This window comes from Bombina bombina, chromosome 2 (genome assembly GCF_027579735.1).
Source record: "Bombina bombina isolate aBomBom1 chromosome 2, aBomBom1.pri, whole genome shotgun sequence".
Taxonomy (NCBI): Eukaryota; Metazoa; Chordata; class Amphibia; order Anura; family Bombinatoridae; genus Bombina; species Bombina bombina.
Window position 1 is genome coordinate 1187023019 of NC_069500.1, and position 144179 is coordinate 1187167197.

The 144179-nt window shown below is 37.8% G+C and overlaps 1 protein-coding gene and 1 long non-coding RNA gene across 2 annotated transcripts; both read right to left on the reverse strand.

Annotated features, from left to right (window-relative positions):
• Window positions 1-856: 856 nt before the first annotated feature.
• On the reverse strand, window positions 857-3507 carry LOC128648205 (uncharacterized). Its single transcript, XR_008400536.1, has 2 exons — window positions 2841-3507; window positions 857-2673 (listed from the first exon to the last, which is right to left on the reverse strand). It is a non-coding gene; the product is annotated as an uncharacterized LOC128648205 (long non-coding RNA).
• A 4802-nt stretch (window positions 3508-8309) lies between these two features.
• Window positions 8310-115976, reverse strand: PDLIM3 (PDZ and LIM domain 3). Its single transcript, XM_053703890.1, has 8 exons — window positions 115786-115976; window positions 64026-64177; window positions 41062-41146; window positions 32606-32673; window positions 30987-31250; window positions 18089-18225; window positions 9856-9964; window positions 8310-9571 (listed from the first exon to the last, which is right to left on the reverse strand). The coding sequence occupies exons 1-8, from the start codon at window positions 115876-115878 to the stop codon at window positions 9382-9384; spliced, it is 1098 nt and encodes a 365-aa protein (XP_053559865.1). The 5' UTR covers window positions 115879-115976; the 3' UTR covers window positions 8310-9381.
• Window positions 115977-144179: the final 28203 nt, after the last annotated feature.

Sequence of the window (144179 nt, forward strand, 5' to 3'; positions counted from 1 at the left end):
TTGACTTGTCTATCTGGAACTTAATTGAGGAAGTTCCTTTGTATCTGGCTAGAGGGGAGTCATAGCCCCAGCACTCCCTATCTCCATTACTGCTCCTGAGCCTACCTAGGTATGCTTTTAAACAAATGATACCAAGAGTACAAAGCAAATGTGATAATAGAAGTAAATTGGAAAGTTGTTTAAAATAACATTCTATCTGAATCACAAAAGAATGCTGATCTCTGGGGCCAGTACTAATGTACTTATCTGTATATATATGTCCCATATTGTCCTCAGTGTTCCTGTACTGCTTACACTATGTCCCTTTATACCCCCTGTACACACATGTGCTAGTTTAGAATATGGCAATAAAAGCTGCAGGTGTTGGGGGGTACAGTGGTAGCTAGCAGTGGAGCTGTATGTAGCAGCCAATAAAAGCCTTTGTGTGTCACCTTACTTATGCATGACATATGTTTGCCAACTCTGCCCTAAAGCAACGAGCATACAGGAGCACATGACCCCTGTATAGATTCTGCCTTTTAATGGTATTTATGTTAAATAACAGTTGCAGAGATTGGCCTCATGAACATTATCTCAAGGGATGAAGCTAAAGCATGAAAGTCCATGCTTTACATTAACATACTTTTTATGTCACCCTATCTAGGTTTTTATTGTTGCCTTAAGCATTTTAGAGCATCTAAATTATATTTATCCACAAACTAACAACTGTCCAAATAACTCTGACTTGGTAGATACTGCAAGTGTCTTCCTCTGGAAAACGTCTCATATATCCCTTTGCCATATGTTCCTTTTAATTACCACTAGAGGGCAATATTGCATGTGACGTCCCACAACTCCCATTTATTACAGACTTAAATTATTTTATTATTATTATACTTTATTTATAAAGCGCTTACAAATTCTGCAGAGCAGTCTATGGGTACAATTGGTACAAGACAAGACTAAATGTGTCACATACAGGAGTACTTCTAGTCTCACATAATAACAAACACTATTTGAGAAGAGATCATTTCCAACTATTGACATCTACCTTATAGCTTAGATCCACTCAATTTGTCCAATATAAGACTCAGCAATAAGGCCCTCATGCTTTTAACATTGCTCTACATCAGTGATTTTCAACATTTTTTTTGCCGTGGCACACTTTTTTACATTACAAAATCCTGCGGCACACCACCATACCAAAATTTTACAAAATTACACATTGTAGCCTAATACAGCATATATTATACATCATAATGATTGTCTGTGAATGAATGTCAATATGTCATGGTTGTAAATGATGCCTGCCTGTCTGCCTGATGAGCCTGTCACATCAAAACAAGCAAAATTTAAAAAATATGTCACACTGTTCTCAGTCTGCCGCGGCACACCTGAGGATCTCTCACCGCACACTAGTGTGCCGTGGCACACTGGTTGAAAAACACTGCTCTACATATCCCCTTCCTGTACTGTTCTTCCACAGAGTGCCCCCTCTATGTGTCATTCTATTCCTCTCTCTATGTGTCAGTTTTATAGGATTCTTTGTTTATATGTAGTTTGTGGTATTTAACTTGCTTAATAGTTACCTATAATTTGAGGGGAGGGGGGGGGGGGGTTGTGCTTTTTTTTTTAATAAAAGAACATACTTTTGTACCTTATAATAAAATTTGTAAAGTTGTTTTTAGCTGAGCGCGCTGTTTAAATTATGAAAATTATGATAATTTACTTCCGTTATCAAATTTCCTTTATTCTCTTGGTATCCTTTGTTGAAAAGCTAGGTAGGCTTAGGAGCAGAAATGTACTACTGGGAGCTAGCTGCTGTTCAGTGGCTGGCTCACCCAGTGTGTTCAGCTAGTAGTACATTGCTGCTCCTTCAACAAAAGATACCAAAAGAATGAAGTACATTTGATAATAGAAGTACATTTTGAAAGTTGTTTAAAATAACAGCTCTATCTGAATCATGAAAGAATAAATTAAAGGTTTTATGTCCATTTAAGTCCCAGTTACAAGGAAAATAAATCTAAGACTGATCGGCCCGCACAGGAAAAACTCCACATACATAGGGGCCTATTTATCAATCTGTCAACTTACTTGCATTCGACTGCACCAATACGCTCGCCTAAGATCGTCTAACATCGCTGCCGCAGACCTGAATACGCTCTCCAAAGTTACCAAAAAAAGCTGTCAAAAAGCCGCGCACCAAGTACGTGGCGATGAGCAGCGGACTGTTGTTAACTAATAGTCATCGATCTCGCTGCTCTTCAGCTTTTTCACAGCTTTATTGGTATACTGTCACTAAACACCGCCACTATACTACACTGTTTTAACCCTATACCGCTGCTCACGGACCCCACCGCAACTAAATAAAGTTATTAAACCCTAAACTGCCGCTCCCGGAGCCCACCGCCACTCTAATAAACTAATTAACCCCTATCCTGCCACTCCCGGAGCCCACCGCCACCTACATTATGTTATTAACCCCTAATCTGCCCCCCCTACACCGCCACCACCTACATTATACGTATTAACCCTAATCTGCCGTCCCCAACGTCGCTGCCACTATATTAAATTTATTAACCCCTAAACCTAACACCCCTAATTTAAATCTAATTTAAATAAATCTAAATAAAATTCCTATCATTAATTAAATTATTCCTATTTAAAACTAAATACTTACCTATAAAATAAACCCTAAGCTAGCTACAATATAACTAATAGTTACATTGTAGCTAGCTTAGGGTTTATTTTTATTTTACAGGCAAGTTTGTATTTATTTAAACTAGGTAGAATAGTTATTAACTATTTAATAACTACCTAGCTAAAATAAATACAAAAGTACCTGTAAAATAAAACCTAACCTAAGTTACACTAACACCTAACACTACACTATAATTAAATAAAATAACTAAATTAAATACAATTAACTAAATTATATACAATTATCTAAAGTACAAAAGAAACAAAACACTAAATTACAGAAAATAAAAAACAAATTATCAGATATTTAAACTAATTACACCTAATCTAATAGCCCTATCAAAATAAAAAAAGCCCCCCCAAAATAAAAAAACCCTAGCCTAAACTAAATTACCAATAGCCCTTAAAAAGGGCCTTTTGCGGGGCATTGCCCCAAAGTAATCAGCAGTTAGCTCTTTTGCGGCCCAAAGCCCTAACCTAAAAATAAAACCCACCCAATACACCTTTAAAAAATTTTTTTAACACTAACCCCCTGAAGATCGACTTACCGGGAGACGTCTTCATCCAAGCCGGACGAAGTGGTCCTCCAGACGGTAGAAGTCTTCATCCAAATAGCATCTTCATCCATCCGGCGCGGAACGGGTCCATCTTCAAGACATCCGACGCGGAGCATCCTCTTCTGCCGACGACTACCCGACGAATGAAGGTTCCTTAGTTTAAGTGACGTCATCCAAGATGGCATCCCTTAGATTGCGATTGGCTGATAGAATTATATCAGCCAATCGGAATTAAGGTAGAAAAAATCCTATTGGCTGATCCAATCAGCCAATAGGATTGAGCTTGCCAATAGGATTTTTTCTACCTTAATTCTGATTGGCTGATAGAATTCTATCAGCCAATCGGAATCTAAGGGACGCCATCTTGGATGATGTCACTTAAAGGAACCTTCATTCGTCGGCAGAAGAGGATGCTCTGCGTCGGATGTCTTGAAGATGGACCCGCTCCGCGCCGGAAGGAAAAAGATAGAAGATGTCGTCTGGATGAAGACTTCTGCCGTCTGGAGGACCACTTCTGCCCGGCTTGGATAAAGACTTCTGCCCGTCTGGAGGACCACTTCGCCCGGCATGGATGAAGATGTCTCCCGGTAAGTCGATCTTCAGGGGGTTAGTGTTAGGTTTTTTTAAGGGTGTATTGGGTGGGTTTTATTTTTAGGTTAGGGCTTTGGGCCTGCAAAAGAGCTAACTGCCCTTTTAAGGGCAATGCCCATCTAAATGCCCTTTTCAGGGCAATGGGGAGTTTAGGTCTTTTTAGATAGTATTTTATTTGGGGGGGGGGTTGTGTGGGTGGTGGGTTTTACTGTTGGGGGGTTGTTTGTATGTTTTTTTACAGGTAAAAGAGCTGATTACTTTGGGGCAATGCCCCACAAAAGGCCCTTTTAAGGGCTATTGGTAGTTTAGTTTAGGCTAGGGTTTTTTTTATTTTGGGGGGCTTTTTTTTTATTTTGATAGGGCTATTAGATTAGGTGTAATTAGTTTAAATATCTGATATTTTTTTTTATTTTCTGTAATTTAGTGTTTGTTTTTGTACTTTAGATAATTGTATATAATTTAGTTAATTGTTTATTTAATTATTGTGTAGTGTTAGGTGTTAGTGTAACTTAGGCTAGGTTTTATTTTACAGGTCAATTTGTATTTATTTTAGTTAGGTAGTTATTAAATAGTTAATAACTATTTAGTAACTATTCTACCTAGTTAAAATACATACAAACTTGCCTGTAAAATAAAAATAAACCCTAAGCTAGCTACAATGTAACTATTAGTTATATTGTAGCTAGCTTAGAGTTTATTTTACAGGTAAGTATTTAGTTTTAAATAGGAATAATGTAGTTAATGATAGTAATTTTATTTAGATTTATTTAAATTAGATTTAAGTTAGGGGTGATAGGGTTAGACTTAGGTTTAGGGGTTAATAAATTTAATATAGTGGCGGCGACGTTGGGGACGGCAGATTAGGGGTTAATAAGTATAATGTAGGTGGCGGCGGTGTAGGGGGCGGCCTATTAGGGGTGTTTAGACTTGGGGTACATGTTAGGGTGTTAGGCGTAAACATAACTTTACACACCCATTGATTTCTATGGCATCCCCTGCTTCCAGGTACGCTGGGCCGAAATAGTGGCGAGCGTACGTGGTAGTTATTTGATAAGTAGCAAAAGTAGTCAGATGGTGCCGAATTTGCATTCGGAACATCTGTAGTGACGAAAGCATCAATCTGTGTCAGACTGAGACCGGCGGATTGTATGTTACGTCACAAAATTCTACCTTTGCCGGTCTGTAGCCTTTGATAAATAAGGCGAATCAGGCTCGCCACAATTACACTGCGGAATTCCAGCGTATTTGCAGTTGACGGCTTGATAAATAGGCCCCATTGGCTTTCCTCTATACTGGTTCCACCCCATGACCTCTCAACTTTGCCCCAGTCTCTTCCAGATTTAGACTATTATTGCCAAGTCTCATTTCCACACATCACCCTGAGACTTCCAATGCTAAAATTTGAGGGACTCTATTTTGGGAAGTATAATAATGATAATAAAAAAATGCTTTACACTCCTGTGCTGCTCAGATATTGTTCCAATGTTGTTAAAGTTAGCACACTTCTTCAAATCTGCACCTGACTCAATAAAATATGCTTTATATTCTTTGCAAATCTTTTATACATTTTAGACTGATGTTTCTCTTTATACAGTTGCAGCTAATGATTCAGATACTATAACTTCTGACCTGATATCACATTTTTAATTCCTACATAACTACACATTTCATGGTTACATGTGGGGTTAAATTATAAAATAACATTTTGTTGAAGTTTGCTACATATTTGCCTAATGAGTCAATCTTTTCCACAGTCCAAAAATAGCTTATATTTCTCATATAATTGCTGAGAGCATGTGGAGAAAATTAACTTTTCATGGGTCTATTAAGCTTCAGTATGGGGGATTTTGTAACTGCAGCATGGTATTATTAAGTTAATAGTAAAATAACATGGAGAAGAATATGAAGATTGTTTAAGCATGGAGAAAGCATCCTCTGTCTAGATAATGTAAGCTTTGCAATGTCATATGCTTAAAGGGACAGTAAACTTAAAAAATAATGTTATATAATTCCACACAGTGCAGAATTATATAACATTATCTTAGCAGCAGCTTCCAAAATCAAAAGCTATCCGAGATTTTTGCTATCAAAGTTGTACTTACCTGGTCTCCTCTCCAGGCTCTTCTGATCGGGTCTTTTAAAGCGCTGTTTAATTACAGCTTGACCGATCACGCCATTGAATTGAATGTAGCTTGATTCTGCTACCAGATGTCATTACAAATTATAGTAAAAAAATATTAAAGTGATGGTAAACTCTCCCCTTTTTAAAATCAGATCCGGAATGTTAGTGATATTTTAGATGGATAATTCATCAGTTGTAATGAAGATGTGCTATAACTTGCTATTTAATATAGATATAAAATTCAAATACACAGTGCTCAGCTGCCAACTTCAAAAGTAAATTTTTCTGTGAGCTAAAGGTTTGAATTGTTCTCCAATCAGCGCTCTAGCTACAACAAAAGTGGGGAGACAGCTGATTGGACAACAATTCAAACCTTAAGCTCACAGAAAAATTTACTTTTGAAGTGGGTGGTGGAGCACTGTGTATTTTAATTTTATATCTATATTAAAAAGTAAGTTACACAGCATCTTCATTACAACTGATTAATTTCATATAAAATATCACTAACATTCCAGATCTGATTTTAAAAAGGGAGAGTTTAGCAATAGATTTTAAACTGTAAATTTAGTAGTTAGATGCTTGGGACCGGAAACGTTTTGGATTAAGTAATAGTCTGAATCTAGGAATATTTCTATATTTGCATCTGTAATATGGGACAGCTTGGAGAAGGGATAGGACCAAGTAAAGAACAATATCTTATGTAATTTAGGCAATATTTACATGTTATAATACAACTTCTTCGTGCAATATAAAGGTAGCCTTATGGCACTTTTCATACTTTTGCATTCATAGTACCATCAGAAAGATAGTTTGTAAATCAGAGAGGTAATATAAATTGTTTTAAATAATTATAGACTATAATTTGCATTTTAGAACAGAAAAAAAAGAATGACAAATGCTAATATATATGTATACATGAAATATAAACATTTCCCAAAGATTCCACTAAATATGCACATTATATATCGACAATTAAACACTGAAGATCATACTTCTAAAACACTACACCTCCATTTTATTGAAATCGTGTACTTGGTAACCCTAATGGTATAACAGATTAAACCACACATTTTCAATAGTCCAAAAGAAAGACGGTGGGGGCAAAGAGTTTCTGGAAGAAGCAGAATAGATATGTTCCAATTTTGTAGTTAGTTTGTCACTTCTATTATGTTACCTTATATTACAACATTTATTTATATTTTAAAGGAAAGTAGATTTCTTTACTCACAGCTATTTTGTCACATGGAAAGCGCTTTATAAATCAATTAATTATTGGCTTCAACAAAAATAATGTTTTTTTAGTATTCTTTGGATTCTCCCTTTAATTACGTTGATCAGTACAGTACAGGTCGATCTATGTCATGCAATTTTACATTTTTAGATATCTCTGTAGTAGCAATGGATCAGTCTGTACCTTTAAGCTTGTCAGAGGTGGGAGAGAGATTGGAATGAAAAAAAGGTACAGTGAGGTTGGAATGAAAAAAAGGTACAGTGAGTAGAATAAGTAAAATACAAATAGTAAGAAATGTCCTGTTCTGGGAGGATGTAAACCTACACTTCACTTACAGTCTTTAAAGGGACATGAAACCAAGTTTTTTTTCTTTCTTGATTTAGATAGAGCAGTTGATTTTAAACAACTTTCCGATTTAAATCTATGATCTAATTTGTTTTGTTCTCTTGGTATACATTATTGAAAAGGATACGTAGGAAGGCTCAGGAGCTGATGTACATATATGCCTCATCTTATTGGCTCACCAATGCATTCAGCTAGCTACTAGTAGTGCATTGCTACTTCTTAAACAAATGATACCAAGAGAATGAAGCAAATTAGATAACAGAAGTAAATTGGAAAGTCGTTTAAAATTGTATGCTCTGTTTGAATCATGGGTTTCATGTCCCTTTAATAACCAGTCTCTAGTAACTCATAGACAAGTAGATGTAGGCACAAAGAATGGGACCAGTATTTTTTATATATATATGTTTATTTTTAGTTATAAAACAAAATAACATATATTCATTCCATATGGTTAATTGTCTATAAAAGACTATTACAATATAGTTATTTGTCTATATCTAAAACCCAACAGTCCCCCATAGCAATGAATACTGGAGTTGCAAAAAAGTGAACACTCAAAGATGCCCCCTAGCACCCATTCTAGCATTTTTTTTGCAAAGCAAATTGAAGCCTTAAAACTCAGAATGGTCAGTCACAGACCCTAAGGAAAGTGCAGTGAATGTTTGTTTTATTAAAAATATAAAGGAAAATACAATAATTATTTTTACTGCTGGAGGCCTGATACTAATGTTTTTTGTTTGTTATTTTGTTATTAATTTTATTTAAAAGAAGGACAACTGATAAATTATCTCTGACATACTTTCTTGATATGCCATGATTTTAATATTTTGACCATACATTTTACAGCTTAGTATTGCTTGCTAGAGCACGCTTCAAATTAATTGCAAATGTGCAAAAAAGCAAATAACTTACTACAGCTACTAAATATTTGGCAATTTATACCAATTTACAACTAAAGCCTTCAATTACAATTTGCATTGAGCCATGTAAACAAATATTTGACTTCATTAGACTATAACATACATTCCCCAAGACCATAAATACATCATCCTTTTAATGTGTCAGTAGATAATAAAATAATATCTCCCCAAGTAATTTACTTGATGCGTCTTGAATGTTATATATCCCAACATTATATGTATAAAGCAAATTAATTTGTAAATATTATACATATTAATCATTACATTTGAAACTTGTTTACACTTAGTTAAAGGAACATTAAATATAGTAAAATGGTATAATCATAAATGCAATAATACTTAGGGCCCTGTGTTAAAAAACTCTAAAATTCTTTGAGGGACCTCACTGTACTGACGAGACTTCTTATATCAACTCACCTGAGATGATATAAGAAGATTATCAAGATTTTAGTCTTAATTTCATATGATTAGTAGTTTTTTATTTTATTATTTATCCAGCTATTGTATCATGTGACAGCCATCAGTTAACCAGACTCATTTGTATACAGTATGGCCTATTGCACATGCTCAGTGTTTGTACACATTTGTTAATAGTAAATGTAATTTTTAAAAATTTCTTTATTGCTCTATCTGAATCATAAAAGTTTAATTTTGACTTTAGTGCCCCTTTAGACAAATGCATGAGGAATCCATCAGCAGTGTTATTTGCTCCACAAGACATTGCTCTATTGACCTACAGTATAGGTTTGGATATAACAGTTAATTATGTTTGTTAGTATATGAATGAGGCATTTCCTAATAACTAAATGCAGTTACAAACATTTGTGATTCTGTTTTTCATTTCATTAATCTTCATGAAGTTTGGTGTGAAAGCCTTTTATGTTATGCTAGCAGATGGGTGTATAAACCCATTCTAAACAAGGGGATTATAAAGGTTTAGGCCTTTTGATAAACAGTGACAGCATCATATCCCTCTGGCGGTCTCGTACGAGCTCTTGCATGTGCTTCACAGTACAGCTGGCCTTCCACAAAAAAGTATCCTTTCTGTTTCAGGTTCACATTGCAGTCTGAGCACACAAAGCATTCTGGGTGGCGGAACTTGTCCCGAGCTTTCACGACTGTACCCCTGTTGTAATAAAAAAACTTCAGTGAGTGAGACAATTTCCTGAAATAACGAAATAGTTAACAACAGCGGCATATTTGTGTCAAAGTCCGCTATGTAGCAGAACATTGTGAAAAGTAACTATGTGGCTTCCTGCCGTGCTACTGTTACGTGGGATGTTTCTTTTCTTCATTTAGTAAATACCAAAGTGGACCAGTGGCATGTCACTGAGCCTCACCTACTCACAATTAGTAATTGCTATGTATGTGACAGGAAAGGGCTAATCAATGTATCACGTCTGCACTTACACAATGCCATTTCCACATTTGTCACAGATTGGCAATTTCTGAACAGCTGCAGCTCCAGCCCCTGGTTTATTCGCAGGCGCTCTTACACTTCTTGTGCCTGTAGGTCGATCTATAAAGTGAAGACAAAGTAGAGAACACACAATTAAGGAACACAGTAAATTCTCATATCAAACACATTTTACTGTTTACCATTGAAAAAAAATATCTTGATTGTATAATACACAAATACATAATAAAACGACAGGGTGATATTTTTATGAAAGAGTTGAAAAAAGTATAAATTTCCCTGCCTACTGTATCATCTGACAACCATCAGCCAATTTCAGATTCACAAACGTATACACAGCGAACTCTTGCTCAGCAGGAGAGTGCATATCAAGACAGAACAAACTAATAAAGGAAGTAAACTATTAAGTTGTTTACAATTGCATGTTCGGTTTCATTTTGATTGTATCATTGAAAAGGTACTTGGATCATTTGAAAAGGTACAAGAAAGGCTTATTTTACAGCATTTAACATTTTTAAATGTGTCTTGTTTTATCATTTATGCTCTAGTGCTGAATTGGACTTGTGGATTAATGAACACTAGTGAAGCAAAGGGGGTTGTGCCTATGAACCAATGAGAACTAAGGAAACAGTGGAATTTGTGCTTATGAAGCAAGGTGCAGCAATGAAGCTTGTAAACTATCTATCTATATATCTAAAATGTTATTAAAGGGACATTAAAGGGACACTAAACCCCAAAAAATTATTTCATGATTCAGATAGAGAATACAAATTTAAACATCATTCCAATTTACTTCTATTTATTTTGCTTCATTCTTTAGATATCCTTTGTTGAAGAAATAGCAATGCACATGGGTAAGCCAACCACACAAGGCTTATATGTGCAGCAACCAATCAGCAGCTACTGGGCCTATCTAGATATGCTTTTCAGCAAAGAATATCAAGAGAATAAAACAAATTAAATAGAAGCAAATTGGAAAGTTGTTTAAAAACGCATGCTCTGTCTAAATCATGAAAGAAAAAAATTGGATGTCATGCCCCTTTAAACACTAAATAAATGCTAGATAGAATGATGCATTCAATGAAAAAAGATTAGTCTGAGAATAACATGTAGATGTATTTTTTAAAGTTTCATTGGTTGTTAAAATATTGACAAAATAAGTGTAAAGTTTTAGTGTCTATAACATAATGGGAGCTTCCATGTTGTAACTTAGGTTACCTTCTCTGCTGTGGCCAATTAGGGACAGTTATAAATAGGTCACTATATTGTGCAGCCAATGGCTGTGTGGAATATAACAGTGTTCTTAACTTCTATGTCTAACAGGAACTGAAAAGCTCACAATTTCAGCATGGAAATACAGGAAAGGAGACAAAATAAATCATGAAAATATATTGTATTGTTTTTTATATATACAATTTATCATTTTATATTACCATCTCAAAGTGTTCAATGTCCCTTAAAAGCCAGTCCTCACTCAAAGTAAATTTAAAAAAGAAAAGAACTTCCTTGGTTGATACTATTCTGTAATGGCATTTTAAAATGAATCCCTGCATGCAAAAGCAACTAGAAAAGTGATTATGCAGGTACATATCCCCAAATCCGGGAATTCCAAAATCCAATCTTATTCTGAAATCCAAACTTTTTAATTAATATTTAAAAAAGAATTATACAAAAAATTATTTTTCCCAATCACAATCTTCTCTGCCTGTGTATTTGTTTTTTTTTGGTTGTGTTCTAAAATGCAAATAATCGTGTATATTTATTAAAACAACAAACGTTACCTTACTGATTGCACTGTACTATCTTTCTGCGGGTACTATGTAGACAAAAGTACTAAAATTATCTAAAACTATCTTTATCTTATGCGTATAAGCTGTATAATGTAAATATTGCATGAATGACATAAGATATTATTGTTTACACTTTGTTATATCCCTTCTCCAAGCTGTCCCATTTTACAGATGCAAATATTCAAAAGGCCAAACTATTCTGAAATCCAAACCTTTTCCGGTCCCAGGCAGTTTGAATAAAGGTTTTTCTACCTGTACTTCATAAGGCGAAGCTGAATGGAGTTCTGTTCGGTGCATGCTTTGTATGGTACAGGAGAGTTTACTGTCAGCTATGGTAGAACATTACTTTTATAAATGATAGATTGGATTTTGACCTTGCACTTTAGCGAGCAGATTCAATCAATTTACCACTAAATTACACAATCTGCCAGAACTTCATGCAAGTTTTATTATACATAATATATATATATATATATCTGTCACAGAGTGCAAAAATACTCAAGTTCAAGATGGCTGCGCCCAGTGAGAAGATGCAGAGATCAACTAAGAGGCACTCGTAAAGTGTTAGAAAAAGAAAATGGCTTTGAAAAGCGCTGCAGGCACAAGAGAAAAGAAAACAGCATAGTGAGAAGTAACAATGTAACAGCAGTTTAAAGGGATATGAAACCCAAACATTTTCTTTTGTGATTCAGACTGATCACATGATTTTAAAACAATATCCAATTTACTTCTATTATCAAATTTGCTTCATTCCCATGATATTCTGTGTTGAAGAGATACCTAGGTATCTGGAGCACTACATGACAGGAAATGGTGCTGCCATCTAGTGCTCTTGCAAATGGATAACATTCTTGCAAAACTGCTGCCATATAGTGCTCCAGAAATGGGCCGGCTCCTAAGCATACGTTGCTGCTTTTCAACAAAAGACACAAAAAGAACAATGGAAATTTGATAATAGAAGTAAATTAGAAAGTTTTTTCTATCTGAATCATGAAAGAAAAAGACAAGAAGAGACAGAAGCGCCACATGGCCCAATATTGTCTGGTCCAGAAGATAGATATGTGTGAATATTCAATATAAACTCACATTTAGAAAAGCACCTCAAATAGTGCTATTGCAGCAGTCTGGGATTTCTATTAGTCACCAAGGAGACCAAATTCCGTTGTAGATGTGATGTCTAGATGAACAACACAAAGGGACAAAGGTGCCTATATGGCCTAGTATTGTCTTGACAAATATGAGTCAATAGGTTATTTAGAAGGGTACTCACATTTGTTGTAGCATCTCCTTTGATGCTATAGAGGCAGGATGGGATCAATATGGTCACCCACCAGACTTAATCAAGTGCTTGCAGGATACCAGGAAATCCAGGAGCCTCCAGTAATTCAGGGAGAGGCCCAGTACAATAGGCTCCTCTCAGCAAAAAGTAATGTGGTAACAAAGAAAAATAGCAAGTGTCCCAATATAAAAAAGAGTTTTATTTAAAAATATAAAAACAAAGCTACGCGTTTCTCAGCTCAAGGCTGTTTCATCAGGCTCCTGCTTCCCTAACATAGCCCGACACGTCTAACCCTCTATCCGCTATCCCCCCTCACTATCCTAACAATAACAATGTATTAACCCCTAAACCGCCGCTACCTAATAAAGTTATTAACCCCTAAACCGCCGCCAGCTATATTAAATCTATAACCCCCTAAAGTGAGCCCCTAACACCGCCGCCATCTACCTTACCTACCCCCTAAAGTGAGCCCCTACCCCGCCGCTATCTATTTTAAAATTATTAACCCCCAATCTAATCCCCCTACCCCGCCGCCATCTATATTAAATTATTTAACCCCTAAAATACTAAACTATCCCTACCACTAAACCTAAGTCTAACCCTACAAATAGCCCTGAAAAGGGCTTTTTGCGTGGCATTGCCCCAAAGTAACAGCTCTTTTGCCAGCCCTTAAAAGGGCTTTTTGCGGGGCATGCCCCAAAGAATTCAGCTCTTTTGCCAGCCCTTAAAAGGGCTTTTGGCGGGGCTTTGTCACAAAGTAAACTGCTCTTTTGCCTACAATCTACATCCCCCTACACCGCGGCCACCTATAATAAATGTATTAACCCCTAATCTAATCCCCCTACACCGCCGCCAGCTATAATAAATGTATTAACCCCTCATCTAATCCCCCTACACCGCCGCCAGCTATATTAACTATATTATATATATTAACTATATTAACCCTAATTATATTAGGGTTAATATAGTTAATATCGTTATTATATTATATATATATAAAGTATAATAACCCTATCTAACTCTAACATCCCTAACTAAACTCTTATTAAAATAAATCTAATATTAATATTATTAATTAAAATATTCCTATTTAAATCTAAATACTTACCTATAAAATAAACCCTAAGATAGCTACAATATAATTAATAATTACATTGTAGCTATGTTAGGGTTTATATTTATTTTACAGGTAAATTGTTAATTATTTTAACTAGGTATAATAGCTATTAAATAGTTATTACCTATTTAATAGCTACCTAGTTAAAATAATTACCCAATTACCTGTAAAATAAATCCTAACCTAAGTTACAAATACACCTACACTATCAATAAATTAAATAAACTACAAATATCTATATAAAAATACAATTAAATAAACTAAACTAAATTACAAAAAAAACAAACACTAAATTACAAAAAATAAAAAAAAGATTACAAGATTTTTAAGCTAATTACACCTATTCTAAGCCCCCTAATAAAATAATAAACCCCCAAAATAAAAAAAATTCCCTACCCTATTCTAAATTAAAAAAAGTTCAAAGCTCTTTTACCTCACCAGCCCTTAAAAGGGCCTTTTGTGGGGGCATGCCCCAAAGAAAACTGCTCTTTTGCCTGAAAAAAAAACACAATACCACCCCCCAACATTACAACCCACCACCCACATACCCCTAATCTAACCCAAACCCCCCTTAAATAAACCTAACACTACCCCCCCTGAAGATCTCCCTACCTTGTATTCACCCCGCCGGGCAGAACTCCTCATCCGATCCGGGCGATGTCTTCCAGCAAGCGGCAGTGAAGTCTTCTTCCATCCGGGCGATGTCTTGAAGCAAGCGGCAGAGAGTCTTCTTCCATCGGCGATGTCTTCAAGCAAATCGGCATCTTCAATCTTCTTTCTTCGCTCCTTCGCCGCGGAGCATCCATCCGGCACGACGACTTCCCGACGAATGAGGTTCCTTTAAATGACGTCATCCAAGATGGCGTCCGTCGAATTCCGATTGGCTGATAGGATTCTATCAGCCAATCGGAATTAAGGTAGAAAAATCTGATTGGCTGATTGAATCAGCCAATCAGATTCAAGTTCAATCTGATTGGCTGATTGGAATTCGATGGACGCCATCTTGGATGACGTCATTTAAAGGAACCTCATTCGTCGGGAAGTCGTCGTGCCGGATGGATGCTCCGCGGCAGAGGAGCGAAGAAAGAAGATTGAAGATGCCGATTTGCTTGAAGACATCGCCGATGGAAGAAGACTCTCTGCCGCTTGCTTCAAGACATCGCCCGGATGGAAGAAGACTTCACTGCCGCTTGCTGGAAGACATCGCCCGGATCGGATGAGGAGTTCTGCCCGGCGGGGTGAATACAAGGTAGGGAGATCTTCAGGGGGGGGTAGTGTTAGGTTTATTTAAGGGGGGTTTGGGTTAGATTAGGGGTATGTGGGTGGTGGGTTGTAATGTTGGGGGGTGGTATTGTGGGTTTTTTTTCAGGCAAAAGAGCAGTTTTCTTTGGGGCATGCCCCCACAAAAGGCCCTTTTAAGGGCTAGTAAGGTAAAAGAGCTTTGAACTTTTTTTAATTTAGAATAGGGTAGGGAATTTTTTTATTTTGGGGGGCTTTATTATTTTATTAGGGGGCTTAGAATAGGTGTAATTAGCTTAAAAATCTTGTAATCTTTTTTTAATTTTTTGTAATTTACTGGTTTTTTTTTTTTTGTAATTTAGTTTAGTTTATTTAATTGTATTTTTAGATAGATATTTGTAGTTTATTTAATTTATTGATAGTGTAGGTGTATTTGTAACTTAGGTTAGGATTTATTTTACAGGTAATTGGGTAATTATTTAACTAGGTAGCTATTAAATAGTTAATAACTATTTAATAGCTATTATACCTAGTTAAAATAATTAACAATTTACCTGTAAAATAAATATAAACCCTAACATAGCTATAATGTAATTATTAATTACATTGTAGCTATCTTAGGGTTTATTTTATAGGTAAGTATTTAGATTTAAATAGGAATATTTTAGTTTATAATATGAATTAGATTTATTTAATAAGAATTTAGTTAGGGGTGCTAGGGTTAGATAGAGTTAATATAGTGTATATAAATACTATAGTAACTATATTAACCCTAATATAATTAGGGTTAATATAGTTAATATATATAATGTAATAACTATATTAACTATAATATACTTAGGGTTAATATAGATAATATAGCTTGCGGCGGAGTAGGTAGATTAAATTAGGGGTTAATAATTTTAATATAGATGGCGGCGGTGTAAGGGGTTCACATTAGGGGATAGATCAGTTAGATGGTGGCGGTTTTAGGGGCTCACAGTAGGGGGTTAGTTTATGTAGATGGCGACGGTTTAGGGGTTAAATACTTTATTAGGGATTGCGGCGGGGGATCGCGGTTGACAGGGAGATAGACATTGCGCATGCGTTAGGTGTTAGGTTTATTTTAGCAGATCGCGGTTGACAGGGAGATAGACATTGCGCATGCGTTAGGTGTTAGGTTTATTTTAGCAGCCAGTTTAGGGAGTTACGGGGCTTCAATAGTCAGCGTAAGGCTTCTTACGGCTGCTTTTTGTGGCGAGGTGAAAATGGAGTAAGATTTCTCCATTTTCGCCACGTAAGTCCTTACGCTGTATATTGGATACCAAACTGCGCGGGTTTGGTATACCTGCCTATGGCCCAAAAAACTACGGGCGACGGCAGAAATATACGCGCGTAACTTCTAGGTTACGCCGTATATAGGATACCAAACCCGCGCAAATATTGGTGTCGCCAGCTTTTGCGGGCGACGATTTTTATCGGATCGACCCCTTGGTCTCCTGGGTGACTAATAGAAATCCCAGACTGCTGCAATAGCACTATTTGAGGTGCTTTTCTAAATGTGAGTTTATATTGAATATTCACACATATCTATCTTCTGGACCAGACAATATTGGGCCATGTGGCGCTTCTGTCTCTTCTTGTCTTCTTAGGCAGCTATCTGTGAAGATCCAGGCCGAGATCCAAAACAGCAATCTGTGCCCATCCCAGTGATTATCCATCACCACTACCACCATCATCATTATAGGACCCACTGTCTTCTACAAATTGGACTTATCTATTTACACAGTGGTAACTCCACATTAGTGTTGATTATTTGTATACTCCTGTATTCTGGCTGGTTATATATCTATCTTAATTCTTTCTCTTAGGAGGTATATGAGAGTTTTTAACACTACCATTAATATTGTTGTTATATATTTTATACATATTACCATATCTTGTCTTTCTCCTAGGAGGTACATATATATTTTCTATTATATTTTAGTCTTAGACCAGTATAGACACATTATTATCCTCACTGAGGTTAGTACACTAATTGGTTAATTACTACCAGCTGTTAAGTTCTCTGTTATATTCCTTGATAGGGCGCCCCCTACGTTTTTTTGCATGAAAGAAAAAGGTTGGGTTTCATATATCTTTATTTATTTTGCAGTGGTTACCAATTACTGCTGAAATGCCAAATTTCATGCAATCAAGAGTTATAATCGGCCTTATGGTTGTAACTCAGTATGGAATTATTTCTTCTTAAGAGTATCCATTATAGATTCAACAAAGTTCCAGTGGGTTCCAGTCTCTTTTAAAATTGTGATTAGGGGTTTTAAAATGTAAACCTTAGGAAAACAGTGGCATTTAGATGTTCTGTAGGATGCGCTCCTTAAAGGTGCACAGCTAGGACTTATTATAAAGCAGCTGCATTTAGCTTATTGTCTGCTAATCTGTGAGTGGATAAGACCCTTGTCCTTACTGTTATAACCTTGGAGTAGAAAGAAAAACAATGCTACACATTTCCCTTGGTGCCTGTATCTCTATACTTGACGCTGTTGCACTTGCAGGCATTCCTACACCACCAAGTAATAGTATATATTACTGGTAGTTTAAGGAGAACCAGCTACTTCCTCCACGTTAGAGCTGTGGTTAAATGTTTTGAAAGGACAAGAGTAAAATAAGTGAACCATGTGATTCAAACAACGAGGAATTGTAGTTTTGAAAACATAAATATTATTTTGAATGTCAGGGATGTTTTGGAACAGAGATATTACATGTATTTAATAACATGCAATTAAATGTAATGCATAGCTACAGTTTGCAGAAAAACTTACTGGGATCATCATCATCTACCATGTCTTGCAGTACTCTGAACGAGCCAGATTGTCGGGGTCTGCTGGACTGTTCTTCATCATCATGAAGAAATTTGTATACATCAGATTGAGGCACAGAGTTAGCAGGGACTGGATCGCTGGATAACAAGATACAGGAACTCATTAAATATTCTCAAATAGGAACTTGTTCAGACTTTTTGCTGAGTGTTGCAAATTTTAACTTTACTGTATAGTGAATATAAAGCACAAAGAAGTTTGGAAATCAACTCAACAGTGTTTTAAAGAATATGAACTTACCCATATGTTTAAGAACATAATTTCCTATTAAGGGCCAGATTCAAAGTGGAGCGCTAATTAATGCTCCCGCTTGAGCGTTAATTGCGCTGGAAGAAAGCTTTTTGCACTCGTCGGGTTGTGCTCATATCATGAGTTGAAACATACTGTTTTTGCTCTTGTGCTAACCTGCCGAGCGCAAAAAGCCGAAGTTAGAATATCGCATGCACGTTCACGTATTCCCCCATAGAAGTCAATGGAGCAAAAATAGTGGAAAAATATCCTAACACCCTACTCGCGCACAAACCCGATTCTCATTCTATCCCGACATGAAAATATGAATATTTCACATTCCAATGTTCTTCACATGCAGGAATATGTTCTATTTCTTCATAAATACATATTTCTACATATATCTGATGGTATTTTGGTACAATCTATATATATATAATATTATATATACTGTATATATATATATATATATATATATATATATATATATAATTATATATAGGTATAGCTATATACATATTTATATAGCAATATCTATTTATAAATACATAGAACATATTCCCTCATGTGCAGAATATTGAAATGTGAAATGTTTACAGTAAATACACAGTATAACAGTTATTATATATGAATATTGCATAAATATGCTTTACATGTTTTCATCTACTTAACTGCAAAGGGCTCCAATGCACACACACACACACACACATATATATATATGTCTATATATGTGTACATATGTATTTATGTGTTTATATCTCTGTAAATACAGATATACACATACAAATACATAAACACATACTGTATGTACACATTTTATATATATATATATATATATATATATACATATAGATCTTTAGGCATGTATATGTATGAATCTTTATGTTCAAGTCCTTTGCCTGACCTTTTTTTCTAACACCTGAGATCTCATAGCTTTGAGCCCTTAGAACTTTTTTGTGCAGTATTTTTTTAGTTAAATTCTTTTTATTGAATCTGCATGTTAAATACATCAACAAAGAAACAAATAATAAATTTAAATATATCATACGAAATAACACTTTCCTTAGCTTGTGTTACAGACTCATATTTTTCAGTAATAAAACAATTTAATGGGGAAGGGGGTGGAAGAAGGAAGGGGAAGTTCATCTCTTCAGTACAGTCTCAAAGCAAAAGTTACCTTGGTAAATAGCCTTTCCCAGTAAAATTGTTATAACTACTCACATTACTCTTTACAACAATTCACAAAACCCTCCCATAACATTGGGGAATTACGTGTTATTTTTAAGATAATTATCCCAGATTGCTTGTAACATTGAGAAACTTTCAGTGTTACCCTTCTTATACATAGAATATTCCTCAAGTTCTAAAAGTTCTGTGACCTTGTCCTTCCACATTGCCAAAGAGGGAACCTCTTTTGATTTCCATACTTTGGCTATTAGTACTTTAACACTATTTGTGAATATCCTAAATAGTGCAATAAGTTGCTTGGAGGGCAATTGGGTAGATTTATTTAATAACCATATCTGAGGGTCGGGTGGTATAATAATTTGAAAGATGTGTTCTACTTCGTGCATTACCTCATACCAATAATGGTTTATCTGGGAGCACCACCACCACATATGCCCCATTCCACTCCCGACATGCCCACATCTCCAGCATTTGTTACTGACTTTGGGGTACAAACGATGTAACTTACGGGGAGTTAGGTACCAACAGTGTAGAATTTTGAAATGTGTTTCCAAGATGGTGGCTAAGGAAGAGGATCTTTTTGTATTCATAAATATATTGGACGCTGTTTGTGGTAGAATGATAATACCCAGCTCCCTCTCTCACATCTCAACTGAATATGGTAGATTACCTGGTGGGGATTGAGTTATGGTTTTATATATGATAGAGAGTGAGTGACGCACTGGGGACTTAGACATGTATAGTTTCTCCAAGTTAGTAGGCGAACGGACCATATTATTCTCATGTTTATGTGTATTGATATAATGGTGTAATCTCCTGTATAAAAACCAATTTCTCGCCCATTCGTATCCCCTCTCAACAAGTTGGTCTTGAGTGCATAGAGTTTTGTTTATTGTTACATGATGTATAGAAATGTCTTCAAGCTCCGGGTCCGTTAAGGTGGCTTGAATACGGGAAGATAGGGAGAAGTCAGTATTATATTGTATTGAAGTCAATGGGCCTGGATTAGATGAAAGGCATGGGAAGTGTTTAGTGGCTAAGTCCCATTGGGAGATAGTTTCTCTAGTGATTGGATTGTTAATCCCTTTAGAGTTCTCGTGGAAATCAGATCTCCAGCATATACTAGCTAATGGGCATATTGGGGACAAGTAATCCTCCAGACAAATTTGTGCAGTATTTTTTTAATAATTTTTATTAGATGGAGTTATTATAACTGTACTTTGTAATGTATTTTTCATGTGTTTTGCGCAAGTTTTTTGTTTTGCGAAACAGTTAACCAGAGCTCTGAGGTTGCAGTAATCATTCTAGCTTAAGTCTTGAATGCGCTCTAGAGATCGCGTTTACTTCCAACTTGTAATAGCAGCGGTAAGCCCGACGAGCACAAACACCCCTGATAAACCCATTATCGCTCAAGCCCAAACGTCTGCGCTCCACTTGTAATCTGGCCCTAAATGTTTAAAGGAAAATTAAGCTAAAATGATCACCGGCAATTAGAACATTAAATGGATTTGAAACCCAAGACAGTACATACATTTATTAAAACGTTTCTCATTTATGGACTTCTTTTACATTCATAAGCATAATGTAAAGCAGCAGACGGGACTTCTCCTTTTACATTCATAAGCATAATGTAAAGCAGCAGGAGGGACTTCTCCTTTTACATTCATAAACCTAATGTAAAGCAGCAGGAGGGACTTCTCCTTTTACATTCATAAACCTAATGTAAAGCAGCAGGAGGGACTTCTCCTTTTACATTTATAAACATAATGTAAAGCAGCAGGAGGGACTTCTCCTTTTACATTCATAAGCATAATGTAAATCAGCAGTATGGACTTCTCCTTTTTACATTCATAAGCATAATGTAAAGCAGCAATATGGACTTCTTTTACATTCATAAGCATAATGTAAAGTAGCAGGAGGGACTTCTCCGTTTACATTCATAAGCATAATGTAAAGCAGCAGTATAAAGTTCTTCTCTTACAATCATAAGCATAATAAATAAATAAATATAGATTAAATAGTAACATTTTTAACATGATTTAACAAAGTTGTCACTAATACGTTTTTTCACATATTCAAAATGATTATCCCTTTAGTGATTACGCTAATGCTAAGTTAAAGGGACAGTCTAGTATAAATTAAACTTCCACTTACTTTTATAATCAAATTTGCTTTTCTTTCATGTAATTAACAAGAGTCCATGAGCTAGTGACGTATGGGATATACATTCCTACCAGGAGGGGCAAAGTTTCCCAAACCTTAAAATGCCTATAAATACACCCCTCACCACACCCACAAATCAGTTTTACAAACTTTGCCTCCAAGGGAGGTGGTGAAGTAAGTTTGTGCTAGATTCTACGTTGATATGCGCTCCGCAGCAAGTTGGAGCCCGGTTTTCCTCTCAGCGTGCAGTGAATGTCAGAGGGATGTGAGGAGAGTATTGCCTATTGAATGCAGTGATCTCCTTCTACGGGGTCTATTTCATAAGGTTCTCTGTTATCGGTCGTAGAGATTCATCTCTTACCTCCCTTTTCAGATCGACGATATACTCTTATATTTACCATTTCCTCTACTGATTCTCGTTTCAGTACTGGTTTGGCTTTCTACAAACATGTAGATGAGTGTCCTGGGGTAAGTAAGTCTTATTTTCTGTGACACTCTAAGCTATGGTTGGGCACTTTATTTATAAAGTTCTAAATATATGTATTCAAACATTTATTTGCCTTGACTCAGAATGTTCAACTTTCCTTATTTCCAGACAGTCAGTTTCATATTTGGGATTATGCTTTAAATTATCATATTTTTTCTTACCTCAAAAATTTGACTTTTTTTCCCTGTGGGCTGTTAGGCTCGCGGGGGCTGAAAATGCTTCATTTTATTGCGTCATTCTTGGCGCTGACTTTTTTGGCGCAAAAATTCTTTTTCCGTTTCCGGCGTCATACGTGTCGCCGGAAGTTGCGTCATTTTTGACGTTATTTTGCGCCAAAAATGTCGGCGTTCCGGATGTGGCGTCATTTTTGGCGCCAAAAGCATTTAGGCGCCAAATAATGTGGGCGTCTTATTTGGCGCCAAAAAATATGGGCGTCGCTTTTGTCTCCACATTATTTCAGTCTCATTTTTCATTTACTTCTGGTTGCTAGAAGCTTGATGTTTGGCATTTTTTTCCCATTCCTGAAACTGTCTTATAAGGAATTTGATCTATTTTGCTTTATATGTTGTTTTTTCTCTTACATATTGCAAGATGTCTCACGTTGCATCTGAGCCAGAAGATACTACAGGAAAACCACTGCCTGCTGGATCTACCAAAGCTAAGTGTATCTGCTGTAAACTTTTGGTAGCTATTCCTCCAGCTGTTGTTTGTAATAATTGTCATGACAAACTTGTTAAAGCAGATAATATTTCCTTTAGTGATGTACCATTGCCTGTTGCAGTTCCCTCAACATCTAAGGTGCAGAATGTTCCTGATAACATAAGAGATTTTGTTTCTGAATCCATAAAGAAGGCTTTGTCTGTTATTTCTCCTTCTAGTAAACGTAAAAAGTCTTTTAAATCTTCTCTCTCTACAGATGAATTTTTAAATGAACACCATCATTCTGATTCTTTGGACTCTTCTGGTTCAGAGGATTCTATCTCAGAGATTGATGCTGATAAATCTTCATATTTATTTAAGATGGAATTTATTCGCTCTTTACTTAAAGAAGTACTAATTGCTTTAGAAATAGAGGATTCTAGTCCTCTTGATACTAATTCTATACGTTTGGATAAGGTTTTTAAAGCTCCTGCGGTTATTCCAGAAGTCTTTCCTGTTCCTAATGCTATTTCTGCAGTAATTGCTAAGGAATGGGATAAATTGGGTAATTCATTTACTCCTTCTAAACGTTTTAAGCAATTATATCCTGTTCCGCCTGACAGGTTAGAATTTTGGGACAAAATCCCTAAAGTTGATGGGGCTATTTCTACCCTTGCTAAACGTACTACCATTCCTACGTCAGATGGTACCTCGTTTAAGGATCCTTTAGATAGAAAAATTGAATCTTTTCTAAGAAAAGCTTATCTATGTTCAGGTAATCTTCTTAGACCTGCTATATCATTGGCTGATGTTGCTGCAGCTTCAACTTTTTGGTTGGAAACTCTAGCGCAACAAGTAACAAATCGTGATTCTCATGATATTATTATTCTTCTCCAGCATGCTAATAATTTCATCTGTGATGCCATTTTTGATATTATTAGAGTTGATGTTAGATTTATGTCTCTGGCTATCTTAGCCAGAAGAGCTTTATGGCTTAAGACCTGGAATGCTGATATGGCTTCTAAATCAACTCTACTTTCCATTTCTTTCCAGGGAAACAAATTATTTGGTTCTCAGTTGGATTCTATTATTTCAACTGTTACTGGTGGGAAAGGAACTTTTTTACCACAGGATAAAAAGTCTAAAGGTAAAAACAGGGCTAACAATCGTTTTCGTTCCTTTCGTTTCAACAAAGAACAAAAGCCTGATCCTTCGTCCTCAGGAGCAGTTTCAGTTTGGAAACCATCTCCAGTCTGGAATAAATCCAAGCCTGCTAGAAAGGCAAAGCCTGCTTCTAAGTTCACATGAAGGTACGGCCCTCATTCCAGTTCAGCTGGTAGGGGGCAGGTTACGTTTTTTCAAAGAAATTTGGATCAATTCTGTTCACAATCTTTGGATTCAGAACATTGTTTCAGAAGGGTACAGAATTGGTTTCAAGATGAGACCTCCTGCAAAGAGATTTTTTCTTTCCCATGTCCCAGTAAATCCAGTGAAAGCTCAAGCATTTCTGAATTGTGTTTCAGATCTAGAGTTGGCTGGAGTAATTATGCCAGTTCCAGTTCCGGAACAGGGGATGGGGTTTTATTCAAATCTCTTCATTGTACCAAAGAAGGAGAATTCCTTCAGACCAGTTCTGGATCTAAAATTATTGAATCGTTATGTAAGGATACCAACGTTCAAGATGGTAACTGTAAGGACTATATTGCCTTTTGTTCAGCAAGGGAATTATATGTCCACAATAGATTTACAGGATGCATATCTGCATATTCCGATTCATCCAGATCATTATCAGTTCCTGAGATTCTCTTTTCTAGACAAGCATTACCAATTTGTGGCTCTACCGTTTGGCCTTGCTACAGCTCCAAGAATTTTCACAAAGATTCTCGGTGCCCTTCTGTCTGTAATCAGAGAACAGGGTATTGTGGTATTTCCTTATTTGGACGATATCTTGGTACTTGCTCCGTCTTTACATTTAGCAGAGTCTCATACGAATCGACTTGTGTTGTTTCTTCAAGATCATGGTTGGAGGATCAATTTACCAAAAAGTTCTTTGATTCCTCAAACAAGGGTAACCTTTCTGGGTTTCCAGATAGATTCAGTGTCCATGACTTTGTCTTTAACAGACAAGAGACGTCTAAAATTGATTACAGCCTGTCGAAACCTTCAGTCTCAATCATTCCCTTCGGTAGCCTTATGCATGGAAATTCTAGGTCTTATGACTGCTGCATCGGACGCGATCCCCTTTGCTCGTTTTCACATGCGACCTCTTCAGCTCTGTATGCTGAACCAATGGTGCAGGGATTACACGAAGATATATCAATTAATATCTTTAAAACCGATTGTTCGGCACTCTCTAACGTGGTGGACAGTTCACCATCGTTTAATTCAGGGGGCTTCTTTTGTTCTTCCGACCTGGACTGTAATTTCAACAGATGCAAGTCTCACAGGTTGGGGAGCTGTGTGGGGATCTCTGACGGCACAAGGAGTTTGGGAATCTCAGGAGGTGAGATTACCGATCAATATCTTGGAACTCCGTGCAGTTTTCAGAGCTCTTCAGTTTTGGCCTCTTCTGAAGAGAGAATCGTTCATTTGTTTTCAGACAGACAATGTCACAACTGTGGCATACATCAATCATCAAGGAGGGACTCACAGTCCTCTGGCTATGAAAGAAGTATCTCGAATTTTGGTTTGGGCGGAATCCAGCTCCTGTCTAATCTCTGCGGTTCATATCCCAGGTGTAGACAATTGGGAAGCGGATTATCTCAGTCGCCAAACGTTGCATCCGGGCGAATGGTCTCTTCACCCAGAGGTATTTCTTCAGATTGTTCAATTGTGGGGGCTCCCAGAGATAGATCTGATGGCCTCTCATCTAAACAAGAAACTTCCCAGGTATCTGTCCAGATCCCGGGATCCTCAGGCGGAGGCAGTGGATGCATTATCACTTCCTTGGAAGTATCATCCTGCCTATATCTTTCCGCCTCTAGTTCTTCTTCCAAGAGTAATCTCCAAGATTCTGAGGGAATGCTCGTTTGTTCTGCTAATAGCTCCGGCATGGCCTCACAGGTTTTGGTATGCGGATCTTGTCCGGATGGCATCTTGCCAGCCATGGACTCTTCCGTTAAGACCAGACCTTCTGTCACAAGGTCCTTTTTTCCATCCGGATCTGAAATCCTTAAATTTAAAGGTATGGAGATTGAACGCTTGATTCTTGGTCATAGAGGTTTCTCTGACTCCGTGATTAATACTATGTTACAGGCTCGTAAATCTGTATCTCAAGAGATATATTATAGAGTCTGGAAGACTTATATTTCTTGGTGTCTTTCTCATCATTTTTCTTGGCATTCTTTTAGAATACCGAGAATTTTACAGTTTCTTCAGGATGGTTTAGATAAGGGTTTGTCCGCAAGTTCTTTGAAAGGACAAATCTCCGCTCTTTCTGTTCTTTTTCACAGAAAGATTGCTATTCTTCCTGATATTCATTGTTTTGTACAAGCTTTGGTTCGTATAAAACCTGTCATTAAGTCAATTTCTCCTCCTTGGAGTTTGAATTTGGTTCTGGGAGCTCTTCAAGCTCCTCCGTTTGAACCTATGCATTCATTGGACATTAAATTACTTTCTTGGAAAGTTTTGTTCCTTTTGGCCATCTCTTCTGCTAGAAGAGTTTCTGAATTATCTGCTCTTTCGTGTGAGTCTCCTTTTCTGATTTTTCATCAGGATAAGGCGGTGTTGCGAACTTCTTTTGAATTTTTACCTAAAGTTGTGAATTCCAACAACATTAGTAGAGAAATTGTGGTTCCTTCATTATGTCCTAATCCTAAGAATTCTAAGGAGAAATCATTGCATTCTTTGGATGTTGTTAGAGCTTTGAAATATTATGTTGAAGCTACGAAATCTTTCCGTAAGACTTCTAGTCTATTTGTTATCTTTTCCGGTTCTAGGAAAGGCCAGAAAGCTTCTGCCATTTCTTTGGCATCTTGGTTGAAATCTTTAATTCATCTTGCCTATGTTGAGTCGGGTAAAATTCCGCCTCAAAGAATTACAGCTCATTCTACTAGGTCAGTATCTACTTCCTGGGCGTTTAGGAATGAAGCTTCGGTTGACCAGATCTGCAAAGCAGCAACTTGGTCCTCTTTGCATACTTTTACTAAATTCTACCATTTTGATGTATTTTCTTCTTCTGAAGCAGTTTTTGGTAGAAAAGTTCTTCAGGCAGCGGTTTCAGTTTGAATCTTCTGCTTATGTTTTTCATTAAACTTTATTTTGGGTGTGGATTATTTTCAGCAGGAATTGGCTGTCTTTATTTTATCCCTCCCTCTCTAGTGACTCTTGTGTGGAAAGATCCACATCTTGGGTAGTCATTATCCCATACGTCACTAGCTCATGGACTCTTGTTAATTACATGAAAGAAAACATAATTTATGTAAGAACTTACCTGATAAATTCATTTCTTTCATATTAACAAGAGTCCATGAGGCCCACCCTTTTTTGTGGTGGTTATGATTTTTTTGTATAAAGCACAATTATTCCAATTCCTTATTTTATATGCTTCGCACTTTTTTTCTTATCACCCCACTTCTTGGCTATTCGTTAAAACTAATTTGTGGGTGTGGTGAGGGGTGTATTTATAGGCATTTTAAGGTTTGGGAAACTTTGCCCCTCCTGGTAGGAATGTATATCCCATACGTCACTAGCTCATGGACTCTTGTTAATATGAAAGAAATGAATTTATCAGGTAAGTTCTTACATAAATTATGTTTTTTCTCTTGGTATTCTTAGTTTAAACTAAACATAGGTAGGCTCATATGCTGATTTCTAAGCCCTTGAGGGCTGCCTCTTATCACATGCTTTTTTAAATCTCTTTTCAACACAAAAAAACAGAAAGTACACGTGGGCCATATAGATAACACTGTGTTCAGGCACAGAGGGTTATTTAAGATTTAGCACAAAACAATGCTAAATTTAAGACAATAGATAACAAACAGTCACAGTCATGTGATCAGGGGGCTGGAAGAAGGTTCCTAGATACAAGGTAATCACAGAGGTAAAAATATATAATACACAATAGGGAGTTAATCTTGTTATATGACTGATAAAAAAGGGTTAAAATTAGTAAAGAATTAATTGATGTTTGATTATGTATTATGATATATATACAATTGTTTTATTAAAATAAATTAATAAAAAAGCTAAAACTTCTGATATAGTGAAAATATCAGCCATTTCATAGATACTTACATATATAAAATGTGTAAAAATGTAGTAATTTAGGTAAAACCAAAATGACTTATCCATGCTAGTGAATTAAAATATAATTTATCAATGGGTAAACTGTACTAGAGTTCTTATAATAAAACATTGGAAATGTAAAGAGGCTCCTACGATGCCAAAATAAGGTTCCAGATGTTATGGAATTGGAGGAATATAATTTTCGCCAACATCAAACTATAGGAACATGTTGTATTACGCAGATCCATTGGGAAGTATACCAAATAATTGTAAAATAGTGCTTAGACACCCCATCGTTAATTGGAGTATGTATAATACCCATGGATCAGTAAAAGACTACTTCCGAATAGCCTCTTAGGGAATTCTAATGTTATTGAAAGTGTATATCTTATTTTGTTAACCGTGTGCTTACAGCGCATTTGTCTATAAGCAATGTTTGTTTGTTTGTTTGTTTGTTTTAATTTATTAAAATAATTAAGCGTTCTGTACTTCATTGTTTGTATTGGGTATAATACAATGTAACTTTTTCTTTAATTTACGATTTCTCAAGACAATTGTTTAGTTTATATTAACATTTAATGATAGTAAAACACTATTTCTCCTTATAGTTTATACCAGACACCAGGGAACATCAGATCCCATATATTATAACACTTTTACCTATATAACAACAGTCACAATCAGATTAACCATTAAGGATAGGGGTGTGCAGACTTCCTGACAAAACTGAGCTCTTCAATGCAAGACCATAGCTACCATGAATAATAGCAGCCATTCATACTGTAAGGTAAGTGGGCAGGGTGTTTATTTTTTTTATTTTTTGGGGGGGGAGAAATGTAATGGGGGAGGGGATCCCATAGAAGTTTAATTAGATAATCAACAAATGCATAATACAAAGAGAATCCAAATGTTGATTTTTTATTCTGACAAATTTTAAAATTCAACAAGATGATTTTGAACAATCAAACAATAAAAAAATATAATATCCTCTTTTGGTGATACAGAATGTCTACAATTTAATGAATGATAACATCCCATGTACAATCTTATATAATATAAGCAATTACATTACAGCATTCGCAAGAAGTCAAGTAACGATGTATTCAAATATATGCCCTAAGGAAGCTGGATTAGTTACACCTTTACCTTTCTCTTAAAACAGTATGCAATAATAAGCTTCTAATTGTTAATCGTTATTGAATAATGATCAAGGTAAATGTCACTAGATTTCTTCATTTAGAGAAGGATTGTACTTCAATGCGCTTCCAGTTCTTTAGCACAATTAATCAGAATGCGAGTTTGGATCTATAGATGAATTTCAAAGTTGGTGTCTTATTTAATAAGAGTATTAAGGAGTCTAGTTTAATTATTATATGCCAATATGAGATGATCAATGATCATTGCCACAAGATATGTAAATAGGTACATTCCCAACCATTTTATGGCCTATTGGACAAAACATCATTTATGCTGTTACATAAGTTTGATCATACAGTCAAAACATCATTTATGCTGTTACATAAGTTAAAGGGACAGTCTACTCTAAAATTTGTATTATTTAAAAAAATATAGATAATCCCTGTATTACCCATACCCCAGTTTTGCACAGTCAACATGGTTATAGTAATATACTTTTTACCTCTGTGATTACCTTGTATCTAAGCCTCTTCTGACAGCCCCCTTATCACATGGCTATTTATTTATTATCTACTGACTTGCATTTAGCCAGTTAGTGTTGTGTCCTGCACAACTCTACAGGTGTGAGCACAATGTTATTTATAAGGCCCACATAAACTAGCAGTCTCCTGTTGTGAAAAGCTAATAAAAAAGCATGAAAAAAGCTGTCTATAGCGGCTTAGAAATAGGCAGAAATTTAGAGGTTTAAATTTTATAAAGTGTATTAATGTAACAATGTTAGTTGTGAAAAGCTGGGGAATTGGTAGTAAAGGTGTTATCTATTGTTTTAAACAATAACAATTCTAGTGCAGACTGTCCCTTAAATAGCTTATGTTTGCTGAATATCTGACGTTCATTTCTTGCATGTACTTGCCTCAAATCAAAATTTCAAATTTAAATATTGAATATATAATTCTAATAGACAATGTAATTTTATGGGGAATCAAGTTCAATAGTCAAATGTAATCTTCAAATGTTACATTTAACAGCAGAATACACCATTCCATATTTGAATGTTAACATTCAATATTTTAGTATTAACGGGACATTAAACTCAAAATTAAATTCCTCTTTAAGTTACAAACAATTCTACAATATTGCAATATGGATTATTTATTTTGCTTCTTTTTGTTGCAACATACAATGCCTATCTTTTGTGTAAAATATTTTACAATGCTGCTAAAATCCTGAACCAGCTACATATTACACAGTGATTGCTTAAAGCACCAACTCATGTCCAATTAGCCCCAATTGTGTCGCCAGTTACGTAGTTTGTTATCACAATGTGCAGTGCGTGACTTTTAAATCTTATTTTCTAGGTAGTTATTTTTCACTTCAGTAGTCAGTTGCCATAACTACTGATATGTCCTATGGATATATGTAAAGAGATACTTTAATAACCCTCTCCTATTCATTCTCTTGGTAGAAAGATTTATAAGGTAGAACAAATGTAACAGTGCTGAATATCAGATTCTAATTTGATGTTGGTTGTGGCACCAGTCTTGGAAAGTAACTCTCCTTTATAATGACCATCACCAACCAAGTTGAGTAGTATCAATAGCTCTACTTTTTGCAACTTGCTGGATGAAAGGCTATGGATGACTCAAGTCAAACTTGGTTTATGTTTTAAGTTTCTCTCCTCTATACATATCTAAATGAATCTCACATAATTACATACATTACAAGGATAATCAGTTGTGCACGCACTAAGTAGCACAGCTGAACATAATGTACCTCATTTGTGGTGCATCCCCTAGGATGGTAGAAACCTGCCCTTGGAGACTTTCCATAATATTGTCATCAGAATACAGCTGCATGGGTGTATTGAACTGAGCGTGGACAATCTTCACACCAGGGAGTTCCATTTCCAAGGGAATGTTAGGTGCAATTCTAGAAGCCGCTTTCAGCTCCCCGGGATCAATAGTGCTGACAGTGCTGGCAGTGGAAGGGGTGCTACGCCCACTACCAGGGTCATAACCTGAAGGGGTGCTGCATCCGCTGTGTTTTAGCCATGTGAGAGAGTGCAGGAGACAGTGAGGAAGTGTGAGACAAGTTCAAAGGTGTTAGGCATAGAAAAGAGAGAAACTTTACTAAGAATATACAGAACATGCATTTAGATCATGCGCGGTCACAAAGCAATCATGCACAACGGCACTGGTCTAGGGGCAACTAGTGTAAAAGCAGCAGAACCAAATAGCAAGGCAAACGTTAAAAGGGAGTGGTTGAACTGATTATGTTTCTGCATAATGCTTAAAATATATTAGACTTGAATAATAACCCTACAGACTTAGCGCAAATATTTACAGCATTTCAATTCTAATTGAGCCTTTTATTGTGCATACAAGTAAGCTTTCCCTGCTCATAATTCATAGGAAAATTCTTAATAATTACATTTTCTGTATTGTTCAGTTTCTAAGGGAACGGAATATTACTTCTTGTGAAAGATAACTATGGGAACACAACCCCACACCTTCTAGTTTATATCTATATAACATATGTTAATGCCAGGGTTAATGCTTTCACTTAAAGATACAAAAACAAGGAAATGCACATTATTATTGTTTATTTCAGAATGCCAATTGGATTTCTTTATAGAACAATCCGATAAACATTGCAGCACCATGCAGGGCTATTACAAGACCACATTGTCTATAACTTTTGCTTTTGTTATCAGCATCAGAGACATTTTCCTAATTTCCCCTAGTAAAACTATACATCAGTGTGCATTGCTGAAACCTTATTTTGAACAGTCTTAAAGGGATATGAAATCAAAAAAGTTCCACTGTGATTCAGACAGAGCATACACTTTTTAAAAAGTTTCCAATTTATTTTTATTATCAAATTTTGCTTTGTTCATGGTACATTATGTTAAAGAGATACCCATGTAGGTGTCTGGAGCACTGAATGGCAAGACAAAGTGCTGCCATCTAGTGCTCTTGCAAATGCATAAAATTCCTGCAAAACTGTTGCACGTTCCAGATTTTACACCCCTGCTTTTCAACAAAAGGTATCAAGAGAACAAAGACAATGTCATAATAGAAAGAGTCTAAAGTTGTTAAAAAATGTATGCTCTGTCTGAATCACGAAAGAAAAAGTTTGGGGTTTCCCTTTAACAAAAAAACGGTTTATGAAATTTGTGTCTATAATCTGGTTCCATTCCAAGTTCATTTTATTCTGGTCTGGAATCTATGCTGATAAACGTTTCAAGTTGAAAATCTTCCCGCAGAAAGTCCAAATACCACTGTATAATCTGCAGAAGGTTAATTTTCTTTGGCATTGGTAAGTAACAACATATTCTCATTATCTAATAGTAAAACACTGCACAAAACAAACACAATGGAAACGTTTATAACCTGCTTCTGCCAGGGAGTATGAAAGGCTTTGGCCGGACATTATGCTTGTGCTCAAAATAGCTCAAATCCTGTAGAACACAAAAAAAAACTTATTGAATATCTTTGTTTCCAATAATGATTTTCTTTCAAGAATAAAAAATACAAATTCTCATTTTAATGACAAACTAAATTACAAAGGGTTACAGTATTTTCCATTTAAACTCTTTATATATTATTTATTTATATTTATTGTATATCAATGTAAATATTTGCATAGGAAATTAGCACATCTAGGCAAGAATCCCCGCTTGCTTTTCCCCAGAAATAACTCATATACAATGTTACCAATGCACAAGAGAATTCTGGGTAAGCTATGCAAATTAGATATGCAAATTCTCAGTTTTTTTGCATATCTAATTTGCATAGCTTACCCAGAATTCTCTTGTGCATTGGTAACATTGTATATCAGTTATTTCTGGGGGAAAAGCAAGCAGGAATTCTTGCCTAGATGTGCTAATTTCCTATGCAAATATTTACATGATTTAATTTTGAGACATGGAGGATTTTAATTTCAGTTTCTTATCTCCCCCCACAATTTTAATGAATTGTGTGTGTATATATATATATATATATATATATATATATATATATATATATATATATATATATATATATATAGTATTTTCAAAGTAGGACTGCACTCGCTGGATTTAAGCATAAAACTTATTTTATTGTGGTAACGTTTCGGAGTCCACAGACTCCTTCCTCAGACCACTGGTCTGAGGAAGGAGTCTGTGGACTCCGAAACGTTACCACAATAAAATAAGTTTTATGCTTAAATCCAGCGAGTGCAGTCCTACTTTGAAAATACTGTGAATATTACTGACCTGGCACCCTGGTTGATGACTGGAGGAGATTGAGAGTGCAGATACACATGGAGGATATATATATATATATATATACATACATATATACATATACACCTCCAAAACAATGCAGACAACACTTGGCTTTTATTTTTATGTGGGGCCCGATAATCTAAAGCTCTCCACTTTTATGAGATACACAGAAACATAAATGCTGATGGCAGATAGGAACTTTAGGCCCAACAAGTTTGTCCAAAATGTCCCATAAGTGTAAAATTATTTTAGTTCATAGTATATCCCTTTTTTTTTTATCCCAGACGTTATTAAAGGAACAGTCAAGTCCAAAATAAACTGACAACTGTTACTTACACTCTTCACCACCTCACTCGCTCTCAGTGATTGACAGTCACTTCTCTTGTGTGATTTGTCACACAAGTGAAGGGGAGTGTGTAATGATGCATACGGAGCAGCAGGCGAATAGATCCGCTGCCCGTATGCAGCGAACGTGAGATGAGAAGCTGTTCGCATGCCTTTTAGTATATGGGGCCCTATGTCTTTTTGTACATTTTCATTATCAATAATGATAATATATAGTAATTGTAACCTTTCAGATTTTTTTAAATGCCTAGTATTTTCCCTCAGTTGAAGTAATATAACTCTGAGCCAAAACTGGAGAGAAATTCTTAAAATTTAAGATGGGAAATGTAAAGATTTATAAAGAACATCCTATCTAGCTTTTTTTTTTTTTAATTAATTTATGTTTCATTCAATTGTTGTGCGTCTATACAGTAAGTATTTACATAAGTGTGCAAAGTGTTGAAAAAAGCAAAACATTTTTTTTCATCTTTGGTCTTTGAGGAGCTGAAGCAGGGGGATACTTGAGTTTAGGTGGCTAATTCAGAATAACTGACCATGGATCTCCATTTTCCACCAATGCACTCGTAATTGCCGATAATGGATGCTGATCAATGAAATTCCAAGATTGTTGAGTCAGTGTGTGTTTTCCAATTGGATAGTGCAGTGTTTCTGATAAGTGTTAAACAATATGAATGTCATTTGTATACAGGTATGATGGGTATACTGGACATGTAATATGTTAAAAAAAAAAATTTTAAATGAATTGTTCATTGATTAAGAAAACAATGTGGAAAATTTATTTTCATAAGAAAAATGTGACTTCAACAGAATGAGGTCCCCAGATAAATCCAGGGAGGGTGGGGTTCAGCAGTCACATTCAAAAGAGATCCCCCTTAGCTAAGCCTATGTATCCTAAGTAGGGCAGTGACTAATGCTGGGTATATTAAATATAATAGTGTAGAGAGAAAAGAAGCATTATATGGCACACTTTATAGAAAGTGATTGCAAACAATTACACGATTGGATAAGGGGTGCACATCATAAAACTTAACATTTAATTTGGTATATTAAAATATATGGACATTGTCATGACTCGCGTTTCGCCACTGCTTTATTAAATAATATCTATTACTGTAATATGATGGAGATGCAAAGTTCTAGATACTGTAAAATCATAAAATCACACATTTTTCAGAACACAATTTTTGAGTCTTCTGTTTATTGATAAACAAGATCTTTTGCACATTTTTTACAATAAACAGGATGAAAAGGCAAATGGTTAATTCAAGATCACAATAGAAATCCTGTTTATGAAGATGACATTACTGTAATTTAGAAACACGAAAATTAAAAAAAAAAAAATTTTAACAGCACATTTGCTACCTTCCATTTCTAGATGTTGTGGTGGTGAGTTTTGTTTTCTCACGTCATGTATTTGTTTATTTAAATACATATACATATGTTAAATGACCAGTCAACACAGTAGATTTGCATAATCAACAAATGCAAGATAACAAGACAATGCAATAGCACTTAGTCTGAACTTCAAATAAATAGATTTTTTTTCTGACAATTTTAAAAGTTATGTCTATTTCCACTCCCCCTGTACCATGTGACAGCCATCAGCCAATCACAAATGCATACACGTACCATGTGACAGCCATCAGCCAATCACAAATGCATATATGCTTATTCTGTGAATTCTTACACATGCTCAGTAGGAGCTGGTGACTCAAAACGTTTAAATATAAAAAGACTGAGCACTTTTTTTAATGGAAGTAAATTGGAAAGTTGTTTACATTTTCACGCTATATCTGAATAATGAAAGTTTCATTTTGACTTAAGTGTCCCTTTAATGTCTCTCCTGTCCACTACCAAGGGACTATACAATAGTGCTATATATAGGTTTAATGAATCTAAAACATGTATTGATAGGGGATATATGCATATAAAATTAAGTGTATTTCTCATGCACAACATATAGTAATATACATTACAAATGGTCTTAGAATACTGTCAAAAATGTTGAAAAAGCCCATTTTGTACTTTTTAAATGCCCTTGAATTCGATGCGTCCATTTTGTTGCCGAGATCGAGTGCAAAATAAGTGAAGAGAAGATTCGGATTGCAAGAGTCATTGCTGTTCATGTATCATATGGGGGGTTTTCTTGCTATCTGCTCATATCTGAACTTCTCCCAATACAGAAATGGTTTTATCACTTGAAGTTTGATATCTCAGAAATCATTAATCAGGAGCCAAAAAAACGCCAATAAAAGGTATTGGAAAGATGGCAATTGGACCCTATAGATCTGTTAACTGCAGATGACCAAAAAGCAGACACTCCCTATTCATGAGGAAATGTACATTTTAAGTCCCTTTTCTCAAAACCTTGTTGTTAAATTTGTTGCAAATATTATATTTAACTGTAAGGGCAAATTTACAAGGGATACGAAACCCCCAATTTTTATTTTGTGATTCAGACAGAGCATACTATTTAAAAAAAGTTTCCAATTTACTTCTATGATCAAATGTGCTTTGTTTCTCAATATGTTGTGTGTTAAATAGATACCTAGGTAGGCAAATAGAGCACTACATGGCAGAAACTAGTGCTGCCATCTAGGGCTCTTGCAAATGGAGAACATTTTTGCAAAACCGCTGCCTTATAGTGCTCCAGAAATGGGCCGACTCCTAAGCATACGTCCCTGCTTTTCAATAAAAGATACAAAGAAAAACAAAGAAAAATTTACAAGTGAATTAGAAAGTTGTTTGAAATCACATGCTCTATCTGAATCACAAAAGAAACGTTTTGGGTTTCATATCCCGTTAATTTATTTATTTTTTACTTGAAATTAAATGTAAGAACAGAAAAAGTATTAAAAAATGATTAAATCCCAAAAGATGCCCATTATATAAACTGTTCCTCATGTTATATCCCTCTGACATGAAACACATATTCATTATAATGTAACATTTGTGTAGGCTCTTTGTGAAGCAGAAAATAGTTATCTATATATAACAGTAACAATATATGATACATCGCCGAACCCTGATGGGCTTTCCGAAGAGCTGGACTATTATTAAAACACCAAACAAACCGTTACAGTTTCAGCGCACTAGCAGGCGTGCATGCAAATACTTACATCTGCTCTGCATTGGGGATAAGGCCTCGCATCTGTCCATGGAAGGCGTCCTTAATGTTGCTAGATGAATACAGCCCAATTGGCGTATTATAGGCAGAGCTCACTACCTGCTTTTTGTCTCCAATGCTGGCTCCTGCTACAAAAGGCTGCGCCCGTCTGTTATGAGCTGTGCCAATGGGCTTGAATTCCTGTATACGTTTAGATAAAACACACCAAACCATGCAGATTAAACACACGAGCAGCCCACACTATATGTAACATGCACAATACTTTGTTGTCTATTAAAACCTCTTGCTGCGTTTGTTTCTCCTGCTTTTGAAGGTCACTACTAGTAAAGAACTAAAAGCTCAGTTTTCTTAGAAACTGTCATTTGTTGCTATGTGCCATGCCCCTATAATAATTTTCCCTGGACTATTCGGAAGCTACTTAGCTCTGGAAACCTTGGTACACTTGGAACCCATTTGTGCTGCTTTTCAGAAGTTTATTAATAAAAAGGAAAAACCAGAAGGTATAGGATTACTTGATATATAGAAACTTCTACCATTTTACTAAAATGTTAAAGGGATAGTCTAGTTAAAAATAAAATTTTATGATTTAGATAGGTAACGTAATTTTAAACAACTTTTCAATTTACTTTTATCATCAATTTTGCTTTTTTCTCTTGGTATTCTTAGTTGAAAGCTAAACCTAGGAGGTTCATATGCTAATTTCTTAGCCCTTGAAGGCCGCCTCTTATTTGAATGCATTTTGACATTTTTTCACAACTAGAGGGCATTAGTTCATGTGTGACATATAGATAACAATGTGCTCACGCGGTGAAGTTACCTAGGAGTCAGCACTGATTGGCTAAAATGCAAGTCTGTCAAAAGGACTGAAATAAGGGGCAGTCTGCAGAAGCTTAGATACAAGATAATCATAGAGGTAAACAATATATTAATATAACCTTGTTGGTTGTGCAAAACTGGGGAATGGGTAATAAAGGAATTATCTATCTTTTTTTAACAATACAAATTCTGGTGTAGACTGTCTCTTTAAGAACTTAAAATTATATTGTCCTATTAGTATCACATGTTTATAAATGTGACCCTAGTCAGTTCATCTGCCTCTGGATACCTTGCTGTGTAAGTTCTGTTCATGCTATCTACTTTTTAGAAAGTTATCATTTTAGATTGCCCTGTATTTGAATGTACAGTTAAATAACAAGTATACGACAGATAGAACATACACAGTATCATGCACGTATACACTCTCTGTACAAAGAGGTGTGAATGGGATGGTTAATGCCAACAGGGTCAGGTATAACAGACATGATCAAATATTGTTGACTGTCAAAGGGACATGAAACTAAAAATTAAACTGATTCAGCTAAAGCAAGGTATTTGGGGAAAAAGTTGTTTACTTCTATTATCAAATTTACATTGTTCTCATGGTATTCTTTGCTGACAAGCATACTTAGGCTGGCTCCGTATCTGGAGCACTATACCGCAGCAGTGTTGCATTTGTGTTTTACACTTTGGAGAGTTGGATGGAAGCAGTTTTTGCAACAATGTATAACACTGTTGTAAAAGTGTTGCCATACAGTGATCTAAACATATACACGTTCTACTGAGCCAACCTAGGCACGTTCTTCAACAAAGAATACCAAAAGAACAAAGTAAATTTGATAATGAAAATATTTCCCCCCCCCCCAAACTGTTTGCTCTATCTGCATCATTAAACATGATAGTGAAATATTTTATTCTATTATATTTATGCTTTATGCTTCATGCTTTCAGCAATGTAAGAAGAGGCGGTCATCTGAACACGTCAGGATGATTGACAGGCCCTGCTCTCAGAGGAATTTCTTGTGCAATAGTACGTCCACTGCCGTTCGCTGGGAAGGTGTGCGAACATGTTCCCAAGTTGGGAACTGTGTCTGCCTGTCCTTTAGTACATGGGGCCCTAAATAAAATCTTCTTAATTAACCAGTTCTTATCAAATTTAGTTCTGCAAATCTGACCTGTAAGAAGAGGACTGGAATTTAACAACCTTAAACTAATCAACAGTATAACGTGTATTTGGGAAGCAATGGAAAATAAACCTGCCTTATCTATGTCTCTTGGCTCAGCAGTACCAGAGAACTGGAGATCTGATCATAATTTAACTGAGCATGATTTCCTGAGCTGATGTAATAAATAATAATAATCATATAGTAACAAATATTAGTAGCTAGAGCCGTCTTTAATACTGACATTTTCTTGGGCCCCCCATGCAATTTCGCTCTCCACCTCAACATCCCAAAAAACAACTAAATCAATATATTTTATAATTCTTTTAAAATGATTAGCCCAGCAGTGAATCATCCACTGCTGAGCTAATCATTTTAAAAAAATGAAATAAATTGCAATATGTGAAACTGGACCTAAGCAGTACTTATAAGTAAATAAATATATACATTCCTCAACTGTGGATTAATTTAATATGCTTTTGAATGTGATTCTGGTGTGAGGTTAGCTGGTTAAAGAGATTTAGGGCAGCCAACAGGAGAAAATCAAGGTAAAGACAGAGGAGGAAGCATGGAGGTGCAGACAACATATAAGTTAACTGACTGGAATAGCAGAACTACTATGAGAAGCTGTAAAATCTGAGACATGCACTTCTTTGCTAGGAACAAGTTCCCTCTCCCCCTGCACTAGACGATGCTGAATGGGGGAAAGGTGTGTGTCCATTCACTTATTCTTCCCACTGACACCTTTCTACAAAGCACTGTTCCCCTAACAAACTTTAGCTAGTTGATCTTAGGGACACAGCAGAAAGAGCAGGGCTAAGGGGACCAGCAGACTGGATGCTATCTGTCCAAGGCTGCATAGATACAGTGTGAGACGAGTCACACAGCCTCAAGCCTGAAGAGAGCAGTGTGTCCAGCTGCACAGATGCTCAAATCCTCACGTGCCTGCTGCTCCAGCTTTCTGCTGCATGCGCCTACAGTCAGCCCTACCCAGAAACAATCACCACCACCAGAGCAGTTACCTGGTAACAGTGGTAACCCCAGCAGGACCTTTTCTGATTCAGTGGGATTCGCTGGATGTCGAGTTAGGGCTTAGCATTCAGTGCTGCACAATGCACATCTAAAACAGCACATGGCACTAGCTTGGCAAGTCACATGACACTGGCACAGTCTGGCACAGTTTCTCACAAATAAATATAAGCAGATAACTTTTGATTGTGACAGTATTAGGACTGACTGTGTGTGTCCCCCATGTCACATGACATCAGCAGTCTAGCATGGACTTTTGGGCCCCTCAACAAAGACTGGACCCTGGGCAGCTGCCCCTTTTGCTCTGTCTTAAAGACGGCCCTGTTAGTAGCAATTTGTTGATGAAACATTTTAAAAATAATAGTCTTTTTAGTAACTACAGCTGTGCGGCAGTAAATGTAATGTTATTATGGCAAGATAATCATCTCATTCACAGTACATAGATTAAACAGAATACACTTGGTTAATAATAAATTATCAAATCAAACAGTCCAGCTCTTGTGCAGAATTTTTCTGTAAAAATGTGTATGTATGTATGTGTGTATATATATATATATATATATATATATATATATATATATATATATATATATATAAACAGCCAAAGCTATCAATACTTATTCCAATATGACAAAGATTTGCACAACCGTGAGCCTATGTAGGTATGCTCTTCAACAGAAGTAAATTTGAAATCAGAATATTAGAATGTTGTTTAAATTAAATTCTCTATCTGAATGATGAAAGTGTAATTCTAACATTCATGTTCTTTTAAATTTACACTGGATTCTAACTACACAGATAGTAGAGCCCATCCATAGCTTCTGAGTATTACCTGTGGATGAGTCATATTGTGTAATCAAAGGAGTGAATGAAATCAGTGGGATATACTAAATTAAGGAAGGCAAGTCTAGAACTATGGTTCCTAGAAATTAAATATAATTTACATAGGAGCAAACATGTCAGAAGCCTCTTCACAGCATGTTTTATTAACCAAATTAATTCAATCTAACAAAAAAAGTGCATTGTACAATGTTACACTCTAGTACTCAGGAATACACAAAGAATAACTGTGCAAAATGAATATAGATAAATCTTTACCTGTGGTTCAGCCTCTAGGTTTATTTTAAAAGGATGTGCTTTCCCATCTTCACAGACTTGAGGTGACCAGACCCTTGTTTCTAATCTAAAAAGTGAACAGAGAGCTAGTGTAAATATTTTAGTAAGATATAAAAGTGTGACTAAGTATATCCTAATTTAAAGTAAAAAATATTTTTGAAAGCTGTTCCCCTTATGCATTAAAGCAACATGAAAGCTGCCTTACATTAAGGTAAGGCACTGACAGGGACTGAGATCTGATGTGCGTATGTGGCTGACAGAGGGGCTTCAGGGCCAGGAATCTGAGATCTCATATGGGTATGTGGCTGACAGAGGGGCTTCAGGGCCATAAATCTGAGATCTCATGTGCATATGTAGCTGACAGAGGGGCCTCAGGTTATGGGGTCTAAGATCTGATGAAAGTATGCGACTGATAGAGGAGCTTTAGGGGCTTCAGGGCCAGTGTTCTGAGATCTGATGTGGGTCTGTGGCCGATAGAGGGGCTTCAAGGTCAGGGGTCTAAGATCTGATGTGGGCATGTGGCTGACAGAGGGGCTTCAGGGCCATAAATCTGAGATCTCATGTGGGTATGTGGCTGACAGAGGGGCTTCAGAGCCAAAGGTCTCAGATCTTATGTGGATATGTGTGGATATGACAGAGGGGCTTCAGGGTCTGGGGTCTAAGATCTGATGAGATTATGACTGACAGAGGAGCTTTATGGACAACGATCTGAGATCTAATGTGGATATGACTGAGGTTTGTTGTGTGTATGAGGCTGATAAGAGGCCTCAGGGGTCTAATATCTGATGTGGTTATGTGGCTGACAGAGGGATGTCAGAGCAAGGAAGTTGAGGTCTGATGTGGGTATGTGGCTGATAGAGGGGCTTCAGGGCCTGTAGCCTGAGGTCTTATGTGGGTATGTAGCTGATAGAGGGGCTTCAGGGTCAGGGGTCTAAGATCTGATGAGGGTATATGACTGACAAAGGGCTTCAGGGTGACGTGCGGTGAGGTCAGAGGCTGGTGAGGCTACTTAAAGGTGAAAAAATCCTATTGGCTGATTGGATCAGCCAATATGATTGAAGCTCAAAACTACTGGCTGATTGCATCAGCCAATAGGATTTTTTCAACTTTAATTCCGATTGGCTGATAGAATTCTATCAGCCAATCGGAATTCAAGGGACGCCATCTTGGATGACATCATTTAAAGGAACCTTCAGTGTACGGCTGGGACTGTATGGAGAGGATGCTCCACGCTGGATGTCTTGAAGATGGAGCCGCTCCGCGTCGGAAGGATGAAGATAGAAGATGCCATCTGGATGAAGACTTCTGCCCGCCTGGAGGACGACTTCTTGCCGCTTGGATGAAGACTTCACCCGGGTTCGTTGAGGACTTCTGCCCGCTTGGATGAAGACTTCTGGCTTGATGAGGATGGATGTCTGGTCTTCAAAAACTGTAAGTGGATCTTCGGGGGTTAGTGTTATGTTTTTTTAAGGGTTTATTGGGTGGGTTTTATTTTTATATTAGGGGTTAGGGCAAAGAAAAATAGCTAAATGCCCTTTTAAGGGCAATGCCCATCCAAATGCCCTTTTCAGGGCAATGGGGAGCTTAGGTTTTTTTAGATAGGATTTTAGTTTTATTTGGGGGGTTTGGTTGTGTGGGTGGTGGGTTTTAATTTTGGGGGGGTTGTTTGTATTTTTTGTAACAGGTAAAAGAGCTGATTTCTTTGGGGCAATGCCCCGCAAAAGGCCCTTTTAAGGGCTATTGGCAGTTTAGTTTAGGCTAGGGTTTTTTTTATTTCGGGGGGGCTTTTTTATTTTGATAGGGCTATTAGATTAGGTGTAATTAGTTTAAATATTTGATAATTTCTTTTTTTTGTGTGTGTAATTTACTGTTTATTTTTTTTTTGTAATTTATGTAATTGTAGTGTAATGTTAGGTGTTAGTCTAACTCAGGTTAGGTTTTATTTTACAGCTAAGTTTGTATTTATTTTAACTAGGTAGTTCATAAATAGTTAATAAATTTAGATTTATTTTAATTGTATTAAAGTTAGGGGTGTTAGGGTTAGACTTAGGGTTAGGTTTAGGGGTTAATATATTTATTTAGTGTTAGTGATGTTGGAGGCCAGAGGTTTAGGGGTTAATAACTTTAGTATAGTTGCGGTGGCAGATTAGGGTTTAATAAATTTATGTAGGTTGTGGCGACATTCGGGGTGGCAGATTAGGTTAATAAGTGTAATGTAGGTAGCAACGACATTGGGGGCAGCAGATTAGGGGTTAATACATTTATGTAGGTGGTGGCGACATTGGGGGTGGCAGATTAGGGGTTAATAAGTGTAGGTAGGTGGCGGCGACATTGGGGGCGGCAGATTAGGGGTTGCTAAGTGTAATGTAGGTGGTGGCAATGTTGAGGGCAGCAGATTAGGGGTTAATAAGTGTAATGTAGGTGTCGGCGATGTCAGGGTCAGCAAATAAGGGGTGTTTAGACTCTGGGTTTATGTTAAGGTGTTAGGTTTAAACATAAATTTTCTTTCCCCCTAGGAATCAATGGGGCTGCGTTACGGAGCTTTATGCTCCGTCATTGAAGGTGTTAGGCTTTATTTTAGCCGGCTCTCCCCATTGATGTCTATGGGGAAATCGTGCACGAGCACGTAAAACCAGCTCAAAGCAGCACTGGTATTTGTGTGCAGTATGGAGCTTAATGTTGCCATATTGCCCACTAACGCCGGGTTTTTGCAAACCTGTAATAGCAGCGCTGTTAAATGTGAGCGGTGGAAATAACTTGCAAGTTATTACCGAGCCGCTCATAACCCAAAACTCGTAATCTGGCCGATAGTTAGCCAATCACAAGAGACAAATGTGTGCAGGCACCAATCAGCAGCTATCTCCCACTAGTGTATGATATGTGTGTATTCTTTTTCCACAAGGGATACCAAGAGAACAAGTACATTTAAAAATAGAATTTAATTTAAAAGTGTCTTAAAATTACTTGCTCTATCTGAATCCTGAAAGTTTAATTTTGACTTTCCTATCCCTTTAACTAGCTATACTGTACATACAAAGTAAAGGATCATTAGATTGCACTACCTATGAATGAAACTCTCTGCGGATTAATACTCAGTAGGTCTGTGTAGCAGTTTGTGGGGAACCATTCTGTCAATATTCTGTCTCTTTTTATTAATGAATGTATGTGTGGCGTATTCTTTTTTTCTTGCATATCTTCAGTATTTTATGTATGTCTTTATTTCTTGCAGAGCAGTTCTTTCCCTGCTTTTGCTGCACTGCAGATATCTGCAGAAGTGTCTGCCTCTTTCTGCAGTGCATTATGTGCATCAGAAGTGTAATTGCACTGCATGTTGTGTTAGCACTTCATTCAGTGTTTGCTGATATTAAACACCTTTCTATACTGGGGCTGCACACCTTCAAAATCAATACACTATTTCTTTCAGTAATGTTGTCTACCTAGTGTGGACTGACTGTGGGGTCTGTCTTTGACTAACTGGACCTGAATTAGATTGACCATTGGCATTCTGTGCGTTTCTATCTCTGGCTGGTCAGTACAGAGCAGACAGTGATTACCGCTACTGTGCTCACTGCAGTGTCAACTCCACAAAGCAGAAATCTACCAGTCTGTCACTGACTGTACTGCACTACTAGTAGCTACTGTGCTCAATGCAGTGTTAACTCCACAAAGCAGAAATCAGCAAACACTGAATGATGTGCTAACACAACAACATGCAGCGCAATGACACTTCTGATGCACATAATGCACTGCAGAAAGAGGCAGACACTTCTGCAGATATCTGCAATGCAGCAAAAACAGGGAAAGAACTGCTCTGCAAGAAATAAAGACATACATAAAATACTGAAGATATGCAAGAAAAAAAGAATACGCCACACATACATTCATTAATACAAAGAGACAGAATATTGACAGAATGGTTCCCCACAAACTGCTACACAGACCAACTGAGTATTAATCTGCAGAGAGTTTCATTCATAGGTAGTGCAATCTGATTGGTGCCTGCACACATTTGTCTCTTGTGATTGGCTATCGGCCAGATTACGAGTTTTGGGTTATGAGCGGCTCGGTAATAACTTGCAAGTTATTTCCACCGCTCACGTTTAATATTCACATAAAATACTGAAGATATGCAAGAAAAAAGAATATGCCACCTATACATTCACTAATACAAAGAGACAGAATATTGGTAGAATGGTTCCCCACAAACTGCTACACAGACCTACTGAGTTAGTATTAACCCACAGAGAGTTTCATGGGTAGTGCACTCCCCAATGCTGAAGGAGATAATCACTGAGACTGGTGAGTAGGGGCCTAAACAGGTACGACAGGAGCTTAGAGTATAGTACAAAATTAGCTGTATTCAAGGCAGGGCCCTACCAAAGTGAGGAAACGTAAGAATTAGAAAAGAGGTTAAAAAGTTCATATGATACACCGTCAGGGTGATATAAGGGGCAAAACCATTATGGGCCATGGGTGGGCGGCATACCTTAATAGCTGTCTCAGCCTGCCCTCAGGACGTCCGACGACGACAACACAGTCACTGACTCACTGCTGTCACACGTGTCCCGGACTCCCGGCCTGGGCACTCTTTACTACTAATAATATCCTCCTACCTCCTCGACCTCCAGTCTGACTCATCAGTGAAGTCCTCCTCACTCAGTCACTCTACTTGTACTCTGTAGGTGTATTAGAGTAGATGAGCGCACAGTCGCACACTGACTGGTGATGACACCACTCCTGCATGGCAGTTGACTAGTTTAGAGAGCACACGGGACTCAGAGTGGACGGCAACCGCAGCTCTCACATTTGACCTGAGCCAGCCTTCTTCTCTCACACCTCACGGTCACCGTCACGATGAATCTGAGATGAGTGCGTGGCTGGCTGCAGTCGACCTCTTCACTCCGGCACGTGACAGCCTGGGTCTTCTCCCGCCTGCCACACCAGTCTCACCCACTGGAGTCACTCTGTCAGAGACCGGGACCGCTGATTGGCTGAGGGTAGGCAGGGCTCCCGAGAATGCTATAGACCAGCCTATATTGGGAGCGGTATGGGTCGCGAAGAGAAGAGCATCAAGCTTATTTGCCACTGGGTGGCAGTCTCTAGTGGCCCATAATAAATACATCATATTGCGCAACGGAAGGGCTCACAGCCTCTACTGGCTTACGCAATATGTGTATGTATTTGAGAAATAATTTTGGCCATGAATAATTATTCTAATGGATAGCTGAGTTAGCGGCGGGTGGCGGGTAGGGTGGGGGGTCACCAATGGCTACAAATTTTTTTTTAATTTTTTTTTATAAAAATAAAATGACAGCACGTCACTGCAATGATCTGATGTGAATAATTAACCGAGGTTTGATATGGGCATATGGCCGACAGTGAGGATTAATTACTAAAAAGAAATATCTATATTTTCTAATTATCAAATATGATTCAAAATATGAGGCAGGTGGGCCTTGTCACTTTATAGGATTACAACAGCATAGCACTGGGCTAAAGGGCTGTTTTAATTATTTAATATTTGTTGACTTAAATTCAAAATGTTTCTTTCATGATTCAGATAGTAGAGAATGCAGTTTCAAACAACTTTCTAATTTACTTCTATTATCAGATTTTCTTCATTCTCTCTGTATCTTGTTGAAAAAAACCTGTGTGCATGTGACTGCTATTTGGCAGCAGTTTTGCAAGAATGTTATCTATTTGCTAGAGCACTAGATCGCAGCACTATTTCCTGCCATGCAGTGTTCTACCAAGGTATTTGAAAGAATACCGTGGAAGCAAAGTAAATTGGAAACTTTTTACAAAGTCTGTCTGAAACACAAAAGAAAATTGTGGGGTTTCATATTCCTTTGCATAGAGATTGTTTAGAACTTATTGTAGATAGTAATCTAACTCTACCTGAATACACTGTTTCTTTATAAGCTAAGTAATGAAATATTAAATCTAAACATTAATTGTAATACATTTTGGTTTTTTTAGGGATCCAGCAGTTTAAACTGAGCTAAACACATTACAAGCTTCTAAGTGTTGTTGAAACACTGGACATTATAAACAGATGTGAGGGCTCTGTTAAAAATAAACTTACAAACAAGGGACCAATGCGGAGAATGTTCCAGGAGACTTAGTGTAACATATAGTACTGTTGATTGTCAGGTATAGTTCTAATTGGGGTTTCTGGAAATTGCCAAAACAATATTAGGTGCAGAAGCCATACGAAGAATATGATTATCTGACAAGGATTTAAGATGCAGCAAGTTATGTACTGATGAGAGTAGTTTATGAGAATGGAGAGTAGTAAGCTTATTTGGGGAATATTTCAATATGAAAACAGAAAATCTAGACGTGCATTCCTTTTCAGCCAAATGTAAAAAAACAACAATCTTTTCCATATGATCTATCTATCTATCTATCTACTTTTTTTTCTGCATTTAAATCATTCAGTTATTTTAGTATTAGATAAGAATACATGATATTCTTCAGGGCTTCAATAATATTTTTGTGTAATATTCCTTATATTACAGAAAACAACTTTAAAGAGCATTTCATTTTTTTTAGAAATTCTTAAGACCTTGTTTCCTCAGCCAGTATTTATAAACTAGGACGTGGAAAGAACTCACATAATAGACTGTGTGAACAGCCAACTAGGGGGTTAAATACATTAACCTTTTGATACGTAAAGTGAATGTAATTTTTCATGAATTAGTGCCTGTTTTTTAAAAATACTATTAAAAAAAGGGGCACTTTCATACATTGCATCGTATTTTTACCAATACTTACCTTTTTCTTGTGCAAAGCCGGATCGCTGATCCCCCGCCTGCTTCTCCTGCTGTACTTACACAGCAATAACGAAACCGCCTTCCTCCAATCACGGCATGGCCTTGAGAGATGGACGCTCTGGGGGGGGAAGCCATGATTGGAGGAAGCCGGTTTTGTCATTGGTGATGTATGTACTGCGGGCGGGGGATCGACGATCCAGCTTTGCACAAGAGAAAGGTAAGTATTGGTAAAAAATGATAGTGCCCCTGTTTTTAATAGTATTTTTAAAAACCGGGCACTAATTCAAGAAAGTTTACATTCACTTTAAAAAAACAAAACAACTTTAATGGCAGTCCTGAAGCAGAAAGCACTAATATAAAACTGCTAAATGAAAAAAAAAAAAGAAATTAATTACATCCTTTGGTCAAAACATGATAAGCCCATACTTCTCCTTTTTATAGATTCCAAAGTAACTGGGTCCTTCCTTTCACACTGCATTGTCTTATAGATATAACTAGAAATTGACCACAATAAAATATACCAGTGAGAACCCCTCCCCTTAGGGGCATGGACAACACTGACCACTCTCCTGGTTACCTGTAAATAGTTACCCCTCAGGTACAGCCCCTTCCTCCTCCTAGTGCTGTCCAGCAAAATAGGTGAGCCAGGCAGAAGGGAGGGAGCTTGTTAACCATTAGACAGGTATATGGGCCAAGATATGGAAAACAGAATTTATGCTTACCTGATAAATTACTTTCTCCAACGGTGTGTCCGGTCCACGGTGTCATCCTTACTTGTGGGATATTCTCCTCCCCAACAGGAAATGGCAAAGAGCCCAGCAAAGCTGGTCACATGATCCCTCCTAGGCTCCACCTACCCCAGTCATTCGACCGACGTACAGGAGGAAATATGCATAGGAGAAACCATATGATACCGTGGTGACTGTAGTTAGAGAAAATAATTAATCAGACCTGATTAAAAAAACCAGGGCGGGCCGTGGACCGGACACACCGTTGGAGAAAGTAATTTATCAGGTAAGCATAAATTCTGTTTTCTCCAACATAGGTGTGTCCGGTCCACGGCGTCATCCTTACTTGTGGGAACCAATACCAAAGCTTTAGGACACGGATGAAGGGAGGGAGCAAATCAGGTCACCTAAATGGAAGGCACCACGGCTTGCAAAACCTTTCTCCCAAAAATAGCCTCCGAAGAAGCAAAAGTATCAAATTTGTAAAATTTGGCAAAAGTGTGCAGTGAAGACCAAGTCGCTGCCTTACATATCTGGTCAACAGAAGCCTCGTTCTTGAAGGCCCATGTGGAAGCCACAGCCCTAGTGGAGTGAGCTGTGATTCTTTCAGGAGGCTGCCGTCCGGCAGTCTCATAAGCCAATCGGATAATGCTTTTAAGCCAAAAAGAAAGAGAGGTAGAAGTTGCTTTTTGACCTCTCCTTTTACCAGAATAAACAACAAACAAAGAAGATGTTTGTCTGAAATCTTTAGTAGCCTCTAAATAGAATTTTAGAGCACGGACTACGTCCAGATTGTGTAACAAACGTTCCTTCTTTGAAACTGGATTCGGACACAAAGAAGGTACAACTATCTCCTGGTTAATATTTTTGTTGGAAACAACTTTCGGAAGAAAACCAGGCTTAGTACGCAAAACCACCTTATCTGCATGGAACACCAGATAGGGCGGAGAACACTGCAGAGCAGATAACTCTGAAACTCTTCTAGCAGAAGAAATTGCAACCAAAAACAAAACTTTCCAAGATAATAACTTAATATCTACGGAATGTAAGGGTTCAAACGGAACCCCTTGAAGAACTGAAAGAACTAGATTTAGACTCCAGGGAGGAGTCAAAGGTCTGTAAACAGGCTTGATTCTAACCAGAGCCTGAACAAACGCTTGAACGTCTGGCACAGCTGCCAGCCTTTTGTGAAGTAGAACAGATAAAGCAGAGATCTGTCCCTTCAGAGAACTTGCAGATAATCCTTTCTCCAAACCTTCTTGTAGAAAGGATAGAATCTTAGGAATTTTTATCTTGTTCCATGGGAATCCTTTAGATTCACACCAACAGATATATTTTTTCCATATTTTATGGTAAATTTTTCTAGTTACAGGCTTTCTAGCCTGAATCAGAGTATCTATTACAGAATCTGAAAACCCACGCTTTGATAAAATCAAGCGTTCAATCTCCAAGCCGTCAGTTGGAGGGAAACCAGATTCGGATGTTCGAATGGACCTTGAACAAGAAGGTCCTGTCTCAAAGGTAGCTTCCATGGTGGAGCCGATGACATATTCACCAGGTCTGCATACCAAGTCCTGCGTGGCCACGCAGGAGCTATCAAGATCACCGAAGCCCTCTCCTGATTGATCCTGGCTACCAGCCTGGGAATGAGAGGAAACGGTGGGAATACATAAGCTAGGTTGAAGGTCCAAGGTGCTACTAGTGCATCTACTAGAGTCGCCTTGGGATCCCTGGATCTGGACCCGTAACAAGGAACCTTGAAGTTCTGACGAGAGGCCATCAGATCCATGTCTGGAATGCCCCATAATTGAGTTATTTGGGCAAAGATTTCCAGATGGAGTTCCCACTCCCCCGGATGGAATGTCTGACGACTCAGAAAATCCGCTTCCCAATTTTCCACTCCTGGGATGTGGATTGCAGACAAGTGGCAGGAGTGATCCTCCGCCCATTGAATTATCTTGGTCACTTCCTCCATCGCCAGGGAACTCCTTGTTCCCCCCTGATGGTTGATATATGCAACAGTCGTCATGTTGTCTGATTGAAACCTTATGAATTTGGCCCTTGCTAGATGAGGCCAAGCTTTGAGAGCATTGAATATCGCTCTCAGTTCCAGAATGTTTATCGGGAGAAGAGATTCTTCCCGAGACCATAGACCCTGAGCTTTCAGGGGTTCCCAGACCGCGCCCCAGCCCACCAGACTGGCGTCGGTCGTGACAATGACCCACTCTGGTCTGCGGAAGCTCATTCCCTGTGACAGGTTGTCCAGGATCAGCCACCAACGGAGTGAATCTCTGGTCTTTTGATCTACTTGAATCGTCGGAGACAAGTCTGTATAATGGTCTTAGATGAATTCGTGCAAAAGGAACTATGTCCATTGCTGCAACCATCAATCCTATTACTTCCATGCACTGCGCTATGGAAGGACGAAGAACAGAATGAAGTACTTGACAAGAGCTTAGAAGTTTTGATTTTCTGACCTCTGTCAGAAAAATCCTCATTTCTAAGGAATCTATTATTGTTCCCAAGAAGGGAACTCTTGTTGACGGGGACAGAGAACTTTTTTCTTTGTTCACTTTCCATCCGTGAGATCTGAGAAAGGCTAGGACGATGTCCGTATGAGCCTTTGCTTTTGACAGAGACGACGCTTGAATCAGGATGTCGTCCAAGTAAGGTACTACTGCAATGCCCCTTGGTCTTAGAACCGCTAGAAGGGACCCTAGTACCTTTGTGAAAATTCTCGGAGCAGTGGCTAATCCGAATGGAAGTGCCACAAACTGGTAATGCTTGTCCAGAAAAGCGAACCTTAGGAACTGATGATGTTCCTTGTGGATAGGAATATGTAGGTACGCATCCTTTAAATCCACCGTGGTCATAAATTGACCTTCCTGGATGGTAGGAAGGATCGTTCGAATGGTTTCCATTTTGAACGATGGAACCCTTAGAAATTTGTTTAGGATCTTGAGATCTAAAATTGGTCTGAATGTTCCCTCTTTTTTGGGAACTATGAACAGGTTGGAGTAAAACCCCATCCCTTGTTCTCCTATTGGAACTGGATGAATTACTCCCATCTTTAACAGGTCTTCTACACAATGTAAGAATGCCTGTCTTTTTATTTGGTTTGAAGATAATTGAGACCTGTGGAATCTTCCCCTTGGGGGTAGTTCCTTGAATTCCAGGAGATAACCCTGAGAAACTATTTCTAGTGCCCAAGGATCCTGAACATCTCTTGCCCAAGCCTGAGCAAAGAGAGAAAGTCTGCCCCCCACCAGATCCGGTCCTGGATCGGGGGCCATCCCTTCATGCTGTTTTGGTAGCAGTGGCAGGCTTCTTGGCCTGCTTACCCTTGTTCCAGCCTTGCATCGGTCTCCAGGCTGGTTTGGGTTGAGAAGTATTACCCTCTTGCTTAGAGGATGTAGAATTAGAGGCTGGTCCGTTTCTGCGAAAGGGACGAAAATTAGGCTTATTTTTAGCCTTAAAAGACCTATCCTGAGGAAGGGCGTGGCCCTTTCCCCCGGTGATGTCTGAAATAATCTCTTTCAAATCAGGACCAAACAGTGTTTTACCCTTGAAAGGGATGTTAAGCAATTTTGTCTTGGAAGACACATCCGCTGACCAAGACTTTAGCCAAAGCGCTCTGCGCGCCACGATAGCAAACCCTGAATTTTTCGCCGCTAATCTAGCTAATTGCAAAGCGGCATCTAAAATAAAAGAGTTAGCCAATTTAAGTGGCTGAACTCTGTCCATAACCTCCTCATACGAAGATTCTTTATTGAGCGACTTTTCTAGTTCTTCGAAACAGAAACACTCTGCCGTAGTGACAGGAACAATGCATGAAATTGGTTGTAGAAGGTAACCTTGCTGAACAAACATCTTTTTAAGCAAACCCTCTAATTTTTGCTCTCCAAAAACAACTGCGCATTAGTGGCGCGAAAATGAGGCTCTGCCTATGACTAGAAAAGGCCCCCATCTGAAAAAGGTGTCCAATACAGTGCCTGCCGTTTTTTTACAACAATCCCCAAGATTATAATAACTATTAAGAGTTATAATCTGCCAAATATGCTTAGCAAAGTAATCGTTTTAGCCCAGAAAAATGTCTACCAGTTTTTTAAGCCCTTATAAAGCCCTTTATTCTTTTACTTAATCTAAGAAAATGGCTTACCGGTCCCCATAGGGGAAATGACAGCCTTCCAGCATTACATAGTCTTGTTAGAAATGTGGCCAGTCATACCTCAAGCAGAAAAGTCTGCCAACTGTTTCCCCCAACTGAAGTTACTTCATCTCAACAGTCCTGTGTGGAAACAGCAATCGATTTTAGTAACGTTTGCTAAAATCATCTTCCTCTTACAAACAGAAATCTTCATCTCTTTTCTGTTTCAGAGTAAATAGTACATACCAGCACTATTTTAAAATAACAAACACTTGATTGAAGGATAAAAACTACATTTAAACACCAAAAAACTCTTAACCATCTCCGTGGAGATGTTGCCGGTGCAACGGCAAAGAGAATGACTGGGGTAGGCGGAGCCTAGGAGGGATCATGTGACCAGCTTTGCTGGGCTCTTTGCCATTTCCTGTTGGGGAGGAGAATATCCCACAAGTAAGGATGACGCGGTGGACCGGACACACCTATGTTGGAGAAATTGCTTATATTTTTGGTGTCAATTGTTAGTTATCTTGGCACTACCTGGTAGGCAGTGAGACGATTACCAAAGCAGAATTTAAGAAATCAGGGTGGGAAAAAGAGACTGGACCAAAATATATAATGCACAGGAGATACAAATTTTTTCAAGTTGGAACATAGGATAACACTTTATGGACAAACCCAGCAGAAGTTGATTGGCGTAACCAAGCTTTTAATGTAAAATGAAGGTATGATGCAATCTCCAAACAGTGGCCTGACAAAGTTCCTTTGGCGTGGCATCTGCTTTTAAAACCCATGATGCTGCAACTACTCTTGTTGTGTGTGCCATGAGCTTCTCTGGAACCTGCTCATTCTATTACTTGTAAGATCTGAAAATGACTTGAACAATCCAACTAGAGATGGTAGACTTTGCGGGAACCTGCCCTAAACTAGTACCTTCTAGTAGAAAAAAGAGACAATTCAACTATGAATTAATTGGGCCCTCTTAGCAGAAATGTGAAGGCAAGGGACCACGATACAACAATATAATGGTTTCCCTTGGCGCTCTTGCCTATCAGGAAAGAAGGAAGGCAAAACAATATCTTAACTCCTATAAAAGTAAGACAACTTTTCTCAAGATTATTTCATTCTGATGAAAAATGCTGTATGGCTTCTTCACAGAAAGTTTAATTAGCAGATAAGAGCTAACCAGCCATACACAGCTTTTTTTTCAATGCTAAAAGGCTGTGTATGGCCGAAACTTGTTTGCTGCTCTATCTTTTCTAACTTGCCTCTCCACTATCCTACCTGATGCAGAGGTTCCGGTATATTGGCCAGGACTCTGGGATTAGTGTGATGCTTTCTATTTTAACTTTTTCTGTTTATTTTATCATTCACTCTGCTTTTTTCTGTACTATATAACCTTACCCAGTTGGAGGGTGGTATGTGAGCAGGGTTATTAGATGTGATATTACCTTCTGTTAATGATTTTAATTTATAAATAAAGTCTTTGTAAGCCCCCATACTTTCTCTCTTTTGTGTAATTTAATTGCTTCACAGAAAGTCCCTGTAATTCTGTAGCAAGTCCTACTGATATAATAGCCACTAGAAAAATAGTAAATAGTTAATGTAAGAAACCAGGTACAAACTTCACATAGAGGGCTCGAAAGGAATATCTTTTAATGCTTCAAAGACCAAAAGGAAGATCCTAATATGAAATTGTAGATCTCTTACTTTGTGTTGGAGCACAAAGACTTTAAAAAAAAAAAAAAAAAAAACAGCTAAAAATGTAATCAATTGAGATAGCTTAATATTTGTTGTGAAAGCATAATGTTGGATCATCCAAGAGGAAAAACAGACCCAGTATCCGTAAAAAATAAAAAAATAAATAGTTGGGGGGCGGAGCCAGACAGCTACAAGAGCAGACGTGTTTTTGCTTTGCTCTAATACTTCATAGACAAATATGAACAAAAAAAGTACTAATTTTGGTGACCACGTATATCTTTCTGCTGGTTAAACTTTTGTTCTTTAGCTAGAGGTTAGTTTGATAACTCTGATTAGGTTTGGGGCTCGCTGAATCTATCAGACAGAACCAGGACCTGAGCCTTGGGGGCCTCGAGGCGCAACTGATCACTATCGCAATAGCAGGCCTTTCAAATAAGATCTCTAAATAACAGTGGCAGTTCATCCATCACTGAGTCGATCTACACCTTTAAACATGGAGAACGCAAATACTACAATTTATAACCTGATACTAGAGCTGGATCTGCAGATGTCCAGGGGTTTTGAAGAACTCCGGAGTGTGGTGAGGGATATACGGGCGGAGGAGGTATTTTATACCAAGGCTTCTACCACGGCTGAGGAGCAGTGCAAGTACACGCACTCGAGGCTGGATGAGCTTGCCCATACCGGGAGGAGCGCGTTGGCAGACTTCATGCCTTTTGTTCCCGCTTCTGTAGCGGGGATCGTAGCTGACTGCAGTGTGAAAGAAGATGATTTCAATTGTCACGCAACTAGAGCAGCCGTGAGTGTTGCACCGCGTGGCCAAGCTGCGGCTGACTCCTTGGTGGGGAAAAGGTTTGAGCGACAGACGAGTGTTTTTTCAGACCTATGTGATCGAGACTATGATATCTATCACATAACCGTTAAACCCACCACCATGAGTACAAGTGTGGATTGGCGCTGGGAGAGAGTGGAAGACTTCATCAAGTATTGTGACAGTCCACAACTAATAAAATCCCACACCAGAGCTGATGGCTTCCCTTACCCTGCAGACCATACAATATATGTCTTTAGCAGGGGATTCATACCCGCATATCGGAGCAAGCCTGTCAAATGTGGCATGGGTTAGTTTGAATTTCCCTTGCTACACTATTGAGGACAGCTCAATTCCTCTCAGATCTGATGTATTTGGACATACGAAATTTCAAATGACACAATATTTTGTTGAAAAGTTACATATCTGCTGTACTATATAACATGCATGACAGGACGCCGGAAGGGCTTCCTATGGGGTTGGTTATGAGTTATTTCTGTGTGTTCTGTTTATGCATCCTAACTCCTGTCTGGGTAATTCCCAATTCCTAGTTTATCTAATGTGTGATACTGGTGTTAACTCTTACGGGGCAGCCCTCCATGATGTAGATTGCTCTCTGTTTATATGTGTGTGACCCCAGTTCATCACATTTTGTTCGATGTTGACATTGATGCTCCTTTACACTTACATATACATTATGTATTTAATTTGCCTTCATAACAGCAAGGTTTTTCTTAATGGCACCTTTCTAGCTTAAAAGTTCGCAAACGTTTTAATTCCCTACCAGTAAGCTACCTTGTTCAATTGTCCTATGCTATAGTCTAATTCTACTGCACTAGCTGAAACTATTTATGTGGTAATTTTAAACATATGTTTTCATAGTGGAACTTTACATCGCACTGCAATCATATACATTATCTACGTGTGTGTCTTTGTTCAGGGCGGTAGCCTTTATTGATATGTTAAGATACACCCACTCATTTTTAAACTTGCCTAGCAGTGTGCACATAACAACCACATTACATAGAGAACAAGGACTTTGATATGCATGTTATATTTGTACCAGTCACTAATGTCATCACGGCCTTAATCTCCTCAAAGGTACATGGGTTAATTCGTTCATCATAGTTTGCATCCTGAAATAACACATTAACGTATTATTGAGCTATTCACATTTTAATCCCATATGGTTATCTCTGGAGTCCTATGCAATCACTGTGAACCTTATTCTCCATAGAGGGCTATCCTCCAAATATAACTCCATTAAAAGATATATTGACCTCATCACAACAACATTCCCTAGCTTGAGTAATATAATTAATAGTCTATTTACCCTAAGTGTAAAGGGGAAAATTATTCGTATTTGTAGGTTGATGGCCTAGCATCTCTATGAAGGAGTTTGTTATATTTCACTAACAATATGAAGTCCTATTGTCTGTACCCCCATATTATATAAACAGTTTACGGATTAGAGGTGAATATTAAGAATGTTAAGATATGTTATGTAGGTGTATACTATTATAGCTCTGGCGGCTCCGTGAGAGCTCTCACTTCCCTATACTCTGAGAAGCATATTGATTTGTTTTAACTTAGGCACTAGCTCGTCATTATGCTCTTATACCTATATGTGAATAAGCGCTGTAGTACAGTTAACAATTATATCTACTATATACTACATTCCCTCTGCAGTATAGCCTTCATAGTTAGGCTTTCCTAGATATTAGTAAAATTTCTCCCACTCAAGGTCTCATCACTAATGCTGATATCCGAGACAGAAAGTTTAATTCCCATATACTCCCCTTGACCTGTGTTATATAAGTTGTTACAAAGAGATGTCTCTTGTACTTTTCTCTTCGTGCCCTAACATGTATACCATTTCCTAATAGTCTCATAGTTTTATTTATTTTATTTTCGGGCAAAATATACTATATATTTTATGTTAATCAGCAGAGTAGCCTTTAGCCACTATTTAGCTACTTCACCTAGCGTTAAGATGTCACTTTGCCCCACTACATACTTTTAAGTAGACTAATTCCCTAAGGCATATCTGATTTATCTTTTTAGTAATCCAGCTGCCAGGCCTATGGTCTCTACATTTGGGTACTCCTAAGTTCACTCCAGATGCCCTATGCTACTTACATTTATAGTTGGCTCCGCCCTCCCACCCACCCCCTTCTCCTATACATATAGCGGTGCTTACCCGCTGAATATCCCCTTCCCCCTATATATCTCAGCCCAAGAGTGGCTGATACTTTTTTGAACCCTCCACAGGCTGATATTTTGGTAATAGGTAGTATTTTATTAGAATGTGGAGTTCATACGCTGATAATATAAAAAGAAGTTATGTTTCATCTCGCCAAAGATATTGTCTATCTTCATAACCAGACTTGAAATGTATTTTTTTCTTGCTGTATGTGCATATTGCTTTCCTTAATAATGCCTTTGTATAGACATTGTATTATTCTTTTTGTTGTAACTTTTGCCTTAGGGCGAGTCCTTGTTTAGATGATATATGCTTTAACTTCAATAAAAAAATTATTTAAAAAAAAAATAAAATAAATAGTTGTTGGTTTCTAACAGATTTACAAGAGTTTTTGAAACCCTAAAGCTGAAAATGAAAGTGCTGCATGATGATTTCAGCAACCATGCCTTCAACCTAAAACTCTATGGGTCTGGATGCAACAGGGGATCCTGAAGCAGCATGTCCCGTGATATTGAAAGTATTTATAGAGGTTGAATTGTCAGCATTTGCACTAGAGGGAACCAAGGAAAAAACATTTTGCCTTTTCTTTTAGGATTCTGTTCAGTAGATAAGGAATGAAAGGGATTAGTAAAACACATAAACTAGACTGAACTCCCAAGACAGAGAATCCACCCATAGAGCTTGAACATCTGGGTAATACTGAAATATTGTGGAACATGTTGATTTAGACTGGATGCCATAGACCCACTTGTAAATAATCTTCAGGAAAAGCTGATTGTGGAGCTGCCATTCTGTTAGTAAGACCTGCTTCATGCTGAGTAAGTCTGCCCTGATATTCATAGCACATAAAATGTGAATGTCTATCAAAAGCTGAAAATTGCTTTGAGGACCCCACGCAAAAATTGGAGAGATCTGACTGACTTCTTGTTTGTCCATTGCAGTAGGATCCAATCTGGCTCTAGCAGGAGTAGTCTTCTGGACAGATTCAAATTCTGAATCCACTAAAAAAGACCCTCTTCAGTTCAGCCCGAAAAGGGGGTATGCAACGGGAAAAGAGCCAGATGTCTCTAGAAATGACAGAGAATAATACTGGAAACACATATCCTCCTGCTTGCTCAAAAGCTTCTTATGAACTGAAATATGACCACCAATTTCAAAGATTCACTAGCGAGTGGTGATATACCAAACCAATAAGAAAATATTGTCCAAATGTCTACATTTGAAAAAGCTGCCTCTAAGCAGAGGCACCTGAACAAGTAAATAGAACTGTTTATTAAACATTTAGAACCAAAATGGAAAACCATTTCTCTTGGCCCTAGTCAAGAACTGAGAATCTCAATCTTGAAAGTGAAGAGGAACCTTACCTAGAGGAAAAAATCTTGCAATGCTGCATCATCATATGGGGCATGAATACCAGAAAAGAGCCCACCCACATCCAATATAATACATTATCATACCCATAACACATATACCGCTAATCTTCAAAACGAATACAATTACAAGTTATTAGTCTCAGTCTAATACAATAACTTAAATACGTAAGTACTAGACTTACCTAAGAATCACAGCTATCTAAGCCCTCATTGGAGGCAAATCAGGTTTTCCCTCACACCTCCTAGCATATTACACTGCCGGAGAACGTCCCTCAAATGTGCGTACACACAAGCATCACTGAAAGGGAGGGGAGGAGTGTCTTATCACAAATGCTCAAAAACACCATATAAATAAACAATATAGATAAATTAATAAATAAAAGTAAATAAACTAGGACAAAGGTTAGTAAAATGTAGTAACAAAAAGATACACATAAAGTAAGGTAATCATCTCTACTATCCCCAGCACCAATGTAAATAACACATAAATCCACAGATTATCACTTACAACTCACTAGCAATTGTCTGGTATACATAATATTGTAGTCTAACTGAAAAGGGCTGGTACGCCTAAACGTATGTAAACCACATATCGACCCTCAAACGTGCCTTTATATATCATACACCTAATAACATCACATTTGTAATAATTGTAATATAACCTACTCAATATAGCATCAACCCTAATCTCACTGCAAGACTATCAGGGGTATATCATTCTTAACATCTTAGGATAACCAGGGAAAAACTATCACACAATAGTAACTAAATAAACTAAATAGACTAAATAAACAGTAAAAGAAATAGAACTAAAGAAAAATAGAAAATTTAAAAAGAAATTAAAATTAAAATAAATTGAAAACAAATTAAAAATAGATTAAAAATAAAATAAAAACTTGAAACTTGAAAAATAAAAGTAAAATTAAAAACAATAAAAATAAATTAAAATATATAAAAAATTTTAGAAAAAAATGTAATATAGAAAAATAAAATCAACCAATAGTACTATAGTGATCGTAAAGCTTCAGTGTAATAAAAAAAAACTGTGTCAGTCTATGCTTGCATTCAAACCATTAGGCTGTAGAGTTTCCAAAAGATGTATCCAACCTGCTGCGACTTGCAGTAGTTTACGGTTCCTATTACCAGCTTGCCTAAAGGGGGAGACGATCTATAGGTAAGAATCTCAAGTCTGTTGTTTATCCAGAAAGTGTCGAGCAAATGGTTGGTCAGTTTGATTAGTGTGTTCAGCTGTTCTTATGGCATACCTATGATTCACCAATTGGATTTTTGATATCATCAGAAGTCTTTCAAATGCAGAAGCATACACAAATGCAGCTTAATAAATAAACTATTAATTTAGTGGAGCAAGTGAGATGGTATTTAATCATAAACTTTTCATTAGTGTGTGGATGTCTGAAACACATAGCTTGCATCATAGAGCTGCAAGTGGTGCAGCTAGGACATCTATAACAGCCTAATTTCTTAGTCCATAATAAGAAGGTTTTTTTTTATGATAGCAGTGAATTGGGTCAGTAATCATAAGCACATCTATGAGGATGCAGCCCAGTCTGTAACCAACCAATGGGGTTTCCCAAACATTGAAGGGTAAGGACCTGTCAGGATTCAAAATATTCCAATGTTTCTTAATTATGTCTCCTATAGGGGCAATTGTCGGATGGTAGGTAGTAACCATTGTTGCTTGTTTGGTTGATCTCTAGAATTATCAGAATCTAACAGTCCTTGTTGGGTCACATTAGCCAGTTTTTTCTTGGCTGTATCCACTGCCACATATGCATATCCACACCTCCTAAACTTCTCCGCCATTGAATCCAATTGTAACAAGGCCTTTTGGGAATTGCTGTTACTGCAAATCACTTGATTAATTTGTGCAGCAGGAATATCATCTATGTATCGCTTAAAATAAATGACTCATGAATGATCAAAAAACCTGCATCACTTAAGTTTCATAGTATTCCATGAATAGATTTGCATACAATGGGGCCATATTGGATCCTATCGCATTGACAAATATTTGTTGAAAGCATATGGATTTAAACTTGAAGTAGTTGAATGTTAAACAAATCTCCGTTATTGAGATCAGATAATCCACATCTGGACCAACATAACGGTAGTGTGAAAAAATCCTTTTTAGTATAATTCAAACCATCTTGGTGAGGTGTGATAGTATATAGGCTGGTGCCCCCAATGAAGATAACACCTTAATCATATCAGTAGAATCCCTTACATATGATCCCATGTTCGTCACCAGGGGTTGTAAAAATTTATCCAACCATATAGCTAGAGGTTGTAGGATAAAACCCTTTGCAGAAAAAATAGGTCATCCAGATGGTTTATGTAAATGTTTATGTATCTTAAGAATTGTATACAATATGGGGCATACTGGAAATTTCACCTGTAGCCATTCACGTCTCCTTATCAAACCATCCTGCATGAAAGCCCTGTAAAATGATAGTCAATGTCACATTGAAACCTTAGGCCATGATCACATGTAAGTTGCTTATATACCACTTGATCTCCTAACTGTATTAAAATCTTCTCTGTAATCAGGATAGTTCATTACAACAATGGCACCATCTTTTTCCACTGTGCGTATTACTATATTAGGGTGTTTTGATAATGACCTAATGGCAATCCACTCTTCCTTCATGAGATTTTGTCTGAACTTAGTTATTAAGTTGGGTTGGATCTCCTGCGATACCATACGTATATAAGTCTTAATACTAGCACTGGTTTGACTAGGTTCAAATTTGCTCTTGACCTTAAACTTACTGTCAGGATTCTTGCCAGGTTCTCCCTTCTATTCATCTTGGTACATTCCACTTCCCCTTTAAATTCTAAGCACACCCTCTCTTGGGTGCTTTGAATTTTGTTTAGTTGTTTCAGCAAGCAAGCATCATCTAAGCTATCAAGCTTTCCTTATTACCAAATACCTGGAAGGAAGTTTCATGCTCAAATTACTACTTCATTTTTTACAAGCCTGCAGATCCTATCCTGTGGATTTACCTATATTAATGATTTAAGTTTGGTTTGCAGTTTAACATTTGTTAGACTTTTCAGCTGTTTAATTGCAGTGCTGCAGCGTCTATATTTCAGCGTCTCCATGTCAGCCTCACAGAGTTGAGTGCTACTAATTTCCTGTGTCAGATTTCAGCCTTACTTACCTTAGAACTCTCTCCGGATTATTCTAAAGAGGAGGTACAGTAATTACAAGCATTTCTTTTTCATCTTCGGAATTACCGGACATTGTAAAACTTCACTTATCAAACTAGACTGCTTAGTAATATTAGGGAATTTGGCTCCACCCCTTTTTACCGCTTCATTGTCAAATATCTGAAACATTTTGTCTGTTTCAAACCTGATCAGATAGTCTGTTGCAATATCATAATTCTTAACTTTGTATCTGAATTGCTTATTAAGCGGATCAGCATTTCCACTCCTATATATTTGGATTAAAGACACCATTGACACATTTATTCTGTTTCCTCCATAGTAGTCTATTGTCGTCATAGGTACAACTAACAAACTAAGGGATAATTTTTAACTAACTGTACTGCAGTTGTGATCCTAATTGTTCCTGTGATCAGATCCTTACACTTACGTAGGTCTTTTTCACCTATACTTAATTAAAAATGTTCCTTTAGTTTCAAATTCCGCTGAAACTTTTGAATGTCAAACCATTAGTTGAAATCATTCAGTTTAGAGAGTCTTGCAGTGAGATTAGGGTTGATGCTATATTGAATAGGTTATATTACAATTATTACAATTGCAATGTTAGTAGGTGTATGATATATAAAGGCAGGTTCAAGGGTCGATATGTGGCTTACATATGTTTAGCATACCAAATCCTTTTCAGTTACACTACAATATTGTGTATAGCAGACAATTGCTTGTGAGTTGTAAGTGATTTGTGGATTTATGTGTTATTTATATTTGTGCTGGGGTTAGTAGAGATGATTACCTTACTTTATGTGTATCTTTTTCGTTACTTCATATTACTAACCTTTGTCCCAGTTTGTTTACTAATTTATTTATTAATTTATCTATATAATTTATTTATATGATGTTTTTGGGCATTTGAGAGGCAGTCTCTGGCAGTGCAATATGCTTGCCGGTGGGAGTGACAACCTGATTTGCCTCTGATGATGGTTTAGAAAGCTGTGACTCTTTGTTAAGTCTAGTACTATGGTATTTAAGTTCTTGCGTTAGACTGAGACTCTGGTCTGTGATTGTGTTAGTTTTGAAGATTAGTGGTATACGTATTATGGGTATGATACTGTATTATGTTGGATGTGGGCAGACTCTTTCCTGGTATTCATGCCCCATATGATGCAGCTTTGCTTTTGGAGTTGAGATTGGTGTTTCAGAATGATGCTGCATATGTTTGGGAATGTGTAATATTCTATGAGCCCTTTTCCCCGTGAGTGGTGTGCAGCAAGTGTAGCGTGTGTTGACTGATTTGCTTATTTATATGTAAGGTAGGTGTTTATACCGAATACGAGTTTATATGAATTACAAGACATCTAAGTATCCCTGAACTGTAGACACTTTATATATTGACTTTTAGATAAGTATTACGAGATGGATTACAGTTAAAGTTGATATACTGTGTAAACACTGTGTTTTGACACTGATGTGATAATCATGCACACACTTTGCACTGTGATATCTTAATGCATAATTCAAATTGGTTGGTTGTTGTTGTGGGGGTGGGGTTTGTATTTATATTTCAATTTGTTCACTATATTTTTGTCTGAGGAAGGGGTGCACTACACATTAAACGTCACAATAAACCACCATATGTGTTAAATCCATAGAGTGCTGTTTTCTACTGTGAATATATATATATATCTTTAGATGGGAGTAGGTTAAATCACTTCTGGGTGAATTTGATTTCCTAGCGACAAAAAGCATAGTGGAGGATTTTAATCTCACTTTTCACCTCCCAATAATTGTAAAACGTGTTATATATATTACTGTGCTGTCACTCAAGCAGACATATTCATTGATAACCAGCCTTGCCTACTTGGATAAAGTTAACTATGTTAATTATGGGATTTGGAAGTCTGGTTAACAGTTAAATGATGCTGCAGATTTGTTTTTGTTTTGGCATCTGTTTCTAAATTTGATTTTCCCTCAGATTAGCCTCATGAACTGCAGTTATTCCTAATGAAGTATTTATAGGCATATACCTGTCAATCTGCAGACAGAGTTGATCTGTTGCTGCTTTGATTCTGTCCTGCGCCTCAGCATGTGTCAAATTGTCTGTGCTGTAACCATCAATTCCAAGAATCACATCACCAGGACACAAGTTTGCCAAAGAAGATTTACTTCCAGGAGTTATCTGAAAAAATACAAGACAAACATGACAAATCATCCTTTAACTAAATGTCTACCTCTTCACATGATTATGATGCTGCTGATTAATATTATTAATAAAAAATACATAAAATAATGCATAATATATTGTATATTATTATATATAAGTTATTTATCATTATATAGGATCATAAACATAATATTACTTCTAAAATATTATTTAAAAATATTTAACAAAGTAGTATATGGAGTTATTGAACAATATAATGGTATTCTTTTATAGGTAATAATAGGTAATAATACCCCATACCCCAACACTCCAATATTCTCCTATCTTGTTTAAAAAATAAAAATAAATACAGTGTGGGACTTGCACAGAGCAACCATTCACATAGTTAAGCCCTCCTCATCAACTTTAAGATGGAAAATGCTCAAGAAAGTATTCCTTCATTTCTGTGAGTGACAAAATGCGGGACTGTCCCACCAAAACTGGTTCGGTTGAGATCTACTTTACACTGTTAATCAAAATATATATAACTCACAAACATTTTAGAAGACGACCATATACTGTGCAAAAGTTTCAGGGAGGTGTGATAAAAGGCTGTAAAAGTAAGAGAATGCTTTCAAAAACAGAATTGTTAATAGTTTATTTTTATCAATGCAAAGAAAATGCAAAGTGAGTGAACAGAAGAAAAATCTAAAAGAAATTAATATTTGCTGTGACCTCCCTTTGCCTTCAAAACATAAATTTTTCTAGGTACAGTTGCACAGAATTTAAGGAACTCGGCAGGTAGATTGTTCCAAACATCTTGGAGAACTAACCACATTTCTTCTGAGGATTTAGGCAGCCTCAGTTGTTTCTGTCTCTTCATGTAATCCCAGACAAACAAATGATGTTGAGATCAGGGCTCTGTGGGGGCCATAGCATCATTTCCAGGATTCCTTGTTCTACTTTAGACTGAAGACAGGTGTTAATGACTTTGGCTGTATGTTTGGGGCCATTGTAATGCTGCAGAATAAATTTAGGGACAATTAGATGCCTTCTTGATGGTATTGCATGATAGAAAAATATTTGCCTGTACTTCTCAGCATTCTGACCAAATACCCAACTCTGTTTGCAGAAATGCAGCCCCAAACCTGCAAGGATCATCCACCATGCTTCACTATTACCTGCAGAAGCTCATTCTTATATAGGCATAGATATACTGTATATTTTATAATAAATAATACTTTATACATAGAATACATATATATATATATATATATATATATATATATATATATATGTAAAAATAAAAAGAACATATTCTTCTATGTGAAGAACATTGGAATGTGAAATATTAATAACTCACTTTGGGTTTAGTACAGTTGGTCTAACGCGGTGTCTGGTTAGCCCGCAAGTGAAAAGTGTTTTAAAAGCATGCTGCATTGTAGTCTAAGGGGTCGATTTGTTAAGCAGTGGATGTTGCATCAATGTCTCATCGTTTCTAGTCCACCAGAAACGGAAGTTAAGAAGCAGCGGTTGAAAGCCTGCTGCTCCTTAACTTCTCTGCCACATTTTAGGTGGCAGACTGAAATCATCCAGATATGATTGGGATGATTGACGTCCCCTGTGCAGGTTTACCTAGAAGAATTGATGTTGTTTTTATGGCAATGGGTGGTTACACTAAATATTGATTTGATTTTTTCTTTAGTTAACTCACAATAAAATCACCTAGATTACGAGTTTTGCGCTAAACAAGGTGCGAAACTAACGCCAAAAAGTTGCGTTATTTCACTCTCCATATTGCTGCCATTATGAGTTACTGAAAAGTCTCCTTGTGTGTGCGATATGGTGGCGTTAAGTTCCATACCGCCCAAAATCCAAGGGCTGCTTTGATGTGCTCATGCACGCTTTTTCCTATAGACATCAATGGGGAGAGAGTGCTAGAAAAAACACTAACACCTGAAGTGTGGAATGAAAAATCTCTGTAACGCAGCTCCATTGATTATGTTTAAGGGGAAAAAAAAGTTATGTTTAAACCTAACACCCAACCCCAAGTCCAAACACCCGTAATCTGCTGCCCCCGACATTGCCGACACCTAAATAAAGTCATCAACCCCTATTCCGCTGCTCCCCGACATCGTCGACACTATAATAAAGTTATTAACCCCTATTCGGCCGTTCCCGACACCTAAATAAAGTTATTAACCCCTATTCCGCTGCTCCCTGACATCGTTGACACTATAATAAAGTTATTAACCCCTATTTGGCCGTTCCCGACATCGCCGACACCTAAATAAAGTTATTAACCCCTATTCCGCCGCTCCCGACATCGCCTACACTATAATAAAGCTATTAACTCCTAATTCGCCATTCCCTGACATCACCGACACTATAATAGTTATTAACCCCTAAACCTCCACATCGCCGCCATAAAATAAACTCATTAATCCCTAAACCGCCAGCCTCCCCACATTGCAAAACACTAAATTAAACTATTAACCCCTAAACCTAACACCCCCCTAACTTTAAATTAAAATTACAATATAACTACTGTATCTTTAAATAAATAAAAACTTACCTGTAAAATAAAAATAAACCTAACATTCAGCTCTTTTACAAAAGCCCAAAGCCCTAATTTAAAAAAAAAAAAAAAACACCCCAAAAAAAAAAAAAAAAATAAAATAAAAACTAACACTAACGTCTTCTATCTTCATCCCGGCGGAGCGGAGCTATCATGGAGGCTGATCCCATCCTGCGCAAGGTAGCCGTTTCACAATGGCGTACCTTGCATTCCTGTTTGCTGATTTGATTCTTCAAATTCAAATCAGCCAATAGGATGAGAGCTTCTGAAATCCTAATGGTGGTTCAAAACAGCCAATAGGATGAGAGCTACTAAAATCCTACTGGCTGATTTGAACAGCCAATAGGATTTCAGAAGCTCTCATCCTATTGGCTGATTTGAATTTAAAGAATCAAATCAGCCAATAGGAATGCAAGGAACGCCATTTTGAAACAACTACCTTGCATTCAATTTCAGTGTATGGCGGTGACCATATGAAGAGGACGCTCTACGCAGGATGGGATCAGCTTCCAGGATAGCTCCGCGCCCCTGGGATGAAGATAGAAGACGTCCCCTGGATAGATGAAGGTGTCGCCACCTGGATGAAGACTTCTCACCGCCTGGATGGAGATGGATGTCCGGACTGAATGCCCTTTTAAGGGCAGTGAAAAAGAGCTGAATGCCGTTTTAAGGGCAATGCCCATACAGATGCCCCTTTAGGGGCAATGGGTAGCTTAGGTTTTTTTTAGAGTTAGATTTTTTATTTTGGGGGTTGGTTGGGAGGTGGTTTTACTGTTGGAGGGACTTTGTATTTTTTTTACAGGTAAAAGAGTAAATGCCCTTTTAAGGGCAGTGAAAAAGAGCTGAATGCCCTTTTAAGGGCAATGCCCATACAAATGCCCCTTTAGGGGCAATGGGTAGCTTAGGTTTTTTTTAGAGTTAGGTTTTTTATTTTGGGGGGTTGGTTGGGAGTTGGGTTTTACTGTTGGGGGGACTTTGTATTTTTTTTACAGGTAAAAGAGCTGTTAAACCTTTAAGGACTATTTGTAGTTTATTGTAGGCTAGGGGCTGATTTTATTTTGGGGGGCTTTTATATTTTTAAAGGACTATTAGATTAGGTGTAATTGTTTTTATTTTTGATAATTTTGTTTATTGTTTTTTGTAATTTAGTGTTTATTATTTTTTCTAATTTAAGATTTAATTTTTTTCGTAGTGTTAGGTTTTTTAAATTTGTAATTTAGATTTTTAATTGGTAGTATTTTTTTCATTTTATTAGAATAGTAATGTTAGGTTAGTTTATAGTTTAATGTTAGGTTTATTTTTATTTCACAGGTAAGTTTTTATTTATTAGATAGTTATATTGTAATTTTAATTTTAAGTTAGGGGGGTGTTAGGTTTAGCGGTTATTAGTTTAATTTAGTGTTTTGCGATGTGGGGGGCTGGAGGTTTAGGGGTTAATAAGTTTATTTAGTGGCGGCGATGTGGGAGGTCGGAGGTTTAGGGATTAATAACTTTATTATAGTGTTGGCGATGTCGGGGAGCGGTGGATTAGGGGTTAATAGCTTTATTATAGTGAAGGCGATGTCGGGGAGCGGCAGATTAGGAGTTAATAACTTTATTATAGTGTTGGCGATGTGGGTGGGCGGCAGATTATGGGTTAATAGGTTTATTTATTAGTCGCGATGTGGGTGGGTGACGGATTAGGGGTTAATAAGTTTAATATAGTGTTTGCAATGCAGGGGCAGCGGTTTAGGGGTTAATAGGTAGTTTATGGGTGTTAGCGTACTTTGTAACAGTTTAGTTATGAGTTTTGTGAAACATTTTTGTTTTTCGCAAAATCCATAACTAATGCTCTCAGATGGCTGGTGTCGGCATAGGCTGTAACGCAAGCATTTTAGCCAGACCGCACAACCTGTAATACCGGCGCTATGAAAATCCCACACAAAAACGCTGGGGGGCTGTTTTTATTTTTTTTGGTGGGGGGGGCTTTTTTATTTTTATAGGGCTATTAGATTAGCTGTAATTGTTTTTATTTTTGATAATTTTGTTTATTGTTTTTCGTAATTTAGTGTTTATTATTTTTTCTAATTTAAGATTTTTAATTTTATTTTGTAGTGCTAGGTTTTATTAAATTTGTAATTTAGATTTTTAATTGGTAGTATTTTTTTTATTTTATTAGAATAGTAATGTTAGGTTAATTTATAGTTTAATGTTAGGTTTATTTTTATTTCACAGGTAAGTTTTTATTTATTAGATAGTTATATTGTAATTTTAATTTTAAGTTAGGGGGTCTTAGGTTTAGGGGTTAATAGTTTAATTTAGTGTTTCTTTCATGTAATTGGCAAGAGTCCATGAGCTAATCCTACCAGGAGGGGCAAAGTTTCCCAAACCTCAAAATGCCTATAAAGACACCCCTCCACACACCCACAATTCAGTTTTACAAACTTTGCCTCCTATGGAGGTGGTGAAATAAGTTTGTGCTTGATTTTCTTCTGTGATATGTGCTTCTCAGCATTTTTAAGCCCGATTCCTCTCAGAGTACAGTGTTTGTCAGAGGGATGTGAAGAGAGTATCACCTATTGATTCTATGGTTTTCCTCACGGGAAATCTTTTCAAAGGTTGTCTGTTATCGGTCGTAGAGATTCATCTCCTACCTCCTTTTTCAGATCGACGATAAACTCTCATATTCCATTACCTCTACTGATACTTTTTCAGTACTGGTTTGGCTATCTGCTATATGCGGATGGGTTTCTTTCGGTAATTATGTTTTCCTTACTTAAGACACTCAACTATGGTTTGGCACTTTATGTATTAATATAAAGTTTTAAATATATGTATTGTACTTATATTTGCCATGAGTCAGGTTTATGTATATTTCCTTTTGCAGACTATCAATTTCAAAATTGGGAAACATATTTAGGAAGCTATTTTTTCTTACCTGGGGTATATAGTCTTTTCTTCAAATTTGACTGCTTTTTCATTAATTTTCGCTGACAAAATTAGGTTTGCAAGGTCGCAAAGTTATGAGTTTTATGTAACAGTTGTCATGATAAGCTTTTACATGCAGAGAATGTATCCATCAGTACTAGTACAATGCCTGTTGTTCCTTCAACATCTAATGTACATGATATCCCTGTGAATATAAAAGATTTTATTGCTGATGCGATTCAGAAGGCTTTGTCTGCTATCCCACCTTCTAATAAACGTAAAAGGTCTTTTAAAATTTCTCATAAAGTTGATGAAATTTCAAATGACCGACAACATACTGAATTATCGTCCTCTGATGAGGATCTATCTGGTACAGAAGATCCTACCTCAGATATTGACACTGACAAATCTACTTATCTCTTTAAGATGGAGTATATTCGTTCCTTGTTAAAAGAGGTGTTGATTACTTTGGATATTGAGGAAACTAGTCCTCTTGATACTAAAACTAGTAAACGTTTAAATTCTGTTTATAAACCTCCTGTGGTTACTCCAGAGGTTTTTCCAGTTCCTGATGCTATTTCTGATATGATTTCAAAGGAATGTAATAGGCCTGGTACTTCTTTTATTCCTTCTTCTAGGTTTAAAAAGTTGTATCCTTTGCCAGCAGTTAGGTTGGAGTTTTGGGAAAAAATCCCCAAAGTTGATGGGGCTATTTCTACTCTTGCCAAACGTACTACTATTCCTATGGAAGATAGTACTTCTTTTAAAGGACCCTAGATAGGAAACTTGAATCTTATCTAAGGAAAGCTTATTTATTTTCTGGCTACATTCTTAGGCCTGCTATATCCATGGCTGATGTTGCAGCTGCATCAACTTTTTGGTTGGAAAGCTTAGCACAACAGGAAACAGGTCCTGATTTGTCTAGCATTGTTCGCTTGCTTCAACATGCTAATCATTTTATCTGTGATGCTATTTTTGATATCATCAATAATGATGTTAAATCTATGTCTTTAGCTATTTTAGCTAGAAGAGCTTTGTGGCTCAAATATTGGAATGCTGACATGGTATCTAAGTCTAGATTACTATCTCTTTCTTTCCAAGTTAACAAATTATTTGGTTCTCAGTTGGACTCAATTATTTCAACTGTCACTGGGGGGGGGGGAGGGAGTTTTTTAGCTCAGGATAAAAGATCTAAGGGTTTTCGTTCTTTTCGATAGAATAAGGAACAGAAAGCCAATCCTTCCCCCAAAGAAATCTGGTTCCAATTGGAAACCTTCTTCAACCAGCCCCCAAGTCTGCATGAAGGTGCGGCCCTCATTCCAGCTCAGCTGGTGAAGGGCAGATTAAAAAATGTTCAAGACATTTGGGCAGATTCTGTCCAAAATCAATGGATTCAGAGTATTGTCTCTCAAGGTTATCGAACAGGTTTCAGAGTAAGACCTTCTGTGAGAAGATTTTTTCTCTCACATGTTCCAACAAATCCAGTGAAGGCTCAGGCTTTTCTGAAGTGTGTTTCAGATCTAGAGCTTTCAGGGGTTATCATACCAGTTCCATTTCAGGAACAGGGTTTGGGGTTTTATTCAAATCTATTCATTGTCCCTAAAAAAGAAAATTAATTCAGGCCAGTTCTGGATCTGAAAATTTTGAATCATTTTGTAAGAGTGCCAACTTTCAAAATGGTGACTATAAGGACTATTCTGCCTTTTGCTCAGCAAGGTCATTATACGTCCACGATAGACTTGCAGGATGCATATCTTCATATTCCGATTCACCCAGACCACTATCGGTTTATGAGATTCTCTTTTCTAGACAAGCATTACCAATTTGTCGCTCTTCCATTTGGCCTATCGACAGCTCCAAGAATTTTTTCAAAGGTTATCGGTGCCCTACTCTCTGTAATCAGAGAACAGGGTATTGCGGGGTTTCCTTATTTGGACGATATCTTGCTACTAGCTCAGTGTTTACATTATGCCGAATCTCACATGAATCAACTAGTGTTGTTTCTTCAAAGACATGGTTGGATGTTCAATTTACCAAAAAGTTCCTTGATTCCTCAGATAATGTTCACCTTTTTAGGTTTCCAGATATATTCAGTGTCCATAACTCTGTCTCTAACAGACAAGAGACAAAAAAAAATTGGTTTCAGCTTGTCGAAACCTTTAGTCTCAATCATTCCCTTCAGTGGCTATGTGCATAGACGTTTTAGGTCTCATGACTGCAGCATCGGACGCGATCCCCTTTGCTCGTTTTCATTTGAGACCTCTTCAGCTTTGTTTGCTGAATCAATGGTGCAGGTATTATACAAAGATATCACAATTAATCTCTTTAAATCCCAATGTTCGACTCTCTCTGACTTGGTGGTCAGATCACCATCGTATAGTTCAAGAGGCTTCTTTTGTTCGTCCAAACTGGACTGTAATCACAACAGATGCAAGTCTTTCAGGTTGGGGAGCTGTCTGGGGATCTCTGACGGCACAAGGGGTTTGGAAATCTCAAGAGGCGAGGTTACCAATCAATATTTTAGAACTCCTTGCTATTTTTAGGGCTCTTCAGGTTTGGCCTCTGTTGAAGAGAGAACCATTTATTTGTTTTCAGACAGACAGTATCACAACTGTGGCATATGTCAATCATCAGGGTGGGACTCACAGTCACCTAGCTATGAAAGAAGTATCTTGGATACTTTCTAGGGTGGAATCTAGCTCTTGTCTAATTTCGGCGGTACATATCCCAGGTGTTGACAATTGGGAAGCAGATTATCTCAGCCGTCAGACTTTACATCCGGGGGAGTGGTATCTCCATCCAGATGTGTTTTTTTAGATTGTTCAGATGTGGGGTCTTCCAGAAATAGATCTGATGGCTTCCCATCTAAACAAGAAACTTCCCAGGTACTTGTCCAGGTCTAGGGATCCTCAGGCGGAGTTGGTGGATGTGTTAGCAGTTCCTTGGTTTTACCAACCTGCTTATATCTTCCCGCCTCTAGTTCTTCTTCCAAGAGTGATCTCCAAGATCATCATGGAACAACTGTTTGTGTTTCTGGTAGCACCAGCATGGCCTCACAGGTTCTGGTATGCAGATCTTGTCCGGATGTCCAGTTGCCAACCTTGGTCACTTCCTTTACGACCAGACCTTCTGTCTCAAGGACAGTTTTTCCATCAGGATCTCAAATCGTTAAATTTGAAGGTATGGAAATTGAACGCTTAATGCTTAGTCATAGAGGTTTCTCTGACTCAGTAATTGATACTATGTTACAGGCTCGTAAATCTGTTTCTAGGAAGATTTATTATCGAGTTTGGAAGACTTATATTTCATGGTGTTCTTCTCATAAATTCTCCTGGCATTCTTTTAGAATTCCTAGAATTTTACAGTTTCTTCAGGATGGTTTGGATAAAGGTTTGTCTGCAAGTTCCTTGAAGGGACAAATCTCTGGTCTTTCTGTTTTATTTCACAGAAAGATTGCTAAGCTTCCTGATATTCACTGTTTTGTGCAGGCTTTGGTCCGTATCAAACCTGTCATTAAATCAATCTCTCCTCCTTGGAGTCTTAATTTGGTTTTAAAGGCTTTACAGGCTCCTCCTTTTGAGCCTATGCATTCTTTGGATATTAAATTACTTTCTTGGAAAGTGTTGTTCCTTTTGGCCATCTTTCTGCCAGAAGAGTTTCCGAATTATCTGCTCTTTCATGTGAGTCTCCTTTTCTGATTTTCCATCAGGATAAGGCAGTTTTGCGGACTTCATTAAAAATTTTACCTAAAGTTGTGAATTCTAACAACATTACTAGGGAAATTGGTGTTCCCTCTTTATGTCCTAATCCTAAGAATTCTTTGGAGAGATCCTTACATTCTGTGGATGCTGTAAGAGCTATGAAATATTTTGTTGAAGCTACTAAAGATTTCAGGAAGACTTCTTGTCTATTTGTTGTCTTTTCTGGTCCAAGGAAAGGAAAGAAAGCTTCTGCCATTTCCTTGGCATCCTGGTTAAAGCTTTTGATTCATCAGGCTTATTTGGAGTTGGATCAGGCCCCGACTCAGAGAATCAAAGCTCATTCTACTAGGTCAGTTTCCACTTCGTGGGCATTTAAGAATGAAGCTTCAGTTCATCAGATTTGCAAAGCAGCAACTTGGTCTTCTTTGCATACATTTACTAAATTCTACCGTTTTGATGTATTTGCCTCTTCGGAAGCAGTTTTTGGTAGAAAAGTTCTTCAGGCAGCGGTTTCTGTTTGATTCCTCTGCTTATGTTTTAAGTTTTTTTTCTTTTCAATTATGAGAAAAACTTATTTTTTGGATGTGGATTTAATTTTTTCAGCGGAAAATGGCTTTTTTTTATTTTTATACCTCCCTCTCTAGTGACTTTTCTGTGGAGTACCACATCTTGGGTATTACTATCCCATACGTCCCTAGCTCATGGACTCTTTCCAATTACATGAAAGAAAACATCATTTATGTAAGAACTTACCTGATAAATTCATTTCTTTAATATTGGCAAGAGTCCATGAGACCCACCCTTTTTATGGTGGTTATGTTTTTTGTATAAAGCACAATTATATTTCCAGTTCCTTTTTTTGATGCTTTATACTCCTTTTTTCTATCACCCCACTATTTGGCTATTCGTTAAACTGAATTGTGAGTGTGGTGAGGGGTGTATTTATAGGCCTTTTGAGGTTTGGGAAACTTTGCCCCTCCTGGTAGGATTGTATATCTCATACGTCACTATCTCATGGACTCTTGCCAATATGAAAGAAATAAAATTTATCAGGTAAGTTCTTACATAAATTATGTTTTTGCGATGTGGGGTGGCTGGCGATTTAGGGGTTAATAGGTTTATTTAGTGGCGGCGATGTGGGAGGCCGGAGGTATAGGGGTTAATAACGTTATAGTGTCAGCGATGTTGGGGAGCGGTAGATTAGGGGTTAATAGCTTTATTATAGTGTCGGCGATGTCGGGAGCAGCAGATTAGGAGTTAATAACTTTATTATAGTGTTGGCGATGTGGGTGGGCGGCAGATTAGGGGGTTAATAGGTTTATTTATTAGTCGCGATGTGGGTGGGCGACAGATTATGGGTTAATAAGTTTAATATAGTGTTTGCAATGCAGGGGGCAGCGGTTTAGTGGTTAACAGGTAGTTTATGGGTGTTAGTGTACTTTGTAACAGTTTAGTTATGAGTTTTGTGAAACATTTTTGTTTTTCGCAAAATTCATAACTAATGCTCTCAGATGGCTCGTGCCAGTATAGGCTGTAACGCAAGCATTTTAGCCAGACCGCACAACCTGTAATACAGGCGCTATGAAAATCCCACACAAAAACGTATTTTTTTTAGTGCGGAATGGACGTTGCTTTACAGCCTAAAATGCTCCCTGCCCTGCTGTATTGTTCTGACTTCCTGCTCCAACCCTTCCACCCTCCCACCTCTATATACTTGCATTCTCTGCTCTTCTGCTCAGTCCCATCTGGGACTCCCTGCCCTGCTGTATTGTTCTGACTTCCTGCTCCAACCCTTCCCCCCTCCCACTTCTATATACTTGCATTCTCTGCTCTGCTCAACTGCTCTTTCACCACCCTCCCAACCACAAACCTACTAAACATCCCTCACTCAAACAGCCGTGAGAACCTCAACTGCATACTCAACACCCGCTCCATCCACAAGCACACCATCGAAATCTGGAACCTGCTCGACTCCACCTCCCCAGACGTCTTCTTCCTCACCAAAACCGGGCTCAACCCCACATCAGCGCCGGACATCGCCATCGCCATCCCCGATGGCTATAAAATCTCCCACAAAGACCGCAGCAACCGACCTGGAGGAGGCATCGCCATCATCCACAAACACTCCATCCAAGTCAAAACCACCTCCGATGATTACTCACCAGACTATGAACATCTACACTTCAAAATCAAGGTTAACCACAACACCACCCTCCATGGCACCCTCATCTACAGACCTCCAGGACCACGTCCCGCCTTCTGTGACTCCATCACCGACCACCTTGCACCCCACTCCCTCGCCTCAAAGGACTACATCCTACTCGGCGACCTCAACTTCCATCTAGACAACCCCAATGACCACAACACCACCAACCTCCTGGAAAACCTTGGAACCATTGGACTGAAGCAACTTGTAAACGCCCCAACCCACATAGCTGGACACACCCTCGACCCGATCTTCTCCGCAGGCAACCACATCTCAGTCAACCACATAAACGAACTCCACTGGACTGACCATCACTGTATACACTTCTCCTTCAACAAACCCACCACACACCTCCAGCATCACCACCCGCCCCGCAGAAACTGGAACATCACCCAAGAACACCTGCTCTCCACCCTGATCAAGTCCCCCCCAGTGACCTCCACCGATGCCAACTCCTCCAACCGCCACCTACATCACTGGATCACAGACTGCGCAAATACCCTCGCCCCCCTCAAGAAACTGTCCAGCCGCCAGCCCACCAACAAGGCCAGCTGGTTCACCCCCACCCTCCAGGACTCCAAACGCCACTGCAGACGATTAGAGAGAACATGGAGATCCAGCAAGTCCCCCTTTGACAAATCCGCCTACAAAGAAGCCGTCACCACCCACCACCACCTCATAAAAACCACAAACCGCTATCCTAGACAGAATCCACACCAAAACACACAACAGCAAGGAGCTGTTCACAGTCATCAAGGAATTCTCCAAACCCAACAGTGACACTAACGACATATAACCCTCCCAGGACCTCTGCGACAACATTGCTACTTACTTCCACCGCAAGATCATCAACATCTACGACAGCCTCGAGCTCCAGAACTAACCACTCACCGCCGACCCACCCACCCCCACCTCACCCAAACCCACCACCGTCTACGGACTACCGGGATCCCACTCACCACGGAGGACACACTCAGAATCATGAAATCTATCCACTCCGGAGCACCCTCCGACCCATGCCCGCACCACATATTCAACAAAGTGGGTTTTACCCTCGCCCACAAACTCTGCCTCACCATAAACTGCTCAATCAAAACTGGTACCTTCCTAGATGACTGGAAGCATGCAGAGCTGAAACCCCTGCTGAAGAATCCCACAGCTGACCCCATAGATCCTAAAAACTACCGTCCCATTTCTCTACTCCCCTTTCCAGCCAAAGTAATCGAGAAGGCCATCAACGCACAACTTGTTGACCACATCGAGACCAACCACATCTTGGACTCCTCCCAATCCGGTTTCAGGAGCAATCACAGCACCGAGACCGCCCTCCTCACCGCCACAGACTACATCTGTGCCCTGCTCGACCAAGGAGAGATTCCCGCCCTCATCCTTCTAGACCTCTCAGCCGCATTCGACACTGTAGACCACAGCACCCTCCTCACGCGCCTACACGATGCCGGCATCCGCAATAAGGCCCTGGAATGGATCACCTCCTTCCTCAGCAGCAGAACCCAGAAAGTCAGACTCCCACCCTTCTCCACCAATCCCACAGCAATCAGCTGAGGCGTACCCCAAGGCTCTTCTCTTAGCCCCACCCTCTTCAACATCTATATGGCCCCCCTCGCCGCCATCATCCGACAACACAACCTCATCTCCTATGCTGACGACACCCAGTTAATCATCTCACTCACCCAAGACCCCGCCACAGTCAAGAAAAACGTCCACGAAGGACTAACAGCAATCGCCACCTGGATGAACAACAACCGTCTCAAACTCAACACTGACAAGACCGAAATCCTCCTCCTCGGACCCACCAAATCTGCATGGGATGACTCCTGGTGGCCCACAGCCCCTCGGACACCCTCCAACTCCAACACACCATGCACGAAATCTAGGAGTCATCCTCGACTCATCACTTTCCATGGACCGCCAAGTCAACGCTGTCTCTTTGACTTGTTTTCACATACTCCACCTACTGCGAAAAATCTTCAAGTGGCTCCCCACCGAAACTAGAAAATCTGTCACCCACGCCCTCGTCAGTAGTCGACTGGACTACGGCAATGCACTCTACACCAGGTCCACCATCAAACTCTAGAAACAACTCCAACGCATCCAGAACACCTCGGCCAGACTCATCCTCGACATCCCTCGCCAAAACCACATCACCGAACACCTAAGGAACCTACACTGGCTCCCCGTCAACAAGAGAATCACCTTCAAGCTCCTAACCCATGCATTCAAGGCCCTCCACAATATCGGTCCTGAATACATCAACCACTGTGTCAATTTCTATAACCCCTCCAGACAACTCCGCTCTGCCGACCAAGCACTCGCAGTAATCCCCCGCATCAAGAAAAAAACAGCTGGAGGAAAATCCTTCTCCTATATGGCAGCAAGGTCATGGAACTCCCTCCCATTGCACCTCAGACAATCCACCTCCCTTACAAACTTCAGGAAGGACCTCAAGACCTGGCTCTTCGACTCAATCGTCTTCCCTTAGCCCCCCTCTCCCCCCCTCCCACAGCACCTTGAGACCCTCACGGGTGATTAGTTTGCGCTTTACAAGTACCCAATAGATAGATAGATAGCTGTACCCCTGTGACTTGTAATATGCGTTCCTGGTGATTTTCCTTTTGTTAATTTTATAGCGCATTTAGTAATAGATCACTCTTATTATATTCAGCAGAATCACCTCTCTTTTTTGATTGAATAACATAACTAGGAATTTGATAAATTTAACACTGCTATGGGGAAAGCAATGCAGGGGCTAGCAATGTAGGTTAGATAGCAATATTGTAAGATCATCTGTTCACATCTCTTAACTGAACATTTATAAGTGAGGCACATCGAATTATACAAGAATTGAAAAAGGATTGGACAAGGGATAAGGCAAGTTCTGTTTTTATACTGAGTTTTATACACTGTCTATTTTGTAAAAAATGCACAATATCTTAATATCCCTTTTGACACCTTTTGTCTGTTCAACAAACTACTTTACTCAATTACTCCCTACCCCTCACCACCTGCATTGCTCATTAGCCCATCTCTGTTAACCTCACCTTACTTTTGTATTCATGAACTTCACACATTCCTAAAGACTCTCTCTCTCCCTTGCAACTCATCACCAAAACAGTCTCACTACTGCAAATCCGTATCTCACCTCATGTCACTCTCCCTCTTGCTCGTACTAGCTGTTGGCGATATCTCCCCTAATCCTGGTCCCCCACAACTTCCCTGCCCTGCACACCCATGTGTACCCTTCAATAGACTTCAAAAACAAAACTCTGGTAACCTTAAACTTATTCCTCTTGCATCCAAAGCCACCACCCCCTTCACTTGTGCACTATGGAACTCTCGCTCTGTTTGCAACAAACTCACTTCTATCCATGACCTCTCTCTCAATCTTCTGGCTCTCACAGAAACCTGTCTCTCTCCTTCAGACACTGCTTCCTCTGCTGCACTGTCACACGGGGGTCTCCACTTCAGCCACCCTCAAGGTCTGACAATAGACAAGGAGGTGATGTTGGTGTTTTACTTTCCTCTCGTTGCACCTTTCAACAAATACAGCCCTTCTCTTCATTCGAAACACACATGATTCGCTTATTCTCTCCCCTCTCTATACACGTTGCAGTCATATACCGCCCCCTGGCTACGCAACTCTATTTCTAGATCACTTTGCCACCTGGCTACCTTACTTCCTTTCCTCGGATACCCCTGCCCTCATTTTCGGTGACTTCAACCTTCCTGTTGATAATCCCACTGCCTCCTCTGCAAAACAACTTCTGCAACTCACTTCCTCTCTCGGCCTGTCACAATGGACGGACTCTCCCACTCACAAAGATGGTCACTCCCTTGATCTGATTTTCAGTTATCGATGCACTATCTCAACCTTTTCCTCTTTCTGACCATCACCTCCCTCCTTCTACCCCTCACACTAAACTTCACAGAAGAATCAAGTCATTAGATCAACAACAGCTCACTAGCTCTCTCGAACCTCTTCTCTCTTCCATCCCCTCCTTTTCCTGTCCTGATGAATCCATCTGCCACTATAACTCCACCCTTACATTGGTCCTTGATAACCTGGCCTCACCTACCATAGCTCGGAAATCATACACTCATCCTCAGCATACTCCTCTGACATGGTACCTATGCAGATGTTCCCGTACTGCTGACGAACACTGGAGGAAATCTCGGAGTTCTGCTGACTTTCTTCACTATAAGTTCATCTTGAACTCCTACTATTCTGCCCTTAATCTATATAAGCAACATTACTTCTCTACTCTTATCTATACTGTTTCTTCAAACCAAAAACGTCTGTTCTCTACATTCAATACTCTTCTCCGCCCACCCCCACCTCCCACCACAACTTTTCTCTCAGCCTAAGATTTTGCCAGCTACTTCAACAACAAAATCGACTCCATCAGAAATGAAATCAGCTCAACATACTACCAGTCTCCCACCCCCTCAAAAGCTCACAATCATCCAAAACCCACATAGCCATAAATTTAGCTCTTTTGCCCCTGTTACAGAGGATGAAGTTTCTGCCCTTATACTATACTCTCACCTTACTACCTGTCCCCTCGACCTCATCCCTCACAACTACTCCCTTCCCTCTCTTCTACCCTTACCCCTAATACTTAGACACATCTTCAACCTCTCCCTCAGCACTGGTATAGTTCCCACATCTCTTAAATATGCATTAGTCACACCTATCCTCAAAAAACCTCTCGATCCAACCTCCCCATCCAACTACCGCCCTATTTCCCTACTACCTCTTGCCTCAAAACTTCTTGAAAAGCTAGTATATGCTCGTCTATCCCATTTCCTTACATTAAACTCCCTCCTTGACCCATTGCAATCTGGATGTCGCCCCCTTCACTCAACAGAGACAGCAATTGTTAAGGTTACCAACGACCTACTTACAGCAAAATCAAAAGGCCACTTCTCTCTACTTATCCTCCTTGATCTGTCTGCAGCCTTTGATACTGTCGACTACCCTTTTTTGCTCCATACCCTACAATCCTTCGGCATCTGTGACACAGCTCTCTCTTGGTTTTCTTCCTATCTGTCTAACCGTACCTTTAGTGTAGCCTTCTCTGGGGTATCATCTGCCCGTTACCTCTTTCTGTTGGGGTACCACAAGGTTCTGTCCTTGGTCCCCTTCTCTTCTCAATCTACACGTCCTCACTAGGTTCCTACACTGCTATCCCCTAAAACCCCATAGCATGTAAGCCTATGAGCCCAGATGTTTGTAGTTCACCTTCTTAAGAGTCGACTACAACAGTGCAACTCTCGGCAGCACCCTCTCTCCCTATTTGATCCCTGTAATAGTTTTTTATATACCACCCATGTTCATAGCGCTGCGGAACCTGTTGGCGCTCTACAAATACCTGATGATAATAAAAATTATTATTTACTGGCGCTCTACAAATAAATTCTAATAATAATAATAATAATAATAATAATTTTCTGGAGACCCTGGTGAGGCCAATTAATTTCAAATCAGCATCTGGATCTAACATTTTATGTTTTGTTATTACTGTGAGTGCGCTTCTCTCTGTGTGTGTTTTGTTAATACTGTGAGTGCGCTTCTTTCTGTGTGTATTTTGTTAATACTGTGAGTGCGCTACTCTGTGTATTTTGTTAATACTGTGAGTGCGCTACTCTGTGTATTTTGTTAATACTGTGAGTGTGCTTCTCTGTGTGTGATTTGTTAATACTGTGAGTGCGCTTCTCTCTGTGTGTGTTTTGTTAATAATGTGAGTGCGCTACTCTGTGTGTGTTTTGTTAATACTGTGAGTGTGCTACTCTGTGTGTGTTTTGTTAATACTGTGAGTGCGCTTCTCTCTGTGTGTGTTTTGTTAATACTGTGTGTGTGCTTCTCTCTGTGTGTGTTTTGTTAATACTGTGTGTGCTTCTCTCTGTGTGTGTTTTGTTAATACTGTGAGTGCGCTTCTCTCTGTGTGTATTTTGTTAATACTGTGAGTGTGCTTCTCTCTGTGTGTGTTTTGTTAATACTGTAAGTGCGCTTCTCTCTGTGTGTGTTTTGTTAATACTGTGAGTGTGCTTCTCTCTGTGTGTATTTTGCTAATACTGTGAGTGCACTTCTCTCTGTGTGTTTTGTTTATACCGTGAGTGCGCTTCTCTGTATTTTGTTAATACTGTGAGTGCGCTTCTCTGTGTGTATTTTGTTAATACTGTGAGTGCGCTTCTCTCTGTGTGTTTTGTTAATACTGTGAGTGCGCTTCTCTCTGTGTGTTTTGCTAATACTGTGAGTGCGCTTCTCTTTGTGTGTATTTTGTTAATACTGTGAGTGCACTTCTCTCTGTGTGTTTTCTTAATCCTGTGAGTGTTCTACTCTTTGTGTGTATTTTATTAATACTGTGAGTGTGCTTCTTTCTGTGTGTATTTTGTTAATACTGTGAGTGCACTTATCTCTGTGTGTTTTCTTAATCCTGTGAGTGTTCTACTCTTTGTGTGTATTTTATTAATACTGTGAGTGCACTTCTCTCTGTGTGTTTTGCTAATACTGTGAGTGCGCTTCTCTGTGTGTATTTTGTTAATACGGTGAGTGAGCTTCTCTGTGTGTATTTTGTTAATACTGTGAGTGCGCTTCTCCGTGTGTATTTTGCTAATACTGTGAGTGCGCTTCTGTGTGTGTATTTTGTTAATACTGTGAGTGCGCTTCTCTCTGTGTGTTTTGTTAATACTGTGAGTGCGCTTCTCTGTGTGTATTTTGTTAATACTGTGAGTGCGCTTCTCTCTGTGTGTTTTGTTAATACTGTGAGTGCGCTTCTCTCTGTGTGTTTTGTTAATACTGTGAGTGCGCTTCTCTCTGTGTGTTTTGCTAATACTGTGAGTGCATTTTGTTAATACTGTGAGTGCGCTTCTCTCTGTGTGTTTTCTTAATCCTGTGAGTGTTCTACTCTTTGTGTGTATTTTATTAATACTGTGAGTGTGCTTCTTTCAGTGTGTATTTTGTTAATACTGTGAGTGCGCTTCTCTCTGTGTGTATTTTGTTAATACTGTGAGTGCGCTTCTCTCTGTGTGTATTTTGTTAATACTGTGAGTGCGCTTCTCTCTGTGTGTATTTTGTTAATACTGTGAGTGCGCTTCTTTCTGTGTGTATTTTGTTAATACTGTGAGTGCGCTTCTCTCTGTGTGTATTTTGTTAATACTGTGAGTGCGCTTCTCTCTGTGTGTATTTTGTTAATACTGTGAGTGCGCTTCTTTCTGTGTGTGTTTTGTTAATACGGCTACTATTTGGCAATATTCACTACATCACCAATGGCACAGAACCCTTTTACCCTAAGCAATGTCTGGTTGGAGAAGGGGTGGCCCAGGATTTGGCAGCCCTGTACAAGCACAGATTTGCTGGCTGTGTCCGTGTAAGACATATTTGTCCAGCCTGAGCTCTAGTTCTTCTCTGCAATGAATGTACTGTGGTATCTAAAATATGTTCTTGTGGTTAGATTTTAATTCTAAAAATAGAAAATATGGTCTGGGATCAAAACACAGACATCCAGATGACAAGATGTACAGCGTTTCCCAAGGGGCTGCAGATGCTGCCCTGCTGTTACTTTTCAATGTAGTGTTAAAGGGACAGTGTACTGTAAAAGTGGTTTCCATTTAATGTGTTTCCAATTACTTGTTATACCAGCAATATAGTATAAAATATATGAAACACTGTCCATTTATATTTATTTTTATATATAAAAATAGCTAGTTTTGTTCTTTGAACCCAAGACCCATTAAAATGGGCTGAGATTTCAGGGAAATCAAATCTCCTTATTTTATCACTTTCTGTACACTCAAATGCTTCCATATCTTATCTCTGCCTATATACCAATGACCAATACTTAGGCCCGGATATTCAAAGGTTCTCCAGCATGGATCATATTTTTCACAAATTACATTGCACATTACATTTTCTGCATTCAAAACTAAAACGGTCACCTTCAGAAAGTGGGGGGGACAGGGCAGTTCCCTGGGCTGAATAGTGGAGTTCCCAGGGTATGTCTGAAGCTATCTCACAAGTCGTGTGAAATTTTCTAAGTTTTTTTAAACAAGCTGGTCTCACTAATTTGTCTCGCTAGCTGTATGCAAGTGAAGTTTGCTCAAAATTCACAATACACTTATTTTAACTAACAGAAAAGTAATATAAACTAAAATATAGACAAAATCAAGTTAAACTGTAGTAAAACCATTTGAGTTTAATTTGGAGTTGATGCAAACTATGAGGCCGATTTACCAAATGTCTGTCGGACCTGATCCGACAGTGCGGATTAGGTCCAACAGACATTGCTGAATGCGGAGAGCAATACACTCTCCGTATTTAGCATTGCACCAGCAGTTCACAAGAGCTGCTGGTGCAACGCCGCCCCATGCAGTAGACATGTGCATGGCGAAAAAATTAGGTTCGGATCGATTCGGATTTTTTCAAATTTCGGGTTCGGAGCGATTCGAATTCGGAAAAATTTGAATCAATTCGGTTCTGATTTGTTTCGGATTCATTCGGATTCGAATATATTCGGTTCGGATTTGTTTCGGATTCGAATAAATTCGGCTGGATTCGGTTCGATTCGGAAATTCGGAATTTCGGTAAGTGTTAGGTGGGATTAGACTAGTATTATGTACTGTACATTAGGTGTAACCCATAGCAGAGTGATATAACCTAATATACTGTACAATACTAGTGTAATCCATGGCCATCCGAATCTACCGAATAAATCCGAAGTAATTCGGATTTATTCGGTAGATTCGGCACTATTTTAATTCGGAGATTCGGTTCGATCCGAATCTCCGAATTTGCCGAATTGCACATGTCTACCATGCAGACTCGCGGCCAATCGGCCGCCAGCAGGGGCTGTGAATCAACCCGATCGTACTCGATCGGGTTGAATTGTGGTGATTCCTGTCCGCCTCATCAGAGCAGGCAGACAGGGTTATGAAGCAGCGGTCTGAGGCCCCTTGTTTCTGGCGAGCCTGAAGGCCGCTGCTCCATAACTTGTCCACCTGCTCTGAGGCAGCGGACAGAAATCAACTCGATCGGGTTGATTGACACCCCCTGCTAGCAGCCGATTGGCCACAAATCTGCAGGGGGCGGCATTGCACCAGCAGTTCACCAGAACTGCTGGTGCAATGATAAATGCCGACAGCGTATGTTGTCGGCATTTATCGATGTGCGGCAGACATGATGTGCTACTTCGTATCATGTCCGCTCATACATTGATAAATACGCCCCTTTATATCAACCCCGGGAGTTCCCTTCTCTCTCCTATGTGAAATTTTGTATCCCAGAGAGCACCTCACCTGAGCAGAGAGGTTTTGAATATCAGGGCTTTAGAGAGAACAAATAAAAATTAAAATGTTATTATTTATATATCTCACTTGGAGTGTTATACCTTCTGCTGGCTATGTTTACACAATTTTTCTACAATCGGTACTTAAAACATTTTCAGCATAGTTGAGACACAAAAGACAAAATGAGGTATTTGAAAAGGTATTTGTATACAACTTAAAGGGACAGAAAACCCCAGCAGTTTCTTTCAGGATTTAGATAGAACATACTATTTTAAACAACTTTCAAATTTACTTATATTATCAATTTTGCTTCATTCCTTTGTTATCCTTTGCTGAAGGAACCATATTGCACTACAGCTGAACACATCTAGTTAGCCAATCACAAGAGACAAATGTGTGCAGGCACCAATCAGCAACTAACTCCCACTAGTGTAGGATATGTGTGTATTCTTTTTCAACAATAGAAGTGAATTTAAAAGTGTCTTAAATTGAGATGATGTATCTGAATCGTGCAAGTTTAATTTTCACTTTCCTATCCCTTTATTGCACTCCAGCAGGTAAAATTGATAACTGGAAACAACATAAAGAAAATGTTACAGTATTTAACACAATCTGGTTCAGTTATTTTTGACAGCCGTACAACAGGTCCCTCTAAACATTATTATCAGCTCAATATATATATAGAGCTGTTTAATCTTAGGGTACCAAATGGGATTGCCAGTTCATTACGGTTGTAAAGTAGTACCTAATACTGGAAAGTTTGCATTCATAGCAGCAACATTTTGTGCACACATATTTCTCAAATTTGGAATCAGTTATAAACTTTCCTCACCATTAGTATATATATATATACACACACACACATATATACACATATATACACATATATACACATATATACACATATATACACATATATACACATATATACACATATATACACATATATACACATATATACACATATACACATATATACATATATACACATATACACATATATACATATATACACATATATACACATATACACATATATACACATATATACACATATACACATATATACACATATACACATATATACATATATACACATATATACACATATACACATATATACACATATACACATATATACACATATACACATATATACACATATATACACATATATACACATATATACACATATACACATATATACATATATACACATATATACACATATATACACATATATACACATATACACATATATACATATATACACATACACATATATACACATATACACATATATACACATATACACATATATACACATATATACACATATATACACATATATACACATATATACACATATATACATATATACACATATATACACACATATACACATATATACACATATATACACATATACACATATATACACATATATACACATATACACATATATACACATATATACACATATATACACATATATACACATATATACACATATATACACATATACACATATATACACATACACATATACACTGTATATGTGTATGTTTATAACTATAGAAGCATATACATTAAAGAATGCAGGTTATGTTTGGATTATCAGATTCATCTCTTTGTTGAAGTTTGCTACCACATTACTGTGCATGCGCTCGTGTACTATGTCACCCCATTCATGAGGAATGCGGTACAAAATGTGTTTAACTGTTGAAATTTGCTACCTACGTGCGCATGTTTGTAATTACGTAATCGCATTCCACACATTCTTTTGAAAAATATGTGGAGTGTGATTAGGTAATTGTGCGCATGCGCACATCGAGGTAACAAATTTTGACAGAACACTTAGGCAGGTAGGTATCCACGACACACTTCTCGATGTACCTCAGAAAAAAAGCACAAATGATGGTTCAATACATTTCACAAAAGAAATGTACTCACTGGAAAACTATACGTTCATAAATGTTTATTGAAGACTCTTCACATATAAAGGAGTGTGTTTGCGCCCAAAAGGAAGTTTATTTGTTATTTTAATACCTATTTGCTGTATCTGTATATGGTCTTACTAGTTTTACCTGTATGATATCACCTTCAAACGAATTTTAACTATTTGCTACAGGTGTATAAAAATCTATTGCTAAAGCATTATATAAACTAGGTAATGTGTCAAACTCAGAAGTTAAAAGAAAAAAGGGGCACCACATAGTGCGATACTGCTTGTATATATGTTCATGCATTTGTTTAGTGATAAAAGAGCGGACTCTCACAGTGTTTAGCTCACTGCACCCTCTGGCTGTAGAGTTAGGAGTTGTTCCCAGTTTGTTTTAGAGAACGGTAAAGAACTTTATTTGTGGTTCAAGCTGTTTGTCATACAAAAGCCGTAACCAGAAAATAAAATCAGCTTGCCAAAGGCCTATACTTGTCGTCTATTTACCAGCAGGTTTTGCAGTAGATATAGAGCTCAGAGCAGGCGGACAGGGTTATAAGCAGCGGTCTTTGTTACTAGGCCCCCTAGTCTTAATAGTCCGCCGCCCCCAACATCGCCGACACAAAATAAAGTTATTAACCCCTAAAAGGGCATTCAGCTCTTTTACAAGTGTCCATCCCTAATCTAAAAAAAAAAAAAAAAAAAACACCCACATTTTTTTTAAAGAAAACCTAACACTAACCCCATAAAATCTACTCATGGTTCCTAAAGTCCGGACATCCATCTTCATCCAGGCGGCGAGAAGTTTAATTCCGGCGATTCCTGTCTGCCTGCTCAGAGCAGGCGGACAGGGTTATGGAGCAGCGGTCTTTGTGACCGCTGCTCCATAACTTTTGTTTCTGGCGAGTCTTCAGACTCGCTAGAAACACGGGCCATCAAGCTCCGTTTGGAGCTTGATAAATAGGCCCCCTAGTCTTAACAGTCCTAATCCGCCGCCCCCAACATCGCCGATATGAAATAAAGTTATTAACCCCTAATCCGCTGCCCCCAACATCACCAACACTAAATAAATTTATTAACCCCTAATCCGCCGCTCACTGACACCGCCGCCAGTAAATAAAATGATAAAGCCCTAAACCGCCGCCACGTAAAATGATTAACCCCCTAAACCTTCAGCCTACCATATCGCTGCTACTAAATAAACCTATTAACCCCTAAACCTCCGGCCACCCACATCACCGCCACTAAATAAACCTATTAACCCCTAAACCGCCAGCCCTCCACATCGCAAAACACTAAATTAAACTATTAACCCCTAAACCTAACACCCCTAACTTTAAATTAAAATTACAATATAACTATATTTAAATAAATAAAAAACTTACCTGTGAAATAAAAATAAACCTAAACATTACTATTCTAATAAAATAAAAAATACTACCAATTAAAAACCTAAATTGCAAATTTTAAAAAAACCTAACCACGAAAAAAATAAAAAAATCTAAAACTACAAAAAATAATAAACACTAAATTATTAAAAATAAAAAACATTAAGCTTACAAAAAATAATAAACAAAATTATCAAAAATAAAAACAATTACACCAAATCTAATAGCCCTATAAAAATAAAAAGCACCCCCAAAATAAAAACACCCCCTAACCTACAATAAACTACCAATAGCCCTTGAAAGGGCCTTTTGTAGGGCATTGCCCTAAGTTAAACAGCTCTTTTACCTGTCAAAAAATACAAAGTCCCCCAATAGTAAAACCCACCAGCCAATCAACCCCTCAAAATAAAAAAACCTAACTCTAAAAAATCCTAAGCTACCCATTGCCCCTAAAGGGGCATTTGTATGGGCATTGCCCCTAAAAGGGCATTCAGCTCTTTTACATTGCCCTTATAAGGGCATTCAGCTCTTTTACAAGTGCCCATCCCTAATCTAAAAAAAAGGAGAAGTCTTCATCCAGGCGGCGACACCTTCATCCATCTCGGGGATGTCTTCTATCTTCATCCCGTCAGCACGGAGCAGAGCTATCCTGGAAGCCATCTTGCGCGGAGCGTCCTCTTCATACGGTCACCGCCGTACACTGAGGTTGAATGCAAGGTAGCCATTTCAAAATAGTGTACCTTGCATTCCTATTGGCCGATTTGATTCTTCCAATTCAAATCAGCCAATAGGATGAGAGCTTCTGAAATCCTATTGGCTGATTTAAATTAGAAGAATCAAGTCAGCCAATAGGAATGGAAGGTACGCCATTATGAAACGGCAACCTTGCATTCAACTTCAGTGTACGGCGGTGACCGTATGAAGAGGACGCTCCGCGCAGAATGGGATCCACTTCCAGGATAGCTCCGCAACGCCGGGATAAAGATAGAAGACGTCCCCAAGATGGATGAAGGTGTGGCCGCCTGGATGAAGACTTCTCTCCACCTGGATGAAGATGGATGTCCGGACTTCAGGAACCGCGAGTAGATTTTATGGGGTTAGTGTTAGGTTTTCTTTAAATAAAACAAATGTCCCTTTAGGAGCAATAGGTAGTTTAGGATTTTTTAGAGCTTTTTTTTTGGGGGGGGGGGGTTGGTTGGGTGGTAGCTTAGTGTTTTTTCTTTTTCGTAATTTAGTGTTTATTATTTTTTGTAATTTTACATTTTTTATTTTTTTTAGTAGTGTTAGGTTTTTTTTAAATTTTGTAATTTTTGTAATTTAGGTTTTTAATTGGTAGTATTTTTTTATTTTATTAGAATAGTTTTGTTAGGTTCATTTATAGTTTAATGTTAATTTTAACTTTATTTCACAGGTAAGTTTTTATTTATTTATTTATTTAAATATAGTTATATTGTAATTTTAATTTAAAGTTGGGGGGGGTTAGGTTTAGGGGTTAATAGTTTAATTTAGTGTTTTGTGATGTGGGGGTGTGGCGGTCTAGGGGTTAATAGGTTTAGTTTAGTAGTTACGATGTGGGGGGCTGGAGGTTTAGGGGTTAATACTTTATTATAGTGTTGGCAATGTGGGGGGCCAGCGGTTTAGGGGTTAATAGGTTTATTTCGGTGTCGGCGATGTCGGGGAGCAGCGGATTAGAGGTTAATAACTTTAGTTAGTGTCAGCGATGTCGGGGAGCGGCGGTTTAAGGATTAATATATTTAAATAGTGTTGGCGATGTGGGTGGGCGGCAGATTAGGGGTTAATAACTTTGCTTAATAGTCGCGATGTGGGTGGGCAGCAGATTAGGGGTTAATAGGTTTAATATAGTGTTTGCAATGCGGGAGGGTGACGGTTTAGGGGTTAATAGGTAGTTTATGGCTGTTAGTATACTTTGTGACAGTTTAGTTATGAGTTTTGTGAAACATTTTTGTTTCGCAAAATCCATAACTACTGCTCTCAGATGGCGGTATGGATCGTGTCGGTATAGGCTGTAACGCAAGCTTTCTAGCCTGAACGCACAACCTGTAATACCGGCGCTATGAAAATCCCACACAAAAACTTAATTTTTTGAGTGCGGAATGGACATGGCGTTACAGGCTAAAATGCTTGCATTTACAGCTATACCGACACGACTTGTAATATGCGTTCCTGGCCATTCCAGCGTAATGCCGTATCGCACCGTAACGCAAAACTCGTAATCTAGGTGTAAGCATTGTATTGAAAAATCGCCAGGTGCTTACCATCCCTTTAAATATGAGGTTCTGTAAGACTATTATGGAGTGCGGTTTTTTAAAAACAATCTATCCCATCAGTTAACGTATTATTAAAGTATATATATATATATATATATATATATATATATATATATAAATAAAAATCACATTTCATCTATTATAATTTCAACAACCAATAATTCATTAGTCATTGAATTGATTTTTAAGGCAAACACAAATCCCTCTATACTGTTGAGCTAGGATAATTCCTTATATTCCCACTTCTACCTGGAAATAACATTTAAATCTTTGATTGCTTGATGTAGAATTGTTGAACTTTACTTGTTGAATATAAAATACTCTACATAATGCATTCAGAATCTCTGGAGAGCAATTTCTCAGTAAGCTAAAATGAAATACTCCCTGTAAACCTATCTCACATTAAGTGAAAGGATTAAGCCTAATGGATTTCACATCAAGACCTAGAATGATAGGCTCTCTTGCTTTCTGTAAAGATTATTGGCTTGTTAAAGGGACAGCAATGCTTTAGCTGCTTACTAAGTTAAAGGGCCATTATAAAGATCAAAATGACATGCTCTGATTTATTCAAGCATGTAATTTTATCACTATTGTCATCAATGACAGCACACAAAGATCATAGTAAATTTTAGGAGATTGTTAAAGAGCCATTATAGTGAAAAAAATGACATGCTCCCCTTAGTTCGTGCATGTCATTTTATGACTATCAACCTTGCAATGCTATGTGTTTAACCCCTGCAAAGGGATTACACACATAGTTAAAATACTACTAGTCCAGAGCAGAGACTGCTGCCAAGCCAATCAGCAGTACTACTTGCACCACCACACTGCTGATTGGGTAAGTGTCAGCTTTTTCTCCAGCAGCTCTCTGTGGTTACTGAGTGGTACTTTAACTATGTGTTTAATCCCTTTGCAGGGGTTAAATACATGGCATTGCAAGGTCTATAGTCATAAAACAAACTGCACTAACTAATGACAGCATGCATTTTTTTCACTATAAAGGCCTTTTAACAATCTCCTAAAATTTACTATGATCTTTGTGTGCTGTCTTGGACGACACGATCAGTGCTAACAAATCCATAACCCCACAAAATATGCCACCTCTTTTTTCAGGGTTCTGTATAATTTATCAGAATCTCCAGACATTGCTTCACAATAACTTAAAGGGATAGAAAGGTCAAAATTGAAGTGTGCATGGGCGCATTTTAATTTAAAATAAAAGCATTTTTGCAATATACTTTCATTAGCAAAAATGCTTGTAGTAAAAACAATTATTACCGTTTTTCTGCAGCATACGCACATATCCTGTAAGGGCCCGTTCACTAGCTTTCAAACACCACACCTTCTCAGAGAGCTGGTGGTGTGTATTGCTTATAAAGACATAACCTGTGTCATACAAGTCATTGCTGACTCTCTGATAAGGTGTTTGCTAATGAAAGTATATTGCAAAAATGCTTCTAGTTCAAATTGAAATGCACCTATGCACATTTCATTTTTTGAACTTTCTATCCCTTTAAGATTACAAGTGATGGTATCTTTAAAATGGCTGAATTAATAAAAAACAACAACAACAAAATACCACCCATAATTAAAATGTTCTTCACTGAAATAGATACACAGTAAACAGAAATACAGGGAGTGCCGAATTATTAGGCAAATGAGTATTTTGACCACATCATCCTCTTTATGCATGTTGTCTTACTCCAAGCTGTATAGGCTCGAAAGCCTACTACCAATTAAGCATATTAGGTGATGTGCATCTCTGTAATGAGAAGGGGCGTGGTCTAATAACATCAACACCCTATATCAGGTGTGCATAATTATTAGGCAACTTCCTTTCCTTTGGCAAAATGGGTCAAAAGAAGGACTTGACAGGCTCAGAAAAGTCAAAAATAGTGAGATATCTTGCAGAGGGATGCAGCACTCTTAAAATTGCAAAGCTTCTGAAGCGTGATCATCGAACAATCAAGCGTTTCATTCAAAATAGTCAACAGGGTCGCAAGAAGCGTGTGGAAAAACCAAGGCGCAAAATAACTGCCCATGAACTGAGAAAAGTCAAGCGTGCAGCTGCCAAGATGCCACCAGTTTGGTCATATTTCAAAGCTGCAACATCACTGGAGTGCCCAAAAGCACAAGGTGTGCAATACTCAGAGACATGGCCAAGGTAAGAAAGGCTGAAAGACGACCACCACTGAACAAGACACACAAGCTGAAACGTCAAGACTGGGCCAAGAAATATCTCAAGACTGATTTTTCTAAGGTCTTATGGACTGATGAAATGAGAGTGAGTCTTGATGGGCCAGATGGATGGGCCCGTGGCTGGATTGGTAAAGGGCAGAGAGCTCCAGTCCGACTCAGACGCCAGCAAGGTGGAGGTGGAGTACTTGTTTGGGCTGGTATCATCAGAGATGAGCTTGTGGGGCCTTTTCGGGTTGAGGATGGAGTCAAGCTCAACTCCCAGTCCTACTGCCAGTTTCTGGAAGACACCTTCTTCAAGCAGTTGTACAGGAAGAAGTCTGCATCCTTCAAGAAAAACATGATTTTCATGCAGGACAATGCTCCATCACACGCGTCCAAGTACTCCACAGCGTGGCTGGCAAGAAAGGGTATAAAAGAAGAAAATCTAATGACATGGCCTCCTTGTTCACCTGATCTGAACCCCATTGAGAACCTGTGGTCCATCATCAAATGTGAGATTTACAAGAAGGGAAAACAGTACACCTCTCTGAACAGTGTCTGGGAGGCTGTGGTTGCTGCTGCACGCAATGTTGATGGTGAACAGATCAAAACACTGACAGAATCCATGGATGGCAGGCTTTTGAGTGTCCTTGCAAAGAAAGGTGGCTATATTGGTCACTGATTTGTTTTTGTTTTGTTTTTGAATGTCAGAAATGTATATTTGTGAATGTTGAGATGTTATATTGGTTTCACTGGTAAAAATAAATAATTGAAATGGGTGTATATTTGTTTTTTGTTAAGTTGCCTAATAATTATGCACAGTAATAGTCACCTGCACACACAGATATCCCCCTAAAATAGCTATAACTAAAAACAAACTAAAAACTACTTCCAAAACTATTCAGCTTTGATATTAATGAGTTTTTTGGTTTCATTGAGAACATGGTTGTTGTTCAATAATAAAATTAATCCTCAAAAATACAACTTGCCTAATAATTCTGCACTCCCTGTATAGTAGCGTACATATTCAGTACAATGTGCTCCAAAGACAATTCTGCCAGTCGGTGTATTATAAAGAAGCCGGGTTCGGGGTATGATACTTTCTAATATTATAACATTTTCTACTATCCAAAGCACAAACTAATTGCATAATTTAACAAACTTGCAATATACATTAAAAATTGCAACAAATTTCTAATTTTAGCTTTATATTGGAATTTTTCTTAGCAAGGTGCTCATTAAAATCAGCCGGGTAGTGCACCCATTTAGAAAGTCCTGGGGTGAACACATCAGTAGAATTAAAGAATCTTCTACCCAAAGGATTACCTGGATCCCTTAAACATCTTGTAATCTTTTGTTATCCCAATAGCAGTCCCAGAATTAAGTGGCAAATCACCCATGCCAAAGTGCCCTGCTTCATATTCCCTGTGCCTTTTAGGTTACAATCTGATATTCATCATTTACTCCACTCATTCGAATGCAACATTTTGATGTGACCTGCAGCATTCATTTTCCTGGTATTTTACATATATTGTGAGTGGCTAACTATTGTGACTAAATAGAACTGTATCCCATTGATAGTTAGAAAAAAACATGGCTCCCCCAAACACCCCCTTATACAGGTATAAAATGTAAGCGTTAAGCGTATGAATCTTTAGCAATACAGTTTAACCTTATCAAATAATAAAGATGGTCTATTTTATAGTTTGGTATATTGAAAAGAATAAGGAACTGCAGACAACCTTATAATTGCTATTAGATATAGTACTGTAGATTTGTAGCATGTAAAAACAACTGCTTATTTTATGTTAAGATTTTTCTCTGGCTACTACACAGAACTAGAAGATATCTTAGTTCTTTAGCATAGACTGTTTAAGACCCGTAACCTGGCCAGCTAAAGCTGAAATGTTAATACAGAGCGGTCTGGTGTAAAAGGTCTAGTCTCACCAGTCGGATAAGAGTTGTAGGGATCGGTATGTTGTGTTGACAGCCATATGAAACAGGTGCATGTGAGAAATACATCTTACTGACTGCAGGGGTCATAGTGGCTTAGGAGTACTTGGAATCGGCTGCGTTCTGCTGCTGAATTAATAAACTTTAACAGTTTTAGATTTGTGGCTAATTTCTAAAAACCAGAAAAGTATAGAAGGGGGTAACTAAACCGTTCTGGGCCCCAAGGCAAAGTCTGTGGTTGGTCCCCTCCTCATTTCAACATCACCTCTTCCAAAGCACAGTGAGACCGAGGTACTGTAGGGCTGAATGGGGAGACACCTAATATGGGCACCAAAGTCTTCAATGAGGTGGGTACAGGGAACGGATTTCAGTAAGAGTTAGTACATGATGATATAGAAAACAAAATGGTAGGGATTCAAATTAGTGTGTGATGAAGATAATGCAACTAAATGAACAAATATCAGTCCCACATTTTTTAGTTTTGGTAATATAGAGTTTTGTGTATAAAATGTTCTTGTAAGTAGCTTAACAACATGTTAATACATTAATAAACAAAACACTATTTAAAAAAGGGACATCCAGTATGAGTACTATTTCTTTATGTGTAAATTGTGTAAAAATCTGTTTACCAGCACATATGCGTGCCTAAATACCAGAACATAAGTGTCTAAATACCAGCGCATTTGCGTGTCTAAATACCAGCCCATATGCGTGCCTAAATACCAGAATATATGTGTGCCTAAATTCCAGCACATATGCGTACCTTAATACCAGCACATATGCGTGCCTAAATACCAGCACATATGCGTGCCTAAATACCAGCACATATGCGTGCCTAAATACCAGCACATATGCGTGCCTAAATACCAGCACATATGTGTGCCTAAATACCAGCTCATATGCGTGCCTAAATACCAGCACATACATGTGTGCCTAAATACCAGCACATATGCGTGCCTAAATACCAGCTCATATGCACGTGTAAATACCAGAACATATGCATGCCTAAATACCAGCACATATATGTGTGCCTAAATATCAGCAAATATGCATGCCTAAATACCAGCACATATGCGTGCCTAAATGCCAGCACATATGCGTGCTCACAGAAAAAAAACATACATGCAAATATTTTTACCTGAAGGGATCCAGTTACCATCAAAAAGCTTATAATAATGGGGAATTTTGCTACTATTTTATGTGATAAGAAGGGATGTACTACTAAATATCGATTTAGTAACAATAATAATTCCTATTAAACACAGATCCACTAAAGTGTCACACTAAACATCTGTTAGTCAGCCTCTTTATAGTAAAAATATTTTTTTTAAACACAAGGTCCCTTCCACTACGACTGTAGTTCTGTGCCATGTTTTCCCACGACTAATCCTTGTTCTGCCCTTCCTGAAAGCAAATTGGATAACTTTACTTCCAGTGTTATTGTGCCATATAGCTGGGAATATCGTGACAGCTTTAGAGGACTTAACCATAAGGGGCAGTGAGTCATAGATCACAGCTTGGGTGTGAGTGTGTGTGTGGGGGATGTCCATAAAATAAATGGATGAAGATATAATGGAAGCAGGTCCTGGCATGCAGATGGTTACACACTGCGTAAATAGTCAATGGGGTTGATGGAAGAGTGATGGCGAGCCAGAAAAGTCAACTTGGTGACATTTAAAAAAAGTTTTTTTATATATACAGTACTTACCCTGCCTTTAAAAAGACATTAAAAAGATGGTAGTTACTTGTGGCAAACTCCCAGGCCTTCAGCAATACATGTTATGGGTATGTTTACTGCTTTAACCCATATACTAAGTGCTGAAAATGCATTTTTGCAGCCTCTAGGTGAACTTTAGCCAGACAATCCTGCACTAGTCAAGCCATTGCCCTTACTAATGTCAGCACAACATACACAGGGCCAGCCCTAGGGTTTCATGCACCCAAGGCAAAGCTTAAATGTGTGCTATAGTTGTATTCTGTACCATCAATCAGCCTATCTACCCAGCACCCTGTTTACCAAAAAGCACACCTATTCTCACCCATTCGACTAACCATTAATCTATGATAAGGGTGAAAGGTTTGCCTTGCATTGGTGCACGGGTATTGTGGTATTGCCCTGCATTGGCCTGACTGCAGCACACACACAGGGCTCCCAGCTCTATTTCAGGATAGACATGACCCTGTACAACCCACACTCACCTCCCCAAACATGCCCTTGTCCGGCCCTGCATTTGGTGCCCACGCATCAGTTGGCACTCACATCTACAAACCAGTGTCTTCTTGCTGCAACTGCCTGTGTCTGGGGAGTGCTGACATTTTTATTTACATTTAATGCATTTCAGTTATATTAAATAGTTGGGTGCAATAACCCTTTAAACCCATACTTAATAATATCAATGTTATAAAAAGGGCATTTTTTGGAATGATGCTGCTGAAATTTTACTACAAAATTCTTAGTACGAAATAGTTTTTACTTGCAGATGCCATTTTAATCTAAACACTTTAAGAAATTTCCAGTCTCTGGAAAATTTGTTTACAAGGACAATGGAAACTATTCCCATCCACAATAAAATACCATAAAAGGCAATACATGCCATTCAGATTTAAGATCTATTAAAATAAATGTCAAACAATAAGTTTATAAATGTGTCCATAACACTTAAGTTAACTCTTCTGTCAGAAAGTCAGAAAGATACTGATCATTGTAATATACTTTAAAACACACATTTTACTTTTTTGACCTTCTGGGTATAATTAATTTTTCAATACAATTATCCCAGCCCATAAATGCAAGCTTAAAAATATGTATAAACTAAGCTTATCTTAATGACACTAGCGTTTTGGCTGACAGCTGCATAAAGTCACTAAAGAAAACCAACATAACCAACATTCCGCACTATTCTCCTCATTAAATACAATGCTACAACCTTTACCCAATTTTCTGCATCAATGTACAGTACCATTTTATTACTATGAGGAACTAATATATTTGTGAAATATTGTGCATTTTGTTAAGAGGGAAATAATAACATTGTTGGTATATTTTATTTAAATGATACATTCTAAGACAGCGGTGGACAATTGATTGAGAGCATATTGCTCACTGAGGTTTACCACATAGCCTACTCTCTCTCATAGGTCACTACAACTAAACTCTTTCACTTCCATTCTTTTTTCCTAAATTACATTTATTTTACAAAATCACATTGAAATGACATATTTCTGCTGTTGCATAAAACAAGGGTAAACATGACAGTGCAGCAACCACATCTCCGGACTATTGTGGCCCCTATGTAGCGTGTATCACTGTTTTAACTACTAATTACATATTATTTGTGCAATTAATAAGACCACAAACCAGATCAGTGGTATCTATTAGTTTTTATGCTGTCCTAGGTGCTGGGAAATTTGTTCCCCCACAACAATTTTTAGCTCATATTTTTCTCCTTATCACAGGCCATTGAATTACTGGGGGCAGACACATAGGGATCATTGATTTGTAATAATTTAATAAGTGTGGGGAGGCATCATGCCATTGAGCTACTCCCAACTATTGCTGCCATAGGCACACGTCTAGTTTGCTTAGGCAAAAATACACCCCTTGTACAAGGGGTACTTATAAAAATCTTAACTAACACTAGTTATTGCTACCAGAGGCATAACAACAGGGGTCTCAGAGGTCTCAATTGGGACTGGGGCCACACATCTAGGGGGGCCCATCTAGGCCATGCAATTAGCAGTGGCAGCACCCCTACTGCAAAATGTCTGGTTCCTATGTGTTTCACCCTGAAAACCAGGATCACAGTTTAATAAGGATTTGCCTTTACAATTTAATATCAGGGATTCCAAGAAGATGGCCGCTACAGTGTTACTTTACAGAAAACCTGCCACCATATTTGTACAGGAAGGCACCACATATCCTTTGATACAGACTAACCAAGAGGGGGCGGGGGGGGGGAGTCAAATTAATAGAGAAACATTTGCTATGCTTTGTTTAGGGGCTTCCTTTACTTGGAACGTTTCCAAAAACATATTTATATATATGGGATTCTGTATGAGGCATGGTCTTCTATCTACAGTATAGCATTTGTTTGCATTTCCTTCTGTAGGTATTATGCAATTTTTTTTGCTTTTTTTATATGCAAGACCCTTAACTTATGAGTCATTCTACTAGGTTAGACCATCTATGGCCACTTGTGCTAGTAGTAAACTAGCAGGATTATATTTCTCCATAGTTCATTGTCCCATATTTATTGTAATAAGCTAGATTTCTGTAGCCAACACCAGGCACTAGATTGCTAGCAGCTAAATTTATCTACAGTATATACTGACAACATATGTCTATATGTTGTATAAAAGAGGAGTATTCTATGAGTATATTATTTAAATACTCTACTACTTGTCCTTATGCCTTAAACTCAGAAAACAAATGAGTAATTCAGTACTTCTTAAAGGGACATAATACTCATATGCTAAATCACTTGAAACTGATGCAGTATAACTGTAAAAAGCTGACAGGAAAATATCACCTGAGCATCTCTATGTAAAAAAGGAAGATATTTTACCTCACAATCTCCTCAGCTCAGCAGAGTAAGTTCTGTGTAAAAAGTTATACTTCACCTGCTCCCAGCTGCAGGTAAAAAAAAAATAAAAAAATGAAGAAATGAACAGCAGCCAATCAGAATCAGCAGTGCTGAGGTCATGAACTCTTACTGTGATCTCATGAGATTTGACTTAACTCTCATGAGATTTCATAGTAAGCTTCCTTTACCTGATTGGTGAAATAATATGAGAGTTCACGAGGCTCATCCCCTAAGATGTCCCAGGACAGACACACTAAAATGCTGCTTAGAAATCCTTTACAATGGGAGGTGGCTACTGAGGAACTTTTGAGGTAAAATATCTTTCTTTTTTACATAGAGATGTTCAGGAGATATTTTCTAGTCAGCTTTTTACAACTATACTGCATCACTTTCAAGTGTTTAAACATTTGTGTATTATGGCCCTTTAATACTTGAGACTGCAAGGAACATTGCATTTTTCAATAGGTTAATTGTACTAATTTACCAGTTAATAGTTTGTCTGGTTTATATATATGTACTCACACACACATAGATTAACGAGTATAGATTAGTAGATTTAGTAATTGTTAGTTTAACCAGATGAGTTTGAACTATTATCTATCTTTTATGTACTCTTTTTTGTTAACATAATATATGTTACTGTTTTATTATTGGTAAGATCATTAACCCATAAGTCACCTTACAGATCCCTATTATAATATATATTGCTAGTTGTCATAGATGCAGAATTTCAGGATTATATTATCTGGCGCCTAATAGTCTCATGATTATAGAAGGGTAATATAGCTCCCTTACCATTTTGTAACTCCTAATGGGCTAATTGGATGCTGAAACAATCTCCTCCAGATATCTAGATAATAATTATCTTCTATATATAGTATTGTTTTAATTTACTCTTTGAATTTATATTTTATATCCCCTTATATAATTTTTAACATGATAAATGTGGTCTAAGAGTGACTTCTACTGTTAACCCCTTAAGGACCATAGCACTTTTCCATTTTCTGACCATTTGTGACCAAGGCTATTTTTACATTTTTGCGGTGTTTGTGTTTAGCTGTTATTTTCTTCTTACTCATTTACTGTACCCACACATTATATACCGTTTTTCTCGCCATTAAATAGACTTTCTAAAGATACCATTATTTTCATCAAATCTTATATTTTATAAAAAAAAATTATAGTAAATTATGATGAAAAAAATGGAAAAAAACACACTTGTTCTAACTTTGACCGCAAAATCTGTTAAACATCTACAATCACCAAAAAACAACCAAAATAAATAGTTTCTAAATTTTGTCCTAAGTTTAGAAATACCCAATGTTTACATGTTCTTTGCTTTTTTTTACAAGTAGCACTTTGCTATTTCCAAACCACTTTTTTTTCAAAATTAGCGATAGTTACGTTGTAACACTGATATCTGTCAGGAATTCCTGAATATCCCTTGACATGTATATATTTTTTTAGAAGACAACCCAAAGTATTGATCTAGACCCATTTTGGTATATTTCATGCCACCATTTCACCGCCAAATGCGATCAAATAAAAAAAATTGTTCACTTTTTCATAAACTTTTTCACAATCTTTAGGTTTCTCACTGAAATTATTTACAAACAGCTTATGCAATTATGGCACAAATGGTTGTAGATGCTTCTCTGGGATCCCCTTTGTTCAAAAGTAACAGACTTATATGGCTTTGGCATTGCTTTTTAGTAATTAGAAGGCAGCTAAAAGCTTGTAGGGTTAATTTTAGCTTTAGTGTAGTGTAGTAGACAACCCAAAGTATTGATATAGGCCCATTTTGTTATATTTCATGCCACCATTTCACCACCAAATGCGATCAAATAAAAAGAAATCGTTGAATTTTTCACAATTTTAGGTTTCTCACTGAAATTATTTACAAACAGCTTGTGCAATTATGGCACAAATGGTTGTAAATGCTTCTCTGGGATCCCCTTTGTTCAGAAATAGCAGACATATATGGCTTTGGCGTTGTTTTTTGGTAATTAGAAGACTGCTAAATACCACTGCGCACCACATTTGCATTATGCCCAGCAGTGAAGGGGTTAATTTAGGTAGCCTGTAGGGTTAATTTTAGCTTTAGTGTAGAGATCAGCCTCCCACCTGACACATCCCACCCCCTGAACCCTCCCTGACCCCCCTCAAACAGCTCTCTTCCCTTCCCCACCTCACAATTGTCACCGCCATCTTAAAGGGCCACTGAACCCAAAATCTTTCTTTCATGATTCAGATAGAACATCCAAATTTACAAAACATTACAATTTACTTCTAATATTTATTTTGCTTCATTTTTGAGATATCCGTATTTGAAGAAAAAGCAATGCACATGGGTGAGCCAATCACATGAGACTTCTATGTGCAGCAACCAATCAGCAGCTACGGAGCATATCTAGATATGCTTTTCAGCAAAGACTATCAAGAGAATAAAACAAATTAGATAATAGAAGTAAATTAGAAAGATGTTTAAAAATGCATTCTCTTTCTAAATAATAAAAAAAAATGTGGGTATCATGGCCCTTTAAGTACTGGCAGAAAGTCTGTCTGTACTAAAATAAAATAAATGCATTGGTGGCTACAAAAAGGGATTACAGTGATTCCTCAGTAGCGAGGCATCACTGCAACCCCTTGAAAGTGGTTGGAAGCGATCAGGATGGCTTCCAACGCTTGAAACCCCTGAGGACATATAGGGTCACTAACTGACATTTTTTGTAGGATGTACCCTATACGTCCTTGGTCCTTAAGGGGTTAAAGGGATATAATACCCAAATCATTTGTTTTGTGATTTAGACAGAACAAACAATTTAAAAAAGTTTCCAATTTACTTCTATTATCAAATTTGCTTTGCTACTATGATATTCTGTGTTGAAGAGATACCTAGGTAGGTGTTCTTAGCACTATATGACAGGAAATAGTGCTGCCATCTAGTGCTCTTGCAAATGGATAACATTCTTGTATAACTGCTGCCATATAGTGCTCCAGAAATGGGCCGGTGTTCTGTTGAAAACTCCAAGATGATGTCACTTCTGGTGACTCTTCCATTTTAACTGTTTCTGCCTCTGTCTGGGGGGCGCACCACCGATCCTCTGGCATCCACCCCAAGTAAACCTTGAGGAATGAGGTTTACAAGGGGGGGGGCTTTGGCCCCCCGTGAGCTCCCCAGTCGGAGGCAAAATGGATAGTGAAGATAGGCGATTATAGTCCCATCTTTGAGGGACAGGATGCACAACCAATCAGATGTATAGATTCACCGGAAGTGACGTCATCTTGGAGTTTTTCGATTTCTTGGAGTTTTCGCTATAACACCAGCTCCTAAACATACGTCCCTCTTTTTCAACAAAAGATACCAAGATAACAAAGAAAAAATTATAATAGAAGTAAATTAGAAAGTTGTTAAAAATGAAATACTTTATCAGAATTATCTGAATGGTTTCATATCCCTTTAAAGGAAGCTAATCTATACCAAATAGTTTTTTTTTTCATATTAATGCTGAGTAATATGAGGACCCAAAAGTGGTCTTTGGATTTTCACCTTCTTGCAACAATTTATTTTCATGCTTAGGGGACCAAAAGGGACCCAATGTTCAACACAGGGAGGGTCTAATTCTAAAAACGTTGAAGCAATCTTTTCTATCTTCCATTCTGGCATGTTTAAGGGGCCGATTTATCAATGTCTGTCCGACATGATATGCTGGTGAGGTTCTGGTGAGCTGCTTGTGCAATGCTGCCCCCTGCAGATTTGCGGCCGCTAGCAGGGGGTGTCAATCAGCCCGATCGTATAGGATCGGGTGGATTGATGTCCGCAGCCTCAGAGGCAGCGGACCGGTTATGAAGCAGCGGTCTTAAGACCACTGCTTCATAACTGCTGTTTCCGGCGAGCCTTCATGCACACGCGGAAACAGGGGCATCAAGGGCCTTGATAAATTGGCCCCTAAGGGTCCAAGAGTGGTCTAAAGCACAACAATCAAAAGGTTTTACATAAGGAAAATAAAAAGGAGATTTCAGTTACTTTTTTCTAATATTGTTTAGAACAACTAATAGTTCATTGTTACTGATTATATTTTGTACGGTCATTCTTTAGGGATGATTCTATTGTGACATGACAAACGCTATGTATACTTTCTTACTAAAAAACTCAATAAAATCTATGAAATAATAAATAAAAGTATAATAAAAGATTGCTTTTTAAAGTCAGCTGGCACTTTTCAGTAAAATAATAAATGTGGGTGTACATAAAAAATAACATTAATTTGATAGAGAAGATAATTACTCCAGTGTAAAACCTGACACTAGTTTTCTTCCAGTTTTTGTAATTTGTTTGCAGCAAAAAAGAAAAATAATTTAAAAGATTGTTGAGTGAAAAATAATTCAAAGTACATTTGACTTTTAAGGAAGAAGGGATTCTCAGTTTGCTGAGGACCACACAACACTAAAATAAGACAGGTTATGTACAAGGAATATTACATCAGAGTTTGTAGATAGAGCTGTAATTTTAACCTTCAACCCTTGTCCAGTGCCTGGCAGGTGCAGCTGAACCATATGTTCAGATCTCATCATCCCATTCCTGGAACAAGGGCATCCCACACTGGATAACATTCATTTGATCACCACAGAAACAAGCTATGCATGTGAAACATCATATGTATATTGAAAGGAGTACACGGCAAAGCCTGCTTTCTTTGGTATCATTTCATATTTTAAGTAGATTAAAAACGTAGTTTACGTGAAGGAATGAAAAAAGACTGATAATGTCTATAGACCTTTTAATTTCCTTATACGTTCTTTTACAATTATAATATTATTCTTGCATAACTCATATCTCTCTAAGTTATATATGTTAAAGTGCCATTGTAGTTGAAAAATAATTTGCTCTATTCTATGTGTTTAACCCCTGCAAAGGGGTAGACTTGTAGAATTAACCCTTGGGACCCACAGAGCACTGCTGGTCCCAAGCAGAAACTGCTGTTGATCCAATCAGAAGTGTCAGTCGCAAGACCCAGCTGTGTATATAGTGCTGCTGATTGGGTTAGGGGCAATTACATGCCCTAATGAACTAGAGTAGGTAATTTTGCATTCGAATGTCCCTTTTATCTGAAATATGCACAATTATTATGCTAAAAATGCGCTGGATACATTTAACTAAATTTCATAAGGAAAAAGCAAATATATTTTACAATAATCAATATATATAAAGAGATATAAATCTGAAATAAGAAAGTTCTTTAAAGGGACACTAAAGTCAAAATTAAATAAAAATGGTTAGGAATGAAATGGATTGAAATTAAATGGATTGAATTTACTTCTGTTTTTAATTTTGCTTAGTTTTCTTGGTATGCTTTGTTAAAGAGTAATCCTAGGTGAGCTCAATAGTGTGCACATGTCTTCACCAATCTGTCAGCAGTGTTTGCAAAAATGTTTATAGCAGTGTTATACATAGTTGCAAACACTGCTGCCATTGAATGCTAAAGACACATGCATGATCCTATAAGCCTACATACTGTAGCTTTACTCTTCAACAAAGTATACCATAAGAACAAGTACATTTGATAATATAAGTAAATTCGAAAGTTGTTTAAAATTAGTTTGTCTGACTCATCAAAGTTTAATTTTGACTTTACTGTCTCTTTAATACATTAGAAAACTTTACTTTAAAAAAAAATGTGTTCATTGTTATAGTGTGTTTATAAATACATGGGAGCTAAATACTTAAATTGGTAAGTTTTCTAAATCATCTTTTAAATAAATTATGACTTTTATCTATAACATAATATAGTACTTCCTTTGCCTGTTCGTTTCCTTTTTCTTGAGATCAAATGCGTGACCACTACTCTACGGACCATTTGTTGCTTTTTTTAGAGGTGCCGTACGGCAAGCAATGTGATTGGATACAGCATAGAAAAAGGCACATGACTGAGGGGTGGACAGCAGAGCACAAAGAAAAGGGTCAATAAATAAAATACAACTTTTGAATGGCGCATAAAAAGTAAGATTTGATTAATTAAGATGGCACTAAAAACAAACGTTTTGTAAGATTTTCAATTGTACACTGCCTAAATTTACCATTACTTTAACATTACCTTTCAATGAACAGTCATCTACAATTCCTTATAGAACACTGTATACAAGAGTACAGATTAGTTATATACGGTACTGTATTAAAGGGATACTAAACCCAATTTTTTTATTTCATGATTCAGATAGAGCATGAGATTTTAAGCACCTTTCTAATTTACTCCTATTATCAATTTTTCTTTGTTCTCTTGCTATCTTGATTTGAAAAAGCAATACTGTAAGCTTTAGAGCCAGACCATTTTTTGTTCAGCACATGGGTAGCACTTGCTGATTTGTGGCTAAATGTAGCAAACCAATCAGCAGCTCTACCAAGGTGCTGAACTAAAAAATGGGCCGGCTCCTAACTTTTTTTTTTTTTTTTTTTTTTTTTTTTTTACATTTCTTTTTATTAATGTCCAACAGAGTATACATTCATATATATTTGCATATCAAAGCTCCATACCAAGCAATACAATAAGTTAACAAACAGAAGCCAATCAATACACAGTTAGGTAGAATTGACATTGATTATGGTATATTAAGATAAACTTTTCTACTGTTCTACTATCTGCTACGAAAAGTTTATGATCTGTAGTATAGGTGTATACAATGTTGGGGTTTTTTTTTTTTTGGAGAATTTCCTTAAGACAAAAATAAACCCACATATAAAAAACTAAAAACAGAAGAAAAAAAAACAAAAAAAAAAAAAAAAAAACACAACAACAACCTCCGAGCCCGCAAGGCTCCCTCTTAGGGAAGATAGGTCATGAATTTATGGTATATCTCTAAAATTCCTAATCCATGATCCTGGGAATACTTGAAGCAGAACTAACTCAGCAAAACTAATGGAAGAAACAAATGGAGACAAGATCAATTGTTGGAGTTGCAATGAATAAGTTTTAATGATTGGTGCCCAATCTGTCAAAAATATCTTAATTTTTTTCTCTGTGGCTTGAGATAGATGAAAAGATTTATATAATTTGAGATTGTATCCCTTTAAGAATTACCCCTAAACTAGGGGGCTTCTTAGCAATCCAGGACTTAAAGATGTTATATCTAACAATTAGTATAATGGTATTCAAAATCCGACTTTTGGAGTCTGTTATGGGATCCCTTATCAAACATATAACCTCTTGCAGAGATAGCGAATAATCCCCATTATAGAGCCTATTAAACCAATACTGGACTTTCTGCCATAGTTGTTTTATTTTAGGGCATCTCCATAACATATGAACAAGATCTGCGACACTGTATAAGCATCGCGGGCAATCAGCCTTCTTGAGAGGGTAGAATTTCGCTAGCCTGGCTGGGGGTAGATAAAATTTATTCATTAATTTGATATGAGATTCTTTCCAGTTTACCGCTATAGGATACTTAGCTACCAATTTGCAACTACCTGTAATCATCTCTTGATCAATTGTAGGGATAGAATTAATCCATGAATTAACCAGTTTATCACTCAGCAGAGTGCCCTGTTTAGCAAGCATTATGTCGTAAATTAATGAAATTGAAGTATCACCAGCTATAAATTTTTGAATAAAGATTTTGACCTCGGACCACTCAACCCTAATTGAAGAATACCAACTTTGAGAGGTAATATAATGGCGGACCTGGAAATAGGCAAACCGATTCCCTCTACCTAATGAATATTTTGAAAAAATGGTTTCCCATGGGAGAATCTGGCATTGATCGTCCAATAACTGGACAATATCCTTAAGGCCTCTGTCCTGCCATTCCAGAAATACTTTTTGGTCTGTTCCTGGCAAAAAGCACGGGTTAGCTCTTATAGGTAAGAATTCAGAAAAAAAGGGATTCAATGCCAGTATGGCACAAAACTTCTGCCATGCACTTATCGGGTTTTTAAAAGATTGTAATAAAGAGACTTCTCGTGGTAGTTCTTTTAGTGGACAATGTAAAAGAGCCTTCAAAGACCAAGGATGGATCAATCTAGATTCCGATTCAAATGCAGTAACCCTATTTGTTTGAGCTATCCAATCTATAGCTATTTTAGCCAAGGTTGCAATATTATAATATCTGATGTTCGGGAAGGCTAACCCCGCATTATCAAATTTTTGAGACAATTTTTCCAATGATATACGTGGTTTTTTAGCTTTCCAAATGAACTTGGAAAACCAAGAATTCAATCTATTTAAGTCTTTATTTGTAAGGATTAAAGGAAGATTTTGCAGAGGATATAAAATCCGCGGAAAAATTATTGTTTTGATCAAATTAATAGAAGCAGAGATAGATAAAGGGAGAGCCCTCCATAACTCAAGATCTTCTTTGATCTTCCGGAGAAGTGGATCAATATTGGCAGAGTACCAGTATTTGGGATTTTTATGAATCTCCAAACCCAAATATTTTATAGCAGAAACTGTGCGGAACATTGAATTAGTTTGTCGATTCGTCTCCTTGCCTAGCCACATGAACTCACTTTTATCCAAATTAGACTTATATCCCGCGAAGGAGCTAAACTCCTCCAGTATGTTTATAACCTTGGGAATTGTGTCTCTGGTGTTCTGTAGACATATTAAAATGTCGTCCGCATATAGTAACACTTTTAAGTTTGGGTCTAAATCTGGTATACCCGGCAGGCTTTCTCTCAGTCTGATTGCCAGCGGCTCCAGAGCAATATTGAACAAAAGGGGCGAGAGAGGACAACCCTGTCTCGTCCCTCTTTCCAACATTATCCTAGGGGAGAGCGTCCGATTAACCAATAAGTAAGATTCTGGTTTCCAGTGGATTTTCTGAATGAAGTATAAGAACTTATCTGCAAAGCCAAATTTCTCTAAGGTTTTAAATAGATGGGCCCAAGCTATACTATCAAAAGCCTTTACTGCGTCCAAAGTAAGGACTGCATTATCATTTAACCTTTTTCTATCTTTAAACTGATCGCAATTCCAACTAAAATCAACCAACGTGATTAATCTCCTAATATTTTTGGTAGAGTTTCATGCGGACATAAATCCGACCTGATCGGGATGTATAAGTTTATCCAAACACCCTGTAAGTCTAGTGGCAACAATAGACATTAAGATCTTATAATCCGCGTTAAGAACGGAAATTGGCCTGTATGGGGCTGGATCTTCTGGGTTCTTCCCTTTTTTTAAAATTAATGATATATTTGCCGCTGTAAACCGGGCTGAAATTGGTTGATTTGAGATATAATAACAGTTAAACAGTTTCTCTAAGACTGGAGTTACTTCAGCCGCTAGACATCTATAGAACTCCGCAGGAAACCCGTCAGGGCCTGCGGCTTTATTCAATTTGGATGCACTAATAGCTTTTAATATTTCTTCAGAAGTAATTGGGGCATTCAAAGATTCTAAATCTTCTTGCTGTAGCTGAGGAAGGATAACCTTGTCCCAAAAATTAGCTTGATTAATGGAGTTACTTTCCTGTTTAGAATATAATCGTGTATAGTACTTAAAAAAAACTTCACATATCTCTTCTGTGTTAGTATATCTTTTATCGTCTTCCCTAATACAAGAAATCAAATTTTTCTTTTTCCTTATTTTAACTAATCTAGCTAAATTTTTAGCGGAACTACCATGAAAGCTTCTGAAATATAAATTAGTTTTAGTCTCGTCTTCTAGATGTTTTTGAGCTACAGATATATCCCTTTCCTTTCTTAACGCTGTATAATTATCCCAATTCCTGATAGATCGATCTCCATGGTATTTTTTATAGGCATTTTGGACCTGTTTAGTAATTAGTAGATCTCGTGCACGTTGCTTCTTGTTTTTAATATCTAGAAATGACATAATTTCCCCACGTAATACCGCTTTTGAAGCCTCCCAAAAGGTTTCAATCTTGTGCAAGTAAGAGATATTACGAGTACTATAGTCCTTCCATGCCTGTTTTAACCAATGAATATATCTAGGATTATTATAGAGATAACATGGATAAAAAAAAGCCCTAGGCATTTTATTTTTATTATTATCATGGGATTTCAGAGTTAAAGATATAATTGAGTGGTCCGAGGTCACAATCTCACCAATTCCAGCCTCCAATTTACAAATTGAAAGTGATTCAGAGATTAAAAATAAATCTATCCTGGCAAATGTCCTATGAGCCTTAGATTCACATGTGAAACCTATTAAGTCCGGATTAAGAGATCGCCAAATATCAGTAAGGTGTAATTTATAGCAAAATTTGGTGAAGTATTTAGAGCTTCTCCTATTCTCAGGAAAGTTCTTCCCTGAGAATCTATCAATTTCTGGACAGATAACCAAGTTAAAGTCTCCGGCTATTATAAGGTTCTCCTTTATAAAAGGGAATAATTTAATTTTAACACTCTCCCAAAAGTCTCTGCGAAATTTATTCAGGCCATAGACATTACAGAGCACATATTTAGTTTTATTAATAATAATTTGAATTAGTATAAACCTTGCAGCTATATCTGTCTCCACCTGTATAACCTTATACTCCAGAGCTTTATTAATCAAAATAGCTACTCCACATTTTCTCCTACTCGAAGAGGAAGCAATTACCTCTCCCACCCATTGTATCTTAAGTTTAGCAACTTCCTGCTCTGTGAGATGAGTCTCTTGAATAAAAGCAATATCTGGTTTTTGTTTAGCCAATAATTTAATAATCAACTTGCGTTTCATAGGAGAGACAATCCCCCCTACATTCCATGATAGAAATTTAATATCCATTACCGAGCCTTAACTACTCAGACAGATAGAGATTCCCCTTGCGGGCCCAAAGGAAAAAAAAAAAAAAAACTCCACATCTAATAATAATAAAAAACAAAAAAGCCTGATTCTTTTTCAATAATACATTCAAAAAAAGAAAATAAAGAACTTTAACCCCTAATAAACTCTTCATTTATAAGGGACCAGGTAACAGTGTGAAATAAGTAGGTGATATGTTATTGTTCATTTAAAAAAATTTTAATCTCTCCTTTCTCTCGAAAGATTTTTCTTGCACCATCCTGTTCAACAATTATACTGGCTGGATATACCATCCACGCATTATAGCCTTTATCAATAAGTTGCGAGCAGAATGGTGCCATTATCTTTCTTTTTAGAGAGGTTTCTGCCGAGTAATCTTGAAATAATAAAATTTTGTTATTTCCAAACATAAGTGGTTCAGTTCTTTTTTTAAATAATCTAAGAAGTTCAACTTTATCTTGATAGTTCAAGATTCTGAAAATACACATTCTATTTGAACGAGATCCCTCAGGCTGGGATTTTTTTATGCCTGTTCTATGGGCTCTTTCTATATCAATGGGAAGCCTCTGTTGTGGAATACCTAGAGCCTGAGGCAGCGTAAAAGATGTAAACTGATATAAATCTTGAAATTCTGGAATCTCAGGTAAACCAATAATTCGAATATTATTGCGTCTGGAACGATCTTCCAGATCATCCAGACGCGATTGTAAATTAGTAATTTTAGAGCTCTGTTTGGATATAATATCAGTTTGGCCATTAGCTTGATCTTCTAGCTCAGACACTCTGTTCTCCATCTCTAACATTCTATTAGAAAATTGTTTCACTTCTGAGGATAGATTAGAAATAACTGATGAAATTGTACCTAGCTCGGCCTTTATTATTTCAAATTGTGGAGTGAATAAGTCAGTTAAATGAGAGATTAACATCTGCGTATCATTTATATTAGAAAGTGTCTCGCTAGAGCTATTTAAACTAGGGTCGCCCTGTCTAGTTTTTTTGTCTTTGACTTTGGGCGGCATCCTAGGCGAAGATGCTTTAGCTTGGGTTACAAATTTTTCCATAAAAGGAGAGAGAGAGAGAAAGAGGGGAGAAGGGAAGAAGAGGAAGAGAGAGACAAAAAAAGAAAGAAAAAGGAAGTGAGAGTGAGAAAGTGGAAATGAACTACTTTATATTGTGAAGAGTGAAGATATCGTGAGAAAAAAAAAAAAAAAAAAGGAGGGAGGGAGGTGGATGAGAAAAGGTGAGGATTAACTACTTCCTGTTGTGAGAAGTGAGAGTATTGTGAAAAAAAAAAAAACACCAAAAAAAAAAAAAAAAAGAACTCCAAGTGAGTGAGTTACCACCAAGGGTAGTGATGAGTAAGCGAAAGAAGAAGAAAGCTAGCTGCAGCTTTCGTTGACTTAGAAAAACACAATTGGTGATTATAGGATATGTGATATTTCCCAGCAGGGAACAAAAATTCGTGTATGAGAAAAAAATTTCTTTTTCTTTCCCCTCTCTCCCCCCCCCCCTCCCTCCCCCAACCTCTCCCCTCTTCTTTGTATGTATATGTATATATACCTAAGTATATGAGTGTGGTTAGAGAAGGGAAAAAAATCTTAGATATTTAATTTAAACAGCTGTATAGTAAATTTTGGTAGAAAACTGTATAAGAGATTTCAGTGCTAGGGTATATCGCCAGCCCTAATTTAAACACCTTCTTTAAGCAAAGACAATTCAAAGCTATAACCTTGATTATGTATAAACCAAAAAAACAAAAACAAAAAACAAACCACAATAAACGTCCTTTTAAAGGATTAATTCCTCAGAAAGTCCTTCTACAAAGATGAATTTTTACAATTCCAAGCGGTTAAAGTTGCCTTGATATTTTGACAAAGAGACACTGTAAAACACTAATCTAAATAGAGTGATCTTTATATGAATGTAGAGAACTGTCTTTTCTTGACAAATGTCCTGGTAGTCTCTTGACAACTTAAATCCAGAGGTATCCGAGTAACCTCACTTCAAATTTAAATGGCGATACAGAATAATAAGGAAAACAAAAACAACAGTACCTTGGCTTCACCGGTCACTTCGAGAACGGTTACCGCTGCAGTAGGAAAAAAAAAAAAAACCTGGTCGATTTCCAATTCCTTCCACAGCTACCAGGGAGGGGAAATCCCCTTAGCATCAGCAGCGGAGATTAGGAGAATAAAGAGGCACAAGTTCTTGTGTTTGTTTTTATTCAAGCGAAGGCAATACTTTGAGTTTGTTTCAAGGCAGCAAAACTCTTATCCAAACGGCATTTGTGAGTGCACTACAAAACACCCAAACAGAACAGATGCACTAAGGTTTCACACTTGCTTGCTTCTCTCTTATCCCCTTCAGACCGGATTGTGTCTGCTGGAATCTGGCTAGTCGTTCTCCTATCGACCCAAACAGGCTCCTGTGATGCTCCTCAAATCTGCACGACTCTTGTGCTTGCTCCGTCCGTTCTCCGGAGCGAGAATACCCAGCCTTTACACACCTCTACTTTCTTATTGGGTAAAAGAAAGGAGGCTCGACCTAGATACTGATGCCGGACTGGCCCGCGTACTTCAACTGCTGTGGATCTGTTTATCGGGTGCCGGGTGCTGTGATCCTGTGTAGTCCTGGGATATTTCTGGCCATACGAATTGCCCTAGGAGGCACATCTACCCCACAACGGGCATACTCCTTCCTCTTGGCCTGTCTTCATCCCGGGTCTCCAGGCTGCTCCTCGCGCACCGCAGCGCCACCAAGCACCTGTACACCCCACCGGCTACCTTTTGCTGCCGCCTGGGTCTCTGCTTTATACAAGGTAAGTAGCAAGTCCAAGTATAGGTAATGAAAAAGTTCTTAGCAGAGTAGTGAAATTGTGGCTCTGACCATGAGCCAAAAATAAGGTCACTGGAGGGTTTTTTCCTGCCGGGGCCTGTTTGAATCTGCCCTGCTCCCTAGGGTGCTTGACCGCACCAACAGCGGGAGATTGGCCACTTGGAAGAGATGAATAAGGCTGTCTGTGTATCGTGCTCGAGACACCACGCCAAGTTCAGCGTGCTACAACAAACAGCACCTCCCACCGGAAAAGCCCTAGTACTACCTATCTTATCCTTTTGTTTCTAGATTGGCTCCTAACCTTTTATTACTGCTTTTTCAAATCAAGATAGCAAGAGAACAAAGAAAAATTGATAATAGGAGTAAATTAGAAAATTGCTTAAAATTGCATGCTCTATCTGAATCACAAAAGAAAAAATGAGGGGTTAGTATCCCTTTAAACAAGTCAAATACTTAGATATAGTGAATTCAGCATGGAAGGAAGGTTAATGATCAAAGAATAATTTAGATGTCTCAGATTATACAGCAGAATGATCTGCAGCCAGAACACATTACAGTGTCTCAGTTTAGTTGTAAGCTCTACCTACTTCTATATGGCATATCCATAATCATGTAGCTGAGTTCACAGATAATTATTGTGACGACCTGTAGAGTTGGGTGGGGGGTGGGGGGGCAGACAACAGGAACTGCATTTTACAACTGCAAGTTTTTTGCTTTTGTGCTTCCCTAGGCACCGGGAAATCTGTTGCTGATAAACTGTCCTTTGACCTGTCAAATCAGATGAAAAGAGCCCACCATACCATGAGTTAGATACAAGGAATAGGATTATAACATAATCAATATATCAGTTCATGTTTTCTTCATATTACATGCTGCATTATATGATAAAAAGTACAGTGGGACCATCTTCCACCTAAATTGGTTAGAACAGTCCATAGGGTGTGCAGAATGACTTTAACAACTAGGTAAACAGCTGTGAACATCTTGATCTAGTGAGAGGCAGAAACATAGCCATCTGCAGACCAGCTCCAAACACCAGACCTTTTGTGGCCTACATATACCAAAGGAGACTAATGTAGGTGATAGAAGTGTCTACGTCTCCATCTCCTTAAAGGACCAGTCAACACAGTAGATTTGCATACTCAACAAATGGCAGAAAAAATGGCAATGCAATAGCACTTAGTCTGAACTTCAAATGAGTAGCAGATTTTTTTCTGACAATTTTATAAGTTATGTCTATTTCCACTCCCCCTGCACCATGTGACAGCCATCAGCCAATCACAAATGTATACACGTACCATGTGACAGCCATCAGCCAATCACAAATGCATACACATTTTATTCTGTGAATTCTTGCACATGCTCAGTAGGAGCTGGTGACTCAAAAAGTTTAAATATAAAAAGACTGTGCACATTTTGCTAATGGAAGTTAATTGGAAAGTTGTTTAAAATTACATGCTATATCTGAATCATGAAAGTTTAATTTTGACTTGAGTGTGCCTTTAAGTCACTGATTGAGGAAACAACTATAGGCCAAGGACCAACAGCATCCCTCTACTGCCAAGAACTCCCCAGTCTATCTCTCTGTGAGGGTGTAGGTAGCACAGCATGCTGAGAATTATATCTCTGGTGACAGCAGAAGTATACAGTCATGTGTGAGTTACGTCATATGACTTGAACCACCATAATTCTCCACTCTCAAACAGTTTATTAGGTAAGTAGTTTAGTTTTACATTCTTGCTCACCATCTCTGTACGTAATCTTGTAGGACCCTGTCTTAATATTTTTTTCCAAATGAAACAAGGCTGTAAAATCAAAGTGCTCATAGCAATGTATGTAGCTGTTTACAATACACTAAAATACAGTGCCATTCTTCCCATTTATAGTTATATTTATGTATATGTCATATCTTTAGGTCATAGTAATGTCATTTAGTATAGAACAAAATATATTGGTGGTGGTGCATGAAATAAGTTTTTATAACATCAAGATTTATAAAAAAAGAAAATTATATATATATATATATATATATATATATATATATATATACACACACACACATATACACACACACACACACACACATACCCCCTTAGTATACATTCTCTAATACTCACAATTTCACCAATTCATATGTTATTCTATAGAGCCTATATATTAAATGTTTTTGCAATGCATTACTTGAATAGGCAAAATCTAGAGTTTCTAAATAGAAACCATGATTAAATATTCAGTTGTGTAAATCCAGCTCTTTTAACATCTGGATAACATTGTCACAGATCTATAATGTTCACTCTGAGAGCACTGATGAAATCCAGTAAAATAGAAACTACAAATGTGGTTTTTATTAACAAAATTAGGACCACTTTTTAGTACTCTGCAGATTGTGCAATAGAAACATCCCATGAAGAAAGATTTTAATATTATTGGCCTGATTATTTAATAGCTAATCAAATAAAACAATATATTGATCAACTTCCTTAATCATACAGCAGGATTACACTTTTAATAATCAAAATATATATACACACTTTAGAATGCTAGCTCTTTCATACGAGATAGCATGCACCTATATGTGTTTTTGTTTAACTGTGACATATATCACCTTAATATTTAACAATATGAAATCTGAGGCAGTTTTACATAAATAAGCACTGGTAATCATTACCTTATTCTAACATATATGCAGACTAAGTCATTTAGACCAAATGTGATGAGCAAGAACATATGCAAATAACAATCAAAACATTATATGATTCCAGACTGCAGACCACCTGTTTTGGACATGATTCTAAAGAGCACCTGTTTTTGCCAGTAAAGACCACCTGTTGTAGACAGGAAACTGCTCAAAGTTCACACTTACCGATTTAAATAAAAAACAGACTACCTTAGTAATGTAAAAAAAAACACTTCTTTTTTATAGTGAGCAAATAACAGCCGCCACAATCACATTTATACATATCCTCTAGGAAAACACTGTCTTTCATCACATCTGGACAAGACACTATTAAACTGCAACGACTTGAGGTGCACTTACCCTAGAGATTACTAACGGTTGGTTGAAATCAATTCCGCCTGTGAGCCTAAAGCCCCAGGGAGCAGGTCCCGGGAGCACCACGTTCTGGGGCATCTTTGCTACCTCAGTAAAGAGAGTGCGAGGTGTGTAACCACCAGCGCTCAGGCACAGATAATGTTCTCCCTCCTTGCAAGCAGCAGCTGATCCCTTGATGCCTTATGATCTTCTCTTTATCCCTTTCCTCGGGGTGACGTCAAAGCCTGGCTAGGAGACTTGCAGGAGGGGGCTGAGTGGGGTGGGGAATGGGAACTGAGGGGCAGACAGGATGGGATAGATCTGGGAGGAGGAGGGGGTGAGTAAGACCTGAGGGGTATACAGGATGGGATATGTTTGTGAGGAGAGATGCGTGAGAGCTAAGGGGTAGACAGTATATGGGGTACGTTGGAGTTAAGGAACAGACTGGTATAAGTTTGTAAAGAGGGGGTGAGAGCAGAGGGGCAGTGGAACATGCAGCAGGGGGGAGAAGTTTTAATGGTAAAGGAATTTCTCAGCCTCTGAGACTCACTTTGGGTATAATACCTGGCTCTATAGGTGAACTCTACCACTAAAATAAAAAAATAAAAATTATATATATATATATATATATATATATATATATATATATATATATATTGCAGTGCTGAAAAGAGTATATGGGGGTTGGTTACAGTTATAAGAAAGCAAACAGTAGAATTTTGTTGACAAAGAAGTATACACTAACAATGTTATTGCTCATTTATAAGGAAAACTGTCTACCTCTAATCATGTTGATGTCACTCTTGTTCTACCATCCTGTAGTGTACTGCTTGTTTTCTGATGCTCATGCTGTAAAAAGCAAACTATTGTAGTTTTACAGTAGTGACAGTAATAAAGAAGCAATGCTGGATATAGGATACTGTATGTAAGAAAGCTTCAATCATTTAATAAAGTTAAACATGAAAGCATTTTTCCCAAAATGGGCAATACCAGAATAAGATTCATGGAAACGGCTGCCAACTGGTGTGGTAGAAAGAAACACTAGGGCACTCAGGAATATGTATAGGGCTTTCTTGTGACTTAAACGGATATAAAAGTCAAAATTAAAATTGCATGATTCAGATAGAGCTTGTCATTAAGGTACTTAAAATCCACTTCTATTAGTCCTCCTGGCAAATTTAATTGAAACAAAAATGCACATATCCATCCTACACTGAATGGAACACACACTGTGTTTTGTCATTGGCTCGCCAGATGTGTTCAGCTAGTTCTCAGTAGTATATTGTTGCCCTGGAGCTGAATTTTACTATGTGTTTAATCTCTTTGCAGCGGTTAAACACACAGTTAAATACAAGCAATAGTGCAATAATAAAACAGTCTAACATATAGTGTACATGTACATTTATATCCCTTTAAGCTTACGCAGCTGATGGAAAGAGTACAGAGCACATAGATCATCTGGCTCTTATCTGTTAGTCAAAGTCTGTTGCCTTTTTTGTACAAGGGTGTAAACACAGATACAAAAGAAACCCCATGAGCAAAACAATTATATTAATTTTTTTTTATTGTGTGTGTGCACTATGTATAAATATTAGCACAATCATTACAGAAACACACTGTGTCATACAATAAGCACACATGGTGTGAGAGTATCTCATAGAAATATATATAGAAATATATATTTAATAATAAAAAGTACATTATTTTCTATGTGAAGAACAGAGGAATGTAAATCATGCGTTTTGTGCATCGAGTTTAGCGATTTAGATTTTTTTATGCGGTCGGTTTAGTGCACATGAAAACATAGTAATCTAAATGCGCGTTATTGAAATATTACATATAAAATATTAAAAAATATATATTAAAAATGATTAAAAACTATTAAACATATTGTCAAATATTCTAAATAATCAATAGAATATATTGATATATTTTACAGAATGTTTAATATTTTGTAATATTTTATATGTAATATTTCAGTAATGCACCTTAAGATATCATGTGCACTAACCCGACCACGTTAAAATCTAAATTGTAAAACACACTGCGCAAAATGCGTATTTTACATTCCTATGTTCTTCACATAGAAAATAATGTATTTTTTATTATTAAATATATATTTCTATATATATCTGATACTGTTCATGTAAAATACATATCTATACCTATATATCTATAGGAATTTATATATAGGTAATGTATATACAAATAAATATTGAAATATGCATTTACAATAAAAAGGACATTATCCTATAAGTGAAGAATATTGGAATGTTAAATATGTACATTAAATATACAGTAAAGCATATAAATACATATATATATATATATATACACATCTATACACATATACAGTTGTAATCAAAATTATTCAGCCCCCATTGCAAATTAGGTTTATTGTCAAAATTTACAGACTTTCAGCTGTTTGCAATGAGCAAATCAAGCAAAAGCTAATGAAATAGCTCAACACAATAGGGCCAAATTATCAAGCTCCGAAAGCAGTTATGAAGCAGCGGACTAAAGACCGCTGTTCCTTAACTTGTCCGCCTGCTCTGAGGCTGCGGACATCAATCTGCCCGATCCTATACAATCGGGCTGATTGACACCCCATGCTAGCGGCCAATTGGCCGCGAATCTGCAGAGGGCGGAATTGCACAAGCAGTTCACAAGAACTGCTTGTGCAATTAAAAATGCTGACAGTATATGCTGTTGTCAATTATTGATGTGCGGAGGAAATGATACGCTATAGAGTATATGGGGGTTGCTTACAGTTATAAGAAAGCAAAACAAATTCAACTGAAAATGCAACTTTTAGTGAATTCTGCAATCTCAAAATTATTCAACCCCTTCATGGCAACTAGTACTTAGTAGAGCACCCTTTTGCTGTTTCGTCCTGCTGCAAACGAGATGCATAGGCAGATGCCCAAACGTCAGCTTCCTCACAGACGGCATGACGTTTTCGCCTAGGATTTCCTGACATGAAATAAATCCATCTTGCCTTCCACAAGCACAGGTTTCAAGTACTAGAGGATGCAAAGCAGCCCCAGAGCATCACGAGCCACCAACATGCTTAACCCATTAAGGACCAAGGACGTACAGTGTATGTCCTACAAAAACTGTCAGCTAATGACCAAGGATGTACCCTGTACGTCCTCAGGGGCTTGAAGCGATTGTGATCACTTCCAGACGCTTTTAGGGTATTGCAGTGATCCCTCGATATGGAGGCATCCTGTAATACCCTTTTTTAAGCATCCGATGCAGAGAGAGCCAGTCTGTGGCCCTCTCTACATTGGCCAGCTATGGTGCCGATCGTTGGTGGGAGCCATCGATGGTAACTTCCGGCCGGGGGGAATCTAAGTTGCGGGTGCACATGGGAGCGCGAGGGGGGCAGGGGTTGTGCGTGCGCGACCGTTAAACAAGATGTTATGGGGGAGGAGGGTGGGAGAGGAAGGTGGAAGAGGGAGGGGGAATAATGTTGGGAAAGGGATCTGGGAGGGGGAGGGTATTGAGGGGGGTTGCTACACTACAGAAAAAGTGGGATCTAGATCAAAAAGGGCAAATTTTATTGCAAAGTGGGTACTGGCAGACAGCTGCCAGTACCCAAAATGGCGGCAAATAGTGAGAGGGGGAAGAGTAGAGCTGTTGGGGGGAGGGGGGGGCTCAGGGAGGTTAGGTGGTAAGGGGGGGATCCTACACTGCAGACAATATATAATAATAAAAACAAAAACAAAAAAAAAAACGTTTATTTTTATACTGGCAGACTTTCTGCCAGTACTAGAGATGGCGGTGACAATAGTGAGGTGGGATCAGGTAGTGGGTGTGTCAGGTGGGAGGCTGATCTCTACACTAAAGCTCAAATTAACCCTTCAAGCTCCCTACAAGCTACCCAATTAACCCCTTCACTGCTCTGCATAATACAAGTGTGGTGCACAGCTGCATTTAGCGGCCTTCTAATTACCAAAAAGCAATGCCAAAGCCATAAATGTCTGCTATTTCTGAACAAAGGGTATCCCAGCTAACAATTTACAACCATTTGTGCCATAATTGCACAAGCTGTTTGTAAATAATTTCAATGAGAAACCTAAAGTGAAAAAGTTAGTAAAAAAGTGAACATTTATTTCTATTTGATCGCATTTGGTGGTGAAATGGTGGCATGAAATATACCAAAGAGGGCCTAGATCAATACTTTGGGTTGTCTACTAAAAAAAATATATATACATGTCAAGGGATATTCAGGGATTCCTGACAGATATCAGTGTTCCAATGTAACTAGCGCTAATTTTGGAAGAAAAAAAATGCTTTAGAAATAGCAAAGTGCTACTTGTATTTATTTCCCTATAACTTGCAAAAAAAGCAAAGAACATGTAAACACTGAGTATTTCTAAACTCAGGACAAAATTTAGAAACCATTTAGCATGGGTGTTTTTTGGTGGTTGTAGATGTGTAACAGATTTTGGGGGGTCAAAGTTAGAAAAGTGTGGTATTTTTTCATCATATTTTATAATTTATTTTATAGTAAATTATAAGATATGATGAAAATAATGGTACCTTTAGAAAGTCCATTTATTGGCGAGAGAAACGGTATATAATATGTGTGGGTACAGTAAATGAGTAAGAGGAAAATTACAGCTAAACACAAACACTGCAGAAATGTAAAAATAGCCCTGGTCGGTGGGCACTAAGGGGTTAAAGGGACAGTCAAGTCCAAAATAAACTTTCATGATTCAAATAGGGCATGTAATTTTAAACAGCTTTCCAATTTACATTTATCACCAATTTTGCTTTGTTCTCTTGGTATTCTTTGTTGAAAGCTAAACCTAGGTAGTCTCCTATGCTAATTTCATAGACCTTGAAGGCCGCTTCTAATCTGAATGCATTTTGACAGTTTTCACCACTAGAGGGTGTTATTTCATGTGTGCCAAATAGATTACATTGAGCTGACGCACGTGAAGTTACCTAGGAGTCAGCACTGATTGGCTAAAATGCAAGTCTGGCAAAAGAACTGAAATAAGGGAGCAGTTTGCAGAGGTAAAACATGTATTATTATAACTGTGTTAGTTATGCAAAACTGGGGAATGGGTAATAAATGGATTAACAAAAATTCTGGGGTTGGCAGTCCCTTTACCCTGTAGGCAGAGTGTTCTTTTCAGCTTATGCTTCATTCTTCTTCCTCCAAAGATACCGCTGATCTATCAGGCCGAAAAGTTCCAGTTTTGTTTCATCGCTCTACAGAACAGAATCCCCTCATTTCCGGGGCTTATTTATATGATTTGAGCATATTGGAGCTGGCTTTTCTTGAGCTTTTGGGTCAGTAGTCGTGTACGTTTTGGAGTTCTGGCATTAAACCTTCTGCGTTTAGTACACGCCTTACTGTGCAAACTGAAACCTCAGTGCCTGTTGCCACCAAGTCTTGATGCAGGTTCTTTTGCAGTCACTCAAGAGTTTTTCTCAACCTGCCTTCTCAGAAATCTGGTTGCAGCTGTTAATAGCTTCCTTTTTCTGCCCAGGTAGTGTAACCACTGATCTTTTAACTTTAAACTTGCGAACTAGGCTTGCAACGGCGTCTCTAGGAACATTCAGTGCCTTCTCTATCTCTTTTAATCCTATTCCTTTTTTTTGGAATCTCTTCTCTTAACTTTTTGGAACATTCTTTTGACTTAGCCATATTTCTAACATGCAGTCAAACGTGACAACAAACCCCTAGCCAGTCCAGGTATTTCATGTGTTCTAGCTCAAGAACACCTGGTGCAATTAATAAAGCCTTGATTAGTTGCATCAGGTGTGCTAGAGACAACATCAGTTTTGCATATTTGTGCTGTTGTGAGGGATTCTATTTAGGGGGTTGAATAATTTTAAGACTGCAGAATTCATTAAAAGCTGCATTTTCAGTTGAATTTGTGGAAACCATTTGAAGCATTTATTGTGTTGAGCTATTTCACTTGCTTTTGTTTAATTTGTTCATTGCAAACAGCTGAAAGTCTGTAAATATTGACAATAAACCTGATTTGCAATAGGGATTGAATACTTTTGATTACAACTATACATATATATATATTTATATATATATATATATATATATATATATATATATATATATAAAATATACACACATACATATTTAGACATGTGTATGTATATATATATATATCTCTCTATGTTAAAGCCCTTTGCAGCCCTCTTTTTTTCACCTGAGACCTCATATCTTTGAGCTCTTATCACTTTTTAGTGCAATTTTTTTACATTTATTTCAGACAGCAAAAGTGAATGTAACTGTACTTTTAAATGTACTTTAAATGTTTTTTTTATGCCACTTTTTTATCTCACATAATAGTTAACCAGAGCTCTGAAGTCACGCTAACACGACGCACGTTAAATTGGGTTGCAAACGCGTTTACTTTCAACTCGCAATACGCTCACAGTTTCCGATGCACGCAGAAAGCCGTGAAATACCCCTTATCACTTGCGCGCTACACTTAGTTATTCACTCATAATCTAACCCAACATTGCTCATAAACAATCAACTGCAGAACTATTCACCGTAAATTATTGGTGGCTAAAAACAATAAAGTAAAGCAGACTAAGTTTTGTGTCCATGACGAAGGGCTGTTTGTACAAGATTTAAAGGGATAGTAAACACCTTGTATTTACAAGACATTTATCTTGTGTTGCTACAGAAATATACAGCCTAGTCTTTATTATGTCAGTCATTTTAAAAACAAATTAACAAATTGTTTGCTGCAATTATTTTTCAATAGCCAAATTCTACCCATTATTTGCCTTATTTAGAGGAGCGAAACTGAACTGAGGACAAAAAAGGCTAGCCTCAGTCACAATGGTATAAAATGTATTGTTTTGCATTTGTTATCAGATATTATTATTATTATCAGGTATTTGTAGAGCGCCAACAGATTCCACAGCGCTATAAACATAGGCGGTATACTAGGTAACATTTATAGGGGGTCAAATGGGTAGAGGTCCCTGCCGAGAGTTGCACTGTGGTAATCGGCTCTTATGCGGGTGATCTACAAACTGCTGGGCTCATAGGCTTACATGCTAAGGGGTTCAAGGGGATAACAGTGGAGTTATGAAAGGTTAGTGTAGGTTGTATGCAGCCCTAAATAGTACAGTCTTTAGGGAGCGCTTGAAGCTTTCAAAACTAGGGGAAAGTCTTGTGGAGATAAAACCAAACAGGGAAAAATATGTAGCAGATTTATGCCTTGCGAAGTCTGCAGGGTGCATTTCAGGTTCTCAAAATTAGAAAGTCCTCAATTTTTAGACCTAAATTACACAAAAGGGGGCAAAATAAATAAAGGTAGAAAACTCTTTATCCAAACTGCTTGGGACTGGAAAAGCTTTGGATTTTCCAATATTTCCATCTGTAAAATGGGACAGTTTGGAGAGGAGATGGGACCAAGTGTAAACAACAATATCTTATGCTGTTTAGGCAAAATTTACATGTCATTATACAGCTTATAAAGGCAACCTAAAGGTAGTTTTATATCATGTTTAATACTTGTATACATAGTACAATCAGAAAGATAATACAGTACTGTAATCATAAAGGTAATAGTTATTGTTTTAATTAAATATACATTTTAGAACACATAAACCAAACCAAAGACACAAACAGAGATGATTGTGGTTTACAAGCAAGGGTAAAAAGTATATATTTGTGATCATTTTATTTAAAAATATATATATGTTTAAAATAATACCTAATTTTAAAAAAGGGGTCTGTATTTTGGCATAGAATTAATATTTGGGATCTCTAAGCATTTATTTTTTTATTTTAATTTAGAAACGGAATTCCCACCAAAAATGCATCTAATGTTCTTTATGACATGATTTACTTTAATTTTCAAGCTACTTACCATTGGAATATTTAGGTGATTCTCTATCAGTCAATGAGTTTTATTGGTTTTCAGCCCCACCCTTGCACAGTGCAATTATTTCCAGTGGTTCTGGGTGGGGCTGCACATTGTTGCAGTTTGTTCCTGTAATGACGTACAGGGTGATTGCCTCCTTATTAAGGTGTTTGTTGATTGCAGGGAACAGCTCCAACGTGGGAGCCCACTAGGTGGATGGCACAGTGAAGGCATTTGTATGGTCAAAAGATTTAAACTAGAATGCCAGTAAACAATGAGGTGACTTGTAAAAGAGCTCAGAATTTAAATGAAACCCATGATCATTTTATATTAGCTTTAACGATATCTGGGGAATCAGAGTCCCTGAAGAATATAATTATGACACCTATGGAAGGGTTTTTATATGATCACATTTTCAGTTTTAGAGCTAACAATAACTCCAGCTTGGGACCTCTGTTTTGCTGATCCTCCTGTTGCTCTCTGTTCCCTGTAAATGTCCTGATTTCATAAAGTCACACTAGGGAACAAATAAAACCTTCCCACAAATGCCTGGTCACGACATTCCTAAATGCCTAACCACAATGTCTGACCTTCAGACCCAGCCCATGACCCGCCTTGTGTTCCTGTACAATTATGGTGACATGTTTATCTTTACAGTCACATTGTGACAGCCATCTTGGAAACTCTTCTACTATACTTGTAAAGGCAGATCCATAAACTTTCCTCACCCACTAGCCATTGGCAAGTAGAAATTGGAGTGTGGTGAATGTTAAAGGGACATTGTACACTAGATTTTTCTTTGCATAAATGTTTTATAGATGATCCATTTATATAGCCCATCCAAGAGTGTTTTTGTAAAAATGTTTAGTTTTGCTTATTTTTAAATAACATTGTGCTGATTTTCAGACTCCTAACCAAGCCCCAAATTTTAGATGTATACTGATGTCTACAGACTTGTGTGTAATGATCTTTTCATATGCAGGGGAGTGTCTGCTCTACTTGCTTTTCAAGCCCCTTTTAGTGGGTGTTCCAACCTAACATCTTTAACAGTGCTAAACTGGGGGCTTCTAAGTATGTCTTTAAACGATTTTATACTGGATTTTTATATCAGTATCTGTGCATATTCTTCTTTATAGTAGTGTCTATTGCATGCAGTTATATGACAATTAGTGTATACAGTCCCTTTAAATCAACATTCACTCACTATCGGAGGCTGGGAGTGTAGATGCTGCAGTGAAATGCTGATCTAAAGATGGAGCGTTCGTTTGATGGTGGATCATAGTTGCATTGGCGTGGAGTCGCTGAGAAGAAGCACGGGTGAAGTGGTGAGGCATAAACAACAGGAGTGCGGCTAATGGGAGATAAGTAGGGACCTGATCTGGCTGATTTGAGTTTTGGGGGAAATATAGAATGAGGGAGCAAGGAGCCGAATTATCAAGCTCCGATTGGAGCTTGAGGCCCCTGTTTCCACGCATGACTTCAGGCTCGCCGGAAACAGCAGTTATGAAGCAGCGGTCTTAAGACCGCTGCTCCATAACTGATCCGCTGCCTCTGAGGCTGATTGACACCCCCTGCTAGCGGACGATTGGCTGCGAATCTGCAGGGGGCGGCTTTGCACAATATGTATGCTGTCGGCATTTATCAATGTGCGGCGGACATGATACGCTACATTGTATCAGGTCCGCTCGCACTTTCATAAATCGGCCCCCATGTGTAAATTGAGATGGCTAATTTGTCGTCAGTACCAATTAAGTAGCATTTCTGAACATAGGTGGGAGAGTTTTGGAGCAGTATACATAAAAAATTGAGCAACAAAGGAATCTTAAGAGATTTTGAGGGCTTTGCAGAGATTTTTTCTTTTAGATATCCTAGTCAGGTTACAAAGTAGGGAAATGTATTAAATTAAATAGTGTGGGGAAATAAGAAATGCTCTGTACCCACAGAACAGTTCTTTTTCTTTTTTTTAGCAAAAACTCCCAAAAAGGGGCAGTCTGTGCCATAATGTTTATTGTTAAAAAAAATAGATAATCTCTTTATTACCCATTCCCCAGTTTTGCACAGCCAACATAGTTATATTAATATATTTTTTACCTCTGGGATTACCTTCTTTCTAAGCATCTGCAGAAGCCCCCTTATCACAGGGCTATTTACAGGTTTGCATTTTAGCCAATTAGTGCTGGTTTCTGCACAACTATGCAGGAGTGAGCACATTATCTATAGGGCACACATGAATTAGCAGTGTCTTGCTGTGAAACGCTAATAAAAATGCAAGTAATAAGAGGCGGTCTGTAGTGGCTTATAAACAGGAAGAAATTTAGAGGTTTAATTGTTATAAAGTATATTAAAATAACAATGTTGGTTGTGCAAAGCTGGGGAATGGAGTAAAGGCATTTTCTATATTTTTAAACAATAACAATGTTGATGTAGACTGTCCCTTTAAAGGGATAATATACTTCGGTAAGTAAGTGCCGGGACACCTTTTCTTCTGCCCCACTGCCACTACCTCTTTATTATCTAGCTTTTCTATAGCAAATAATGCAGTATTGACTTGATCAGTATAGGTGTCAGTTTCCACAGGCAAAATCAGCTATTTCAAATGATTGTCCCCTTTATCAAGCTAAAGGCCACCCATGGTTAGTTGTCCAGGTTACTACCCACGCAAAATGAAAAGCAAATTAGACACTAAACAGATTTGCCTCTGCTGAACATTTAATAATTGTATTAAAAGGACTAAATTTGTTATGGTTTAAAATAAAAAATATTAAAAATGACTGCACAATAAGGTGTTTTACAATGGTTAAATATATGCAAAGAGGGGTGTGGGGTAGTGGGTGTGGTGTGGGCAGGTGGGATCAGTACAATTTTGACCTGTCTATTAGCTTAGGACTTTTTTGAGCCCTGATATATATAGCGATTTTTGTTAAAAATGTTGAATTTATTAATATTAAAATTACAATTGTTAAAAAAATCCTGATCAAACAGCAAACAAACACAGTGGGGCCGATTTACCAATGTCTGGCGGACATGATTTGCTGTAGCGTATCATGTCCGCCAGACATCGCTGAATGCTGACAGCGTACACTGTGGGCATTTAACATTGCACAAGCAGTTCTGGTGAACTGCTGGTGCAATGCCACCCCTGCAGATTCCCGCTAGCAGGGGGTGTTAATCAACCCGATTGTATATGATCGGGCGGATTGATAGCGAGCCTGAAGCCTCGTGTGGAAACAGGGGCATCAGGGGCCATTCGGCCCTTGATAAATCAGCTCCCATGGGAAAATGGCAAAAATAGGTTTCAACAGATCCAAGGTGATAGCACTAAAATGTGCAACAATCCATTAAAACGCTGCAGGAAAACTGCTCTTTAACGGATAGGAAGAGCAGTGCTGAATCGTCATCATGCAATGTATAGGGTGTGTTTTCAAGGAACAAATGCATTTGAAAAGAGTAACATAAATGGTTATTACAGAATGTTCAGAATGGCTTTATATTTGAAAACCCCACAACAAGTAATTTGATAAATTTTGCCCCAATGTGTTTAACCCTTGCAACTGGATTTAATAGATGGTTAACTTCCTATAGCAGGTATGCTGCCAAGCTGCTTCTGAAAAGCATAAGGTCTGAGACTGGCAGGTACATGCATATTGTCCTGTGCGCACGTACGAGTGACAATGCACTGGAGCATCAGAGCAGACTTTAACTATGTGTTTGACCAATTTCTCTGTGTTAACACATGTAAAACATTTTATTAATGCACAAATTCTTGCATGCTGCTAACCCATGGGAACGTTAAATTAACGGGACATTCCAGCCAAATGACCACCAATAATACACTTGTATTAGCAAAAATGTTTTTAAAAAAAGCTATCATTGTTTTCAGTGAGAGCTTTTACTGGGGATTTATTTTCTTCACCAGCATTTCTAACGTCTCCACTCAGCCAACTTTTACCATGTAACTAAGTCATCACCAATACAATAAAGTCATAAAGTTCAAAATGCTGGTGCACGGAGCATATCTATATATGCTTCATGTGCCCATGTACAGTAAAAGCTCTCATTTGAAATGATGATCCTTTTTTATGAAAAGCATATTTTGCTAACAAAATTAAATTGCAAAAATGCTTCTTCTTAAAATTGTAAAGCACTGAATCGCCCTTCAGTTTAAGCTGGAATGTTCCTTTAATAAACTCTTATGTCTGTTTATGTTCTTTGGCATATTAATGTTGTGGTGCCAGTTTGCCAACAACAGACACTTTTTTTAAGGCTCTCTCAGTTTAGAATGTCCCTCTAGCACTTCCCAGTCCCACAAATCATAGAATCAGAGCACATTACAATCACATTTAATCATCTTCATACATTAAATCCGTACTCTAGGCATGAAATTAAAATGAAATGTTTATATGCTATATGATCCTTAAGGTGAAACATGTTGTCCTTATTTATCTAGGTCTTAGGCATAGCTTATTGCTCACCCACCTGTAAACACAGTACTCATGACAGACTGACACAGTAGCTGCAGCTGCCTTTTTAGACCTAGGTTCATTATCTGCAGGTTTTGCATATGCAATATTGCAGCAGAGGCTGTCAGCACCTGAAGGCAACAATCTGGTTCTGTGGTCAGTCACCAGTGGCTCAGCTCCATACTAATAACTCACATGATACGTCACCACCACGTTTGGCTGCTTCCTTATTTGGTTTCAACTTAATTCCCTGTCTGGCAAATGGAAATTGAGCAGGCTCATTCCAGAAGAGTTAAATTGGAAGTCACCCAACTAGGAACTGTGCCAGTTCTGCAAGGAAAATAAGGGGACCTGATCCGTCCTGCATGTGCCGTGCTCAGAGGATATGAGATTGTGTGAATGTTGCATGAATATTAAGCTTGATACTTATTAGAAATAGAGAAAGGTACAAATCATTTGATTCTTTTCAATTCATTTTCAATAGAATATGAAAATGAATATAAATTATTATTGTGTATCTTTCAGGATATCAATAACATTTTGCTCTGAATAAAATACTTTATTTAGGGCTAGATTACAAGTGAAGCTCAAAATTATCAAGTACCGGCAAATGGGCAAATTTGGCCGTTTGCGGATACGCGATAATGAACCAGCCATTATAAGTGGCTGGTAATTGCTACCGCAAGCAATTAGCGCTCAGAAAATTAACCAGAGATCCATTCGCATTGCTGTTAACTTGTAATACCAGCACACATTAGAATGTGCTGGTATTACAAAGTGGAGTGCACATATCACTTCAGCGAAAGCAATATATTGTGCTCCTCTTATAACCTGGCCCTTAATGTCGTTTGTGAGTTAGACAGAGCATATAATTATAAACAAAATTACAGTTTACTTCTATTGTCAAATTGGCTTCATTCTCATGTTATTATTTGTTGACGACATATTTTTTCCAACATTTCAACAAAAGGATACCAAGAAAACAAGAACATTTGATAATAGAAGTAAATTGTAAAATGTTTAAAATGACATGCTCAATCTGAATCATGGGGAAAAAATGTGTCCCTTTAAACAGATCATAATACAGAACTCAAAACTGAAACATTATTTTCAGTGCAAAAAAGGCGCTCCAATGGTTCAGAAAATCACAACAGATTCTGAATGAACTCCAATATCCCCTCCACTGAATAATACTCACAGAGGTGGCGCACTATAATGCAGTGCAAATCAGGCAGGCTGGATAGATCAGAGCCCCCCCAGCTGGCTCACTCGGGCAGACAGGTGCAGCACCTCCAAAGTATGAAAAGTGGCCAAACTAGATAGATTTAGCAGTCTCCAATGAAAGCTCACAAACCCTTAAAAGCATACACCCCTATGTATTAGGGGGTAATTTATTGTACACAAAGTTAAAAGTATAAAAACAATCTGCAACGCGTTTCTTAGTGCTTCTGTCACTGTTTCCTCAGGCAGTGAATACAAACAAATGAAATAATGTATATTACCAAAGCGCCTGACCTGATGGAGGCTAGGGTACTCAAAAAATTCTAAAATTCTAAAATCCTTGTAAATTTATTCAATACATATACAATTAAATAACAATCATGGATCCATGTGTTAACAATTGATACTAGTTACAATAAAAATAAAAACAGACAATGATTCAGTGATCCTCTGACTTAAAATGGATTTACAGTAAATACATGCTAATTTTATACAATGCTTCATTTATATGGTTAGAATCACTAAGTCACTGAATCATTGTCTGTTTTTATTTTTATTGTAACTAGTATCAATTGTTAACACATGGATCCATGATTGTTATTGTATATGTATTGAATAAATTTACAAGGATTTTAGAATTGTTTAGGTACCCTAGCCTCCATCAGGTCAGACGCTTTGGTAATATAAATTATTTAATTTTCACATTTTTGACAGCTAGGTGTCATTATATCAGAGCCACGAGGTACATCCAACAGGCACTATAGCGAATACTTCACAGAATACAAACAAATGGGCATCACAACATTTATAAAGCATTTGGCAACTAAACAATGATTGAAAATGTCCAATGCCTGTGAGTGGTTCTACACACATGACCATAATAGATAATTGGCTACTGCTGTGTATAAGATTAACCTCTTCAAATCCCCACTCCAGTATAGTTGCTACTATACATATATCGTTAGTTCAAATATATATCACAATTGTCAAACTCCACATGCCCATATTACTGTGACCCCCTAATAACATCTAATCAGACAGGCTACAAAATTGTTACCTATTGTCAAAAAATTTGATCAGGGAGCTTGTGACAGAATATTCCGACTAACTAAGAAATCCTCTTCATCCCCAAAAATATTAGAATTCAATTACAACATCCTTCTCTGGTGGTATCTTACCCTGTTGAGACTAAACTCTATTTACCCAAACACATCTTGCAGATGCTGGCAGGGCTATGGAGAATGTGGCAGCTTACCACATATGTGGTGGCATTGCCATAAAATACAACCTCTTTGGGCAGCCATAGAACTTTACTTTCAGCAGGTTCTTTCTGCCAACTTCAAACTCACCCCTAGCATTGCGCTGCTTAATGACCTGCCCAAAGTCCCATGCAGACTCAAACTACTCATCTTATTAATAGGACAGTGCCAAACTACTAATTGCCCGTAATTGGAAAACCCCAATAATTCCTGCCAAGACTATGTGTACGGAAGAGGTTAACACGTTTTTCATCCTAGAGGAATATGGTCACCTTAAAAGCAACAAAATAACCTTCTTCCTAGATGCAAAGTTAATTTGGGAGAAGTCACTCCTGAACCCCACTAATACATCAAACACTTCCCCTCCTGCCACAAACCACACTCACATCTCTAACACACCATAACCGGGTATCAGGTTGGGGGAACTCCTTTCCCCAGAGAGTCAGAGATCCCTATTCCTCATTCTTTCCTTCTCTCCATATTACCTTAAGATCCTTCGCAAGGTGTGTCAACACTAATAGCACCAATACTACTAAGGTCAGTGTCTACCTGAAAAAAACATTTGACACCGCTGTTTATCACCATAGTATGAGCAGTTGGACGGCTTATTACTCAGAATTCATAATATGAGCAAGAAAAAAGTGTTATTCATTGCTTTTATGTTTATTGTTTATTCTAAGATCCCCCTGTATGCTTGTAAGTTAAGGACGCAAAACAAATTTCATTTGAGATATGTTTATTTACACTGTCTTGTATCATAAAGAATAAATAAAAAAATATTAAAAAAGAGGAATAAGAATACAAGTGAAATTAAAAATTTAACACTACAAAGCATTACACTATGTTTTTTAGGATATAAGACTTGGGGGTCAATTTATCAAATGTAGGGCAGACATGATTTGCTGTAGTAGAATCATGTCTACCCGACATCTCTAAATGCCGACAGCATTTATCATTGCACAAGCATTTCTTGTGAAATGCTTGTGCAATGCCGCCCCCTGCACATTTGCGGCCAATTGGCCACTAGCAGGGGGTGTCAATCATCCTGATCGGATCGGGATGATTGCAGTCCACCACCTAAAAGGTGGCGAGCCGGAAACATCGGGCGGAAAAAGCAGCATCCGCTGCTTATTAAATCTCCCCCTAGGTCTTTATTATTAATCTAAACAGTACAGTACAGTAACTGCTTGCCCAATAAAATATATGTTAAAAAAAGGACACTGCAATACTTGGGGATGATTTGAGTTCTGCTGTGGGCCTATAGCTGATAGGGGCTACAGTGGCATGGGTCTGATTTGAGCTCTTTTATGGGAATATAGTAGAAATTGGCCAGTTTCCCTTGATTGCCCTCTGGCCGTCCAAAGATGAATTATAAACAATGCTAACTTACTGCCAACAATAGAATATGTATAGTACTTAACAACCATTATTTCAGATATTTGAAAAGCTATATATGCAGTGAAGTAGTAGACTCAATAGTGCATTTGAAATTTGAATAAACACATTTTCCGTATTATAAACAAAAATATTTTATTTTTTTATTGATTCAATGTTTGTGTTTAAATATACACAAAAATGTTTACAATAAAAGTTATCACAGATTTTAACATGAACTGAGAACATGCAAGAACATTACATTGACAAAAAAGCTGTGAAAACAGGTAAGAAATGCTAGCTAAATGATGCAAAGATTTTTTTGTAAAATTTGAAAAGTCAAAACATCCTTTGAGAAACATAAAAAAAAAGAAAGAATATTGATGCACGGAATAGGGGTGATTACATGGAAGAGATCCATTCAAAACATGCTAGATAAATAGACTATCATTGGGTTGGCAGGTGGAATGGAATGTGCATGAATTTGAAAATCCCACAAATCGCCATTTGAGTGGAGAGAAATCCAGGTCTGGATTAGAGAACTGCAGGATAAATGTCTGAAGAGTTCACATGATAAATGCATCCATGGGCGTACGCAGAAATATTTCCAAGATGGGGGCAAAAAAATAAAATACCCTAAGCATAATACTATCAGTGTCAACATGTGAAGCAGATAGAGTTGGTTGTCAAATACATGAGCTGCACATAATTTTAAACATGGTAGCTCACTGGTGTCAAAAGAGTTATAGAAGAGAGTGCATATGCTTAGATTAAAGGCAGGGCATGACAACTATGATTTGAAAATCTTGGAGCCAGCATAAAAATAAATATCTGAGGCTGTAATATGATGAGAAAATATTTTATTTACAATAAATAGAAAGTCGAGCACTCTCTTGCAAGAACACAACCTCATTTAAAGCAAAAAAAGTTCTAAGAGAACTTCGATCCGTGATAGCTACTCCAATAGCTGATTTATTTAATTACTCATTGTTAACAGGAGTTGTTCCAAAAGACTGGAGAATTTCCAATGTAGTCCCTCTTCATAAAAATGGTAGTAGGGAAGATTCTGCTAACTGTAGGCCAGTTAAATTGACCTAAATTGCATCAAAATTGATGGAAACTCTTTTAAAGAAAAGACTTGTGTCTTACCTTCAGACAATCAACTTAGAAGACAAAGGACGGCACAGTTTCACTGCTGGAAGATCATGTTAGACTAATCTAATTTATTTATTCAAAATTATGCATATACGATCTAAAAACCCAAAGGTCAATTATAGTCTCAATGGTACATTACTGACTGTAACTAAAGAGGAATGGGACTTGGGAATTATTATTTCAGAGGATTTAAAAATTGGTACACAATGCAGCAGTGCAGCCAGTAAGGCTAACTGAATAATTGGTTGCATTGGGAGAGGTATTAGTAGCAGAAATAGCCAGGTTCTTATGCAACTTTACAGATCATTAATTAGGACACATATGGAATACTGTGTACCGTTCTGGAGATCATGAGGTAGATTTCTTAACTGTCATGCAGACATGATCCGCTGACATCACCAAGGGGCCGATTTATTAAACTGTGAGCGGACATGATACAATGTAGCGCATCATGTCCTCTGCACATCGATAAATGCCGACAGCATACGCTGTTAGCATTTATCATTGCACAAGCAGTTCACAAGAACTGCTTGTGCAATGCCGCCCCCTGCAAATTCATGGCCAATCAGCCGCTAGCAGGGGGTGACAATCAGCCCGATTGTATAGGATCGGATGGATTGAAGACCGCAGTTTCAAATTATGGAGGCAGCGGACAAATTATGGAGCAGCGGAAACAGGGGCATAAAGCTCCATTCGGGGAAATGCTTGTGCAGTGCCTCCTCCTGCACATTCATGTCCAATTGGCCGCTAGCAGGGGGTGTCAATCATCCTGATTGTATCTGATCGGGATGATTGCTGTCCGCCACCTCAGAGGTGGCGGATGAGTTAAGGCGCAGCAGTCTTATGTCCGCTGCTTCTTAACTTATGTTTCCGGCGAGCCTGAAGGCTTGGGTGGAAACAGCTGCATTTGCAGCATGTTAAATTGGCCCCCTAATTTTCAAAAAGATATAAATGAACTAGAAACTGTACAAGGAGGGTTACTAAAATGGTACACGGTCTACAATATAAAAGGTACAAAGAAAGACTCTATAACCTAAATATCTATAGTTTAGGGGAGAGAAGGGAAAGAGATTACATGATAGAAACCTTCAAATATATGAAGGGACTTAATTAGGTGGAAGCTGAAAGCATTTACCACAAAAAATAAATGCCAAACAAGGGGTCACAATCTTAAGTTAGATGGTAGCAGATTCAGGAGAAATGTGAGGAAGCATTTTTTTTTACAGAAAGGGTGGTGGATTCATGAAATAAACTTCCAATTGAGGTAGTAAACAGAAACTGCCAGATTACGAGTTTTATGTTAGGAGCTGTGTGGTGCTAACGAGCAGTTTTTTCTCACCACTCACTTACCTACAGCGCTGGTATTACGGGTTTTTACAAACCCGGCATTAAAAGGCAAGAAGTGAGCGTAGAGCAAAATTGTGCTCCATACAGCACTCCAATACCAGTGCTGCTTAAGTCAGTGGTGAGCTGGTCATACGTGCTCGTGCACGATTTCCCCATAGACATCAATGGGGAGAGCCGGCTGAGAAAAAGTCTAACACCTGCAAAAAATCAGCGTAAATCTCAGTAACGCAGCCGCATTGATTCCTATGGGGAAACACATTTTATGTTTACACCTAACATGAACCCCGAGTCTAAACACCCCTAATCTTACACTTATTAACCCCTAATCTGCTGCTCCGGACATCGCCGCCACCTACATTATATTTATTAACCCTTAATCTGCTGCCCCCAACATAGCCGACAACCACATTATATTTATTAACCCCTAATCTGCCGCCCCCAACGTCGCCGCCACTATATTAAATTTATTAACCCCTAAATCTAAGTCTAAACCTAACACCCCATAACTTAAATATAATTTAAATAAATCTAAATAAAATTACTATCATTAACTACATTATTCCTATTTAATACTAAATACCTATAAAATAAACCTTAAGCTAGCTACAATATAACTAATAGTTACATTGTAGCTAGCTTAGGGTTTATTTTAATTTTATTTTAACTAGGTAGAATAGTTATTAAATAGTTATTAACTATTTAATAACTACCTAGCTAAAATAAATACAAATTTACCTGTAAAATAAAACCTAACCTAAGTTACACTAACACCTAACACTACACTACAATTAAATAAATTACCTACATTAAATACAATTAAATAAATTAAATTAAATTAGCTAAATCACAAACCCCCCACTAAATTACAGAAAATAAAAAACAAATTACAGATCTTTAAACTAATTACACCTAATCTAATAGCCCTATCAAAATAAAAAAGCCCCCCAAAATAAAAAAAACCCTCTAGCCTAAACTAAATTACCAATAGCCCTTAAAAGGGCCTTTTGCAGGGCATTGCCCCAAAGAAATCAGCTATTTTGCCTGTAAAAAAAAAATACAAACACCCCCCAACAGTAAAACCCACCACCCACACAACCAACCCCCCAAATAAAATACTAACTAAAAAACCTAAGCTCCCCATTGCCCTGAAAAGGGCATTTGGATGGTCATTGCCCTTAAAAGTGCATTTAGCTCTATTGCAGGCCAAAGCCCTAACCTAAAAAATAAACCCACCCAATACACCCTTAAAAAAATCCTAACACTAACCCCTGAAGATTCACTTACCGGGAGAAGTCTTCATCCAAGCGGCAAGATGTCCTCAACGAAGCCGGCAGAAGTGGTCCTCCAGACGGGCAGAAGTCTTCATCCAGATGGCATCTTCTATCTTCATCCTTCCGGCGTGGAGAGGGTCCATCTTCAAGACATCCGACGCGGAGCATCCTCTTCCAACAAAGTCTTCTTGCTGAATGAATATCTCTTTAAGTGACGTTATCCAAGATGGCGTCCCTTAGATTCCGATTGGCTGATAGAATTCTATCAGCCAATCGGAATTAAGGTAGAAAAAATCCTATTGGCTGATTGGATCAGCCAATAGGATTGAACTTCAATCCTATTGGCTGATTGGATCAGCCAATAGGATTGAGCTCGCATTATATTGGCTGCTCCAATCAGCCAATGGAATGCGAGCTTGGATCAGCCAATAGGATTTTTTCTACCTTAATTCCGATTGGCTGATAGAATTCTATCAGCCAATCGGAATCTAAGGGATGCCATCTTGGATGACGTCACTTAAAGAGATATTCATTCAGCTAGAAGACTTCATTGAAAGAGGATGCTCCATGTCGGATGTGTTGAAGATGGACTTCTGCCCGTCTGGAGGACCACTTCTGCCGGCTTCGTTGAGGACATCTTGCCGCTTGGATGAAGACTTCTCCCGGTAAGTGAATCTTCAGGGGTTAGTGTTAGGATTTTTTTAAAGGTGTATTGGGTGGGTTTATTTTTTAGGCTAGGGCTTTGGGCCTGCAATAGAGCTAAATGCCCTTTTAAGTGCAATGCCCATCCAAATGCCATTTTCAGGGCAATGGGGAGCTTAAGTTTTTTTAGTTAGTATTTTATTTGGGGGGTTGGTTGTGTGGGTGGTGGGTTTTACTGTTGGGGGTTTGTTTGTATTTTTTTACAGGTAAAAAAGCTGATTTCTTTGGGGCAATGCCCAGCAAAAGGCCCTTTTAAGGGCTATTGGTAGTTTAGTTTAGGCTAGTGTTTTTTTTATTTTGGGGGGGCTTTTTTATTTTGATAGGGCTATTAGATTAGGTGTAATTAGTTTAAACATCTGTAATTTGTTTTTTATTTTCTGTAATTTAGTGTTTTCTTTTTTGTGATTTAGCTAATTTAATTTAATTTATTTAATTGTATTTAATGTAGGGTATTTATTTAATTCTAGTGTAGTGTTAGGTGTTAGTGTAACTTAGGTTAGGTTTTATTTTACAGGTAGATTTCTATTTATTTTAGCTAGGTAGTTATTAAATAGTTAATAACTATTTAATAACATTTCTACCTAGTTAAAATAAATACAAACTTGCCTGTAAAATAAAAATAAACCCTGAGCTAGCTACAATGTATTTTATAGGTATTTAGTTTTAAATAGGAATAATGTAGTTAATGATAGTAATTTTATTTAGATTTTTTTAAATTATATTTAAGATAGGGGGTGTTAGGGTTAGACTTCGGTTTAGGGGTTAATAAATTTAATATAGTGGAGGCGACGTTGGGGCGGCAGATTAGGGGTTAATAAGTGTAGGTAGGTTGCAGCGACATTGGGGGCGGCAGATTAAGGGTTAATAAATATAATGTAGGTGTTGGCGATGTTGGGGGCAGCAGATTAGGGGTTAATAAATATAATGTAGGGGGCGGTGATGTTAGTGGCGGAAGATTAGGGGTTAATATTATTTAACTAGCGATGCGGGAGTGCGGCGGTTTAGGGGTTAATATGTTTATTATAGTGGCGGCGATGTCCGGAGCGGCAGATTAGGGATTAAAAAATGTATTATAGTGTTTGCGATGCGGGAGGGCCTCGGTTTAGGGGTTAATAGGTAGTTTATGGGTGTTAGTGTACTTTGTAACACTTTAGTTATGAGTTTTATGCTACGGCGTTGTAGTGTAAAACTCATAACTACTGACTTTAGAATGCGTTACGGATCTTGGAGGTAGAGGGTGTACCGCTCACTTTTTGGCCTCCCAGGACAGACTCGTAATACCGGTGCTAGGGAAGTCCCATAGAAAAAAGGGTTACGAAGTTTATGTAAATCGGTTTGCGGTAAGGCCAAAAAAGTGTGCGGGGCCCCTAAATCTGCAAGACTCGTAATACCAGCGGTAGTGAAAAAGAAGCGTTAGGACCTGTTAACGCTGTTTTTTACCTGACCGCAAAACTCATAATCTAGCCGAAAGACTGTAAAACAATTAAAAAATACCTGGGACATGCATAAGGCTATCCTAAGAAAATAGTAACAGGTAATATGTCTAGACTTGAGAGGCCTTTTTGGTTCTTATCTACCCATCAAATTTTATGTTTTTATGCTTAAAAATGGAAGAATTAGTTAAATCATTTGTGGTTTAAGCCCAGGATCTGGGTGCAAAGCCCATAGAGAAAATTACAAAACAAAAATATATACACAACACATAGAAAGTCTGGCAATCTCTTGCAAGCACACAGCTAGATCATTTTACCTGGGACAAAATTCCAGAGGGGGGGGGGCAAGCACCCCCTTACACCCCACTGGATTCCCATGAATGCATCATATTGTTTTTTGCAGCCCAAAGGGTTAAAGCCTGCCTGTTAAAATATGGAGAATGCAAAGTGGGCACTGAACTCTAATAATATAGCAGATTGGTATGTTCAAAACATTAATATGATACATTTTTATAACTCTGATTTTATTAGTTGTGACTTCAGCATTTGGCAAGCTGTTGATACTTATGTTTAGAATCTTATGTTGGTGCTTTCGGTTATAATGGCATTGGCTACTAGGGAACAAACTGCAGATTAATAATCCTATCTGATCAGTGTCAGGTGGGAAACAGACCATGCACCCTTATGAAAAGGAGAAAGGCAGGATGATATTGTGATTATCTCTTTGCTAAATTCTGGGAATATTATTAAAGGATATTATTCATTAAACATAAATATATGGTATATTGCCATTTACTACAGTATTTTTCATCAATCCCAGTACAGGATTATAACTCAAGAAATTGAGCCTACCAGCAGCTGATAGGAAGTAATAGATATTCACCTACTCCTAAAACTTTAAAGGACTACTGATACTCTCCTGCAACATTAGTTTATGTCTTGGGTGACAGATTGGTAAAAAGATTTTCTGTCACATGTTTATTTGAAGCTGCATATCCTGGCTTGTAAGTAATGCTCACATGCAATAGATATATTCCTATATTATACACTCTGCCAGCAAGAAATGTTGTGTATTCCCTCAGTGTATGTGTGTGTTTATGTCTCGATTTGATGAAAGCAGGGCTGGTGTTCTTTAATTTTTTGCTACCGGGGACACTGCGCATGTGCTACTACATCAGCACATTCCATAATCCTAAAACATCTGCGGAATGCACTGTTAGCTCATGGACATTATTGTGGGTAGAAAAATCTATTGAAGAGGATCTTTACTATCAGTTTCTGCCTCTTTTTACTCCAGCTCCTGGAGTCCACCAACAGGAGCTCAAATCACTTTGTTACGACTGCTCAGCTGTATAAAAAAAAAAGAATGCAGGGAGTAAAGATCCTCTTCGTTAGATTTTTTCTACCAATTATAATACTCATGAGCTAACTATGTCATTGCATTCCACAGATGCTTTTGGAAAAATGATAGAACACCAGTGTTCTAAATTTTGTCTTGACTTATAAAAAGGTGACGTGCCATCAGCTGTTGGAGGTGTATGGCGCTCACTGTGCATGCGCAAGAGGCCCAACTTCCGAAAATCAGCTGCTGTAGTAAAAGCAAAGGGTCGAGGAGTTATATGGGCATAAACCTTAATTGTGCATGCGCTCCAGACACACTCTGCGCATGTGCATGCGACCTGATCAGCTGAATAAAGGCCCAGGATTTATACAGGCAAGTTACCTTCAGTGCGCATGCGCACAGTGACTGACGTTCAATGAAAAAAAAATACAATTTGAAATAATATTTAAAAATATATGTGAAGCACAAATGATCAACAATTAAAGTATAGGACGGATTACATTAAAAACGTCATGTACAGTGTCATGTAGCCCCACAAAATGTAACGGTTGTGTCTACATAGAGTGATTGGACATAAGGTTTATGGAATGAACCATTTACTGATTGAGCTAAATTTATGTATTTGCAAAATTATTTCAGAAACAGAAACTCAGGGGACCTACTGTATGTACAACGATTGAAAAAACCTATGTATTAAATGGGAGTGTTGGAGTTGGGAGAAAAACTGTGTTCTTCCAATAAATAATTTTGAAAATACATAAATTCAGTTAAATCTGTAAATGGTTCATTCCATAAACCTTATGTCTGATTACTCTATGTAGACACAACCGTTACATTTCGTGGGGCCACATGGCAATGTACATGACGTTTTTTAATGTAATCCGTTCTATACTTTAACTGTTGATCATTTGGGCTTCACATATATTTTTAAATTTTAATTTGTATGTTTTTTTTCATTGTACGTCAGTCACCGTGCGTATGCGCACTAAAGGCAACTCGCCTGTATAAATCCTGGACCTTTATTCAGCTGATCGGGTCATGTGTGCATGCGCGGAGTGTGTCTGGAGCACATGCGCAATGAAGGTTTATGCCCATATAACTCCTCGACCCTTTGCTTTTACTACAACAGCTGATTTTGGGAGGCTGGGACTCTTGCGCGTACGCATTTTAAGCCATGACTTGTGATCTATATCTACTTCTATTTCAACATTCTATTGTGGGTATACAAAGGAATGACAGATTCATCTGGGACCAACAACAACAGAAATTTGAGAAATAGTATGTCTGGGTTAACACTCATAGTACATAAGTGTTTGAAAGGCGGGAGGCGTCTGTCAAGATCTGTCTTATGTTTATGACTTGAGCTGTAATAAGAAAGTTGTGCGTATCTAAACCAAGAAGGAAATAGGCCAGGGCCTAATTCCTAAAATATAAACAGAATCAGTAGCCTACCCCCTTCTAAGGTATAAAAAAACACATATCCTCACCAAGACGGTATGATTTTCCAGGAGGAGCTTTTGTAACTATAAGTTATTATAGGGTTTTCCCTCATTGGTATTGTTAGGAGTATAGAGTAAAATATGCATACTCATGTTAATGGTTTTATCTCACATGCTGAAGAACTCTGCCACCATTAGATAGTTCAGAATTGATTTATGTCGCTTATGCAGTGCAATCCAAGCTAAAGTGCCTGCATTGCCTAGACCAAATATGTTTCTATCTAGCTGAACCCAAACTTTGGTATCCGAATTATGACTCCAGTCCACCAGTCTATGTAAAGGATTGCTAGTCTATAAGAAGCAATGTCTGGAACCCCTAGCCCACCTTTGACTTTTAATAAATACATAGTTGTTCTTTTAATTCTGTTTTATACATTTCTATGTGTATTCCTCTATCCATTTTTGAAGATGAGGGCTATAATCAGACAGGAGTGGTAGTGGAATAGTTTGTAGCAGATATAGTATTTGAGGGAGGATGTTCATTTGAACTATCCGTATGCGTCCCCAGAGCATGATATAGGTTTGTTTGCCTAGGAAGACATGTCTTGGAATATTTCTTCCCTCAGATGCTTGTAATTGAGTATTAAAAGATCTTGAAAATTGGGCAAAAGGTATGTTGAGTTTTTGACTAGCTATCATCAGAGAGTATTTATCTGAGTCAATACTGGTTTGTAGAGCTGTAATACTCAACATTACAGACTTGGACAAATGCAAATGCAAATTGGAGCCTTTCCCATATCGGTCAAGCTATGAAAGCAGCTCAGGGATGGTAGATTCAACATTTTACATAGTAAACAGAACATCATCTGCGTACATCACAAGTTTGTGTTCCTCTTCTCCCACCCTCACACCAGCAATCTTATGGTTTGTTCTGATTTTATGAGCTAGAACTTCTATGGAGAGTGCAAAGAACAGGAGGGATAATGATTTCCATTGTGTATATGAAAAGAGTCAGATAACACTCTATTCCTCCCACCCTGGCATTGGGGTTGGAATATAATGCAAAAGGAATATAAAATTGTATTGCCAAAGTTAATCCTCCACATGGATTAACGGTAACTCCTATTTGTAGGAGTCAGTCTTCACTTATTACTAGAGTGGACACATCTTGCTGCTGTCATTTTGTTAGCAAAAGTGTTTAAACTCACAATTTTTAGGAAAAAGGGGGGGGGGGGGGAACTAATTAATTACCTTAATTAATTAAAGTATATTAGAAAGTTGTTGTTTTTTTTTAATTTATTTTGTGTATATGAAAAGAGTCAGATAACACTCTGTTCATCCCACCCTGGCATTGGGGTTGGAATATAATGCAAAAGGAATATAAAATTGTATTTCCAAAGTTAATCCTCCACATGGATTAACGTTAACTCCTATTTGTAGGAGCCAGTCTTCACTTATTACTAGAGTGGACATATCTTGCTGCTGTCATTTTGTTAGCAAAAGTATTTAAACTCACAATTTTTAGGAAAAAGGGGGGAGGGGGAACTAATTAATTACCTTAATTAATTAAAGTATATTGCAAAGTTTTTGGGGTTTTTTACTTAGTTTTTTTTAATTTGTATGCATAATTAAAAATGTCATATTACAATTGCAATGTGTTTGGTGTCCCTTTATTGTGCCCTTGGATGTTGTTCAAGAAGATTCCAGTTCTCAACTATGATTCATAAATTCCTGAGAAATAATCAGAAAGCTAGGATAGCCCGGAGCATACTCACTAGACATAGACAAGTAGGTAATTTAAAAAACTACTATCAAGCCGCTAGATTGGCTCAGACGCTCTTATTAACGGGTGCGGAGAAGGAGGTCAGCTGGGTCCGGTTGGAGGCTGATAATAATGGTTTTGCTGCTCCAGAAGCAATGATCTGGGGCTCCCAAACCGCAACAACAAAACAAAATATGACATACCCAGTTACAGCACATATGATTACACAATGGCTCAAATTAACAAGCACATTATCTCTCCTACCTTCTGGCTCCCTCTACACACCACTAAAATGTGTATAATTCAACTTTACCATTCTCCACACTAACTAAATGGGAGAACAAAGGCCTTTATAGGATAGCTCATATACTAGAAGGTTGAGAAACAATGTCCTATAACACCTTGAAGGAGAAAATTAATCCCTCCACACTGCATTGGTACCAATATTTGCAGCTAATATCTAGTCTCCGTTTCTTTTTGGCAAAATTGACAGTAGGGACTCCAACAAAACTAGAATTCCTCTGTTGGATGGGGAGGAGGCCAAAAAAAGCAACTTCAAAACTATACTTAATCATACAAAGAGCATATACATCAAGCATCTCACTTTATAGTAAATGGGAACGGGATCTGGATACATATATGAATGAGGAGGAATGGAACTAAATATTACAGAACTCGTGTAAGGGTCTTTTAATAGCTGACATGATAGAAAACTGTTATAAAACAATATCAAGGTGGTATTTAACCCCAGCTATTACCTTGCACGCTATAAACCACGGCTCCAACCTTTGTTACAGAGGTTGTGGGATAGTAGGGACTTATAAACATATGTGTTGAGACTGCCCTTACTCGAGGGAGATTTGGGAAGATATTTCCAAGCTTCTTAGTACCATACTAAGTGAACCAATACATTTGACACTCCCACAGGCTTTACTACACAAATGTAATAAGAAACGTAACAAATATATAAACCAGTTTATCCGAATAGTGTGCACACTGCACAGCCACCAGGATATGCATTGCACGTCACTGGAAGGTGGGTCCACCCACGAGGGATGAGATAATTACAAAAATCACACACTTTTATAATATGTATGAACAAGCAGCTTACATACAAGATACTCAGACAGCCTTTCAAGTTATAAATCAGGAATACATTTACCTTCTACTGCTGACTCAGAATCATGTTTCTTCAGGTATGTAAAGATAAACATGGACTTCACTCCTCAGGTTTCTGTTATACAGTGCCATAGCTAGTTTTCATTCAGCAGTGGACCTGTTTAACACACAACTGTGTCAGTGTCAGGTGTATCAAAATTAACTTTCTACAAACAATATTTGCTGCAATGATTGCATACTTGCATGGATCTGTTTTGGAAACACCTCAGATTCCTGAGATTTGTAGTAGAAAAGAGGCTTTTACAGTTATTTTGTACTCTTCTTTTTTAGCACCTGTATACTGTATTCAAGATATTTATCAAAATTCTGGGTGAAGATTAGACAGACTAGTATTTGTTTTATCTTCCAAAAGAAAGAAACTTGTTAGTCATCCAGATGCCCAGATGTGATTGCTTGAAATCCCTGACAGGGAATGGCTGGATCTGCTGGGACCAGTGTTGTCACAACCTCTTTTGGTGAGGTGGTCCAATTAGCACATGAGGAACATTCTTACTTCCTGCTGAAGTGAAAAACCTTTAGGCCAACATTCTAATTCCGAGTGCACCAAGGTAAATTGTTGGGGGACTGGAACCTTATTTTAAGAAAACATTT

Excerpts from the sequence above, each read along its gene's own strand:
- PDLIM3 (XM_053703890.1), bottom strand. The coding sequence starts at position 115,878 with ATGCCCCAGAACGTGGTGCTCCCGGGACCTGCTCCCTGGGGCTTTAGG. Across the intron at positions 64,178-115,785 it reads AACCGTTAGTAATCTCTAGG|ATAACTCCTGGAAGTAAATC; the intron begins GTAAGTGCACCT and ends GTATTTTTTCAG. Across the intron at positions 9,965-18,088 it reads GGTAGATGATGATGATCCCA|ATCGACCTACAGGCACAAGA; the intron begins GTAAGTTTTTCT and ends TTCACTTTATAG.